At 39.3% G+C, this 144,179-nt stretch overlaps 1 long non-coding RNA gene across 1 annotated transcript; it reads left to right on the forward strand.

The window, feature by feature from the left end:
• Positions 1–730: 730 nt before the first annotated feature.
• Positions 731–79,887, forward strand: LOC125911641 (uncharacterized). Its single transcript, XR_007454394.1, has 6 exons — positions 731–983; positions 23,865–23,933; positions 30,753–30,982; positions 56,133–56,225; positions 60,244–60,452; positions 79,255–79,887. It is a non-coding gene; the product is annotated as an uncharacterized LOC125911641 (long non-coding RNA).
• Positions 79,888–144,179: the final 64,292 nt, after the last annotated feature.

Consider the following 144,179-nt stretch of genomic DNA (forward strand, 5'->3'; position numbering starts at 1 on the left):
TTTCATTGTTTTCCAGCCTTTAAGCACTGTATGTTTAAAATGCAAATGGAATAATATAAGAATAATGAGAAGTAATACTTGGAAATGTTCTGTGAAAATGTTGAAAGAGGGCCTGGTTTCCATCTGATTGAAAGGAGGTGAGGCTTGAGAGAGCAATCAGACTGGATATATTTTACCTTAAGGTCTAACTAGCAGCCCCATTGCTAGCCCTCTTTCTCTTGTGTACTGTTGAAAATTAGTTAACATTTCCTTTTTCATGACTCCCTTATTATTTATCTATTTCTCTTATTCTTCACATTAGGTACCTATCAATCAGTTAACCTCAATTCAATGAACATTTATTGAGCACTTATTAACTAGTCATTGTCGTATCTGGAATGTAGAATCAATAGTTCTCTATTAAGAAAAGCAGGGTTTGGATAAGGGACAAACATGGGGAAACATTTGTCAGCCTCCTGCTCCACCCCTTTTGATATCTGACTCTCCACTGGATGAAATCAGACGTCTTGGGTTGGAGTCCTGCATTGCCATTTCTCAAACATGCTACTTACCTTCTCTGAGCCTCAATCTCCTCACCTGTAAAAGGGAATGATAACATCTTTGGTGGCTGTGATGACTGAGACAATACAAATAAGATGCTTATAGCAATAGCGCAGATGATCTCTTTCCTTTGGTTTGTGATGCAACAAAGAAAGTGTAGGGTGACCAGACATCATAGTTTGCCTGAGACTGATGAATTTCCTGGGACATGGTTCTGTCAGTTTTAAAATGGAATGGTGCCAGACAAATCTGGATGAAGTTGTCAGCCTAGAGACAGAAGGATGTGTATTCAGTTAGTCTTAATCCCAACTTGAATAAATCAAATTACATGCTAGAAGAACAAAGTTATACTGGGGCATAGAGCAGAGCATAGCAAATTCCTTCACAAAGAAGAAGGAAAGAGCATTTCATACAGAGGGAGCTGAAGAAGCAAAGGCATGGAGGTAAGAGACTACATGGCCTGCTTGCAGAAACCTTAAGCAATCTTGTGCAGGAAGCATAAGGGTGTATGAGTTAGTGAGTTAAAGGTTAGTTAGTGAGTTAAAGGTTCAAAAGAGTACGGTATGGTCAGACTATCTGAGGCCTTGAGTGTTATGCTGAGGACCATGGAGTTGTTCAGAGGTAATGCGAAGATGGCCATCAAGGGGGATGGGACAGAGGTATGACACATACTTCTCAAGCCTCAGTTTAATTCTGCAAGAGAAAGCACTCATGTGACCTCTTCAAATAGATTAAAATGAGCATTTTGTCTATAGCTCTCATTGTATTATCAAGTAATCACAAATTTTCTGTTATACCAAGTATTTAAGGTGGCTCTCCTTATACGATGGCATGTAGAAGGTACAAAGTCATTTTTGCTTCCTTCCACATTCAAACTTAGGGTCATTTGACTCTCCTCTTCCCATTATCCTCCTCATCTAATCGGGTGGCACAATATGTTGGTTTTTGTCTTCACAGCCGAATTTTCTTCCTCTCCATGCCCTCGCTTAGGCTCTAGATATGTTTCCCTAGGTTCAACAAACCATCACATGTGGCCCATGCTCCCAGCCTCTCTCTAGATATAAATATTCATGAATATTGTGCCCAATTAATCTTGTTAAACAATATTTTTGTCATGTCACTTTCCTATTCAAGAACTTATCATGATTTCTTACTAACACTTGGATCTAGGCCACTTTTGTCAGCCTGCCTTTAATATTTCTTCATCAATGGGCCGTTTCCTTACAACTACTCAGGTTCTCAGAAACCATTTGTGCTATTCACATCCACTTGCTTTTCGCCTTTTTGTTTTGTCTCATTTGTTTTTGTTTTTAAATTTTCAGTTGTGGTAAAATACACATAACACAAAATTTGCCATCGTAAGCATTTTTAGGTGTACAATTCAGGAGTGTTAAATATATTCACATTGTTGCACAACCACAAATCTCTAGAAACTTTTCATCTCTTTTTGCCTTTAACACCAGGCCTTATTCACAAATCCAGCCCCTCCATCTGTTTCAAACCACTTGCCACGCATGGAATTGAGCTTCTTTCCTTTCTCTCTTACTGTTTAAATCCACAGCCAAACTCCAAGAAGAGAAATCCTATGTAAAGTCTATAAAAGAAGAGGTGCTCAATAAATGGATCAAGTTCAAGTACTATTGTTATACTTTGTGTTGGTCTCTAGTCATAACTTGTATGTGGAGAACAAACACATCATTAACAGGTCTCAGGCACATTGGTTATCTCAACTGGTCTTCACCACAGCCCTGTATGATAGATGCAGTAGATGCTCTTATGTGCAGTTTTCAGATGAGGAACCCGAGCATGATTAAGGTACTTGTCCAAGGTGATGCAATTAGTAAGTGACAGAGTTGGTAGTAGAATCTAAGTATTCTGACTCCTAAAACAGAACTATTTCCACATTGTTTAGCTGCATTTCTTTGAAGCATATCTTGTCTCTCCAACAAGAGTGAAAGCTCCTTGAGAGAGGGAACTACAAGAATTATCTTCAGCAGTCCTAGCATATGGCTGAGTCTTGGGCACAAAGGTTCTGTTTCCTAGGTACTTAGGAGCTTATTGATAATTCACCGCACTGTTGTCTATGGTTTCTAAAATATTTTATATGTTTTATGTATAATCCATGTATATCCTTACATAACTCAGCAGAAGAGACATTCAGTTCTCACTGAATTCTTTTGGGTACATGGGAAAACTGTATCTTCCTTGCCTCCCCCTCACATTGGGAGAGGTCATACGACAAATTCTGGCCAACAGGTTGTCAGTGGTGATGCCACAAATCTCTCCAGTCTCTTTTCTCCTGCCTTCCATCATGGAGGGAGACTTGTGTAGAGATGGTAGAGTCCAGGATCTAACTAAGCATCAGAGATGTTACCTGGAGACTTGGAGAACATCTCCCCTGGAGAGTGGCCCAGGTCTGCCACAGACCTTGTGACATAACCAACTTGTATCAGGTTAAAACACAAAGATTTTAGTTTAGTTTTTTCTTTTAACCTCAGCACAATCAAATGGCAAGCACATTAGCATCTCAAACTCTCATCGTTGCCCTGGAAAAATCATAAGGAATTGTTCTTAATTTGTGGTTAGGAAAAAATGAGCGTACAGAAAGGTTAAAGGAATGACCTTGAGCCACTCCTCAGATCAGTCTCTTAATCCAAGTTGGTGATCTTTCCCCACATATGTTAGGACTACTATAGGAAATGTAAATCAGGTGCAGAAAAATGCAGACTGACACTCCAACCCTCTCTGCTTGTGCATAACATCCTGCAGCCACAGTTCTCCACCCTACTTCACAGCCATCTTCCCTTTTCTTCCCTGAGGAGCCAGTTCCCTCCTTAACTGACAGCTGAAGCCTTTACCAGGGCAGACTATGTTGAAAAGGGCATTATTTATCACTGTGCTGCCAGAGTAACACCAGCCTGCACAAAGGTGTGGTTGAAGGACTGGAATGTGTACGAAAGATAGTTCTGTTGGTCTTGCATGGACTTCTCAGTCCTCATCTCCCAACCTTGCCCTGTGTGAGGAAAAGATGGGGATCAAGCTTGCTGCCTTTATAAAGAGGAGCATATCTCTAAGAAAGAAGGAGAGAGAGAGAGAGACAGAGATTGCACAATCCCATAGTTTCAGTTCAGTGATGGTCATTACAGCTTTTCCATTGCTTCCATTTGAACCCTTTCCTAGTCAAACTCATTCTTATTAATAACTCCAAATAAAATCCAATTGCCAGAGTTTAGGGTCTTCTTTTCATCTTCCCAACTTTGGTTGAAATTTAGACTTTTGTCTTAGTTCCCATTAGACCTTATTTCCCTAAAGTTTTACACATACACCTGCACACATGCACACGCACATGCACATGCACACATCTCTTACATAATATATAAAACTTTATGCACACAAAGTTTATATTATTTTTTCAAATTTTCTTTTTTTTTTTTTTGAGTTGAGTCCGGTTTTTGGAGGAGCTAGAGGGTGATGACTGAGACATTAAGCCTTGGATACAGACTAATTTTTCTATGTAAATTTGCATGGCCTACCGGGAAGTTATGAATGTTTCTTTGCAGCATTATAAAGTTGAACAGATTATTCAATTCATATTTTAGCCTCACAATTTACAACTATTAGGAAAAAGCTGAGAGGGAGGCTGAAAAGATGTTCCTTGGGGGAATTTTCATTGCTGAAATAAAAGATACCAATAGACTCACAAAAAGTTCCATAAAACAAATGGGAAAAAATGTTACACTGAAGATACAGATAATTTGGGAAGCTGCAGCCATCTGGTTATGGTCAAAATAGCTGCTTCTGATGTCCTTAGATGGTACAAATTACTGGCAGACCTCAAAAACCAAAACAGGAATCCATTTTGAGATCAGATTCCTTTTGCCTTCAAGACATGTTTATAAAGAAGTCAAGATTAGAGGAAACAGAGGAAGAACTGAAGTGTGGAGAGAACATATCACCAAATGGTTACTTAATTTGGCCAGTGATTAACATGGACTGCATTTGGATGAGAAGGCAGATGGATATCCAGCCCCAAGTTTTGGCTTTTTCATTTTACTAGAGCCATCAGTGCCCCCAGCCTCCCATCCCGGAGCTATTTGGTGATCTCTTAAGAGCTGTGTTACCAGTGGCAATCAAGAGACTTCTTCAAGGAGGGTAGCGGACATTAACCATAGAAGACATCAATTGGTGACTAGTGGACAGTTGCTTTTAAGCACATAGGACTCACTCTTTGGAGGCTCCACCAAAAATGTAGGGGGAGTACTTTGCAGGGTTTGGGCAAGGAGGCTGAGAACTTCGTTTGTAAGAAATACTAATGTGATTTGAGCATTTAAAGTAGATGTACTCTTGGGGTGCCTGGATGGCTCAGTTCGTTGAGAATCTGACTCTTGATTTCGGCCCAGGCTGTGATCCCAGGGTCGTGATATTGAGCCTTGCATCTGGCTCTGTGCTGAGCACGGAACCTGCTTAAGATTCTTTCTCTCTCTCTCTCTCCCTGTTCCTGAGTCCCTTCTTGTGACTGCTCTCTCTTTCTAAATAAAAAATTAAGAAAAATTAAAGTAAACATATTATAAAAAATAAAAAGTAAATGTACTCTAAAAAAATAAAAAGTAAGGGAATTTAGAATTCACACTTCAACAAAACCTTACTCTTCTGGTCTCAGTATTGAACTGCTTCAAGCAGCCTATGAGGGGCTTGTTCACTGACTCTTTCTCCCTTCAGTCACTGCACAGCTAACTGTGGGACGCCGTCAGCTGCTCCTTCCAACCCCATGATCCCTGGTTGTTGAGCATGGCACTTGCTTCCCCTTGTTTTTAAGCTAAGATAATCTTTCCTTCCCCTTATATCTTCTCTTCTATCTTCCTCCTAATCTCCCTCCCTAATTTCTAGGACTGGCCTCTGTTCAGGTCCCTGTTCCGATTTTCTGTTCCAGGAATCTGTGAGGTCAGAAACTAAGAAATCAAGTAGCTTCCTCAAAAGACTTGTTTTTCAGTAATGGGGAGGGAGGAATGAGGAAGAGGGGGGATATTCTAGTACGTAAAAAAAGTAATTTGCATACTTTAACAGATAATTTAAGCATGCTATTTATGCAGATTTTAAAAATTATTTGAAAAAAAAAATTTAAACCATTTAAAATATACTTCAGAGTAATTGCATGGAATGTTGAAGAAACAGCATCTACCTTACATTGGTTATATGCACATTGTTTTCGACTTGGTCCTTGCATTGTTCAAAACACTGAATATCTTTTTATGTCTTCAGTTGAGATGGGTATTGATGCACAATTTGTGTAAATAAAAAAATCTTATTCAAACAATTACTATATAGCATCACAGAAATTCACTTGTGAGGGTCCTGGGGGCCACTTCAAAGACATAGGTGTTCATTTTCCAGATAGCTGAAAGGGAGGCATCATTAGAAACTCTTGTCCTGTGAATTAAGGAGGGTACTTTGCATGTGTCAAGGTTCCCTGAAAGAAAACCAACAGTTGTTTCAAAATGAGTCTTAAATGAAAACTCTCAAGGGCGGATGTTCTGATTTGTAGACGTTGATTCACAGTCAAGCTAATCTATGTAGATGGGCTTCTAGGTAAATAAGGGAACTTATCTATAGGTGGTTAATGCTTCTGCTGAGTAATACCCAGGAGGTCAGTCAAAACTGAAATGATTTTAACACATTTGGAGCTTATTTTTGCCTGAAAAATGTGTCTGTATTAGGTAGGCTAGGCTGACGGCCATAAGAACAGACCCCAAAATATGTAATGACTAAGACATGGAAGTATATTTCTTATTCATATGATGATACTGGGTAAGTGAGCAGGTCAGAAGGGTGCCCCTCTTTCATGAAGTCATGTAGGGGCTTGGGCCAATGGAGTCTGCGCCATCTTTGACATGTGGCTTCCAAGTGCACAGCTGGTAGGGAAAAGGACATAGAGGAGCATGCATGGAAGTTTCTCGGGGGCCAGGCCGGGAGATGGGCACGCATCACCTCTGCCCACATTTCACTGACTACATGGCCATATCTAACTGCAGAGGAGGGTGAGAAATACAGTCTATTGGAGCACCCAGGAAGAAATAGAGAACATGGGTGTTAGTAAGGAGCTGGTCGTCTCTGCCAGTGTCTGTGTATCACTCAGTGGCTATTGGGACCTGTTGGAATAGATGTATTTCATTTAAGAGATGGATTTTGTTGAAAAGATTTAAAAGGGAGCTCTCTTTCCAAAGCATTCAGATAACTGTGACTTCATCCAAGGGAAATGTTTATTTAACATACAAAGTTACAGAACTTCATACTCCATGCAGCCCCAGCTCTGTGTGTTGTGTCCCCAGATCAAACAGGAACAGCATTCTGCCTTCATTCCCCAAGGCAGTCTTTTAATATCCTAAGGCTCATACTCAGTTTTTTAACAGAGTGCTTAACAAAGCTTTACTTAATTCAATACATTATCACTGAAAATGTTTGTTTGAGTATGTATTTGTGTGTGTATGTGTGTGCGTGTGTGTACTTTCTGTCATTGAGACGAGGGTCTCTACCCAGGGAATGACATAACTGTGAACCTAACTCACGTGTACTGCAGCTACGCCCTCTAAGATCCACTCATTATCAAGATGAACATAATACCCTCCTTTGGACTTTTCTGGCATTTGAAAATGAATAAACACACCCTGGTTGGATAGGCAATGGGAGTAAGAGACCTTAAAATAACTTAATGACCTTGTTCATTACTGGCCTTAAATTGTATTTGATCTAAGGGCGGGCCCTTGCTGCTGTCTGACTCGCAGAGCCAGTTAAATTCCAAATAGAATGACTTTGCTCGCCTAAAATCAGAGGTGAAGTCTTTGCCTAGGCTGATTAGGTGGGTAAAAGGGCAAAGCAAACAAAACTGCTTTGGAGCCAACTTGATTGTGCAGGCTTATGAAGAACAGTGAATACTGTGATAACTGAAACATGCAGATAATCCCTAAATCTCACTCTACCCATTGGTTTTAATGACTTCCTCCTTGGGTTTGGTACCAGGTGCATCAAATCAATCACTTGGTGTTTCCTCTTTTCCCTGCCCTCGGCCCCGGTGGGCTTGTTCCTCTAACAGAGGGTCTAACAAATGGGTGCTGTGAAGACAATGGTAAGGCTGGGTAATCCATAAACTGTGTAAGAGGCCCCGGGCAACTGAGGATTGACAGCAAATGATCTTTTCTTATCACTGGGCTCATGGCACAAGCCAGGATAGAGAAATGGGGTGTGGGCTCTGAACCCAGACAGACCTTGGTGCAAATCTCACCGTCACCGCATGTCAGCAATGTGATTTCAAGCAATGATTTAATTTCTCCGAGTCCTAGCTCCCCCATCTGCAAAAGGAGACTGAAGTCGTCTCTTTCTCAAAGAGCTGTGGTAAGGAGTAAACGAGATCTTGTGTATTTATTACATTCCTAGTCTGGTGCCTGGCATGCAGCAAGCACTTAATCAGTGTTAGTTACAATTACTATCCAGGAAAAATTTGGACACCCCTTTCTTCCCTTCACGTGTCACACCCGTCTCTATTCCTGATAAGAAGCAAAGGGGCACATATTGTTGAAATTCCTCAACCTGGTGCTGTTTTAGTGGTTAATGCACTAGCCCTCAATGCCCTTTCTGACCTTAGGGATGAAATAGCTTGGTGGTTCAGAGCAGCTCTTCTTCTCAGCTCTATTTTGTTCTTGATATAGCTGTTCTATTCACACACCTTGCAATCTGTGAAGTTAAAATTAACCTATTTGCCAACCTGCGTCTCAGTGAGAAACTGAAAAATTACACCTTCTCTACGCACTAGACAGTGTTTTCTAGTGCATCTTTGATGAAGAATATGTTAAAGGAAGAGATGGCTTAAAGGGAAAAGACTGAGTTCTATCTGCGCTTAGTTTATTCCCTTGGAAGAGTACTCTGCAAATGTCAAAAGCTGGATTGAGAGAACAGGATGTGACATGGAAGTCGCTCAGTTGTGTCTCCACACACGTTTTTGAAATGGGGAATCAAAGTGTGCCAGTGTAACTGTCAGATTTGGGCATATGGAACAATCTAAGGAATCTGACTCTTTCCAGTAACAAGTTTAGCAACTTCCTTTTAAGAGAGAGAAAGAAAAACACTCACTGCACTCACAATCAATGGTTATCTTTAGTCAACAGTTCCAAGAAGTCAGTCCACTTTTCCATTTCGTGTCTGAGCTGACATTTCCCTGACTCCAGGAAGGAGGAGCACAGCTGACCTGGAGGTGCTGCTCTTTGATCTTAGGTGCCCTGGATTAACCTGCTAGTCTTCTGCCTCCCTATTACTTCAGAGCCATGGCAGCTGGCAAAGGATGGATCTGTTTGCCTTGACCTCGTCCCGGAGGGCGGCTGGGTGTTATCATCTGTCTCCGAGATAGCCTGGACCACCGCACCAGGCTGCACAGATGTACACTCTTTTATTTCCTCTCTCCTTCGGTGAGCCATTGTGAGATATTCCTCGGTCCTTTCACAGCATATTTCCCCTTCCTCCCCCCACCTCTCCCTAATGATTCTTAGAGACTCTGAAGTTTCAGGTTTTAGAGACTAAAATCAGTGGAGATGGGGCACAAACTTTGAGAGAGTGGTCTTCAAGGCCTAGGCCTAAGAATTCCTAAGCCGTCCAAAAAGCTACTTGAGATTAGATCCTTAGAGATGTTGGTAAGAGGAGAGTAAGAGTGAGAAATACGTGCTTCTCGCCTGGCACAGTGAACCCAAAATCATGGTGAGCAGGTGTCTGTATAGTGGGGACTGAGGTATTAGTCATAACTCTCTGCCCTGAAATGTTCTATTCATTTCTGTAATTTTACTACTGGAGACTTATTCTTTGGATTTGGAGATATTTTAGTTTCCAAAAGGTCTTTGTCTATACCCTTTTGGGAAATAAAATTTTAAAGTGCTTTCACATAAATTAATCCTTAAAACAACCATTTGAGTTATGTACTATTATCATTCCCATTTTACAGATGAGAAACCTGAGGCACAGAGTCACTAGCCACTTTCCCAAGATCCCACAGTTAGGCAGCAGTGGAGCAAGAATTTGAACCCAGGCAGTGTACCTCCAAAGCCCCGGCTCTTAGCCCCATCCCCTATGTTCTACACTAACAGCTTTAATTCCTATTTTGCTAACCCTAGCATCTAACTACTATTGCAGAAACTCCAGTCTCCAGCAAAGTACCCACTGATCCCACCCTCAATTATTTCTGGGAATTCCCAGAGATTGGTAAGTGTGGACAAGTAGATATTGGTATAATGTATAGTATCTATCAAATCCCTTTCTCCTGTTTGGGTGTCCTTTAGATATTATCTTGCTTCTGCCTCTATATTACAACAGTTTAACCTAAGGAGGCTATGTTCTTTATAGCCCCCAGTGAGCTAAAACCATGTGGTGTTCCGTATAGAAGGAACTTTTTGCCAGTGTGAGACACTGGGGCTTTGAGCAGCACTGTGTTGTGCCCAGCTGTAGAGGACATCTGGCATGTGGGAGTGTCTGCCCGGATCCCTTTACTACAAAATGCCCCCCTTCCTTCCATCCTCATAGTTAATATAGGAATAAACACCCGAGTATCCCTTCACGTCTCTGTTCCCAGGCCCTACCTGAGAGATCCACCACGGAAAGTGGACCAATCCCAGCAGCCCTCCCTCTGGACCCAGATGATGGTCCAAAGCTGATTCAGACAGGGCTAATGAGTCTTTTCCTTGGGTGGACTGGTGTCCAGAGAGAGCTTGAGGGCAGCCTCTTTCTAGGGGTTAAATCTGTAAGATGTAAAACTTAGCAAACCTCAAAGGTCATGTATCCTCTCATCTGAAGGAAATCATTCTGCAGGGGGAGAGGATATAGTAGATAGGCAGAGAGGTAAGAGTGAAGAACAGAGGAAAATCCAGTGTGCACCTGATTCCCCAATTCTGGTAATTTCAGAGATTCAGCAGTATCTCTGCTCTTCCCATGTCTGACTGTTCTTTCTTGGATACCATGAACCAGTGAAGTCCCATATTTACTCGAGTTGATTTGAACTGTGTTTTTGTCACTTGCAACTAAAACAAATCTGAAAGTCTAGCAGGTGACAGTTTCTGGCTTGTGTCTTGATATTTCCTTGTAATTCTCCCTTGGGCTTTGACTGGGGGAGTGGGTCAATTGAGAATTTTTCACTAAAACACTTTCCTAAATTCCATTCTACTCTCCCCACCATATTATAATTAGTTCCCAAGACCTAAGGCTGATGATTTTAAAGCTTTCACTTATATATGCAAATACAACTGGGAAAAGAAACACCTTAAACCAATATCAGCTAAAAGCCATTATCTGTAGAGACTAGCTGACAGTCAGCTAAGAATAAGACTTCTGGGAAATGAGAACTAGTTGGAGAGAAGCAGAAATTTGATGTGTAAGTCAGGGGAATGGAAGATAGAATTTGTCAAGGACAAGTCTTATTTTCTGGATGTCCTCCTTACTTTAGCAGGATAAATCCAGACATTTGTATGTTTGTTGTACTTCTTTTCCTACTGAGAATGTGATTAAGACAAAATATGTATTCTGTGCTGTATTTTAGTAGAGCCCAGGGGATTGTTGTTTATTTTATTGTACATACTTTAAGTTTGGGCCTTTTAAAACTTAAGATTTAGACATTCCAAATGGGATGCAAATTGGTAATATGTTCTTTTTGAACCAAAGCCTCTGGAACTTTAAAAAAAAATCAGATTACAATACTGCAAATCTACCTTCCTCATCACGATTTAACATTCACTGAACTGGGGAAATGGCTGGGGTTAGGAATCCTGTAAATAAGTACCTTTGATTTTCTCCTGGGTTGTTAATCAGCCTGTGTAAAGCCAAATCTTTGTTGCCTTCTCTTCAAGAGAAATGGAAAAATAGAAGAGAACTTAGCTATCCCGAGTTTTGCTTGCTTGATGCTTCCTCAAAGGCTCCCCTAGCTTCTTGTGTTGTTTCAGGAACGTTTATTACTAGGAAATTTATACACCTGTGCTTTCTGATCCGCTCATTTTATCCAACTGTGGAATTTTAGATCTCAAAGGGACTTCAGGGACTGAATGATCCAAATCTTTTGATCATAGACTTTAGAAGATTAAGCTAGTTTGATCAGGCTATTTAGAGGTCTTTAACTCCTAGGACAGTGCTATTTCCAGGTAAAACATAGGATTTTTCCAAATTAGATCTGGTGATCATATATCAAAGCAAAATTTATGTTCAGTCTCCATTTGTTTCCTTTTGCTTACCTTTCAAGGAAGAGCTGACAGAACTCATTTTTGCTAATTTTTGATTCCCTTCTAGGTTCAAGGAGCTTGACCTAGGCTAGCAGGACCTTGGGAGGTGGGGGCATTGGGTAGGTGGGATTGCCTCTCTAGTCACCTGAAGTAGAGTCAAGGGAGCTCCAAAAGCCTATCCAGATAAGGATCTGAAGTTCAGTCCAAATTGAAATTTCCATTTCTAGGAACTGAGTGGAGATGGAGATCAATGGCTGAAGAATGCAGGATGGAAAATCAGTGAGAAGCAGGAAGTTGGGAAGGGAGTTCTGCAAGGCAGAGGTAGATGAAGTGCCTGAAGCCTTAGAACTGGGGAACTTCCTTCCCACCTCCCCGTGCCTGCACCCTTCTTTGAGGATGTGGGGGAACTGATCTGTACCCACAAGATCTTCAGTGATTACATAAAACAGAAACTTTATCAGAAAACCTTTGTTAGAAAACAACCTTTATCAGAAAACCTTTATCAGAAAAACTGTGATTCTGGATGGTATTTTTGGCTGAATATTTGTCAGTCTTGTTTATTTCCTAGTTGAAAAGCCCAGTGCAGGATGACATGGTTGCTTGAGAAACCTTCTTAAGTCCATGGGCCTGTTATGAGCCTAAGAGATATTGCTGATATGCAATCAAAGAACTAGAAAGTGTGAGAAACAATATTTTATGTATTTTAAGGAATATATATTTTTGTGGCAAATTCTTGATGTACTTCCATGCAAATAATTTATGATTAAAACTCTCCCACCTTTCACTTTGACAGATTGGTGTTGAAATTAGAACAATGAGTCCCTTGAGAAAAACACTGGAAAAGAATTGTAGAAATATGGATTTTCATGCTGGCGTTAAGACTCACTTCTCTGTTTCCTGCCTGAATAGGGAAGGGTGTGGAATGAGGAAATCTGTAGGGAGAACTCTAGTTAGAGAAGTTGTTTATTTTTCTTGTTTTCATCTTCCATTTCTGACGACTCCTCCTTCTCCTCCTCCTCCTCCTTCATTTGACCTGGATTCAGATTTAAAAATTTCAGAAGTCATGAATCATATGTGTATTTCTTGGAATGATGTAATACACAAATAAATGAAAGTATTTTAAACTTTCATGACACAGGATGAAAGTGCACAATGAGGCATAATGTGTTGTTTGTGTATAACTGGTTAGAATGCAGGTATGGTCAGAATCTGAGTAAAGCAAGCAGGCTGATCCTGTGTGCTCGCTACATTCCTCTTTGCTACTGGTACAGCGCGAAGCGTGTGCCTGCCCTGCCAGTGCCTGTCATTTCATTACTGACATTTTCAGTTCTCCTTTCCAAGCATACTTTTGAAGTTCTGTGCTTTGCCCGTACTTTACTGAACTGTGGTCACAAAGGGGTAGGAGATTTGGAGGGAGTTTAGGAAAAGGGAGTGAAGGGAGGTACCCCAAAGAATGGTTTGCTGCCAGGACCACCCTGGAGGTCAGGTAGGTGGGTGATACAGAACCAGTGCCGATGATCCTGGTTCGGCCACATCTTTTCACTTCATAGATTTGTGCAGACAAAATCTGGTTAAAATGATTATCATGGGAATCACTAAGAGAAACATTCACCTCTTTACCCCATTATCTCCCTGAGGCTCCAACTCCTTTCTTCACAGCAGAGAAGCACTCCTCCCAATTCTGTGTGCCCCCTCCATACAACATGGGGAATCTCTGAGACTGCCTCCCTCATGCACTTCCAAATGGTGCAGAGTGAGCAGAAGCTCTAGGAAAACCTTGTGCTGTAGGTACTTTTCTGGCTGCCTTTGACATACTACTCCCCAAACCAGTATTTCTCCCCTCCCTCCCTTTTTTTTCTGGATGGGTGGGGATTAGGGGATTCTGTAACAGTATCTTCACTCTAGGATTCGGTTGTTCTGGAGTCTTGTTTTCTGTATTCTGGGATATTTAGCCTGATGTGAATAGGTGTTATATAAAGAGTCTTCAGAGGATGAACATTCATGGTGGATTCTGTGGCTCATTGATGACATCAACAAACCAAGCTCTTTCAATCTCCTGTCCAGTCATTCTCAATGTGTTGGTATTTGGCTCTTGTGCTGGTTATCTCAGGGCCATAAGAAGGCTACCACAACTCCTGACAACATAGCCATGTTCACAGACAGAAAGGAGGAGTGGGGGCTGGGGTAGGTGGAAGAAGAAGTGGCTTAAGGTAATTCCCTTTTTGTCTCTGTTTCAGGCTCTCTCTGTGTGTAGATAGATTGATAGATATATAGATACCTATAGATATATAGATATATTAAATATATCCACAAGATGTTCACTCATATCTTGTTGACCAGAAACATGTCCTATACCACCTATAGTATAAGTATGAGAAAGCCAGTATTAGGCAAAAATGAATGGGATCACTAACAATGGCTTAGCTAATCATGATTCAAATGGTGGAAATTGAGCACATCACTGTTCTGCACAAAATGGTGGTTCTGTTGGTATGGAAGAAGGGGTGGATGGCTGTTGTGGGGCCCAACAACAGTTCTACCATACTAACATAACCATGGTTATGTTTTATCCTCTTCTGCACTGTCACGGGAGTGTGAATCATTCATTCTGAGGGGCTCCCTTCCCAGTCCTAGAGAATGAATCATGATCATGAGTGATTTAAGCCAATCATGGTGGCCCAATTCCCCTTGCCAGTGGTTGGATTAAGCATGGAAATGTGACACAATTTTGACCAATGAGATGTAACAGGAATTGGACAGGGGGCTTCTGGGAAATATTTGCCTCTCTGACTAAAAGTGACACATGAGGGAAAATAGTATTTGATTTTTCCGGAGGATGTTGGCATATATGGTGTGATGATGGCTGGTACTACTGTAGTCAGGAAGGGAACCACACAACCTTTGCTGAGAAAGGCAAAAGGGAGAGACAAAATTCATGGGGCCTGATGACAATTCTGATCCCCTGAACTAACTATCCCTGCAGGCACTTAATGAAGAACTTATATGAGTAATAATTCTTATTATTTAAGCCACACTGAATCATTTTTTTTTTTCTGTTACTTTCCATCCAAAGAATCTCAAGGCAAGGTATTAATTAGGTGAGTTTCCCAAAATCTATAACTCAAAATATTACTCTGTAACCCAAAGTAATCCATGATCAAATAAATGTGGGAAATTTGAAAACTATACATGTTTGTGGAAGTTAATGATCATATTAGCATATCAAAGGCTCTGAGCAAAATTATCTTAAAGAGAATCTTTGCCTCTACTCATAATTCTATAGCTCCCGGGCACCTGGGTGGCTCAGTTGGTTAAGCATCTGACTTTGGCTCAAGTCATGATCTCACAGTTCATGGGTTTGAATCCGGTCGGATTCTGTGCTGACAGCTCAGAGCCTGGAGCCTGCTTCAGATTCTGTGTCCCCCCCTCTCTCTGCCCCTCCCCCACTTATGCTCTGTCTCTCTTTCTCTCTCTAAAATAAATAAACATTAAAAAAATTAATCCTATAGCTCCCATTTAAGAAAAGAATTAAATAAACAGTATATAGGTAAGAGAAATCTCTCTATTCAAGAGATTTTGAATAGAAAATATATTTGATATACTAACCCCTCTCTCCTAGTAAGAAATCCATAAAAACCCCTGCTCTTCTCTACCCCTTGGACTTGAATCTATCCTTGACACTGGGAAATCACTAGCAGGACTCTCGTTCTTTGCAACAATCTTGAGGTGGTCCATTGTTTCCACTAAAAGACCAGCTCTCAGTTATAGCCACACAGGCCAGCTTCCCTGACTCTTACAATCATCATAAAGGGCCTTCCTGTTAGTCAACAAACATTGATTATTTATTATCAGCAATAAACCCCAAACTCTGTGAAATCTGAAGAAATACAGGTATAAGATGTGGTCTATGTATTAGTTTCCTAGAGCTGCTATAACAAATAATCAAAACCTGGGTGGCTTAAAACAACAGAAATTTATTCTCTCATAGTTCTGGAGGTTGTTGACAGGGCCATGCTCTCTCCAAAGGCTGTAGGAAAGAATCCATTCTTGCCTTTTCTAGCTTCTGATGGTTTCTGGCAATCCTTGGCTTAGTTTGCTTGTGGCAACGAAACTCTGCCTCTACTTTTTCATGTAGTCTCCCCTCTGTGCATATGTGTTTCTCTCCTTATGAAGACACCAGTCATTGGAATAGGACTCACCTGAGTCCACTATGATCTCATCTTAACTGATGATATCTGGAAAACCCTATTTCTAACTAAAGTCCTACTCTGAGGTTCTGGATGGACACTATCAAACCCCACAGTCTGTAGTTGAGGAGCATTCACTGTGGTTAGGTTTGCCCCACATTTCTGTTATTGGCAGTAAGTGTCCTTACTGTGAGATCCAAGTGGCTCAGAGAGAAGAAAGTGTTCAAGTTGTTTGGATGGGGTCAGGGAAAATGTGTGGATGAAGTGGAACTTGAATGGAACTTTGAAACAGGGCTGGAATTTCGTCTAATGGAGGTGACAGAGTAGAATGTTTTGCATCTTGGAGATGGGAAAAATTCATGACCAAGGACTGTGAATTAACAGCTCTATTCTGAATAAATGAATTACTCAACCCCTTACTCACTTGGACTGTGATTCCTGAGGACATATGTAGTCAGGGCAGGGCAAAGTTACCATTCCCAAGGCCCAACCTCTTCTTTATAGCTGGGAGGTGCTGTTGTAGGGAAAGAAGATGTGTGTGTATGTGAGGGGTGGGGCACAGAGGAATTTCCTTTATGTACCGAAAATGGTCTGTCTCCTTGCAAGAAAGAAGTTGGGGATAGTAGCAAGAAAGGATTATATACTTTAAGTAATCATAAAAACTTAAGACAGAAGATAGATATTACCCACTTAAAATAGACATGTGAAGACCACAGTTGTAGGTCAGATTTAGATGTGGATTTTTTTGGCTTAAATCCAGAGGAAAATTTAAAATCTTGATTATTATTATCTACAGTTTTTTCTTTTGCCAGCACTGTTTTTTTTAAGTCATCATCAAGATTTGTACACCTGTCTAAATTTATTTCCAAATATCCTAATAACTATTTACTTATAGCCTTCTAAATTTTTGCAGTATTGTTTGGATGCTCCAACTATTAACCTTAGTCATTTTAAAGTAATTGTAGCATGGCTCCACATGCAAAACATTACTAGAAAAGACTTTGCTCTGCTTCACATAGAACCAGCTGAGTATTTTACTTCCCTTTCCTTTATATAGCTTCTTTTCCCTATATATAGATCAAACAGTTTTTAAAGTATCTCTAATTCCTGGTCTTCAAAGTCTGCTAGAGCAGCCCTGAAAATTGTCTCCAGAAATAAATTTCTCTGCAGCCTACTAATTTAATTCAGCCGTCCCCAAATTTACGAATGGTGTTTGCTCCAAAATGACCTCCTTTTCCTTTGCTACAACCACAACTTTGGTTCAGTGGACTTTTGACCATTATTGCCATCCACAGTGCTCCTGTATCACCACTGAGAGTTTTACCTGATACCCTTAGGTCATCTGGAAATATGTCTCCTGCCTGTCACTGGCTTCTTTGATAAATCCCATCGTATTTTGATGTCAAACTTTAGGTTTCAGTGGCAAAATTGTCCTTTTCCCCCTAGCTTCTGCAGGATGGGATCAAGACGCACTATCCATGTTGAAACTGATGAGGCTGAAACAAAATAGAAAAATATTTAATGATATGAGCAAAACCAGAAAAAATCTATCTGACAATTAAAGAGAAATGATTAAAAGGGGTGTATCCAGGGGCAAGGCACAGACTCTGACAGAATGGTGGCCGGGTGGAAACATCTAAAGTGATTATTCTTATGGATACTGATTGCCTTTTCCAGGCTGTTTGCTATCACTCAGGTTCTCTTTGGGTCAGTTGGCCTCTTATTTCTGTGATGGGCTGCTGCTGGAAGGTGTGATGTCACACTTCCTAATGTACCGAATGACTTTCCTTTGTGAAGAAAGCTGCTACTTTTACCTCGAGGATCATTTTACAGAGAAACTATTCAAGGGGTCTCTCCAGTTTATAAATTTGAAACTGACCCTGAAGTGCTTTAGAGAAAAGTTTTGGAACACTTCTGGCAGATCAACTTTTTAGTCGTAGAGGTTGAGGAGAAATTAAAGACTTGACAGATATCAGAACTAGGAAATGCTTTTTAGTTAAAATCGGGATAGAAATTTCTGGGAGTTTGGGGGCCTCGAAAGAAGTAAAAGGTATTTGAAGTGTGTTGGCTACAATGTTGAATCAGGCTTCAGTGTTCTTATGTGAAACAAGATTGAGAGAATTGTGTATAAGTTCTGTGAGGTCAGGGACTAGGTCTGCCATATTATTACATTTTTAGTACTTTGCTCAGTGACTGGTACATAGTAAGCTCTCAATAAACATCTGGTGACTGAATGGATAAATGAATAAAAAAATGAATGCCTCTGAGATCTGTGGGTAGTTGGATCTTACTGGTAGATGAAAAAGACTTGAAATTCCATTAGAAATTAATTACTTTGGTTTAAATATTGCTTTTTTACCTCCCACACCTTCTTTGAAACACAAATACCCCTGAGCAAAGTGACATGCTAGTCCTCTGATGTTTTACTGTGAATGGGTTTATCAGATCATGATGCCATGTGACATTAATGAAAGGGAGGAGAAACTAAATGGAGGTAAATTGTTGCAGAAAGGGAGGCCAGAACACAGGAGACCAATTTGATGCAAGTAGTTTCCCTATGGCTGCTTTTGTAAGGAGAACCCTGCTCCAGCTGTTATAGTCATTCCCGGGAGCACCTGCAGCTTTTGGAAAGTAGCACAAATTAGGGGAAAGAGAAGAAAGGTAGTTGGAGAGTGGACTTTTTTATTCTGACCTAGTTTTCTATTAATAAAATGTATTTATTACTTACGCAACATTTTTCCCAGCAGGCAAATTATAACTAACAACATACAATTTTAAGCTAACATTCTTTTTGCTAAAGGCCTCAGTCATAACAGGTGCTATTAAGGGTAATAAGTACTTGACGAGGGAGAAAGAACAATTCTTTTATTGGAACATTTGTGGAAGGTCCAGTCAATGTAGTTAAGAATTATGTCAAGTACCTTATTTTTCTGCTCTCAGGGAAGACCACGATCTGTGAATGATTTTACGGTGCTTGGGTAATAATGAATTCTGGTAGATACAACTGAAACAGTCCTGTGGATGATTATGCCCTCGAAGGTAATGACACTGGGTTTAAGGAAAATGGATATTTACATGTAGGAATTGAAACAAACACTGAACGTTCAATCTGTGGCACTGTATGCTATTAAGTTACTGAAAAGAGAGAGAAACCCTGTACATTCTCAGCTCAGAAAAGAGCGCAAGGAAGAGGAGAGCTGGGAGATAGTACCAGATGGTCACCCTTCCTACGAGCAGTAGTGGTGCTTTGAAAGTCCTCTGGAAGAGCATCAACTCCAGTAAGCGCATTCCTTGGGCCACTGTTTTTTGCTTTCTTCCTGAGCCTGGGTGTCTGGGGTGCATGGAGTTGGAAGAGGGGCAGGGATGGGCTGCTGCTCAGATCTGCCACGTCTAGCATTTGCAGCCTAAAGAATATAGGACCATTGTAAGAGTCATTTATCGTAGGGGCACTTGATTGGTTTTAAAAATAGACACTATTTTATTTAGCTGTGAAAGCTCCCTTCTGGGCCCAAGGGCCGTACAGTCTTATTAGCAACCAATTTAAGTTCACATTGATACCAGGTTAGTATCACTCATTTCTTTAGCACATTGAGTGCCTACTATGTGCCTTATTCCACAGCTGGGTATGCTGTTGTGAAAAAAACCAACAGAGTTTCAGGATTCTCAGAGCTTATGTTTTAGTGGGGGTGATATACCATAAACAGTACATAAAGATAGAGAGGTTGCTTTTAAAAAAATAGTCTCTACCTTGGAGGATGTAATTAGACAGACTAATATATCAGCATATACTTAACAGATAATCTAGAAAGACAGTATCAGTAACTTAGAGGAGCTTTGTGGATCTCTAGTCAATGTCATTTACCCTGTTATGTGGTATGTTACAGTTGCATCTTTACACTTCAAGCCTACTTGGAAACTTTTTCTTGCTATTGCCCTACCCCTTTCTGATGATGTAATTACTTACCTTACTGGAGAAATTAACATTCTGATGAAATAGGTCACTGTCACATGGTGACTGTTGATTTGCATGCTGTTCTCCTACAGAAAGTAAGAGAACTGAACCAGTCCTCATTGTGACTTTCCATTCCCACTTTTCAGCTCTCAGATAACATCTTGAAAAGTGGCCTCTGGCCCGTCTTACCCCTCTTCCCCCAGTTGTTTTTTTGTCTCCTTGGTTTATCCCATAGTGTTTATAAACAAGAAGAGGAGGTAAGAAAAATATGTGAATAACCATGAAAACAAGGCAGAAGGTGTAAAATGCTACAAATAATTATAGTGTTAAGTAGATTTAGTAAAAAAGAAGTCACTTATCTTTTTTTATTTCATATTTTAAAAATATTGAATCCTTGGAAAAGATGAGGTCTTATACATCTATATCTATATCTATATCTATATCTATATCTATATCTATCTATATGTATCTTTGAATCATTGGACAAGAAAATAAAGGTCCTGAAATGTTAACAAGATTTATGAACACAGGAACAAGGTCTTATAGAGGCGATTGAAATATGTGACAAGCATTAGCATTTCAGAGTAGTGATGAGCTATTTGTATAGATTGATGTGGCTAAAAATTAGACAAGGCATATTAAAAGCTGAGATCATTCAGGCTTAGGAGCAGCTGAATATGAGCAATTATGAAGCAGTTAAGCCATTAAATAAAACTGAATATCTTGTGAACTGCCAGAGCAAAAAGGCACCTCCGTGTGACCGAGAGCTTTATCACCAACACTCTCGTCTCAAAAACATAAACATTAGGAAATGTTGGTGCCAAGGGCGATGGAGAGGTTCTTTGAAGGCAAATCATGTCACATGTTGCTCAGGACAGCAGTCTCATGCAGAGAAAACCATCTCTAACTGGGCATACCGATTGTGTGAGCAGAATGTGGGGATAAAGGGATTAAGGCCACCGTTTTGGTTTGGGGGCTGATACAGGGTCTGAATGATTCAGACCCTGTGATGAATGGTTCACCTGGTTTTCGTCATGCTCCTATAATTGTACATTCAGACTGGCTGCCTTCATCAGCTGATCCTTCTTGTGTGAAGGATTGTAAACATGGGTAATGCTGTCTATGTGAAGATGATTATTCTATTCCCGTTCTGCTCTGGTGTTAGGTGCTTTAACATGAGAGGGTTTCAAGAACACACTATGTGAGGGGAAATAATCCTTAAAACATCTGTTCTTTCTCCAGTCCCTGTGACTTGGCTATACCATTTGATAGTAAATAAGATTATTCTGTGAAGAATAAGCTGAGGCAGTTTCAGAATGGATCTGCCCCCATGCAGTAATGCTGTGTCTATATGCACAAGTCATTTGAATGGCTTAATTGGTTGTCAATAAAACATCTAATATTTATTAGGAATCTGCCATGTGTTAGGCATGGTGTAGGCACGTTTACATATTTATACAGGAGAAACAGGGCGTCGGAGTAGAAAGAGCACAATTAGAGCTTAAGTCTTGGCATAGCCTTTAACTAGCTGGGGCAACTAAACAAGTCATTTAAAACGCTCAAGGGCGCCTGGGTGGCTCCGTCAGTTAAGCATCTGACTTTGGCTCAGGTCATGATCTCCCAGTTCGTGGGTTTGAGACCCATGTCGGGCTCTGTGCTGACAACCCAGAGCCTGGAGCCTGTGTCAGATTCTGTGTCTCCCTCTCTGTCTGACCCTCTCCTGCTCACACTCTGTCTCTTTCTTTCTCAAAAATAAATAAAAACATTTAAAAAACTAAAACACTCAACAAATGTAGAAAAGGAAAGCAAAGTCTCTAGATCTGTATTTATTTTGCTGTTTAAAAGTATGTGTGTGTGTGTGTGTGTGTGTGTGTGTGTGTGTATGTGTGTGAGCATGTGCATCTGCGTCTGGAAGAGATTATCTTTCATATTCCCTCCAGCCCTAAAGTTCTATGGGCTGTGCATGTATACAGCTTTATTTATATTTTTGACCCTTCTGCTTTTTCTTGGAAAATATACTTTCCATTTGCTGTATTTTCTTTCTTCTACATCCAAGTCAGTCATCAAATTCCACTTTGACTCTTCTTTGAATTCTCTCTCAAATATCTTGCTTTCAACCATTCTGTATCAGGAAGCCCAGTGGTTAGAAAAGCAGTCTCTAGAGTAGAGTAGATGTAGGGTGCAATTCCTCCTTTACGGTTGGTAGCTGTGTGATCCTATGATCCTGTGATCTTTGCTATTTATTGAAAGTGTTTGAAATTCAGCTTCCTTATCTGTAAACAGGAATGGTGATTTCTAACTCTCAGGATTGCTGTGAATATTAAATGAAAGAGTGCATACAAAGTACTTAGCAAAGTGGTACAGAAAACTCAATGTTAGCTAGTCCTTATACTGCTACACTATTAGAAGTAGCAGTTGTGGAACTGATTTCCTACCATCGCCACCATTGTTTTCATCCTACCATCCTTTTTCATTAGACTGGTTTGCTACAACAGCCCTGTAGCTGATGTGCTAACACCATTCATAGAACATGTACTATGAGAAACAACTCTACAACAGGGTAGACTCTCTCTGTGTTTCATTTTGGAGAGTTTCTGTCATTTTAGATCCAGGTTTATTCATTTTATTCCTGTGGCGTCTAATTTTTTTTATTTGTTTATTTCACTCAGTGTATTTTTCATCTGATTGCATTTTTCATCTATAGAAATTTTAATTTTTTTGGAGCAAGTCTCCTTGACTTGCTCATGGTTTCCTCTACCTTAGTGGTGCTCAACCAGAGGTAATTTTGCCCTCGAGGACACAGATGAAAATGTCTGAAGATATTTTGCTTGTCACAGGGGAGCATGGGGAACGTTACTGGAATCTAGTGGGTAGAGGTCAGGCTGCTGCTAAACATCCTATAGTACACAGGACAGCTCCCTCAATGAAGAATTATCTGGCTCCAAATGGCAGGAGCACCAAAGCTGAGAGACACTGCTCTACCTTGGATAAATGGAATATAGTTGTGGTATTTGTTTTAATATTTTTGCCCACTTGTTCCATCATTTGTGTCATTTCTGAATCTGTTTCTAGTCATTGTTTTTCTCCTCATTATGCTTCTTTGCATGCTTGGTGATTTTTCATTGGATGCCAGTTACTGTGAATTTTATCTTGTTGGGTGCTGAATATATTTTGCATTCTTTTAAATATGCTTGAACTTTGTTCTGGACACATTTAAGTCACTTGGAAACAGTTTGATCTGGTAGGCCTGTTTTAAAAATTTGCTAAGTGGAGTAACCTTCCGTCTAGGAATAATTTTTTCTCACTACTGAGTCGATAGCCTTCTGAGTCCTCCACCTGATGCTCTGTGTGTTATGTTTTCTACTGTGGTGGGGGCAGGGGAGAAATGGAACTATTTTCAGATGTGTGTGAACTCTGTGGATTGCTTCTTTTCAGCCGTCTTTACCTGTCCTCAGTAATTTCCTCACACATACATGTCCTGGTCAGCTGTCAGGTGAGTACTCAGAGAAACCCTCTGTATATCTTTCGAACACGAGATTCCCCTCTCTGGTACGGCGTGCTGTGAATTCTACCTACTTGGCCTCCCTTCTTAGTCAGCTCTATCTTCTCAACTCAGGGAGAAAGCCAGGCTCTGTTTGGGTTTCCTGTCTCCATTATAGCCTAGATACTCTCTCAAGGCAGTAAAAGGGAGCAGTCGAGGTAAAACTCACCTGGTTTGTACTCTTTCACTCTGGCATCACTGACCTGTGCTTCCTATTGTCCAATGTCTGGAAACTAGTGCTTCATATGTTTGGTCTGTTTTGTAAAGTTACTTAAGGTGAGAGGGTAAATCTGGTCCCTGATACTCCATCAGGGTCAGAAGTAGAAGCTTGCAGTAGACTTTTAATAAAGGTACACAGACAGTGCTCTATATTATATTTAAAATAGAATCTCATTTTGTTTCCACAGCTGTGCTTCTAGAAACATATTCTATCTTCAGAATCAAACTGGCGTCAGTGCTGAGATCTAAGCCACAAGGTATGCGTTTAGCAGAATAACCTCTGAACTCTTCCATGTTGCTTCTCTTCTGCTCTCTCTCTCTCTGTATCTCTCTCCACGTGGTGTTCTTCTCTTGAGAATGTACTTCAGGGCTTCAGCTGTTCCATTTTAAACCTTTTACCCTCCTGTAACCTATTACTTGCTCAATTAATTTGGAACTTTTTTGGTTGCTCTTGGCCTTTTCTGCAGTCAGGTCCTAAAGTTTATGTACGGCTCAATAATTCATATGTCTGTTTGTTGGTTACAATGCAATTTAATGGTGTATTTATATTGCTGTATTTATTAGCTTTGAAATTCCTAACAGAGGTATCCATTTTCTGCCCTCAGGGCATGCTCACATTTTAATTACCACTCATGTATTAAAGAATATTTCTTTACATGTTTTCTAGTCACTTTTTTTTTTCTTAAAGACTTTCATTAAGATATGTTTATTGAAGAGGATGGGGGCTGGAAATATAATGAGAACTGGGGAATGAAAGCAAAATAAAATACAACTGAGTCCCAAGTTTCAGTGCTTGCCAGCTGTGCCATTACTATTTCTCTTGGTGGCAGGATATCTTCAGATTTTTCCAAAGCTAGGGAAATGTTAGCTCTTCATGGCTTGTGGTCACTAGCCTGGAAGTTACTAATCCTGATGCTGTTATACTGTAGCTTGAGTGAGCTTGATCTGGTTAGGGTCTTGTTATGCTACTCCACGTAGTATGATGCTTGACAATAAAGCCCAGGATTTAGGTTGAGTGGCTCATAAGATTAGAGATGGGAAATGTGGAGTCTTTCATCTTTTGGTTCTTAATTCAGAGCCAATCAAGAAGTCATTGGATTTAATGACCTCCAGTTAGAGGATTCTGTGAAATAAGCTGTTGCTGTCAATCCTATTTTTAATGGACAAGAATCCCCATAATTCAGTGCCACATGGTACCCTTTGTTCTATAGGGTTGATAAATGGGCTGTGAATTGATGGTTTCTGGAAACAATTTCTCCCTCCCTCCTCAGAGCTTAGGCAATTTGATAGGATAAACTATAGAAGTGTAACCAAACTTTATTACTGATCTAAATATGTTATTTGGAGTTGTTCCAGGATTTGGGGCTCATGTGGAGAATGGGGCCGCAGTAGGAAGCGAATACTATGCAAATCAAAGGAAGTTAGGATCCACCATTGACCTAATAGCTTAGGGAGCACTATGGAAAAGTGTCAGCAGTTTCCAAGCCAGGGAACCAACTCTTTATTCCAGGGTATAGAAGCTGTTTGAGCTGCCAGCTTGAGGCCAGGAGGTCAAGGCCAAAACACTGAATACGTACTTGAATAGCAGCCTGAAGATATTAGCAATAGAGAGGTTAAAACTGAGGCTCCCCCTCTTGACAGAAAGTCTCTTACATTTTTCCTTCCAGTGGGTGTAGATGAGCCAATTTAAGAGAATAGCATGTAGATTGAACAGTATGATGAAAAATGACAACAGGTTATGACAAATGGCAAGAGGTCCCAACATACTTGGATTTAAATCACTTGAATTCAACTCTATCCACTTGGTGGAAAAAAGAGAAGAAAAAAATAATTTAAATGGAGTGGATGATTCTGCTTGCCTTTTCATCCAATAAATGAGCAAGAGATAGATGTGAACCCAAGTTGTTTCCTGAGTTGGTCTCAGTCCTTATGTGCTTCTTACACTGAGTACTTCTATGCACAATGATTCAAATGTTTAAGGAGACTTAATTTTAACAACAACATGTCACTAAAAGCAAGCTAAGAACTTCACCTGGTGCTCGGTCAGAGAAGGAACTGGGAGAAGGGGTTATAAACCTTCCTAATAGATTTTTTCCCAATGGTAATTTTGATTCTGTGAGTTTTGCTTCTAGTGCTAATCCTAGAACCTGATTTCCACAAAAGATGCAACTACAATAGAATGGCATAATATCTGGCACATGGTTGGCACTCGACAAATATTGGTAAATTGAATGAATGTATGAATATTAGATATACTTATATGAGCAGAATGACAGGCAATCCTTTTCTAGAATATTTAATAGATCTGCTAGAAATGTCTCTGTGAATTGCCCTAGCTACCATACATATATGGGTCTCATCTGTATGTCTTTTAATCGATCAATAGATCAATTTATCTAAAATATAGGTAGCTACCACAACTCTTTAGTACTTTGAGTACTAAAGAATGATCTTGGTAAAATTTTAGTAAAATTTGAGTAGTAATACTGAGTGGTAAGTGTTATATTTTGTGACTTGCTCATCTTTGAGTTTAAAAAGAAATCTCTGTCATTAAAACAAAATAAATCAAAGAACGTTGTTGAAAACATATTGTAGAAATAGTCCATGTAGGCAGAAATTCACCTTGAGGTGAGTACTGGAACAAGGACCAACAATTGAATTGTAAGCCTTCCATTGGCCTTCCTAGCTGACTGACCATGGGTAAGCTGTAATCTTTCCATTCTCACTTTCCTTTTCTGTAAAATGAATGGGTTGGATCAGAACAAACTCTGAACTCTTTAGACTTTAAACATTCCATAATGAGTTTGAAAAAAAAATCTTTGAAAATACTTTAGCAGACGAAAAGATTAAGGGATTTTTATTAGACTGCTTTCCTTTTTCAGAGATCTCTAGCATTGTGATTTGGTATTTACAGAAGGGGCCAATCTTCAGAGCAAAGATTTCTACCTTAATACCTAATTTGCACCTCTTTAGAAACATTCAGAAATACTACTTGGAAGTCTCTTCTTAATTCTATAGTGGTTCTTAAATTTTATGATGCATAAATATTAGCTAGGAGGTTTGCTAAAAATGTGCATTCTGGGGTGAAGCCTAGAAATCTGAATATTTATGAACATCCTAATTCTGAGGTTATGGTCCCTGAGCTCATTTTAAGAAACACTGATTTAAGGTATAAATACAATTGTCTTTGGATAGGAAGGAGCTCAAGAAATAATCAAGTCTAATCTATCCTCAAAGATAGTTTATTCTCAAGGTCCACCATAGAAAGGTATTATACAAAGTTCTACTTTTATTTATTTATTTATTTATTTATTTATATTTTAGAGACAGAGTGTGGATGAGGGACGGGCAGAGAGGGAGATACAGATTCTGAAGCAGGCTCCATCTCTGAGCTGTCAGCACAGAAACCGAAATGGGGCTCAAACCCATGAGCTGTGAGATCAAGACCTGAGCCAAAGTCGGCTGCTAAACCACCTGAGCCACCCAGGCTCCCATACAAAGTCCTACTTTTAATTTATTCATATCTTTAAGAATTCCTTCTTTGTGTTGAACCTAAAACAATCCTGTTTCACTTTTATGGTTGCTTTTCTTTGTTGGCCCCAATACTTCTAGTAAAAATTCTTATGGGATCATGAAATCTTGGAATTGAAAGTGACACCAAGGGATGGTTTTATTTAAGTACTCTGATTTTTGGCTGGACTAGAGTAAAATAAATTTAAAAAAAAATCGTGAAATGATTAGAAGGCTAATATAAAAAGATTTGCTCAGTAAAAGACCCTAAGGGCATTTTGGAACACACAAAAAACTAGACAAAAATGAGGAAGCAATTAGAGACATTTCAAGACCCAGAGCATTCCCAGTTAACTATCCTTAGGGAGTCATCTTTAAACGTAAGCGACTGCCTGGCAGGTTGGTAGGTAAAAGGTGAGTAAGTAAAATCTGCCCTTAGGGATTTGTGGAAATGTAGATGGGCCACAGTTTGAGTAGAAGAAGGCAAGTGAAGAGAATAAGTCTTATGACTCTTACCCACTGATACTTGGTACCATTACGCCTCCAGTTAGCTAGTGCCTGGACTTTATAGATGGTGCCTAATGACCTAAGAATTGTTTTCAAAGTCAAGCAAGGCTCACAGCTCTGCCTTAGGGTATGGTGGAGGGTGGGAGGTGATGGTAGAGAAGATGAGTTTGTCAATACCTTTTGTCATAAGCATGTGTGGGCTTGAGCCTAAAAGTTGTGTTGTTTATTTTGGCTTCCTTGCCACCTTCCTGTAGTGAGAATGCTCTCCAGAGGTTTCATCATCTCTCAGAGGTTACTGAATGTCTGTTCTTTGTAGTATCAGAGGGGATGATTACAGGCAGCGACATTCTGGCTTTCACTCCTTTGCCCTTCTGACCCCAACAAATGTGTCCCATGGACAAGTCCATTTTTACTCTCTAGTCTGAACTTCATCTTTGATTTTGATTTGAACAACATCACATAATAGAAGAAAATGGAGTTGGAATTGAGAGCCATGCTTAAGGAAAATAACAGAAATTGATCAGATAAGGCTGGCCTAGGACGTCCAAAGTAAACTTCAGTTTTGCCAGAGTTTCAGGTTGGTGTTGTCAGAAAGCATTTACCACCTCCCTTGTTCCTTTTTTCCCCCACTAGTAAAGCAAAAATCACATTATTAATATTTTTTAATTGAAGCACAATTAAGAGAACTCTAAAAAGACACATTTTGCTGGTTTTTAAAATACTACATGTGAAGTCATTCAGTTTATTCTTTGTTCTATAGCTCTGAATTTATTCAGAATTTATTCTCTTGATAACTTGTTCAAATAATTTTAAAGTTTGGGTTGAATTCAAACAAATAACTTGAATAAATAATTTCCAACTGGATGGTTTCCCCCAATCCCTTTTTTTGAATGAAATAAAAATTGTCTCAATTGTAATAATAATGGTATAAAAAATAAATGGTATTTAATTCAAATTTATTTGATAATCAATACTAAGGAAAAGATCCTCTCCAAAGAAAAAATCAATAACCTCAAACTCAAGACATACTTTTCCAGAAATTTCTGAAGCCCGACTAGTTCATATGTTCCTTATCTCTGCTCCTACAGCTTCCCATGGATACCTTTGTCATAAATTTTACTAAAGTACTATAAGACAGTAGTACAGCAGGAAGGGCCAGTGTATAAGCTAAAACCTAAAGCCTGAAGTATAATCCAAACTCCAGCATTTACTATCTCTGTGATTTTAAAAAAGTTAATTAACTCCTTTAAACTCGGTTTCTTCATCTGTCAAATGAGGATATCACTAGTATTTACCTCATACTCCACACATGAGGATTAAATGAGAAAATCCATGTAAAGTGCTCAGAGCACTGCTTGGCATATATCAGATGCTCATTAAAAGTTAGCTAGCTATGATAATTGTCTGGTCCCTCCTCTATACTGTGAGCTCTCACAGAACACAATTTATATGTCAACATTCATGTTTATTCCTGAAGTTTGTGGCATATATTCTCTACTCCATAGATGCTGAATGGCAAGATGCTTTACTCTTGGTGACACTGTGGAATCCAGTTTGCAAATGGAATTAAACAAACACAAACCCTCAAAGCTAATATTGTGGAGTATCCACACAAGGAAGCCGCAGATACATTATCTCCAACATTACATTGTGTGCAGTAGGGACAACAATGGAGCTTTAACAACAAATCTGCAATGGTTCTCTACCTTCTCCAGTTTGTGCTAAATATACACAAAATTTTAATACTTAGGAGAAGATTTGCAATTCGCCAAGTCAACAGAAGACTGCAAAAAGATTATGGAATTTTGGTGCTAAGAGGGCTCTAATCCTCTCATTTCATTGATGTGACTTTGTGCCTACTGGTCCCTGTGGTTGATGCTAAGACACATAAGTAGTCATTAGAATGTCTGGAACCAATACCACGGACACCCGGTTTCTTGGAAAGGCTTTTGTGAGCAAACTTGCATAACTGAGGATAGTATGAGAATTTACTGGGTAATCTTAATGAACAACAACAAAAAAAGGGAGATGGGGTTATAAAAAAGCCTGCTAAAAAATCTTTGACTGAATACCCCAAGCAGCAAACTCTATCGCCAGCAAGGTGCTGGATTGCTGTGGTGTAGCAGAACAGTTTTGACTTTGAGGTAGAAGGATAGTGCTGCTTAGTGGTTTGGAGCCTTGGCCGTGGAGTCAGAAAAACCTGGGTTCTAACCCCAGCTCTGTCCTTTACTAGTTCTGGATCCCTGGAAACTTAAATTTTCTCTTTGTTATCTCAAGTGTATTTATTTATTTTTTAAAAGTTTATTTATTTATGAGAAATAGAGACAGCATGAGTGGGACAGGGGCAGAGAGAGAGACACACACACAGAATCCGAAGGAGGCTCCAGGCTCTGAGCTGTCAGCAGAGAGTTGGACATGGGGCTCAAGCCCACAAACCGTGAGATCATGACCTGAGCTGAAGTCGGAAGCTTAACCGACTGAGCCACCCAGGTGCCCCTGTTTTCTCAACTTTAAAATGCATACAATAGTACCTACTTCCTAGAATTATTTTGAGGATTCTCTGAGAAAATTTATATATTTAGTATATAATATTCAATAAGTGATATATGTAGCCTTTGAAACTTCATTAGATTCTCTGAGCCTCAGTTTTCATATCTGTACATTGGCATAATAACCTGTAATTTGCAAGACAATTGTAAGAATTAAACTTTCAACAAATGTTCTGTTGAAAATACCTACAATCTGGGTGTATTGGCTTCTTTCCTACTTTCTTCTGTCTCTTTGGGCTGTGTTTCCTCCTTCTTCTCTTCTCCTACCCAAGGATCAGGACCTTACATTATCTGCTGGTGGTCCAATGCTCCTTATTGATCTGACAGTTCAAACCTAACTTTCTTGTTAGTGCCCTGTGCTTCTGTTTTTATTCTTCTGGTCAAATACTCACAATTCTTTTAGTGTTCATCTTACATGAGTATCAGTAAGGAAAGCAATCTGATTAAAGCAATTCACAGTCTACGTGTAGATAACTGGTAAATTAACTCAGAGACATTTGTGTTTTACAGCTCATGCTAGGAGAAATATTCTTACCTTGAAAAAACACATACAATTTATTAAATCAAAGAAATCAGCAACAGCTGTGTGGAAGATAAAGAAGAAATAATTTGTGGAAGAAATATTTTGGGACAGTACACTTTCCTCCTCTGGCAACTTTCCCTTAATACATACAAAAGAAAGAAATGGGTCAGCATCCCCACTCCGGAATGGTTGCGTAAGCAAGAGGAGTCTTTTAAAGGTGAGAGTGGATGTAGGTATTTAGATTTGGGTCTCTCGTGGGCCTAAGTGTCTCCTGTTCATGTGCCTTCTCTAGAGATATAGTCTGTGAGATCTCATTTTTTTGAGACAGCCCCAAGTACCGAAAACATAGACTTTTTTTTTTTTTCCTTGAGAGCACAATGGAAGCCTCTATTTTTATCTTGGCTGGAAATGAAAGGGAATGCTTCCAAATGTTTCAAATCTTCAGATGTCTTTAGTTTGGATGGAATAATATGAAAGATGAAGGCTGGCGGGGATGTGATTGAAGTCTATAAAGTCACGAAGGGTCTGAGCAGGGTGAATACAGATTTGCTCACCAAATCTCTGAAAGCTAAAGCCAAGGGCAATGCCTTAAAGCTTAAAGAGTGAACTCTTTGCACTTAATTGCACCTTAACAAACATTCCTTTAGTTACAAAGAAAATAGAGTAGAATTCGAAGAGGCTGATGGGGAGTTTACCTCGAGAGGCGCTAACTGGACATGTGAGTAAACTCTGGGAGAGTTTAGGTTTATGTTCTGCATCGAATCTGCAGCTGAAAGGCTTGGATTAGAGAATACTTCAAGAGTCTCTGACATCCTGTGGCTTTGTATGTGATTAGTGAAAAAATTATGGGGTGCTTCTGGGTGCGTCCCTACCTTTCAGAGGCTGACATGGTATAAGAATATAAGTTCCTTAGTGTCAAAATTGGAGACTCCCTACTGGATCCAGAGTGTCTCACCTTTGCAGGTCCTCACTTCTCATGAGGTGAGTTTATCCAGGGGGAAAGTAATTTCTGAATTCTTAAACTAATTGTTGAATTCTTAATTGCCCACATTGTTATATGAAAAAGCAGAAGAGAATGTCCAAACCCTTGAGATTTATCAGATGCTCCTAATGAAATCATATTAGTATTAGCAACAAAACAGACACATTTAGTTAAGTTCCAATATATTTGTTTCTTGACCTGCCATGATTCTATGAGTTTTAAAAAACACAGTGCTCAACTCAAAATGGATTGTTCTCTTGTTATAGCAAATGTATATTGATTTGATTAAAAATGCATTAATTTCTTTACATTTCAATAACAGTGGATTTTTTTTTTCAGAAAGAAAGGGCTGGAAAATGTGTAGTCATGTAACCTGATAATCTCAGATAAGTGGTATTTAATATCACTCAACAGGAAATTTTTTCCCTTATACTTTTAAAGCAAAAATCTCCAATATTAAGTAATGTATGTAGTGCATATGAAACATTTAGAAGAAAAGAAACCTCTCTAATTTAACTCAAGGTCATATGAACATTGTCAGAGCAAAGAGGGAGCTGTGAAATTATCCAGGGAACTTGAAACAGTCTAGACAGTCAATCCAGATCATTTAAAAAGATATGTTAAAGATGCTCATAAGAATAAGAGAGTTCTGCTAATATGAAGACACAGTTTGGGGACAAATCAAGTTTTGTTCTGTTTAAGAACTGGAGGTCTTACTTGCAATTCATTTTATTAGAAACATATATGCTTAAAATAGTTCCAAAGATAGGAAATTATTTAATAAATTAATATGTTTTATTCGTTTATCATGCACACACATACAGCCATAGAAATAGCTTTAGAAATAACCTCAGGGTACTCTCATTAAATCTCCCATTGACTGTATTTAGGCAAGTCCTTTATTCTTTTTAAATTTTTTTCATTTGTAAAATGAAGACATGATAGCTGAAAAGGCAGAGAATAGATCATCTCCATGTATGGCTTAACATAAAATTGAATAAACTATGTCTATGTACCTTTACATCATACAGACATAACCACAATGTAAGTCTGCAACAGTTAGCTAATTATATAACTGGGGGAATAAATAGCAAATTAATAAATTATGCTTTTGTTTACTCTTCTGCAAAGGATAATTGCTCAGTAGCTCAAGCTTCCAATTAGTGGGAACTCATTCAATGATTGTGGAATTGAATTGATTGTGACCCATATCACATAAAAATGGGCTTGAATTCTAGCAGATATGCTTGAATTTCACAAATCTTGCATTCCACACTAGGGAAATCAGCCTCCAAAAGTATTTTCACTATTTTCATGGCTTGGATAAAGGTGGTAGGTTTCACTACCAAATAGCTATCTTTGAGAACAGAAATATAAACAAAATCACAGCTTGTATGTGAACTGATTCTCCTTTCCAATGCAGACTGAAGGCCAAATGTGTAAATATACGTTAGCAGTGCGAAGGCTCTCTTTCAGACAAACTGACATGCTAATTCTGCCAGGAGAATGTCACACACTTGCCTTTCTCTCCATTCTCAACATTGTCAACATTTTCATTGCTATCACCGCCCTGAAATTACTCCTGGATGACTTCTTTGCCCCCACCTGAACTGTTCAGTACAGTAGTCACTAGCCACTGTGGCTGTCGAGCCCTTGAAATGTAGCTAATTCAAATGGAGCTGTGCTTGACATGTAAAATACACAGCGGGGTTCAAAGACATAGTATAAAAAAAATAATGTAAAATAATGTATTAGTTTTTTTTTATGTTAATTACACATAGAAATGATAGTATATTGGATACACTGGATTAAGTAAAATATTTTAGCAAAATAAATTTCACCTCTACTTTTTAAAGTGTGGCTTTCAGAAGATGTAAAGTTACCTAAGTGGGCCCACATTAGTGGTTCATGTTTTATTTTTGTTGGATAGTGCTATTCTTAAGTATATGCTGAAAATGAATCGTTGCCACACACTCTTTCTCAGAAACTTTCAGTGGTATTTGAATCCATCCACATAACCTACATGTCCCTTTTAGCTTTCAAGGCCATCTCTAGTCTACACCTTTCCTATTTAACTCTTTTAGGAGGAAATTTCCTCTTCCCTCCTTGATCGTGTTGTTTGCTGTCCTTTTTCTCTCCTTCCCGGCTTGTGCCAAGACTCTGAACAGTTTCATTCATCTCACATTTACTGCTTTTACTGCTGGGCTCTGGGGCTACAGTCCCTCCCTCTTGGAAAATACAGTCTAGAGGAAGAAAGAAACAAGTAAACAGTAAATGGTAATATAGCTTATTTGTGCCACAGGGGGCGAGAACAGGGGGGAGGAGGGGACACAGATGGGTCCCAACTCAGGTTCAAGAGTTTAAAAAAGACTTAGCAGAGGAATTGAAGTGTGAGTTGAAGCCTGAAGAATGAGTAGAGTTGACTGGGCAAATGTCAGGTGAGATGGGGGAAGAAATGGCCTTCCAGGCAGATAGAAATTAGACCAAGGCCAGGATGTGAGAGAACACCAAGTCTCTTAGTGAGATGAAGAAAGCGATATAGGTGGGAAAGGAGACAGTAAATTGAAGCCATAGGTCAGAGCTAGCCATGGGTAAACCATGCCAGGGAGCTTGGTCATGTATACACTTTTGTATTTCTCTCTTACCTGTCTGCTATGGATTGATTCCATTCATGGACCCACATCTCAGCCTTTTCTGTATCCTTGCCCCTTGTCTCGTGACATTGGAGTACTTCTCACTAAATAGGCAAAGTCTATTTTCCACCCTTCAATCTGGATTTGGACACGTGACTTGCCTTGGCTAATAAGATATTAGCAGATCCTATTTAAAAAGTGCTTGTGCATTTTGCCTGTGCTTTTGCACTCTACTGTTGCCATGAAAAGGACATGCCCAAGATAGCCTGCTGGTCCCAGAAGGGGAATGAAACACTAGTCACCCTTGTCAAACTAGCTAAGGCCATACTTGACCAGCCTATAGACAACCAACCCCTAGACATGTGAGAAAAGCCACCCAATATCAGCAAATTTACCTAACAACTCCAGATATGTAAATACTAAGTGCTTACTTTGCATGATTATTTGTTATTCAGCATTTTTTGTGGGAATGTATATCTGATACACTAGCCAACTAGTTTGTGTGCTCCTTGAGGGCAGGACCATGTCCTTTCTATCTTTTTTCCAGTGCTCAAAAAACAAGTAGCAGTTGATAGATTTAAACTTTTTTTGGGTTGATCAAAGATTTCAATGCCACAGTTTTAACGAAAAATGGGAGATTTCTCAAGGTAATGTTAATGACCTTGCTAAAGCTTTCCATCGAGGAGAAAGATAGCACCTAATTCTCCTTCTTTACTCTATTAAAGACCCCACTGGCAGCCCCTGAGGGAGGAAAGATGAGGAAGCTAAGTGTGATTGCTTAGTGGGTTTTCTGTACCAAGGAGAACCCCCCCCCCTCCTTGATCCCAGGGTGCCAGTAGGATTTAGGATACTTTATAGGGGGGCCCACACAGTTTTTAAAAGCAGCTGACATAGGAGAAATGTCCAGTACAACTTCTGGAGTGTAAATCTTATTTGACAGTTTTTCTAGAATGCCCGTCCTTCCCAGTAAAGCTTGGCTCTGACAGATGCTAAGTAGACTGCCAGAGAAAATTGCTGAGCTTCATGGACTTTGGTCAGGTGGGTCAGAGTTGATGGCATTGTGTCATAGTCATTTTCCAACACCACAGGAGAGAGGAGGCTTCTCAAAAGATCCAGCTCCGCTCTATTTTGTGTAGCTGTACTTCAGAATGCCACTAGACATCTAAGAACTGATGTTAGTCTCTGCTTCAGATCTCCTAGAAAACTTTCCTAGATCATCAAGAGTTACTGAACATCTAAAGTCCTTTCTTAAGTCAATATATATATATATATATATATATATATATATATATCTCACACTAAGACAGGCACACATAAGCAGATGTGAGGAATATTGGTCCACTTTGTGGAATCAGTGCAGTGCTGCGGTCTGAAGAATGAAACCACATACCCATGCCTATGTGAGGAAATCCCTGCCCTAATGATGACAGTCTTTCTTGTGAATCAGAGATAAAAAGTGGCTTTGGAGTCACATTTCCTGGGTTTGAATCCAGCTCTGTTACTTATCTGCCACATGATCTTGAGCAGGAAAACTTAAGTCTCTAAGTTGTCTCTTGGTAAATGTCCTCTCTTGGAAGATGGAAATGAGAATAGTTCCAACCTCATTGAGTTAAGGCAAGGACAAAATGAGATAAAGCAGGAAAAGGTGTTGAATTCAGTGTGTGGCATTAGTTCTCAGTAAATGGTCCATTATTATTAGTGATTTTGCACTCTGTTGACTTTGAGAGCCAGGTAGCAAGCAATAGTGGTCCAGCTTGTCCTATAAGAGAACGACTGGCATAACTGTGTCATTCAACAACAGTCGAATCTTTGGGGGAAGCTGAGGTTACCTTAACGGTGGATTGCTTGTTCCATTATGAGGCTTGTGCTGGCTGCAGATCATGCTGTTGTGCCACCATTACTGTCCTCCCTATTGTGGGTGGCAACCAAACTGTTCTGAGAATGTTTTATGCTCACCTACTCCTACTCTCCCAAGTTTGGGCCACAGACTACTAGAAAAGAATTTTGCTCAACGGTGGAAGCTGCTTACCATATTCACTGCTCTTGGATAATTCTTCACTCCCATTGGCTATAGTCTGGCATGATGGTAACTTTGGATGATATAGAGGCTTGGTATTCCAACAGGCCAGTGGCCACAGATGGCTAGTATCAAAGTTTTAATAAGTGCAAGGTATGCCACTGTGAGGGGTGTGTGTGTGTGTGTGTGTGTGTGCGCGCGCGCATGTAGGGTGCAAAGGGTATCTGGCTTTTACTTCTCCTTTAGTTGTTTAGTCTTTCAACACATGTTTACAAAATGTCTACTGTATGCTAGGCACTATGCTTTAAGTTAAGTAGATATGCCTCACTGATGAATTGTTTACAGATTAATTTCTTGATCTTTTCCTGCAAACTGTATTTTCCAGATTCCCACATCAAGTGGCTTCTTGCTAGATTCAGCCAATAGAAGGTACTAGAAAAAGATAGTTGAGCAGGAATAAGAGGAGAAGCAATGGTGTTTCTCATTGTGGCTCCCATCTTCCACATTGGGAAGTGGCTACATGTTTTCTGTGTCCTGCCTCCCACAAGGCATATTCTGTCATGAGTCCTGCTCCCACTAAACAGCCCAGATCTTGGGATCAAGTACAAATCCTTCCTTTCATTTTCCTTCTAGCCCTATTAGGGGCTTCCTGCTCTTGCTTCACCCTGGAATGTTTCACTCTCAGTTTTTCCACAACTTTGCAACTAGTTTCCTAAATTAAATGCCTTCTGTTAAACTATCTGATGTGGTCTCTGTTTTCCTGACTAGATTTTGAGTGATATGTTCTCAACACTTTACATTTTGGGGGGTGACAGATATTATTCAAATAGCCCTCCAAATGTCTAATGACATTCTGTGATCTGCTATGAAGTACAGGTACAAGGAGGGCAGGTAAACTGGGTGGGAAGCTGTGTTGATATGGTTTAGGGTCTTGCTACTCCAAGTGAGGATTGCAATCCCCTGAGGGCTTGTTAGAGATGAAGATTCTCAGACCCTAGCCCAGTTACAACTGGTTAAGAATCAGTATTGTAACAAGGTTCCCATTCAGAGGAGTGATCCAGTGATGGCCTCTAGTTTCAATCTGATTACCATAATGCAGTCCTCCCAGCTGTAGTCTGTTGGGATTGTACAGAATCACTGGTGGCCCTGAATCTCAGCTCCATTCAAACAAGGGAACTTTATAATGCCTGCCTCTTGACTCTGCCTGAGCAAACACTGTGGGCTGGACTCTAGGGCCAATGCAAGACAGAGGGTAGAGAGTAGGGTAATTCAGGTATAAAAACCAAAACACTGCCTCTCTGCTGGCTGTTTTGGGATAGCTGGAACTGAGCCCCAGAGGACTGGGTCTTTGAAATGTATTGAAGAATGTTGTGGGAAAGTAAATATCTTCCCCAAAATGACCATATCTTACATCAGCCAATGTAGGACATTTGATTGCTATAACATTTCCATATCAGTAAACTTCAGATGAGACTCACATGCATTGTTTTCTTAAACCATAGTGGAAGAAGCTTTCAGAAGAGCAGAAATTATACAAATGTTATAGGCAAGTTTTTACCAATAATCTCTTCAAGTTTTTAATAGTTCTGCCCACTCTCCAGACCTAGTCATTGATTTTGGATGTGCTATTTCCTTTGCCATGACCATTACCCAGAAGTGAGAATAATGTAAGAGGAATAGAATCTGAAAGTAGGAGACCATTTCAGGTCCCACTCGTGCTGTTCTGTGGACAGTGCTAACTTGGACCAGTGCCTTAATATTTCTGATACTTAGTTATTTCACATGCCAAATAAAACTGAAACCTACTTACCTATCAGTTTGTGGTATGGTTCAGATGGTATAAGAATGCTCTATAAAGTGAAAGGAAGTAACTGGTGTTTGAAAACTACACTTAAAGCAAAGCAAACTGGCAAAACTGTGGGGAGAAAGTGAAAGGTGTCAACAATATGATTAAAATGAGATGCTTTACAGCCTCTGTGCTTGGGTCAAAGGACTAAAGACTGCACAGTGTCCCTTGTAAATACTTGTGTGTGTGTGTGTGTGTGTGTGTGCGTGTGCGTGTGTGTGTGAATGCTAGTCTGTACATCTTTCAACCACCCCTTGCCTCTTGTTTTGAATTTGTGGCTGCTAATACTCAGTTCTTTCTTACTTGTGGCCATGCATGTTGAAATTCATTCTATGCATATTTATTGAACACTGACTCTATTCCAGGCACCATTCTAGGTTTTTGAGATACTCTGTGAGCAGAGTGGACCCCAAGCTCCTGTTTTCATGGAGTTTACACTTTAGAAAGCTCAGGTGACCCTTCTGGTTACACTCAAGTCTGTCAAATATCCATCAACTCTGCCTAAGGATGTGAAACCTAGCTGATCCTAGGTGGGGTAAATATGAAGATCCCTATTTCAGCTGCTTACTGGTTGTAATGCTGTTTGTACAGCTCTGATCTTATAGTAAGTAAAAGTGTTCCATATTTACCCCACTTCTGGGTATCTTCATTCTACCCTCCCCTTCTCCCATGACTATGTCAAGTCTACTTCTGATCTCCTGGAATGAGACATTCTGCTTGCATGGGATTTCTTTATTCATTCACTTATTCATTAGTTCACTCATTTCTTCAACTGGCGTATACTGAGAACATTATGCTAGTCACTATGCTAGGAAATGAGGCTATAGATATGAACAAAATAGAGAATGATCCTGTCTTCATGGATCATCCTTTCCAGCAGGGGAGCCAGTAGATACAATTAATTACTCAATTATAATTATGAAAAGGACTACAGAGGGTAAGTTTGCCATATTAATAGAGTGTCTAATAGGGGTACTTAGACTAGTCTGACTTGTTCACTTTCTTGAGGAAGACATTTGAATTGAGTTATTGATAATAAGGGAGTGAAGGGAGGATTAGTGAGTAGTGGGGGTGAATAAGAACCTTTTATATGGAGGAGCACCATGTATAAAGGCTCCAAGACAGGAAAGAAAATGGCATATTTGAGGAACTGGAAAAAATTGGTATTGCTGAATCACAGAGAGTGAGTGGAATCAGGAAATGGGATGAACTGGAGATATATTTAATCTTGTAGGTCATGTAAAGGTTTTGATTTTTATTCTAAGAGTAATGGTGAACAGTTGACGTGTTTTATGCTGAGGTATGGTATGATTTCATTGTGTTTCCAAGTAAACATTTTGGCTGCAGTGTTGACAATGGTTTGGGTTGGAGGTATGGCCAGAATGGGTGTGGAGGGACCAACAGGGAATCTATTACAGCTGTCCAGAACAAGAAATGGAGTTAAGTTGTATTAAACTAGTGGCCTGGGTCATGGAAAGAGGTGGGTGGATTTAACAGGTATCACGGAGTAAAATATGTGCAGGATGTGGTGACTGAGTGGATATTGGTGCTAAGGAAAAGGGAAGATCCAGGTTGACACCCAGGATTCTGGCTTGAGCATCTGGGTAAAGGTGGTATCATTCACTGAGATGAGACATACTGGAGAAGACCTAGGTTTTGGAGACAAAATGGCTTTGATGTTGGACTTGTTGGATTTGGGTGGTCTTTAAAATTTTCAGAAGGAGATGTTGAATAGGTAACTGGATGTACAGGTTGGTAGGTCGAAGTAAAGTTTGGGCTGCAAATTGCTGCTGCTAACTACCTCCATCATTGTTGACTAAACACTTCGGTTATTGAAACAATACTTCAGCTCTTAACTGATGGCAAAAGCATCCTATCAGTTCTCCCCATGAAATGGGTGTTCCAAATAACATTATTTTCAATGCCTCTTGATAGACTATTAGACTTTTACAATGCCTCCCTGTTAACCCTTGGGCTTTTAGATGTAGGATGCCAGATTGCTCTGTACTGCCAATAACCAGATACCCAGTTTTGATCATAATGAAATGTACTTACTACAGATATTGCTAGCTGCTTCCCAATGTCCATTCACCCTTATTCCTCAGTAACAGAGTCTGGGCCACCTTTCCTAGCCTCTTTTGGAGCAATATGTGACCCTGTGAGTGAAGTGCTTGCCAGTGCGATGTGAAGAATAGTAGTACCGCCCCTCCCCCGTTCATGCTCTGTCTCTCTCTGTCCCAAAAATAAATAAAAAACGTTGAAAAAAAAATTAAAAAAAAAAAAAAGAATAGTAGTACCATGTGGTCAGGGAGGGAGGGATGGGGAGAAGCTCATCTCCTCCTGCCAGTTTCTTGGAAGCCAGATGTAATGGCTGTAAAAAAAAAATACCAATTTGGATTATGAAGTTCATATGTGGCAGAACAAAAAGATAGAGGGAGCCTGGGTCCTTGATGACTTTTTGCAGCCCCAAATATTAACCTTCAGTTGACTAAAGTATGTCTTCTCTTCCCCTCAAAGAGGTGCATTTACTCTAAATTTGGCAATTATCTGGATACTGTACTGTAATACAACCTATCGCAACAAAATTTGGTGTAAAGAGAATAGGTTTGAATCTCATTCAAAGAAGTTTATTATTGGAGTGCTAGTGGAATCTTATTATAATATTTTTATCTCTTGCCCAAGTCCTGATCAAGAGGATTGTAAAGGCAGGGATCCGGAAGATCAGAAACTGAGATTGGATAGTAAATAGGAACTCCAACTGAAGGAAAAGAAAGAAATGAATTAGTGATTAAAAAAATACACAGATTGTAACAGTGAGTTTTTGCTGCTTAACAAACTACCCCGTATTTAGCTGCATAAAACAATAACCATTTATTTAGTTTATGCTTTCACAAATTGGAAATTTGGGCTGGGCTCAGCTGGGCTGCTCTGATGATCTGGGCCAGGCTTGGCTGCTCTTGGCTGGAGCCCATCCAGGCATCTGTGATCAGTGCCAGGTCAGCTGGGGCTTACTGGCTTTTGGCTGGGGTGCTTTGGTTCTCTTCTATGCAGTCTCTTATTCTCCAGAACTTGTTCACCTGGTAATGGTGGTAGGGGTCTCAAAAGAGTGAGTGAAAGTACGTGAGGCTTCTTGAGGCCCAGGCTTAGAACTAGCACAAAATTGCATCTGTACCCGTTTTTGGCCAAAACAAGTGACAAGGCCAGCCTAGACCTAAGGGGTGAAAAAATTGTTTTGTTTCTTGATAAAAATAACAAGAGAATTTGTAGCTGCTTTTGCAGTCTACTGCATGGATACCTAAAGGTCTAATTTAAAGGAGAAATGATGTAAGATATCCAAATTCCTTTTGTAGGAAATGTAACCCAGGAATTAGGAATGTGTCTATGGAATTAGACAGAACTGGATTCAAATCCTAACTGTGTTGTTGACTGGCTGAGTTGCTTACTTATAATGACTATCTTATGGTTTTGTGAGGATTATATGTATGTAAAACTCTTAGGCACAGTGCCTGGGATGTGCTAAGCAATAATAAAAGGCAGCTGTTGTAGTTGTTATTATTACAGGATACTGCTGTGGCATAGGGCCTGGGTTGGAGACAGGATTTACCAGGTGGAGGGTTGGGCAAGAGAAAGTTGGCTCAGGTTAGCAGAGAGAAAAGAGAGTTATCACAGGATTATGCAGTGGACCACAGCATCTGACCACAGGATCAGATAGACTAGGGACTCATCAAGGCAATAGGCATGCATATTGGCACAGGCCTTCTACCAACAACAGTGATAGTTAACATTTGTTGAACACTTACAGTGTGCCAAGCACTTTTGTTGAGTGCTTTGTAAGTATTAACTCATTTAATCCTCATAACACACTTATCTAGGTATTTTTTTATTCCCATCTTAAACTTGGGGAAACTGAGGCATAAAGATATTCTAGCACATTGGCCAAGGCCACACAGCCCATGAGTGGTGAGCTGGGATACCAGCCAGGTTTGTCTCACTCCTGACTCCAAGCTTCTAGTACCTCACTACACTGTGGGATGATCTCAGGCAGGAGTCAATGGCAGGCAAGTGAGGTTCCAAAGTTCCCAGAGAGGTAAGGAAGATTCAAACAACCACTTGTGGCACACGGAGAACCATAGCTGAGGAACTACTAGGGGCAGGGGGAAGATTGTCTTAATAATTGAAACCTCTATAGCTTGGCACTTCCATTTGCGCTGTCTCTAGCATTAAAATCTCTAGTACTCAGAATGAGGAAGGTGAAAATTGCTTTCCCTTCACAACTCAGCTACTCGAAAAAATAGTCTCCACTTGTTGACTTCGCTTCCTCCTCTCCTCCTGCATTAGCCCCCTGCAGCCTGACTTCCAGCCCCTACCTTGGTCAAGGTCACTAGTGAACTGGATGGTCACATTCAGCGGACTCTCTTCAGTCCTCATGGCCCAGTGTTGAAGAGTGATGGTTATTCATTTATTGAAATGCTTTCCTCCCTGCCTGATAATTTTGGCCTAGGGGAGCAGACCCACCTTTTCAAACATGGCCTCAGGCAGCCTACTCACTCTCCAGGCCAAGTGGCCTCCTTTCTTCAACTGTCTTCTGTATTTACAGCAGCATATTCCTATCCCTATGGCCAATTTCAGGCATGTCCACTCTTTCAAAAATTTTTTTCTATTCCTTTGAATGATGAGAACATAAATACTTCCACAGTCTCTGACTTGTAGCCTAGAATAAGTGCAATTGAAGTAGGGGAAGTTACTATCATTTATCGAGCCTATGTTGTAGTACTTCTTTATAATTACAGAATGTAATTAATTTTCACACAAGTCTGTGAGCCAAGTAGTACCATTTTTATTTTGCATATAAAGAAACTGAGGCTCAGAGAGAAACTCAACATACAGCTGATAGAGGAGTCTGGATTCAAAGACACCCTGATTGGTTTGACGCCCAAGCCTGTGTTTTCCTAGTGTTGCATGCCGCCTCTCATAATTCACGAATTGTATACCATGGGATCAATAGCACTGTCTGCAATAACACAAGAGTCTAATTTGCATTTATTTGTTTGTTTATTATTTATTTACTCTCATTGCCTTTGGGACACAGCAGACCCTGCCTGACTAATTAAGGAGAGTTTAAGCATAGACCTGCTTCCTCAGTTGCCCAGGGTGTGAACGGACGGCCAAAGGTCTGAACTCTATTTGGATGCCTGGATGCCTCCTTTTCTGTAATTTGTAGCCAGGCTCTGTCCTTAATTAGAATGTCCCTGGGATTTTATGAGGAGGGAAAAATACACTGGTGAGATTACAGATCAATAGCTCTTCCATAAGACACAGATATAGAGCAGGTAAGAGATTAGAAATTGCAATCCAGGCATGAAGGCACCTTGGAAAAACACATATTTTATCCCACCCCCCTTTGGGATCATTGAGTGTCACTGAAGCCAATAAGTTAAAACTTAATATGTGAAGCTTAATGGGCAAAGCTGCATATTAACGGGGGAAAACGAGAAGCATTTCTTGACCTGGTAATTTGGAAGGAGAGTAGGTGAAGTGTGTAAATTAGAGAAAATTCAAAGGTGAGTCATTTTGGAAATGTATAGTAGGCATATATCACACTAACTGCAGCTCAGAATTGTGGATCTTACTTCTGAAATCCATTAGAGCAGGGCTTCCTAGCATTTTTAACATTTTAATACTTGCATCGTTGTTTGCTTGATTTTGTCATATGTGGTCTATGTTTATTTAAAACTTCAAATGAATTAAAATGATTCTTTCTCTGAAGTTTTAATGATGTTCCCCTGAGGTAATTAGAAGCACTCTGTGGTGGGATGTGTCCCAGGGCTGGGAGTGATGGCATTATGGAAATAAAACCCACGTGCTACCTCTTTCCATTTTTAATTTAGAAGGAACAGCTGGACGTAGTGTTTAAGTGCTGAGGATAAAAAGAAAGGAAACTCAGTGATTGAAACGACTGGTCTGAAAAGAGAAGCAGGAAGGGTGGTGACCTTCGAGGGCCTTGCCCAAGTCCACATAGGAATTACTGTTGTAATCGCAGGAAAGAAAAAGTCTATGGCATCTCATTCTGTCACGAATCTCATAGCTCTGCCAGTCTTAGGATGCTATCTCTAGGAGTTTGTTCATTCCACTGCTGTTTGTTATGTTCCAGGCTCTGTGGTACACAGTGGGCATTCAGCTGGGAGTCAGATATGGTCCCTGTCTTCAAGAAACTGACATTCTGCTGGGGTAGATTAACAACAAACAAATAAATAGAGTTTTATGTCAGCTGGTGATAAGTGCTATTGAGAAAGAGGAGGAGAAACAGGATAAGGGAGACGTTTGAGGGACGAGGTTCTGTTTTATCCAGAGTGATTAGGGAAGGGGTCCCTGAGATGGTACTATTTGAATAAAGGACTGGTCTGTACCAAAATTCAATGGAGTGAAAAATAACAAGAGCAGTGTGCTTGTGGACCTACGTCATCGGATGGAAAAGAGAGACAGTTCATTAGAATTCATGTGAACTCCAACAATGCCTTTGGCTGCAGTGTGACAGATATTCAGACAAGACCCTTGAGTTCTCATTAGGGTCTCATTGCCAGAAAGCTACCATATCCTGGCCTTGAAATGCTGCAGAGTTCAATATCCTTGCTAATAATTTAAATCTGGGATGGTAAGAACCACTGAACAATCCCAGTTTGGACACTGATTTAGTTTATCATTGCACCTGGTCCCCAGTGATGACAGGAACAGGCAAGGCAATTATCCAACTCCAGGGAAAAACAAATCAAGATGCTTGGACCACGCAATACACCATAGTCATTCTTTTTGACAGGTTGTCGTGGCGTGTTAAACAAAATTTCTCATCTACACATCTGAGGGTGAGAAGTGCCGTGGCATAGAAGCTTCAGCGAGAATAGAACTGGCTATCTGGGGGAAGTTTTACCTTCAAGACAAAAATCACTTGTTTACTTAAGTAAGCCATTATCCATCTGCTTTCTTATGTCTGAATCTTCTCTCTTATAGTTCAGGTTTTGCCTTGGTTGTTTTGTTTTGTTTTTGTTTTTGTTTTTTTGTTTTTTTGGTCTGTTAGAAAAAGAACCCATTCAGACAAACTTAAGAGGAATTTGAGGGATTTATTAGGGACATACAAGGCAATAGCATGGAACCCAAAGAAGGAAGTCAGTCAGTCAGGGCTCACAAGATGCTGGAATCCCAATTAGAAAATCATAAAGAATGGAAGTTACTTTTCCTAGGTCTCTGGGATCTCATAGTCTCTTGTCTTTGCCTCTCTCTGCTTCTTCTGTGGCTCTCTCTGAAGAGTGGCTTTCTAGGTTTGTCTGAGCACATGGCTGCTCTAGCTTCTGTCGGTATATTACTTCCTTGTTCATTCTTAAAAAGAGACTCACTAGAACTAGTCCTATCCAATGAATAATTGCATGTAAAAAGCAAGTTATAAATAAATATACATGGTGTAATCCTATTCTATAAACAGTTTTAGTACGGGTATGTATGCTTAGAAGAAAGGAAAGAAATGCACTAAAGTGTTTTTAATGGTTATCTCTATGTGATAGGATTATGTGTGATTTAAGTTTTTTTTTCTTTGAGTATGTCTGTACTTTTCCATCATTACCAGATAGTATTTTTGTAATTGTGAAAATTGTTGAATAAAAAGATGAGGTTGAAATACATGTAGTAAATCCAAGTGGTCTAGGACTAAATGGTGGGTCGGACATCCACCAGATCTAGGGTGCAGGGAGGGGAGGGCTTGCCGAAGCTGGTAGCCAACTGTACTGGAGAAGGTAGCAGGAAAGACTTCACACACAAAGAGGAGCTGGCTCTTTACTTCTCCATTTATTTAATGGTTTTAAAGAAAATATTCTCAGATAGTTGTCAGTACCATCATAGGAAGAGCATTTGACAATAAAAAGCATGTCATGTTCCCTAGGTCTCTGGATTTTCTTTTTCCTCTTGCTTTACTTGTACAGCTGTATGTTGTCTAAGATTCAGTCGATCCTATAGCATCCCATGTTGTAGGACTGACCATCTGGTAACATCCAGGTGATAAAGCTGAGATCCTGAGCTCCATCTGTTCTCTGAGTTGCCTCTTTCTTGGAAGACATCAGAGTGATCTTGTTGGTTTCTCTCCCTCTACAAGATACCACCTGAACGAGCTGGTTCTTAGAGCCTTTCTCTGGCTCCCACCATACATGGAATCAAGTCCATACAGCTTAGCATAGCAAAGAAAGCCCTCAGTGCCCTGGCTCCTGCCTACTTGCCATCCTGTCCCACCCTCTCACTTCACCTACAACACGAAATTGCTTGTAGTTCGTTTAACACACCATAACATTTCACACTGACTTGCATTTGTATATGCTATGCCTTCCTTCTGGAATGTTCCTCTCCTCCCTTGTCTGCTTGGAAACCTTCTCTTCCTTCCTTCTGCTCAGATGTTACATTTTTGGATGGATTTCTTTGAAATCACAAATAGAAGCTATTCTCTATGTACCTTTGTCCCTTTAGGCACCCCTGATATTGCTTCTACACAGCCACATAGTAATGTCTTTGTTTACATGCCTATCTCTCCTCCTAGAGGGCAAGAACTACTTCTTTGTTTCTGAATCCCCAGTCTTATTAATTAATAGGTGCTCAATAAATGTGTCTTAAAAAAATTTTTTTTTAGTGTTTATCTATTTTTGAGACAGAGAGAGACAGAGTGTGAGCAGAGGAGGAGCAGAGAGAGAGGGAGACATAGAATCTGAAGCAGGCTCCAGGCTCTGTCAGCACAGAGCCTGACACCAGGCTTGAACCCACAAACCATGAGATCATGACCTGAGCCAAAGTTGGATGCTTAATGGACTGAGCCACCCAGGTGCCCCTCAATACATGTGTCTTAAACAAATACATAATTCCAATCTGGGACTCCTGCATATATTGTGTATTAGAAGGTACAGAGGACTACAGGGAAAGGGAAGGGGTGGATAGGCTGTAAGAGAAGCTTTACAGACCTTATTTCCTTTAATCCCCAGAATAGACATGTGAGATTTTTATTATTCATCCCATTTTACAGATTAGGAAACCATAGCTCAGAGAGATTAAAAAACTTGCCCCAAGCCCTGCTTCTAGGAAGTGGCAGAACTGGGACTTAAACCTATGCTCTTTTAACTGCAGAATCTGTGTGATTCTGAACATTTGCCTGCTACTAATGAGCCATGTGATCTAAAACAGTTCGTTTCATGTTCATTATGGTCAGGTTTTCACATTCGCCAAGCAAACTAAACTCTAAGGAATTAGTTCTCAAACCCTGGTTGCGCATTAGAAGCCCCTGAAAAGCCTTTATAAAATACTGAAGTGTAGCTTTCATACTGAGAGATTCTGATATCATTGGTGTGGGGGTGGTGCCAGGACATCAGTGTTTTTTCAAAGCTCCCCAGGTGATTCTAATGTGCAGTCAGAATTAAGAAGCATTGCCTTAGCTCAGTACTTCTTAAACTTTAATATGCATATAACTCATTTGAAGATCTTGTTAAATGAAGATTCTGATTCAGTAGTTTGGAGGTGGGGCTCTAGATTCTGCAATTCTAACAGATTTACCAACTGCACTTAGGGTAGGGAGCCCACATCCTATCTGACCAAATCTAAATTCCCCAAACAGAGATACTTGTTGTTATCACCAGCTCTACCTAGCGAAATGCAGCTTCTACTGGCCATTCAACTCAGCTTCTATGGACCTACAATCTTTGACCCTGAGTGGCCCTGACCACCATCATCTTTACAGCTAGGTCTGGTAACTGGCTGTGTTTCATCTCTTAATAGGTTTTCAGAGATTAGGAAGCAAGATAGGAAAAGACCTAACTTAGGGCATAGTTCAAAAAGAACCTTGGCTAGCAATCGGGGCAGCAGAGAGAGTCAACCAAAACACCAGGGAATCCAGAGTAAGGCACAATGGAGGGTATGGCAAGGCTGGTTGAGGTCTAGAAGCTAGTAGAGTAATGGGTGTGTTAAGAGGTCAAAGGAAGGTGAAGGCAAGGGATAAGAGAACTGTTAAAGTTTAACTAAGGGCTTAGAAAGAGACAAGATGGCATCCCATGAGGCCAAGCTGTCAACAATCATTAATCAATCAATACTCAGCTCTTCACTACCTACTACCTACCACTCCTGAGCTGGGTGTGTGTTCTGTGGGAGGGTGTGTGTGGGATAAATGATTTGTGTAAATGTTTGTGAGTCAGAGAAGAAACCTGGCTTGCAAAGGCCCTGCTTCCAATAGAGAGTGGACCCCGAGTTCCCAATCAATCCATGAAATCACTTCACAGTGAAGACCCACAGGTAATTTATTATTGAGAAGTGCTACACCTCGGTGGGGCAATCTCCTTGAACTTGATATTCACATCCCTGCACGAATGTGGATGCAGTTCAGAATGTTTGGTGTTCATATTACCAATGAGAGGGAAATTTGTCCCTTTATAGGGAAAAAGCAAGAAGCAAATTTAAAGTGAATCAGACGTTAGGGAGAATTTCCTTCCCTCAAAGTTTGAAGAACCACTGATGGAAGGAACTATAGATCCTTACTCTCTGAAAATTTCAGAGTTCTCTTTCGGGTTCAAATCCTGCTTGGCCTGAAGGCAGGGCAGGGCTCAGATGGCCTTTCAGGATGATCTTCCAGCTCCAAGTTTAGTTCTGGGTTTGTGGCTTGGAAACCCAACACCTTAACTGCTTAGATATCCTAGACACTGAATGTTTTTCACAGATTTTGTAGCAGGAACACCCTACTTCTTTGTTTAGTCACTTGAAAAGGAGGATTAAAGAAAAAAAAAATCAGAGGCTTGCCACAAATAGATGGAGTGGAGCTTCTTTTGTGAAACAGTGCCTCAAATTGTGCCCATATTCCTTATGGAAACTGAAGACAGAGACAAGTCTGCTTTGTTCAAATTCAGCAGCTTTGGGACCCCTTGGCAGAATGCCATACATAGCACCCCTTGCTTCGGCGATGTTTGTGCAAAATTTTTCTTGGTGAGGCCTTGCTTTCTTCCGAGGAGCAAACAGGGTAGAAATTCCTGATCTAGCTTCGTATCACCGGTAATCTGACCTGCAAGCTTGTACTTGAATACTGAAACCTTGGGGTTCACTGCTCAAATAGAATACTTGGGAAAAGAAGAAACGGAGTAAAGAGACTCTTCTTAACCTTTGCAAATGTCACGTACTATTTATATAACATTTACCACTCTTATTTTCTACAGCCCAGGATTTTGTGAGGAGAAAGGAACAGGCATCTTAAGTTAAACTGCATTCCTCCAGGTTTTAAATTGCTGCTTCTCCTCTCTGAGGGCCAAGCTAATTGTATGGACATAATTCTTCAGGGTCTGATTGCCTCATAAACAACTTGAATTCTACTTTTCGGATAATTCCTGAAACTGGCTTTCTCATAGCTTCAGGAGGAAAAAAAAATTTTTTTTTCTCCTAAATTAAGTAAATTACCGGTCCTAAAAGACAAGTTGCTATCTGTTGGATGGAAGTTTTGGAATTCTTTCAGTCTGTGTCATAATAAATGCAACAAGTTTTTATTTCAAATCCAATCTTCTTAAATAAAAATTGTCCTTTTATGAAGACTGGACTCAGATTAAGTTTCCATTGTCTTGCTTGTGTAACCAGTAGAAGCCTGAACTTGACTGAATGAGTTGCTATGGCAAGGCTCGTGAGAGGTTTACAAATTCTAGAAAGGAAGAAGCCAGAGTCTCAGTTAGACAACCTCACTAACTGTAGGTAGATAAGAAAAGCAAACAGAGGTTAATGCCACCCAGGGATAAAGAGAACATGAACCTCTGGGAAATATGATAGACAAGTGTGTAAATGCTTGAGGACTCCTCAAAGGCATTTGTTTCCACTACAATGCAGGTGTCATATATTTGATCCTTTAATGAAACTAGACATTTTTAGACCAAGAGCTTCTAAATAGCTGAAGTGTTGGAGTGTTTTAGAACTAATATACCGTACCTTGTCTTCAAATGGCTGCCATGACTAAAAGCAGAGGTCGGTAAGTGGTAGAGTTCTGGCCGTGTCTGACCCAAAAGTTGTGTTTGGTTTGCCCCCTCCCCCGACCCCCCCCAGTGTGTGGAAATGAATTTGTTGCAACATCTTCAAATGAGGATGTTTCAAATAAAAATACAGATTTCTGGATTCTCTTGAAAAATGGGCAGGTTCTATAAGAATTGGCCATACCCCCATTTGGTCTTGATTGGCTGGCAGTGGGTAAAGGTTGCCCCTTACTGGGGCACATACCTTCCAGTTTGGCACAGGTGGACTGAGACCCACTTTGCTCATGTATGTTGCCTCCTTGACCCCAGTAGGTGTTTGGTTTTTTCAACCAAAACCAAAGCCTGGATGCTTCACTCTGGCACAGGGATGGCAGCCTATGGCAGCAAGTCCTGTAGGTGCCACCTGAGACAGGTTGTGTCAGTTTCTTTCATTCCCAGGTGAAGACAATTATTTTCTTTTTCTTCTTGAGGAGGCATTATAGCATCGATGAAGGAGCCCTGGATTGAGGGGTGGGGACTTGGGTCTAGTGATAATTTCTTTCATCTAACTGAGTGAATTCAGGAAAGCCACAATCTTTTAGTCTCAGTTTCTTCATTTGTGAAATGAAAGTTTCCTTGATTCTTTTATTCATTCAACTAACAATGTAAGGCACCACTGTTCTGCTCCACAGGTTTGAAGATGGTCCAGAGTACTCAATTATAAAAAGAAACAAACTGATGTACAGATATGCTCTGTGTCTGGGTCTAACACCTCTATGAAAAGGCTGAAAGTTTTAAAAATATTTTTCTGGTGTTTATTTATTTTCAGAGAAAGAAAGAGAGAGAGCACGAGCATGGGAGGGGCAGAGAGAGAGGGAGAGAGAGAGTCCCAAGCAGGCTCTGCACCGTCAGCACAGAGGCCCACATGGGGCTCGATCTCACGAACCCTGAGATGGTGACCTGAGCTGAATCAAGAGTCAGATTCTTAACCGACTGAGCCACCCAGGTGCCCCTGAAAAGGCTGAATTTGAATGCCTGTGGATGTTCTCCCACAGTCCCTGATGCTCCTGGGCAAGCAGACTCTCCATTACCTGTCGGGCCTGGCAGTCATTTGAGCCAACCAATGACCCCAGACTCCAGGCCCTTTTCCTGCTAGGATGTCCTGTGTTTTTTCCCTCTCATCCAACACTTGCCTCTTCTGCTACCTGGCCTCTCTCTTTTGTTCTCTTCCTGTCTCCATCTGCCCCAGCCTAAGGCTTGCCAGGGGCTTAGCTTTTAAAGTCTGCCATAGAATTTCTGGAGAGAGAATTCTTTTGGCTTTGTCCCTTTGTTGTTTTTCATCCTCACCTTGACAATAAGGACATGATTCTCAGTTTTACTCTGTAGTTTGGTTTACTGTTAACCGCAGCACCCCCCCCCCCCTTCTTTGCAGCAGCTGTTCTTATTCTTCTAACCAGTTTTTAAAAGGCTTGAATTTGGAAATACGGTCGCTGTGCGCCTCTTCAGAGATTCATCCATAACTGTCAGAGCCTTTTCATTCCCTGTCTTTTGTATAGGTTTCTTTTATGAGCAGAGTAATTTGCATTTGTCTTTAATTCTTAATTTGTCTTTGCATTTACTGTGGATGTAACATGCAGCTGAATTTGCATTTTCTTTTCACTTCCCTTCTCATGGACTGGGGCTGTCTGAGGTGTAAACCATGGAGACATTCAGGAGATGTTTGCTAAGTGGCAAACTTGGCTGCGCTGGTTTTATCTTATTCTCCCCTCCCCATACTCTGAGTTGTCTTATTATATTTAGATGCTCTAAAGTGTAACCAAACATAGCCTCTGTTTTCCAATCCATTGGTTACTTAATCCCATTAGCCATTAAGCTGCATTTGTACTCATCAGAAGAAACTTTATGTATTAGATTCTTGAGTACAGAAAGCTGGGGATTTAATTCTGTCCCTTCCACCAACCATTTGGATACATATCATGTAGCTTTCTGGTCCTCAGTTTCTTTGTGGAAGAGGACTGATACTATGTTTCTGGCTATTTCAGAGTTCTCCAAAGGTACACGTGGTTGGATGGGCGTGGAACCTTTTGAGGAGTGTCATACTCTAGACAGATATAAAGTATAGTGCCCTGAGGACTCCAGGGAGCACTGCCCTTCAGCACTCCACTCAGTTTCTGCCTGGTTGATGATATAACTTTGGCTCCATAGAGTTTCACCAACAATGGCCACTGTGTTTCAAATCATATCAAAGTTTCCTATTAGCAAAGGTAAAAGGACCAGGTTAAAATCCACCTACAGCCTCACCCTAGGGGCTTCTCTTCAGTGCTGTGACATAACATTTAAACAGAAGGTTAATGCCTTGCACTAAACCTGTAGTCCTGATGTGCCTACAAAAAGCATTAGTTCTAATTACTCTTCATAGAAAAGCAGAGAGTAGAATGTTGAATATTCCAACATTCAATTAAAAGGTTGTTCTTGAGAAATAGGTTTTTTTTTTAATATATAAAAACTGTGTTGTAGAATGTTGAGAAAATTGTTAGTTGCTTCTATAGCCCATTCTGTAACAATGTGTAATTTTTTGCCTCTCTCAGAGAGAGGAAAATTTTAAGTCAGTGTGAACTAATTGTAGGGTTTATAAAAGTAGTTTTCAACAAAGTCCAGTGATCCCTTCTCACCACTTCCTTCATCAGCCTAATTACCAGAAGGCTCTTGAGGCATTGGAGGGGTGTGTAGATTTCTTATAAAATGTACCAGGTCCCAGAGAAAGGGCCACCCCCTTAAACCATGAACCTCTTCCCTCCCTGCCACCCACTCCTGCCCCAGAATTAGATCTTTCTCTGTTGGAAATGTTTGAGACCTATGGACTTAATAGATTTATCTGAATCAGAGGGTCAGTTTGATAGGTTAGAGAGTGGGTCCGTTTATTTTCTGGCTAAGGATCCATTCCCTCTCAATTCTTCTTGCTACCCCTTTACTACTCCAGGAACCCTTGTTTTGGGTTGAGGAAGAGGAAAGATTTCAGTTACTTTGCAGAGATCTCTGCTCCAGCTGGTTCAAATGTGGGTAATAAGGATTTTGGTGGGAATCTAAGCCTACTGCCCTTGAGATATACCCCCAAACCCAGAGGCCAGATTGCAGAAAAGAAAGAGAAAAAGAACTCAGGTTGAGAGGTCAGAAAGGTGCAGGGGACATCCCTAGGAAAAAAAACAAAACAAAACAAAACACACACACTAATTTGAGATAAACTGAGGAAATCGTTGCTTTTCTTGAAATTTTAGAATGAAAGGTTGGGTTCAGAGGGTTACGTTTTATTTTACAACCTATCAGCAATATTTCATTGTAGCAGGAATGTTCTTCACTACAATCTTTGTCGTTGCATAAGACACTATTGTTTTCTTGAAGTTTACCAGAACTTGTTGACAGTATTAATTCTTAACTATGAATCAGAGCTAAGGAAATGGATTTATTGTCCTATTTACCCTTGCCCAAGTGATGAAACACAAACTTCATTTCAACTGATTTCTTTGGAAGCGGCTTCCCAATTTCTGTGGTTGGGAGGACCGGCCATTTCTTCTTTAAAACTTGATGGGCTTCAATGGGGCGACTATAAATTCTCTTCTGACCTAATACCTCGCCTAGGGGAGGGTTATTTTCTCTCCAGATTGCTGACTGACTTCCTTCCTGTAGTGCTGGAAAGCCTTGTTCAAAGATCTCAAAGACTGGCTGCATCTCTTTCCTAATGAAGCACCCTTAGCTTGAAGCTGGGGGAGAAGGTCCATCTGGCTTCTGCCATATGTGTGTATGCTGTCAAACCAGTAAACACAGCAGAGTTTGCTGACAGTGAGGAGTTTCAGTTAGTCAGTCATAAATTAGAGATGAGATATGCTGTGTTCCTGCTGCTGCGAGCTTTCACACTCCAGAAAGGAATCTTTACTTACCTATCCCGAAGAAGAAGAAAACGTGGATCAAGGATGGCATCTGATGGGGTGCCACAGCAAGTCCAACGCACATATACTATTCAGAGACAGTGAGAATATGCACGGGATTAGGAAGCCAAAATCATTTCCTGAGCACTTGACTTCTATCTGTTTGCTTACACAGTGGTACGTTGGCTCTTTTGTTTTAACACATATATATCTAATTATGGGATTTTCCCCCCACTTGGGGTAGGTACTGGGGAGCAATTCCTTGAAGAGTCTTCAAAAACACTCCTGTGCTGGGTGAACATATGTATAGTTTCCCCCCCAATGTGCCTTGTTCTTGTCTGATAATCAGATAGGGAGACAATAATTAAATTTTAATGCGGCTGTCTTTTTAAAGAGAAAAGTGCTTTCTGACTCCTAATGGCAAAATTTCATTATTATGATTTTAATGCTTTTAGACCAAAGGAGAGTTTACATTGAAGCTGCAAAGAAGCACAGCAAAACTATTCCTTGAAGACATATTTGTTTCATTTATGGGCTTGTGTTGAGGTGTGTTTTAATGCATTACATTTAAAGCAGACCATGATATATTAGACTATTTCAACATTTAAACCGGAATAGCTTCAGATAACATTGCTATCTGTATCTGAAGGTATTACCACAGGAGGGTCATAATTTCTAAAACAGATTATCACACTTTTTATTCTGAGCACCCTTCTTACCGAAGAGGTCCTGTGACCCCCACACGTCTTCAAACCTTCTCACTCTAAAAAAAGAGTAAGATGTTAAGATACTTACAATAACATGAGAAGTGGAAAACTCATGGCAATCTATTTTATTTGATTAGTTCAGAAATGGTCAGCCCCTGATCTCAGCCATGTTTTGTTTCTTTGAGGCTGGGATTTAGGGCAGGGGCAGAAAGGTGATGACAGATGGGGTAATCAGAATAAGGAAGTTTCTAATTCATAATAAAAGGCTGTTTGGGAAAGAGGAGGGGAGGGGGCCAAGATTATGGTAGGCAAGAAAAGGGGACCATTGGTTTTATTCTAGTCCCAGAAATAAACATTATAGGCCCTTTGAAATTCCCTGTCTGATACCTACTATGAGTAGGATTCATATAATTTTAGAAAAATTTCATATCTTGCATATGTAATTGGTTGTGGCCATTATTTAATAATACCCCAAATTGATACATTGCTACAGTGGGTTGAATGGTGCCCCTCCAAAATTCTTGACCACTTGGAATCTCTAAATATTACCTTACTTGGAAATTGGGTTTTTGTGAATGTGATTAGTTGAGAACCAAGATGAAATCATTATGGATTAGGGTGGGTCTAATCTTGTACTTTCAGTATTATACCACTGGTCACATTTAGTTGTATGTATGTACGTATGTATTTAATTTTTAAGTAGGCTCCGTGCACAACATGGGGCTTGAACTCATAACCCTGAGATCCAGAGTCATGTGCTCTACTGACTAAGCCAGCTGGGTACCCCTGTAATTCTTTAATTCATTGCCTTCCCCATTAGAATGTAAGCTGCATGAGGTCAGGCATAGCATCTAGTTTTGCTCCATATTTTATCCCCAGTACCTAACTTTGTGCCTGGTATATTAGGAGTTAATAAATGTAAATAGTAGTTACTATTGTAACTGTAGTACTATTGTACTATTAACTGTAGTTAACAAATGTAAAATTGAATGCATAAACACATGTAAATACATATGGATAAACTGGAAAGGTTCTTATTTGTTTTAGGCAGTCCATTTGGGGGGACTGTCCTCAGTGTGGCCTGGAATTCTCAGCCTCTTTCCAGAGTGAATACCCTTAAATAATTGTGCTCTCTCCAGATCAGAGACTTGCCCTGGGGTGCAGTCTTTGGGACCCATTCTTCCCAGCTGCCATTTTTTCCAGTCACCATGTCTTTAGGTTACCTCTTTCCCAGCCCTAACCTTGACCTACATCCCATTCTCTCTCCAGTGGCTATAAGATGGAAGTTTACATCAGAATGGCTATGGGAGCATTCTAAAATACGCTTGTTCAGACCTCTACTACTTTCCAAATTCTGACTTGGTAAGTTTGGGGTGGGTCTTCGGCATTTAGGTTTTATAGAAGTCCCATAGATTATTCTGGCACACAACCTGGTCTTTCATGGCGTCTAAATGTGTGGTGTGACTACTAGGAAACCAAAGAGTGTGAAAGTCACGTGGCAGAGGGCCAGAAGGAGAAAGATGTTGTCTGTAACTTCTGTCCACCAACTAAGGCCTGTGCCCTTAGTTGTACCTATGGCACATTTATGCATTCCTCAATGTTCTTCCAGGACTCATGACTCTTCTTTTATTGCCTAATCCAGAGGAGTGACCTTATGGTGACTCTGTCAGAGGATTGTCAAGGCCACGCAGACCACGGGAAGAGATATTTGAGGTTGGTGGAACACTGTAGGGCTGTCTAAATTGTAAACACAGCTAACCTCTTTTGGGGTTCATATGACGGGAAAGTTTTTCTCCCAGCTGCATAACTGAGGCTGGCTTCTGTCAGTCTGCAAGAAAGGGGACCTGGCACTTTGCTGTGGTGTCACTAAGTGTTCCACTTTATGTAACACAGCCTTTAGAACATTGCTCTTAAATATATGTTAGGATTGGGCTATTTAAAGCTCAAGACTTATGCTGCTCAGACATGAAGCACAACACTCTAACATAGCTTTAAGTTATGCAAATTGTTTCTTCTCAGTTGCTGCAAGAAGCTTTGTTTTGTGATATTGGCCTAGGGCCAAACAGGTAGCGTGATATGAGTAGGCAGCCTTCCTACTACCTCTTAAATTGAAGGCTTCAGCCATTGCTATTCTCAAACATCCAAACAAGGTAGAAGCAAGTCTGAGGAAAGATGTGATGAGAGGTGGCACGGACCGGTTACGTACAGCCAGCAGCTGACCAGGAGGTAGAACACCTGGGACTGAGGTTGGCTGCAGCACCGGAAGGGTGTCCACTCACTTCTCTGTCTCCTAGTCTCCACTTGGTCCTAGCTGGCCAGGGCCATCTTTCTAAAACCTAAAGTTTTTCTTCTTAAAAGTTTTATTTTAACATTGGCATACATGAATAAATAACAAGCATCAATAGACATCACATATCGATAGCCTCATGTCAGCCAAATCTCTTTTTCCCTCAGAGATTTTGTCTAACTCGGATCCTAGTCAGCCCCAAGGCATTGAAAGTCCAGAGTTCTCTCATGATTTCTATCATTTCCAGGCTCATCCCCTCATGTCTGTTTCATTACCTCCATCTCTCTGGGTACAAACTCAGCCCAGTTTACAAAAGCAATCCACTTACTCAGCATTTTGTAAGCTTTGGTGGAATGTATTCATATATATGGAGAGGAGTCACTTCCTGCTAGGCATGGCCTCCTGCTACCCTCCTGGCTCCATTCCCTTCCTCTCTCCTCTGCTCCCACCTCCTCTTTCTACACTCCCTGTCTTCCACACCCAACCCCAAGTCATCCCTGTTATGTAGAGCAGTCTGGTCTCTGGGGCCAGTGGAGGGAGGTGGGGTTCAGCCTCTATCCCTGAACCTGCAAGCCCAACCTTGAACGACTTACTGCTTTTGTGATTCACCCTTCTTAGGGAGCAGTCTTGGTTATGGATGATTTTTTTCTTCCTTGGTATATATTTGTTTGATATCTTACCATGAGGTAAGGTTTATCATGCATATGTATACAGTGGAAACTGTAGAAATTTTAGAATGTACAGGTGGGTTCTCCTTCAGGCAAGCTGTGTGATGTTATTAGCCCTAAGCTATATAAAACCAGCAAGACGTTAAAGCTTGAAACTGCACTATTTTGGTGCAAGAGAGAAAGTGATGTTGAGGAAGAATGAGAGAAGAATTGGCGTCTTTAGGTATAGATGTGCAACTTCCAAAGCGAAAGGTGGAAAAATATATAAACCACCCTATGAATATTAATAAGAATACTTTGCAAGGCACTCTGAGTTCTCAGAAGAAAGACGCTACATAAGCACAAGCTTTACCTCATTAATCCTAACAGCATCCCTGTGAGAGGAGAGCCAAGGCAGATTATTCCATTTTAAAGACAAGGAAATGGAGAAAGGAGGAGACATAACTTGTCCCCAGCATCATCATTACCTCTGTTGCTGAGATCCTGCAAATCTTTCCTCTATAAAGTGTCCTCGCACAGACCAGCCTCACTGCTGCATCCATTAAATCCTTTACTGCTGGACTCTGTTCACAATTTCACCTGTGAGGAAAGAGACTGGGCCCTCAATATTTTGCATCTCTCCCTCCTATTACATCCAGCAGAACATCAGGGTCGTAATAAGTACTTAATAAATGCTTGTGGACTGATGAACAGTCATTGCACTATGGAAGTGACAGTGGTTTCACTAGCTATATTTTCTTTTTTTTTTTTTTTAATGTTTATTTTTGAGAGAGACAGAAACAGAGAATGAATGGAGGAGGGGCAGAGAGAGGAAGACACAGAATCCAAAGCAGTCTCCAGGCTCAGAGCTGTTAGCACAGAGCCCAACGTGGGGTTCAAACTCATGAACCACGAGATCATGACCTGAGCTGAAGTCAGATGTTTAACTGACTGAGCCGCCCAGGCTCCCCTAAAACTAAAGCATTCTAGAAGTTCCCTTTGTCTATCACCATCTTCTCAGATTTAATCAGTGATACATCATAGGATTAAGCACAGTTTTAGTAATATATTTTGGAAAAGTAACTACATGTGCATAGTATAAAATTTTAAAGGTTTTATGAGAGGATATTCTGTGAAAAATAACTATCTCTTTACCCTTTCCTAGGGCTTCTTGGTCCCCCTTCCAGAAGCAATTGTCATTACCAGTCTTGTGTCTTTCCAGGGATGTTCTGTGCATATACAAGAATGTATATGCATGTAATTTTTTTTTAACCCAAATGATAGCATATTGTAGACATTGCTCTGTACTGTGCTCTTTTTGCTTAGTAACATATCTTGGAGATTGTTTCATGCCAGTATTTATAGCTGCCCCATTTGCAGTATTTATGTGGACATACCATCATTTCACTACTTTCCTACTAATGAATAATTGGTTATTTTCCATCTTTTGCTTTTATAAACAATGTTAAAATAAGTGTTTTTCTACATATGTCATACTGCATATGTGCAAATTCCTAGAAGTAGAATTGCTGTTTGAAGAATTTGTGCATTTAAAATCTTGAAGGATATCGCTAATTGCTCCCCATAGAAAAAAGTACCAATATATGCTTCCAATCACAGTGGAAGAGAGCACAGTACATTTTAGAAAAGCCATATATAAGAGACGAAAATGTGGGGAAAGTACAAAAATTAAATTGTAGCATAGTAACATGTCCCAATGAAGATGTTGATGGCTAACATTCATATATAGAGCTTACTGTGTACCAGGCCCTGTTATGAGCTCAGATTCATTAACTCAAAACGGGTCTGTAATTATTAGGTGATTTTATTTGAAGGACTTTAAATTGGTACATTGCCTAATAGTTACAGTAGCTGATATAAAAAAACATTTTGAATATCTCCTAAGTATCAGATATAGAGATAAACATAGTAATTCTCTATTATTTAATCCTATGAGGTAGGTATTATCATCCTCATTTTTTTTTTTTTTTTTTTTTTGATGAGGAAACAAATTCAGGTTAAGTAATTTGCACAAGATATGCATTGGAATTAAAGAAGGCCTCTCTAACTTTCTGCTACACCACAATGGCTTGTGTGATTTGGAAGACTAACGATACTCAATTAAGAATTGAAATGGCATTTTCCTAAGGAAGAAGGTTATAAGTCCAATGGTATTGGACACGGATGTCGAAATATATGTATTTTGAACTTGTCTGGAGAAATAGAAACCACCTGGTAATCAAAGGATATTTTCTGATGTAAAAATATCAGCGATATCACTGCTCTCTCTCACTTAATGAAGGTCTTAGAGATAGATCTGTCATTATTACACATGATGAGCCCATGTAAGAAGGAACAGATTTTAACCTCAGCATCATTTTAGAAATTGACAATTTAAGGAAAAGGAACATAAAGGAGTAGAACACAAGTTTCATTTTCATGTTAGGATATGCAGCTGAGCTGGGACACTATCAGTGACCAAAATTTGAGTCCTGTGGTTACTGCTGTGATGAAATCCTGTGGAAAAGGGAGTTTCACTTCCAGACACAGATTGACCACCAACAGAACCAAGAAGACCCATGCAATCTTCTGCTGGTTTTTCTCTACCAAAGACAACTGGCTGTGAACCTTTTGCCAGAAGCCAGGGATGGCAAGGTATACCTTCTGTGAGTTTGTGTTCAAAAGATGATAGTGCTGGGGCATTGGGAGTATCTTTTTAATAGGGGTATTTTGCATACTGAACCTCAGTGAGCAGTTCTAACACTATTAATTAGTTTAGTTCAATAATTACATACTGTGTTCTTGGCAATAGGAGAATATCTCCATGATGCATCAGCCGGAGGGTACATGAAATGTAAACTCCTGTCTTTATGTACTATATGCAGAGGAATATTTAGTCTAATGGTGTAGCTAAAAACACATACACATGAGAAGCCACAAGACATTCCTCCAACAAATGTTGCTCAGAATCTACTATGTGAAAGGCACTAAGCCAGTTCCTCAGAATACTAGGTTCACAGGAAAAGAGATATGGGTCCTTGCCCTCCTTATTTACAGTGTAGATGGGGAGACAGATGATTGAACAGTTACACCAAGTGAGAATTACAGAAATAACTGCTACAAGTGTTCAGAGAGGTTATGTTATTGTAGGTTGATGGAAGAAAGCTTTAAGTAGAGGGTAGATATGGAAGTCAAAAATGCACATTACCAAATATTTTTATTACCTTTTTTCTGGATAGAAGAAATTTCCTCGTTAGAAGGTGGGTATGGAATCATAAGTGCTGCTAACCAAATATTTCCATCTTTCTTTTTTCTGGGCACATGGAGAATTATACTTTCCCACCCTCTTTGAAGTTAGGCCTGGCTGTTGTAACTTGCTTTGGCCAAAAAAAGCAAGATTGATATGTGTCACTTCTTTTTTAAAAAATTTTTGTACTTTTCATTTTAATTCTGGTACAGGTAACATACAGTGTCACATTAGTTTCAAGTGTACAATATAGTAATTTGACAATTCTATATATTACCCAGTGCTCATCATGATACACGTACTCTTAATCCCCTTCACCTGTTTCACCCACCACACACCCCCCCCACTTCCCCTCTAGTAACTATCAGTTTGTTCTCTCTATTTAAGAGTCTCTTTTTTGTCTCTTTTTGCTTTGTTCATTTGTTTCTTAAATTCCTCATGAGTGGAATCATATGGTATTTGTCTTTCTCTGATTGACTTATTTCATTTAGCATTATATCCTCTAGATCCATCTATGCTGTTACAAATGGCAAGATTGCATTCTTTTTTTCATGGCTGAGTAATATTCCATTATTGTGTGTACGTGTGTGTGTGTGTGTGTGTGTGTGTGTGTGTGTATACCACTTCTTTATAGATACTTGGGCTGCTTCCATAGTTTGGCTATTCTAAATAATGCTGCAATAAACATGGAGGTGCACATATTTTTTGAATTAGTGTTTTCATATTCTTTGGGCAAATACTTAGTAGTGAAATCACTGGATCATATGATAATTCTATTTTTAATTTTTTTGAGGAAACTCTATACTTTTTTTCATTGTGGCTATGATATGTGTCACTTCTTGCTTTAAACTTTAAAAGCCTCATACTATTAACCACACCTTGTGGCATTGGTGTGCTGATCCTCATAGACACATGTGTTGAGAGAAAGCCTCTGTCAGTCACGGTCCCCAAAGGATCTAGTCTTGGTAAGGTGTACAATGCTGTGGTTTTAGCCCACTGAGATTCTGGAATTATGTGTTTCTGTAGCCCATTCTGACTATTCCGTTCATTTACAATTTTTAGTGAAGATTTATTGAGGAATTCTAAGCATTATGCTCAGGTGCTAAGAATAAATCATAGGAAAATACATATAAAGTTTTTTTTTCTTTTGTTTTTTCTTAATTTCTTAATGTTTATTTATTTTTGAGAGAGAGAGAGAGACAGAGTGCAAATGGGAGAGGGCAGAGAAAGAGGGAGACACAGAATCTGAAGCAGGCTCCAAGCTCTGAGCTGTCAGCACAGAGCCTGACATGGGGCTCGAACTCATAGACTGTGAGATCATGACCTGAGCCGAAGTCGGATGCTTAACTGAATGAGCCACTCAGGCGCCCCAAAGTTTTTTCTTCTTTTAGGGCTTATATTCTAGTTGCACGGAGGCTAGGAGATGAAACTGAAGGCTAATAACAAACAACTGAACAAGTAAAAACATAATTAGATTTTGATTATGATAACTCTTACTGTTGGTGAGATAGAGAATCCCTATTTAATAGGGAATGTTTTAGACAGGGTAGTCAAAAAATACTTGTCTGAAAAGGTGATATTAGTAGCTAAAATCTGAAGGATGAGGAAGAATCAACATGAGAAAACCCAGTGGAGAGTGTTCCTGAAGGAGAAAACAGCAAAAACATCTGAGGTCAAGAAAGAAGATGGCTTATGTGGACAATAGAAGACCAGTATGGTTTAAACAAGGTGTTTATAGGGAGGTGAATGTGGTACCAATTGAGATCAGAGAGTCAAGAGCCAGTGTGGTAGACTGCAGTGAGAAGTTTTTAATTTTAGTTGAGGTAAAAATGGAAGTTCGTTGCAATATTTTATGCAAGAGAGTGATGCCATTTATATGTTAAAAAGACCACTCTTCTCTGGGAGAAGGCTGAGCATGGATGTAGGAAGGCCACTTAGAAGACTCTTAAGACATTTCAGAAAAGTGACTTTGGGGACTTGGTTTAGGGTGGCAGCAGTGGAGATGGGGAGAATTGGGCATATTCGAGATATATTTTGCTAGTATAACACACAGTATTTGCAGATGAATTGAATGTGGGTAGATAGTAAGAATGGTGGCTAAAATTTTGGTTTGAGTTAATTAATAGTATCGTTTCCCAAGAGAGGGAGAATTAGAGTAGAAACAAGAAGGAGATGGGAGAGGTGAACTAAGAGTTCTGTTTAGATAAGTGTAATGTGCATATTAGATATCCAAGTTAGGATACTAAGACAGAGCCTGGGGCTTAAAGCGAATGTTAAGCCTGGAGGGAAAATAAGGAGTCCCCAGCAAACAGATAGCATCTAAAGCCATGTGTGTAGATGAAATAGATTAGGGAATGTTTGTGGATAGTAAGAGAAGAAGAGCCTAGGCCTGAGACCCCATGCGCTCCCAAATTTAGAGGCTGAATAGAAGAGTCATGGCAGAAGACTGGGAATGAGTTACTCATGGGGTAAGAAAAAAAGTGGCAGTGTGGAGTGCTGGAAGCCAAGAGAAGAAAAATTAAGAAGGGAGGACATATTGACTGCTACAAAGGGGTTGGTGAGATGAGAAGACTGATCTTTTCATTGATTTTGGCACAGAGCTGGTTCTTAGTAAATTGAACAGAGCAAATTCAGCAGAGCTGGATGCTAGATTGTATGGGGTTGAAGAAGGAATGAAGACAAAGTGAAAAAGTAGAGAAGTTGTAAAAGCCAGCAAGGAAATGGTCTGATTGATAGATGGTGGGTAGATGAGGTGCATGTGGGTCAATGGAGATTTTTTTCTTTTATTTATTTTTACAGATAAGAGGTTCTAAAGCATGTTGTATGGTAATGGAGATGATTCAGGGAAGAGAAGGTAAAAGAGAGGGGGGAAGGAAGGAGGAAGAAGAGGAAGGAGGAGAAGGTGAAGACTCCAAGTACAAAGTGCTTGAGAGCATATAGAGGTATGAACACCAGCAGAAAAGAAGGCATTGACTTTGACCTCAGTGGGTGATTAGAATTTGTGTGGGCAGAGAGAAGTGGAAACATCATTAGCACAGGTGTATTTGTGGTATTTAAGATGGCATTTTGGAGAAAAACAAATTAGTAGGATTGATTGATTAAAGCCATGGCTTTATTAGGGAAATAGTACAACTAAAATTGGAAATACCTAATACAACTGGAGACTCAGAAAGGAAGCTTACTCAGTGCAGGAGTCTGTGCTATCACTGCCTTGACAGGCATCTATCTGGCCTATGCTCAAGGTGAGGGTGGATTGCAAAGGCACTTACATCTGAACTAGCTTTGGGAATTCATTATTTAGGCCATGAGAATCCAGAGTGCATTTTAGAGCAGGGGGGCTTGATGAAAACAATATTTTAAGCAGGTTATCAAGGAAGGAGCATTTAGGAGGACTGAAACAGGAAGGCTGTGGAGGTGGAGAGGCCAGGTGGGAGGTCTGTGGGACAGAGGCCAACAGCCTGGTGGTACTGGGATTGCAGAGGAAGGGAAGCAATGTGGTGGATAACATTAAAGGCTGTAAGGGGAAGCATTTAAGATGGTTGATATCTGGGAGGAAGTGTGAGGAAGGGGTGAGGGCATACATTTTTAAGCTTGGAGATGTTGTGAACAGAACAGGGTAAGTTAGAGATATGGAACTGAGTCTGGGGGGTAGTTCTCTTATGAGTGATTTTTGAGTCAGTGAGATTAGATTAATTTGTAGACAGAAAGTATGGACAGAGGAAAGCAGGGCATAGAGGAGAAAGAAGAATGAGGGAAGAAGACAAAAATGAACAGTGGAATAGAGAATAGAGCTTCAAGAAGAAAGCGTTCCTTGGGATCAAATGCAACAAAGAGGCGATTCAGCTGGTGTTGATTGCTAATGCTGTACCTGCTTAGTTTCTGAAGTGTTCTCACACAAGTGTTTCATTTCATTTACAAGTTTTAGGTCTTCTTAGTAATTCTCAGAGGTAGGGAGAGGGTCAATATTCTCACTGTCAGAAAATATACTTGCTGAACATTCCATGGCAACTTCCACAGAGCTATGGGTCTCAAAATGAGGTCCCTAGTGCAGTGGCAGCAACCTCACCTGGGAACTTGAAAATGCAGATTGTTGGACCTCATTCCACACCTACTGAATCAGACACAGTGGGGTTGGGGCCCAGCAATCAGTGCTCTAACAGGCTTTCCAGGAAATTCTGTGGCACGCTAAATTTGGGAACCACCATCTTCCATATAACAAGCACATGGCAGAAGGAAGACAGATGCCAGAAGGTTAAGAAGTGAATGGGAAGTAAGAAAGGAAGGCAGCTGCACTGGTTACTTTCCCCAGCTAGGTCTGACCTCATTTCCTCCACTGGTGGTTGGAGGGTGCTCATTCAGGACCTCTGGGTTCTGCTTTTTCAGTACTATCTTGACTTCCAGTTGACCATAAATTGCTTTGGTAATGCGTTTATTCAGTACAATAGTATTTGTGGGAGTAGGGATTTTTTTAATTAAAAATCAGATTTTGTTAGTGTAAGGAAGAACCATATATATATGTTCTCAACAGTGCTTAACAATGGTGATCCACATTCCATGATTTCTTAGCAGGGACTCATTAACATCTCTGTGCATCTGTAAACTACAATGTCCAGGCATGGTTGTGCTATGGCTATTTAGGAGAAACATGACAACAGACTGATAGAGCAGTCTGAAGTAAGAAGTGCCTAAACAAGCATGCGATCTGCTCTTGGGGATATTTGATAGTCTTGAGGATCTTTGGGGAAAGTTGAAAAGTAGGACCTACGAGAGTTGGTTAATAAAAGATGACTGTTCATTTGGTACAGGTTAGTGAATTAGCATGGTGTTACTTCAAGGAGAGGAATTACAAAAACTTTTCCCTTTAACAATTTGTGTTCTCTAAAGAAGAGGATAAGTATGTTGAATGTAAATGTTTTCTGTCTCTGTCCCTGTTTATCAGTAACGCTTTCCCTTGCCCCAGTGTCAACATAGAGTTCACTTTTTGACTTAGATAACTGGCTACTGATCCATTGAACCCCATGTCCTCCTTGACCTTTCCTCCTTGGCATCAATGCACTTTCTAACTTTCTTGGCTCCTGGCTCTAGCTGGGAAGCTCCTTACCTCTTTAGGGTCTAACATGTCTGTGTTCTCTCTCCTTAAGGACATGATTCTTCATCACTTAGGCTTAATGTCTTTGGGTGTTGTGTATGGCTCAAGGAAGGAAGTAAACAGATTCTGAAAGTGCCATGTCTGTGTACCAGTTGTTTTTCCTTCTTCTATTTTGGTCAGGCATGTCTTCCATAGTCCAAGGGGTCAGTCAGGGTAGGAAACACCACATTTCCTAGTCCTCAAATAACTCCTGCCTGAGAGAATTCTTGATTGACTTTATAGAAAAAAAAAAAAAACGCAAAAAATGCTTTTGGCAATCTGCAGTAGGACAGATGGAAATGTGCCTGGCAGCGTTTGATGTTCTAGGATGAAGTTTCCATCATCTTTTGTCTAGTCACAGAAGGTACTTTGGAGTAAGGAAAGTAAAACTGAGTTTGATGTGGGCTCATTTGGCTAGATATATGCTAGTCGGACATGTAAGTTTTTGGCATGGGTGTCTAGTGTTTTCTGCAGTGAATGGGGAACTGAGTGAGCATTTGATGAAGAAAACATAAGACCTCAACAATTGCAGCAATGGAAAGAAAACATTAAAATAGAAAATTAAAATCCACACATGTGTCTGTAAGTATCTGTAAGTGTAGACAAAAACATGTTTATGGGCCAGACTAGAGCAAACTTAAGGAAAGATCTAGGTTAGATCAACTAAACAATTGAATACAATTGGCAAGTTTACTGAGCTTAGGGGCTGAGCAAAGATGTTCTGCAGTTTGTATTTTTGATGTGTGTTGTTAATTAATTAAATGCATGCAGCCTTCCTGTGAAGTGAGTCAGTGTTCCTCATTTCACGTGTGAGGAAACAAGGGCAGGAAGGATAAATGACTTGCCATTTTGCCAACCAGTAGCATCACCCTAGCCATATTGCTAGAATTTCCAGTGGGGTTTCAAAGAAAGACCTTAATTTCAAATTAGTCTGGGTTCATGTAAGGCCACTGAAATGAAATTTTCATGTCTGTGAAGTCACTCACTTGGTCCTGCCTCAGAGGTAGATAATGGTCAGTAAGAGTCTACTTGGAAGGTGTGGAGATTTTAAGTGCTTCTCATTGTGACTTAAATTAGCACTTGTCTTGCTTTCTTAGTATAAACTTGCCATCCCTGAGTGCCACTTATGTGCTATACAGAACAAAGAGCAAGCTTGCTGGAAAATTAATTAATTCAATAATTGGTGGCAAAGGACCTTGAAAGTTTGCCAGCCCAGCAGCCCAGTGTGATTTGTAGCAACAGAACAGAAAAATACCTGAGGAATGAGTTTCATGTTTATTTTTTGGGCACAGTAATGATCAGCAATGAGGGAAAGGGGTCAGTGAAAGTAAATGTTATGGATTCAGTTATTCTCTTACATGATGGGAGTTCTCTGTGTGGAGTAACCCCCTACACAAGATGGAGCACTTGGTGTGTTGGTAGAGGAGCAAACTAAACAGATTGTTACAGGGCAACTAACTGTGCTTTGGAGGACTGAATCAATCCACACGATTAGTGAAGTCAGTGTGCCTCCTTAAGCAAACTGTGCAGAGAGGGCACAGAAACCACAGAGTCTGAAAATGGAAACAGGGTTTAGGAAACAGCCAGGATTTTGAAGGATAAGATGTTACCTATGGGCAGTAGTCGTGGGGTGGCTGGGAAGGAGGAGAATGAAAGTCCAGTATTAGGTTAGAGAGAGGTCCTCCTGGAAGATAGGAACGTTTAGGCTAGCGGGCGGTGGAAGATTCCGGTTGTGTGCTTCATTCCACAATCTGTAAATAGATTATTACTCTTGCATTTTGCCAGTGGGAAAGGGAACTAATTAATTAGAGGAACAGGGGATCTTACAGTATTGGGACACTTTGAATTTCAACGGAGAAGTTGTTGAAGTGTTTCAGAATGAGTCAGAAGGAGCTAAATGTTTAGGGGTGCATGGGTTGTGAGTGTATGATTCATAAGGGGAATTTTGTGTGCTAAAAATATCATTGAGTAAGTGGGCTTTCCATTTTTTTCTTTTAAACAGCAAAACTCTAATATGATGTGATTATATTCAGGAAGCTATGTTTTAAAAATCTGAAACTTAAATAATTTTGTAGATAAATTTTAGTATGGTAATTTCTTATAATGACCTTTCTTAAATGAATCTTGATAAAAATATCAGCAGGTGTTGAATGGCTGCATGAAAAAGATCATGTCAAGTTCTTAAGGGGCCTCAGAAAGAATATTTATAAATATAAATATTTATAAATATAAATTATTTATATAAATATAAATATATATTTCTAATCTAAAGCCCTACTTTCAAGGTATATCAAAATACCCAAAGATTGTTGTACTCTTTCTTTCTCTAAAGTCTTTCTGGGGGCCTGTTTTTATAGGAATAATCCAAATTGGAAAAAGTCAATGTGCAAAGATATTGATTAACATATTTACAATAGTGACATAGGAAAAACATTGGAAATTACAACAATACCCATTTGATAAAGCATGCTATTTATGTTCAAATAACATTAATAAAATGATGGCAATGCAGGCTGTATGAGGAATATGGAAAAAAGTATATAAACTTATGTTACATGGAAAGATTAAAATAATAATAACTAACATTTACTTAGCATCTATTAGGTATTATCTCTGTTTTAAGTCTTTTAAATGTTTTAACTCACTTGATTATCACAACAATCTTAAATGGTGGGTATTATTATCACCCTCATTTTGCAAATGAAAGAACTAAGGAAGGTTATGTAATTTTCCAAGGTTACACAGCTAGAAAGAAGTAGAGCCAATTGGCCCCAGAGACAGGCATAAAACTGTATCTACCGTATGATTAAAACTATTTATAAAGCATATATGAAGAGAGAATATGTTCATTTTCAAGAGTGAAAACACTTCTTATATATAACCATATTTCTACAGGGCGGTTAGCTTCTGTGGTTGTCTACTTAAGTAGCCATGTAAATGAACATGATCTTATTAAGGCTCAAAGTACTGAATGGGATGTGTGGCTCCTTTTGGGAACACATTGGAGTTCTTTTTCTGGCACTGTGTGGGTAACCTGCAGTAATAGTGTTAGCTATAGCTCACCATTTCTTTTACTCTCTGTGAATCTGGTTACACACAATTGGAGGCCAGAAGAGGTGGCTGATGTTGGTGTAGATAGAGCTAAATACAACTCTGCCAGGTGGTACTACCCTTGGAGCACATTGTGGATGCTAATTTCAGACTCATATGAGGCTATCTTATAATATTATTACGTGACATTTGATTGCTATTTACAGTTCACCCATCATTTTCATCATCTCATTTGATCTTCGCAAAAAGATTTCCTTTATTTTGCAGATGAAGAAAGTGAGATTCAAAGATAACTCAAATTGCAAAGCCTGAATCCAAACCCTACTATTCTACTCTTTTGCACAAAGATGTGATCATACTATATATACCTCACAGTCCTGTATATATGTATGTATCTGTCATCTATCTAACTTCTCTGTAACTTGCTCTTCTCACTTAATACTATATCATATACCTCTCTCCAAGCTAAGATGTAAATCTGACTTGTTCTTTGAGTAGCTGCATAATAACCTGTCCCATATGGATGCATCGTGGTCTGTTCAACCATTCCATTCTTGTGGACGTGAAGGTGGTTGCAAGTTTTGGCCATCACGAACACAACTGCAAAAAACATCCTAGTATGTATGTCCTCATGTGCTGGTACTTTAATTTTTACAGGGTTGATTCCCAGAAGTAAATTTGCTGAGTCAAAGGATATGTGCTTTTAAATTTTTAATATATCGTGTCAGATTCCTCTCCAAAAGGCTGGGTCAAACACTTTTCCACTATGATGTCTGGAAGTGCCTGCTTGTCTGCACCCTCATCAGTGCTGGGAGTTGTCACTCTAGTCTCTTACAGAAGAAACCCTGACTATAAGTCTAGGCCTCTGTCTTTTCAATTAAGATGTCTCAGATACAGAGACTTTGGGCAGATTTTTAAGAAATAATTATCTTTAGGAGATTATTCACAATCTAATAGGCTTGGGTGCTGCTTTTGGCCTCAGCCATTGCTTTGTTATATGCATAACATATCAATAAATAATAACCATTACGGTCGAACATTAGAGTTGACAGTGTAGTAACTTATGAACAAATCTCCTCATTAGCAGCACTATTATTTCGTTGTTTGCAGCAATCTAGTAGTCACAGCCAAGTTGAAACAAGAGCCATTATGTATGTAAGACATTTTTAGCTCATTTACTCTGAACTCACTTTGCATACAAGAGCACTTGGCCTGCACCATATGGTGTAATGTCAGAACGAAGTGCTATTGGAAGTAAGGAGGAATAGGACCTCTGTGATGTGAGGGTGCATTGTCATGTACTTGGACTCTTGTGGCTTGAGAACTGAGTTAACAATTGTTTCTGAATAGATTCAGATTTTAATTCCATCTGATTGACCCACATAGTTTCTTGGTGTTGAAATGGAGGGGCTATGGTCCTAATATATTTACTTATGTAGGTCTGTGTTTGTTGATTACTCCCAAGCTAGTATTGTGACATTGTATCACTAGACTTAATTTCCCTTTTTATTTTTATTTTTTTTTTATTTTTTATTTTTTTTTTTTAACGGTTTTTTATTTATTTTTGGGACAGAGAGAGACAGAGCATGAACGGGGGAGGGGCAGAGAGAGAGGGAGACACAGAATCGGAAACAGGCTCCAGGCTCCGAGCCATCAGCCCTGAGCCTGACGCGGGGCTCGAACTCACGGACTGCGAGATCGTGACCTGGCTGAAGTCGGACGCTTAACCGACTGCGCCACCCAGGCGCCCCTTAATTTCCCTTTTTAAAAATTCTTGTCGTTATCTCACAAGCTGAGGTTGGGGAGTTCATTAATTTGAGTGCCGGATTGGGTAGCCTTTAGCTGGCTGGCAACCATTTCCTTTTTTTCTAGTAATGGCAGGCACTTTGATTTTACTCTGGGGAACCTCCCTCCCCAGAACCTCCCTCCTTCACTCCAAGGATGAGGCTTATATCTAATATATCCTCCCTTGGTGTATGGTTTGTTCAGGGAGGAGCATGTAATCTAGTCCTGGACCATTGTCTGGACAATGACACTCAATTCTGAGACACTAGTTAGGATTAGAGGGAAAAGACAATCCCTCTCTTCAGTGATTGCTAGCTCTGAGCTGAGGTCAGTCTGAACTACAAATCTCTGAGAGGATGGAGTCTACCTGAGAACGAAGCCAACTCAGAGGTCTGCCAAGAGGTAGAAAGAAGTTGAGTCCTGAGGATACATTTGAGCTTCTGATTCAGGGTTCTCTGGACTGTACCATTTTGTTAGCCAATAGTTTCCCTCCCTTTTCTTATTTTTAACTTTACCCTTTTTGAGTTAAACAATGCTTTTTCTTGTATCCAGTTGCATCCTAACTGATTTAGGTTTTTAAATTGTTTTGATTTTTCTACTGCATTATTTGTATGATTTTTCAGTGGCTTCACTGTTTCACTGCATAACCAAAGAAATGTATATGTGTGTATATATATATATGTGTGTGTGTGTGTGTGTGTGTGTGTACACATATTTTTTTTTTTTTTTTTTTTTTTTGAGAGCAAGCGAGCATGTGCAGGGGAAGAGGGAAAGGGAGAGAGAGAATCTCAAGCAGGCTCCATGCTGGGCGCAGACACAGGGCTTGATTTCACTAGTGTGAGATCTGAGCCGAAATGAAGAATCGGATGCTTAACTGACTAAGCCACCCAGGCGCCCCAGCAAAGATATTTTAAAGTGACTTCTAATGCAAAGTATTAATTAGATTTAAAAAGGAAACATAGATGCTGAGAGATGAGCTTTTCTTTAGCAGTTCAACAAATATAAAAAGTTAGTCTCTCTTATTTTTCTAGTGAGTTTGTTTAGTATGTTTTTAGGTCAGATGTTGGCATCTGAGTTCCCTTCCTCCTTGGTCAAAGTTACCAATTTTATGGGATTTTTTAATGTTTTTAGTTCTTCAGATAATAGCATACAGAAGCTTATTACCCCAGCATGTTAAATATTGCCCCAGGGGCTGAGAATACAGCAAAAGCTACTGTTAGTGCTAACTGAAGCTGGGTTCCTTCTTTGGGGAACCATTTATGTGAATCACAAGTGATTTCTTAGCTTGTATTTTACTGGTTCTTGTTCCAGGCACCTAAGGCAGCTTTAGAAATTAATATTCTCTCCTCTGAGCTGAGATAGATCATATGTTAATTGTCTTAGAAGAGTCAATAACAGTGTCTAATTGTTTTAGAAATAACATGTAAAGGTGGGTAGGGAAACACAGCATATTTTCCCCCAAAACAGAGCTAGGGGAGGGCAAGTCATTCTCTGTTTAAAGCCCAATCTGAAAAATATTTTTCTCAACAAAAGGATCTGCAAAACAAAACAAAGGTTTCTCCAACAGTCTCAGAGTGGCCAAACATAGGGGCAAGACTGGGAGTCCCCTGAAGTAGGGACATGCAGAGAGCATAGTAGGATGGAGGCACACTGAAAGAGGCATCTTTTCTGAGTTGGAACTCTAAAAAAAGGAAATACTGGAGGAAGAGAACATTCTTAGAGATACCATTGCTGTAAACGCCACACTTAAATTATGTCCCATACAAGGTAAAAAGAAAGACTAAAAATTATCTAGAATTAACCATAATGGAACTTGCATGAGGAAATGACACTCCAGAGCATAGGACACGGGCATGACAAGGACAGTGTGGAGCACACAGAATATGATGGACAGTGTAAGGTGAGACCTAGACGGGAACTTTAGAGCAGACACATTTCTCTCATCCCTTCCTGGCTGAGTTTTCACCAATTACTTTTTTTTATTAAAAATTTTTTTTAAACGTTTATTTTTTGAGAGACAGAACATGAGTGAGGGAGGGGCAGAGAGAGAGGGAGACACAGAATCTGAAGCAGGCTCTAGACTCTGAGCAGTCAGCACAGAGCCCGATGTGGGGCTCAAACCTACAAACCTTGAGATCATGACCTTAGCTGAAGTTGGACGCTCAACCGACTGAGCCACCCAAGTGCCCCGGAGTCTTCACCAATTGTTACTGAGTGGAGTTGATGAAGAAAAAGTATTTGTAGAGTGAGTACTAGTGGCCATATACTATTGGTAGTCCAAGGTCAGATGAATTTTATATTTGCTTTGTATAATTTTTGCTTATGTTAAATGTATATAGAGTACTGCTCATGGTTCTTATTCCATAGAAAGAAATCTATCATTGTAGGTAATCATCTGTAGTTTCCATGAAGTCTTCAGCCTGGTACACCTCTCCTGAGTGATGCCCAGTGTGCGTGAAAAAGAGGAGTGCATCCTTGGTGAAATCATGCTCTTGTTGGGGTGAATTCCATATTTCGCTATCTGGGCCATCTTTCCATGTAGTGTATTCAAGGAGGTTTGAGGCTTCCAGTCATACTTTTTCTCTCCAAAGCCACAGACCTGGGCATATACCATGCCAAACCTGTGGATATTCTTTTTAATAGCTTAACCTATTGGTGCAAAGAAGTCTCCGCAGTGGTATCTCTGCATCTCACCTATTCATCTGGTTCTGTTCTTTTTTCTTTTCCTTCGATATTTTTTTGTGTGTGTGTGGTAAAAGACACAGAACATAAAATTTACCATGTTAGCCAATTTTAAGTGTTCAGTTCAAAGATATTTAATATTTTTATAGCGTTGTGCAATCATCACCACTATCTGTAAGTAGCTCTTTTTATCTTGTAAAACTGAAACTGCATACCCATTAAACAATAACTCCCCATTTCTCCCTGCCTCCAGCTCCTGGCAACTACCATTCTTTCTGTTTCTATGAGTTTTTTGTTTGGCTCTTCTCTTGATAACATTTTAGCTGGTCAGGGAAACTAGGAGGTGAGGGAAGGTGGTCAAAATAAGGAACTGTAGGAGATACAACGAGGAAGGATGGGACCTGTACTTTGTTAAGCATCCAACAGAGTTAATTATAGGATCTTGCACAAGTTCCTTGACCACACTGTCCTTAATTTCCTCATTTGTAAACAGGGATAATAACAATACTTTACCACATAAGATTTTTATGATGAAGAAAGTATTTTCCATGTAAAATATACAGAGCAGTACCTAGCATATACTAAGTAAGCACTAAATAAATTTTAGTGATAGTGATGATGATGATGCTCTCTCATTAGGGTAATTAACATTGGTCGAATTAGCCAAGTCAAACAGAATATGAAGTTATAGCTGACACAACCCTACCACGTTCTGTGGAAATAGAAATTCAGTTGTGAAGATGGTTTGGTTGTTCAAATGGCCTATATGCTATTTCATGTTTATGCCAGCTCATTCACATTGTGTAGACTTGCAACATTATTTTTTGTTGAAAGCAACTTATGATAATGTGAAGGATACAAATAAATCAACATTTCTCTTGTGGGAGGAAACCCATGTGTCTATCATTTAGGTCAACGATCATGTTAGTGACTACACCATTACGTGAAAAGTATTGGCTATTACCAGAGAAAGTATCCAAGGAGCTATGATAAAACTGCTGTTAGAGAAATTGGCATTTTCTTTGCATATGGCATCACTGCTTACAACTTGGGCTTTGAATAGCTCAAGAGATGATATGGCTTGAGATTGAAAGGCCAAACTGAGCCTGTACTTACTTATGCTCCACTTGTGCTTTGCAGACAGTGGCTGCAGCATTTTTTAATTCCACTCCTACCTTGATGCTGTTGCTTGTTTCCATGACACTAGTTCTGGGAATGGCACCAGGCACATTCAGCATCTGCAAGTGATGGATTAGATAGTAATTGATGTGTGTTATGAAACTCACATCTGGGCCTTCCACCAACTGAGAGTCAGTTTGATTTGATCTGGCAAAAGGAGTTTCAAAGCATTTGGTTTTTAAATTATAGTGATTTATAGAAAAGTGCCCCTTAAGATGACTATCAGCTGGTAGCAGGTTGAGTTCCCAGAAAAAGTGTGCATTCTTTGTCCTGATTTCTCCAAATGGCAAACCCACTAGGGCACTCCTCTTCAACATGGCCTCCTGGGGCTATCTCTTCCTTTTGTTGAATCTGCTGCCTACAGATAGGATTGCTGATGTTAAGATTGTAGCACACTGTGCTGTGTTTATTTTGTTTCCTGGATAATACTTGGATTACCAAAACTGTGGGAAAAAAGTACTCTGATGATAAAGATGGACTTTAAAAAATCTTCATAAATTTATGTGAACAGTTTTTATTTCAATTCAAAGTAGTGTTTGCCCTACAAAAAGTATCATGCCTTAAATTCTGTTTTCCTACATTTCTCTCATTCTGTCATGTTATCTCCCGAATATACAACCTATAAGAATTGAGTATCTTTCTTCTCTCTCAACCCCCCCTTCCCTAGCAAAACCTGCAGAAATCTACTATCAGCCATTTATTCATGTTTTTGAATTTCACCTTAGGATGATTAAGTTTCTGTCCATATTTAACCTTTTCTGGGTATTTGTACTTTAGGCTTTTTATTTGTGGTTTGGAAATGAAAGGTTCTTCTCCTCTGTTAAAGGAATTTCAAGCATCACTGAGCAGCAAGAGAATCTTTCTGGAACTGGGTAATACAGGTTTTTGATATTCTAGATCTTATAAGACAGGTGCTGGAGGTAAACATGATTTAATCACACTGGAGGCATCTGAAAGAGAATTATCAGGAATCACCTTCTACTCAGCTATGGCTGCTGGAAGCTTGTGCTGGATGAGGAATGGTCATTAGGTATAGGTCTTCTTTTTTTCAACGTTTTTTTTTTTTTTTTTTTTTTTATTTTTTTTTATTTATTTTTGGGAAGGTATAGGTCTTCTATATAGACTCCCAGAGAAGTGCTTCTCAAACTTTAATGTGCATATGAATCACCTGGTACCTTTTTCAAATATTGAATTTAGTAGATTTGGCATGAGATCTGAGATTCTACATATCTGGATTCATCTCATGTGATGCTAATGTGGTTGGTCCCTAGACCACACCATTAGAGTAGCAAGGGTGTGGAGGGTTCTACTTTTGCAAATCTTCTTCATTGTCTCTTCTTGACCTTATTCTCCTTTTCCTGAGATTAAGTTTGTATAGGAATACATTATGGCATCTTTAATATTATTGTTACTAGTAATTGTAACATTCCATAAGATAATTCCTTTAAAATAACCAAATAGCAAATGGCAAATTATTCATTCAAAAATATTCATTAGGCACTCACCTAATACCTAGTGTGCTAGGTATTTTTCTAAATACTGAGCATATAGGAGTGAACAAGACAAAACCCTATCCTCATGGAGCTTTCATAAACAACTATCAACTAATAAATATACAAAACCATGCCAGATGGAGGTAGTGCTATACAGAAAAATAAGTCAGAATGATTGGATAGAGAGTGAGGGGGTAAGAGTGGGGAAGATGTAGGTCTATGGTAGGGTTATTTCCCTTCTCTTCAAACTAGAATAAGGGTTAAACTATTAAATTAATTATTTAAAAAGCTTGTATTTAATTCAAACACTGGAAACCCAAAGAAAGATTTACTGAATGAAAACAGTAAGTTGTATTTCCTCACTGCCAAAAATTTTGAGTTGCAAATGCAATGTACATCAAATTACATGATTCTCCCTAGGAGTAAACCATTCACCACCTGATATGTGGACTCTATCAGGCTACTAAGGCACCACTTTATATTTCCCATCGGCACTTCTAAGTACTCTAGAACATTAATGACTTCTGAAAAACAAATTAACAAATCTTTTTTAAAAAGGCTTAATATCAAGAACCTACATAGAATAGAACCACATGAATGTAGTCAACTGATCTTTGACAAAGGAAGAGTGGAACAAATATAGTCTTCTTCTTCTTCTTCTTCTTCTTCTTCTACTTCTAGAATTTCTTTCTTTCTTATTTTTTTTAAAATAATTTATTGTCAAGTTGGCTAACATACAGTGTATACAGTGTAGTCTTGGCTTTGGGAGTAGATTCCATGATTCATCACTTACATACAACACCCAGTGCTCATCCCAATAAGTGCCCTCCTCAGTGCCCACCACCCATCAGTTTGTTCTCTGTATTTAAGAGTGAGCAAAGATAGCCTTCTAACAAATAGTAATGGAACAACTAGACATCCACATGACATCCACATGCAAAAAAATAAATTGACACACAGACCTTACACTACTTCACAAAAATTAACTCAACATGGTTCATAGATCTAAATATAAGATGAAAAATTGCAAAAATCCTAGAAGTAACATAGGAGACAACCTAGATGAGACTGAGTATGGTGATGACTTTATATATAATACCAAAGGTATGATCCATGAAATATATAATTGAAAGCTGTATTTCATTAAAATGGAAACATTATGTTCCGTAAAAGGCAATATGAAGAGGATGGGAAGACAATCCACAGAATGGGAGAAAATAGTACAAAAGATACATCTGATAAAGGACTGTTATCCAAAATATATAAACTCAAAAATAAGAAACCAAAAACCTGATTAGAAATTGGGCCAAAGAGGGGTGCCTGGGTGGCTCAGCTGGTTAGGCATCTGACTTCGGTCAGGTCATGATCTCATAGTTCGTGAGTTCGAGCCCATGTCAAGTTCTGTGCTGACAGCTCAGAGCCTGGAACTTCCTTCGGATTCTGTGTCTCCCTTTCTCTCTGCACCTTTCCCGCTCATGCTCTGTCTCTCTCTTGCTCTCTCAAAAATAAATAAAAATTTGAAATAAATTGGGCCAAAGATCTAAAAGACACTTCACCAAAGGAGATATACAGGTGGTAAATAAAAATATCAAAAGATGCTTCACATCATATGCAAATTAAAACAGTGTGATACCACTATGTACTTATCAAAATGGTCAAAACCAGATCACTGACAATACCAAATGCTGGTGAGGATATAGAACAAAAGGAACTCTCATTCATTACTGATGGGATTGCAAAATGGTACAGTTACTTTGGAGGGCAGTGTGGGGGTTTCTTACAAAATGAAACATATTCTTGCCATTGAATCCAACCATCATGCTCCTTGGTATTTACCCAAAGGAGTTGAAAACATGTCTTCACAAAAACGTGTACATCAATGTCTATAGTAGTTGTATCCATAATTTCCCAACTTGGAAGCAACCAAGATGTCCTTCAGTAGGTGAATGGATAAACAGCTATTTCACATCCAGACAATGGAATATTATTCAGTGCTAAAAAGAAATGGAACTATTAAACCATGAAAAGACACAGGAATCTTACATACATATTACTAAGTGAAAAAAACAATCTGAAAAGGCTACATACTATATGATTCCAACCGTGTGACATTCTGGAAAAGACAAAACTGTAGAGACAGTAAGATCAGTGGTTGACTGGTGTGGGGAAAGGGAGAGAGGGATGAATAGGCAGAGGATTTTTAGGGGGATGAAAGTACTCTGAATGATACTCTAATGATGGGTACTTGTTGTTATACATTTGTCCAAACCCATAGAATGTACAACACGAAGAGTGAACCTTAAGATGAACTCTGGACTCTGAGTGAGTGTGATGTGTGTGTGTGTGTGTGTGTGTGTGTGTGTGTGTGTGTAGGTCCCTCAGTGTAACAAATGCACCACTCTGGTGGGGGGTATTGGTAAGGGGGGAGGCTATGTAAGTGTGGGGACAGGGGTTACACAGGAAATCTCTGTACCTCTTCTCAGTTTTGCTGGGAACCCAGAACAGCTCTAGAAAAAAAAAAAAAGACCCTATTTCATCCCTTTCCTCACTTCACTGATCAGAGGCTCTGATATTCTGATATGCTGCCTTCAGTATTTCTAACAAGCCCAACCTCCTGGCTTTACAGATGAGGATCCTGAGGTGGAAAGGGTGGGAGCTTAATGGCCCGAACTCCAATGGAGATCTGTAGGAGCTGGGACCCGGAATGTCTCTCTAAATTGGCAGCTTCCTTGTCTCCTCCTGCACTGTTGCCTCAGGCAAGGCGTGCTTCAATGGATGGAATTGCATAGAGTTTTAAACACAATGCTTAAAACCTTTCAGGGAAAAGATCAAACAAGTATGCTAATTCAGCCCCCTCCTCCTTTTTTTCTCTCCAAAACTCTGGTCAAATAGTGTGGATTCCTAGCCTGTCTGTACAGGGTCTACGCCAGAGCATCTGTACTTGGTTGGAGCAGAGTTCAGGAAATATCAACAACAACAATAAATCGGCATCTTTGAAGTCAATATCTTTTTTGAAAACTAGAATTGATGATGGCGTGATATGGCCAGTATGTCTGGTCAAAACACAAGTGTTCCCTCAGAGAAAAGCAGCTGGAACTATAAAACGCACTTTTGAAAAAAGAAAAAAAAACAAAGAATGAAGTAACTTCTGAGCAAGTTTTCCACGGCAAGAATACTTAATTTGTGGCATCACTCTAAAAATTAGCAAATTAAGAACGCTTGTTTACATTTAAAAACCAGAACTGATGATACTGACATTAAATAAGCACTTTGGGCGCAGGTTGTTGAATGGGTGGGTTGCTGGAGCGCTGGCAATCCCAGTGTGAGCTTTCCGCCCTTGGGCTGTCCAATTACACTGGCAAACAAGATAGGTAAGAAGCAAGCAAAAGCCATCTGGGCAATATGTCTTCTTAATTTAAGGTTGGTTTTTGTTTGTTTTGTAATTCTAACCTCTAGTTTTACCTTTATTTGATCCTTCAGCTAGGGAACGTGAATTGGTTTGGGTTTGTCCTTGTTTGAAATCTATGTACATACAACAAAGAAAATTAATGTAGAAAGAGTATTTCCTGTTACTGAAGGTTTCTTTTCTCTCTCTCCCTTTCTCTCTCTTTCTCTCTTTCTTTCTTTCTTCCTTTCTTTCCTTCTTTCAATAGCAAATCTCTCTTGTAATTATTCACTGATCATTTCAGAAGCATCGTGTGAATTATACCAATGGTAATTCCTTTAGAAAGATAAAATTTTTAGGTTTTTGCCAATTGAAGTATTCAGTGTAAAAACAGATTTCTCCAAATGTAGCAAATTGTTGGTTCATTTACTAACCATGTTTGTTTCATGTATTTGCATTTGCCAGACAAACACTGAGAATATATATTTTAATTTTATTGCAAAACTACCATTTCAAGGCATACCGTGAAATTATAATTTATGTTCCTGAGATTTTTGTAGTTTTAGAATGATCATTTCAATTTAGCCCTGGGTACCTTATACCATTATGCTAGGAACACTTCCAGTTTAAACATATATAATTTATTTTTAACAGATTTTGCTTGGAGTACACAAATGAAATGTAACAGTCATTACAGAGATTGTCTTGGTTCATTTACTAAACATGAATCCATGTTCTCTATTTCCCTTGTTCTGTGCATGACTCCCTGGCTGGGCTTCTATTCCCTGCTTTGATGCAAATTGCAGGTTGAAGGGGACTCTGAGCATGAAGTCCCTTTTAGGTGACATTCTTGGCAAATGGGATGTGTGTGTCACTCAGATATTCTGTATTTTTAGATAGTTCTTTCTGAAAAATCCAATTTATAAATGGATCCTTCCTCCATTCCTAGCCACCTTACACATAGAATCCCTCTTTACTTCAAAACCCCCAAACGACCGCCTTGATCTTGAGACTTTCTTTTTGGAAGATGATGACTCCATTTTTTTGAAGTTATTTTACCTTTATTTTAGAAAAACGCATTCAAACTCAACTTCTAATGAGAGTCCTCCTTTTCTCTCAAGCAGCACAGATCAAGCAAAGGTGGAGATTCTGTGTGCCATGGCTCCATGGGTTTTTCAGCAGGAATTATGCACAGCATTGACTATATACAAATTTAAATAATGTAAAAACATTTTGTGATAGCCTTTGTATTGAACCTATGCCCAGCAGGTTTTGGCCTCCCAATATTTACACTGAGTTTGAATTACCTTTGCACACCAAATCTTTGTGGCTTTCTATGTATTGTCAAGCTTAGTGCAGCTGGTGTATAAAATATTTCCTTTTTTTAGAGAATGTTAGAAGAACGTTTGAGGAAGGTCTCCCAGTGTAAAGCTGTTTGTTGTGTGGACAGATTTTATGCTATTTGAAACTGGAATTAGGTAAAGCAGTTATCGGGAGTGTAACTGAGTTTTTGGATTCAGCAAAAGGCGGGGCTCACAAATTAGGTTTTCATCAGAAGGGAATAAAAGTCTCCAGGGGATTAAGGTAGCAGAGTAAGCTTTGCAGATTTGTATGCACCATGTACTGAGCTTTCAGAAGATGCCATAAGGAGTTGTAGAACTTCCCTGACAGAAGCTGAAAAATAAAGATGAATTCTGTGAGCGTTATGGGTTGTTAGGTGATTTTGCTTCAGGCTATCAAATAAAAATGGCACGTGTCATTAGCCTTATGGAGAGGCAGCTTTAAATATCTTTTTTTCAAAATTATATTCTCTTGTGATTTACTCTTCGGTCCTTTTATTTGTCTCATATTTCTGAAAGAGGTCTGTGACGGGGTGGGGTGGGGGGGGGGAGCCAAGGGATCATCTCTCTTATAATCTGACATGTTGAATTTTGTATAATCCACACATTTTTTTTTCTTTGATATTGGATACTGTCCAAGAGCCGAATTAATTCTGCTGTTTAAAAAAACAAATCAAAACAAAAGTCTCCTTAAGAGAGCAAAACCCTTAAAATATGGCTGTGTGTCTTTGCAAAGCAGAAGCCTGTGTCATATTTGAATAACTACAAATATTTAGCACAAGATGAGATGCTCTGGCCTCTTCATGGATGACATTTTGATGGTGCTTTCAGTTTTCGTTCATGCACATAGCCTCTGTTATCTTGGATATTCCATCTACAGAGAGAAAGATGAAGGGTATCTTCACAGGGAGGCACATGTGTAATAAGAAGGTGGAAGTGACTTCAGTGCATAAAGGTCTGCCAAGCACTGGCCCGCAGGCTCTCATTACATAGAGGTTGGAGGAGAGCAATAAAAAGATCAAATTCAGCAGAGATAAACGGCACGCATCATCTTAACTGATCGATAACCAGCTTCTGAGAGTAACCAATGTCAGCTGATCTGAGTCGGTCTTTCCTAGACCCACCAAGGAGTGAAGATCACATCCCTTTTGAGCTGGGGGAACTTTAAAGCCAGAAATACCTAAAGGGATAGAGGCGTGTTGTGATGATTTCTCTATAACATTTTGAAGGTTTGTTTTACTGATGGAAATAGAATAATTTCACCAATGCAAGCAGTGTGAATTAAAAAAAAAAGATAAATTATGCCATTATTGTCACATTTTTCACAGCCGCCCTAGTAAACACTGACGTCTTAAGAGAAGTTTATATAGAGAGGAACATTATTTTTGATACAATACTAACTTGTGGGTTACTAAAGAGAGTACTGGAGAACAGTTTGAGCATGTTCTGACTAGAACAAAGTCTTAGAGGTGGCTTCCAGTCAAGCATAGCTACATATTTCATTTAGACATTTCTAGAATGAAAACAAGAAAGAAGTTTTAAAAGGCCTTAAACCCTATCTCCCCACCCGTTCCTTCAAGTATAAATTTAGATAAGTGTAATGTACAGAAAATAAGCATCCAAATAGACTCATTTGATTATATGGCTTTTCTGTCTAGGAATTATGGATACAGGATGCTTTATTTGATCTTGGGTTATAATATTACTGAAAGTTTTTGCTAAGGTTAATAAAAAGGAAATTCAATAGATACATTAAAATGTCTGAAACAGGCTCGTGAGTTAGGACACTGAGCTCACTGCACTTAAAGCTTGGAAGTCAGAATTCTGACGCCACTCAGCAGTGAGTGTGTGTGTGTGTGTGTGTGTGTGTGTGTGTTTGTGTGTGTGAAATGGGAAGTTGCTCCAGGAAATCTCTTTTGCTCAATATTTTAGAGCATGTTGCTTCAGAGAAGCACCTTTTAATTGGCATTTAAACTCTTCTATTATTACAAGTTGGTGTGAGAATGACGATTTTCATTTCTGGAGACTGTTTACTACCATTCTCATCAATATTTAAACATTGGGAAGCAAGGAAGGCCTATTAGGTTATTTCAAGGATTGTTTCAAAATCTGTGATAATTTGAATCAAAATTTCCTCTGAGAAAACTTGGAAAACCTGTCTGGCTAGAAAGCTTTTCTTCTTCCCCATCCCTTCCTAAAGTTCTTCTGAATTGTGAGCCCAGGGCAAGTTTAATTATAATTAGTTAATGTTAGTTAATTAGGTAATGTTCATGTAGTGCTTTGAAGATGAAAAGTGTTTTAGAAATGCTAAGTGCTATCATTATTAATATCAGCAAAGGGGAAAAAGTCAGCATGATGAACACTTTTGGAAGCTGCAGAATTTGAACATGAAATGCTTGGTGCCACCATCTCATCTGTTCCTGGCGGAACGTGAAGCAGCCTTTTGTCTTAATTGTTTGGGTGTCCAGAGCTCCTATCCTTCCTCTTTCCCTGTCCAAATATGTATACTTGAAAACATACTCACACGTAAGTCTGTTGACGCACATAACTCAGCTTTCAATGTGAAGTTCGGTTCATGTGTACTTCTGAACTCCAAGATGTTCCATAGGTTCCAACTCCTAAATATTTTCTTTAATCTCTCTTATTCCATATTTCAAAAGAAAACAGTAGGGAATTCACAAGAACAAAAAGGACCACCGTTCTTTGGATTATGTAATTCACTGAAGGAAATGAACCTGCCAAGTAAAAAGTAGCATCTCCAAGTTTCAGACATAGGGAACTCTCTTGGTTGTAACTGAGATGCAAACTCTGGAGGCACGTGGCTCCTAAGTTTTAGAAATGCGAGGCTGTCCCATGCATCTTGCAGAACCGAAAGCATTTGTGGGTCATGTCAAATCTGGATGGGGCTTCACACGACTTGCTATTAGCCACGCTGATAGCTGCTATATGGTCAATATAAGTTCTGATGTATTGGTGGAGGAAAGCAGGCCCCGGCCTGAGCTAAGCCCAGGTAAGGATGGAGGTGGCTATTTGGACAGTAGCGCTAATTGGAGACAGTGCCTTTCTCCGATCTGTCCTCCAAACAGAAATCACATTTCTTGTAGATTTAATTTTGATGAGGAGTATAATAAATAATACAGTAAGGCTTGGGATCTTGGAATGAAATAAGTCAGTATATGGCGATCAAGACTCACAAGGGCTGGAAGAAGTTTCAGGGCCAACGTTGCCACCTCACGGTGGGCTTCTACAAACAAGTGTAGATGTCTGAGTGATCCAAGTTCACAGAAAGTCATATGGGAAACTCTCGCTGCATGATTCCTCACTTCTTTCTTTAGTACATTGATTCCTTGCTTGCTTTCCTTAATATAAATTGTTTAGGTGGCAGTAATATCGGGAAAATGGCATAGATGCATCTTGGACTTGAGTTAAATTATTCCCAAGCGTCCAAATTGGTTTCTTACTGTTTGGTGGAGTAATTTGTGCATCTCACTAAAGGGCTAATGAACACTTCACTTTGGCACTTGGAAATAGACACATTCAGATCATGTTAATCAAACATAATTAACTTTCAAGGAAGGAGGCTGGAAGAGTGGGCCAAAACAAATATGCTGAAATAGAACAGAGATGAATGCAAAGTCTTGCAGTTAAAAAAAAAAAAATCAACTGCACATACATAGAACAACTATGTGGTTTATTAAAACAAAGCAAGACAAAACAGTATCCACCCAGCGTTAAAGGCTTTGGTTGACTAAAAGCTCCACATGCATGCAGTGATGTGACCGGAATGCAAAAGTGCCAGGATGCTTCAGCTTCACACAGCAAGTGTCCAGCACTGAGGCTGAAGGAGGAGCGCTTTGGCCTGGTGAGACCACATCCTCAAAACCAAGTTTTCCTGGTCTTTGAGTTCTTGGAATACTTGAGTATGTTGAGAAGAATAGTTGAACTGGGAGAGATTTAGCCTAGAAAAGTAAGGTATCTAGAAATAGCATGCCATTTTATTTATTTATTTTAATTTTTGATTTTTAATTTTTTTAGAGAGAGATTGAGAACATGAGCAGGGGAAAGGGGCAAAGGGGGAGCGAGAGCATCTCAAGCAGTTTCCACGCTCAGCATGGAGTCTGACTCAGGACTTGATCTCACGGCCCTGGGATCATGACCTGAGCTGAAATCAAGGGCCAGGCACTCAACCAATTGAACCACCCAGGTGCCCTGAGAGGATGGCATTTTAAATTAAAAAAAAAGTGGCGGGGGGGGGGGGGGGGGGGGGGGGTGGTGCCCGGGTGCTCAGTCGGTTAAGCATCTGACTTCTTTTGGTTCAGGTTGTGATCTCATGGTTCATGAGTTCAACCCCACATCGGGTAAGCTCCAGCCCTAATTTGGACTCCACCCTAATGGTACAGGGCCTGCCTGGGATTCTCTCTTCTCCCTCTCTCTCTCTGTCCCTTGCTCACTAGCGCCCCCGCTCTCAAAAATATATAAAAATGTTAATAAACTGTTTAAAAAAATTTTTTTTTCTAATATTAAAAAACCTAACATCTGGAGGTGAGATTAGACCCAGAATGACTATGGCCAAGGAAGAAACGACCAGTTAAGCTGTTTCTGGACTTTAAATCCTTCCACACATCAACCCAAACCTTCTCCCTCATGCTATTCCTCCTTGCTCCTTTATCAGAATCCATCCTCCCTGGCTTGCCTCACTGTTCCCTAAATGCACCTTCCTGGTTCCCTAGAGGGCTTTCCCTCCCATTTATGTTGTCCCTACTGCTTTTGTGTCCTATTGAATCCTTCAGTCTTGCCCAGTCTGTCTCAACCTTGGCTACATATTAGAATTACCTAGAGAGCTCTTAAAAATGCTATGCCTGGGCTCTACTTCCAGAGGTTCTAATGTAATTGGTTTGGGGTGGGGCCCAGGCATCAGTATTATTTTAAAGCTCTCCAGGTGATTTTAATGGAAACCTGGTGTTAAGGACCACCAGTTGAGTCCCAGCTGGACTTTGGCGATGCATTGCTCTATTTCACTTATTCCTCTGAACTCCTGCTGAGAAACTCACTAATAATTAATATTATGTCTGATTTAATTCATTCAACAAGAAAGAACTACCTGCTTTCTATTGTTAATCATCTTTCAGGGTGCATACATCTCACTTCGTCAGTTGAACCCTCAGCTCTTTGGACGTATCTTATATTCCATACTCCTTTCTGTCCAGTACAATACACAGCACGATACGTTACACATGGGAGTGTGCATGAATGAGTTTTTATTACAGAAAATCAATAAATATCTCTTGCTTAATTAGCAAATAAAATATGATGTTTGATAGTTGATACTAAAGTTACAAAAATCATTATATCCAGAAATGTCTGTAAGAAAAGAGTGGGCCGCGAAAGTTTAGTTAAACTATTGGGTGAGAACACAACAAGATAGGAACTAAAGAGTATTTTGGCTGCATTCATTTTTGCAGTAGATGTAACAGAGAGTAACTGTGACAGCTCACCAAACTTATCACCTGAAAGGCACAGAATAACTGGGAATGGCTCACCCTAGGTGGCTTAGCATGACTTTACTCATGAGTAGTTGGGTCAAGAGACTGTGATAGGGTACAAGGTTAATTATTTCTGGCTAATGGGGCTATCTCTGCTTTCTTTACTATCTGAGGGAGAGTGGATTTTTGAATTGTTGTGCTGAATTTTGATGTATTCCTACAGGTGGATTTGTGCAAGTCAGAACAGAAACTAACGCCAAGAGACTGATGGAGTAACTAAGCTGTTAATAAATTCCAGTGCCACTCTAATAATAATACTTTGTGTTTATATAGCGTCTTTCTTGGAGGAGCTCAAAGTACTTTATGGGCTCTGAAAGTTAATCAAGTTGGGAATTTTTCAATCACTGTGGGAGTGAGATCCAGAGCTCCAAACCCCCAAGCTGTAAAGCTTGCTTTCCTTATTTTATACATGTGGACCCTGTTAGTTGGGGGACCTAGTCTCAGGCTCTTTGGCCTTAGAGACATTGTAACATGAAGTGAAGTGAAATACATTTCTAGCCAGCTAGTATAAGATAAGCATCCAAACAATGTTTAAAATATTTTAACAAATAAAAACATAGAAAGATATCATATGCAGCTGGCATTACTTTGTCATCATGACAATTGTCAAAATACAATAATCCCTGTGTTTGTGTTTCTACTTATTATAGAAATAATCGTGAAGAGGAAGAGTAAATTTTACTTTAATTTTATTTATTGAAATTTTCTTGTTTCTCTTTATTCTAATATGTATCATCTCTGAGTACTGACAAGGACTGGGGAAGTAGAGTGAGAGACATAAGTTCTTTCCTGGGCTAAGCTATGGCATGAAATAATTTTGTTTCAGAATTTTTTTGTTTCAGAATTTTGGCTAATAATAAGATTCATGCAAATGATCCATGTCTTCAAGGCTACTTACATGAACTTAATCTTCAAATCTGACCTGTGGGCTGTTGCAGCCCTTGCTTTGGAACCCTTTCCTTAGCGCTTGGACTTGGAAGTTTTATTGTGGAGCTGGATTTTGTTTCGGCAACCACTTTTTTTTTTTCCTGGGGTCCTCGGGACTTGAAACGAGTTACATGTAGCAAGGTTTTATGTATCTTCTAAAGAGCCAGATGGGATTGACTTTGAGCATCTGCCATATTGTAGTGGAGTAGGTCTTCCAAAATTAGAATATCAGCTCTTCATCCAAAGAGACTTTTAATTCCGAGCTCAGTGCAATGAAAATCACTGGGCTCTGTAAGCATTTGTTGATTGATTTTCTTAATACAGGATTTTCCAGAGTGAGATGAGCAGCGTGGTGATGGTCAGAATGATTTTAGATGGGGCTGGAGCCCTACATTTCATAAAATGGAATCACATAGAAAGTTATTCTTTTCCAATTCTCCTTCCATTTTTTGGATTATACTCAGGCCTAGCTGAGTACTGGTATGTCTTTAACACTACTACCTTTGAAACAAAAAGAGTGAACCTCAGCCTTTGCACTAGCATATAGAGAGATTTTAGTATAACATCGTTTAATATAACATTGTTTGGTCTTTGGTATAAGTGATACTGGTTTTCCACTTTTGGTAATGATACAAGGTATCTTTTAAATAAGTTTAGGTAGAAAAAATGAAGATATTTAAAGAAAATATTAAATAAACAACAGCACAGGTGGTATGTATATGTTACAAAAATTAGTTTCTGAAACTGACTAAATTCCCTTACCATTTGGGTTTATTGCTAGCTCTAACACTTGCTTTCATTTTCTCTTATTTTTTTTTTTTATCAGAGTTGCTTACTACTTTTTAAATGTGAGTTTCACTTCTTACTACCCCTAAATTATGTCTATATAAATGGCAAAAACTATCATTTTCCACTATTATGTTACTAATTGGCTAGGTAAAAAGGTATCCTCTTCTGAGTAAAGGTTCTAGGACAGAATTAAGCATCCACTGTGTGTAATGAATAAGCTTGTCACTTATGCATTTAGAATAATACTATCTGTGTACCATTTTAGGGAGGCTTGGGAAAACAGTCATTTTGTATTCTGTGATTCAGATGAGGAATCATGGTTGAGAAAGGTTTTGAAGTTGTCAGGTCAAACTTATTAGCTTAATTATCTCTGCTTTGAGAACCCTCAGTCACGTAAAGAAAGGGAAGAAATATCAGGGAGAGGTAAGAAAGAAAAGGGCAGAGGTGGAGAGAAGTGGGTACATTGAAAGAGCAGGGAGGGATAAAAAGTGAAGAGGAATCCCATGAGATCAGAGGAGGGAAATTGGAAACAATGTAAAAACACATTGTGAATTAATATGTTTGTTTATGGAATATTCGGTGTTAACAAAACTATTTTTCAGTATGTTGAAATACAGATAATTTATGTCCTGATAATGTTTGCTCAAGGGAAGGCACATTTGGGCTCACATAATGTTACCTTCAGTTAGCTCTGTGACCTCGGACAAGTCATGGAACTGTTCCTGTGCAATGCAATTCTAGTATCTACCTTACAGGATTGCTGGGTGCCTTAAATGATAGCTGATTGGGAAGGGCAAGTAAGAACTCAACTGCAACACAACTAACAAGTACATTGTAGAACTGGGATCACCAACCCCAAACACAAAAGAGGAAAAATATTTTCTTTGTTTTTTTACGAGACCAACAAATAGTCTGAAAGAATGTGAGTCTCTTTGCTCTTTTCCTTAGCAGCCCTCAGTATTTCATGGTGATGATGCTCTCTCCCTGTCTGCAATATCACTGTGAGCTTATGACACCAGGCTCTGGAATCTGCTTCTGGCCACCATCCAGAGATTGACTTTCGGCTTAAGCTGAATTGGGGTGGGATCATTAAGACAGTTGCTCTGATGTCTGTAGGGTGTCAGTGAATGTAAAAGTGAAGCAAGATGAGTTCTTCCCTGGCCAAACTATGGCATAAGGGAGTTTTATTTCAGATAACCTTTTTGCCTTATTTTCTCCTTCCACAGGACAACTCCTTTTCAGGTACATAAGATCCTGGTCTTATATCTCCTCCCTGTTATCACCCAACCTTCATCCTCACATCAAAACTGCTCTCAAGAAAGCAGCTATTTAGACTTTGTGTTAAATCGAGTTAAGAGTTTTACCTTTCCCAGGTGTGTTTGCAATTTGAGGTTTTTATTGCAAGTTGTGGAACCCTGCTCCTGTTAAAGGGATTACAGACAATTCCAGAATTCTCTGGAAAAGGGCCCTTGGGAGCAGGGTCTTATAGGCATAATCCTGGAAGTGAGCCATGTCCTCATGCCTCATGGGCTAGCTCTCTGGGCCTGTCCCTACAGTCCTCAAGGCCAGTGTTTCCCAGAGCATTCCTCATTTAAATATTCTACTCTGTGTATCAAACCATTTTCTTGATTTGCCGGGTTTGGTTTGGGAAACGTAATTATGTCTGGTGTATAGCAGACACTTAATTCTCGTTTTAATGGAGTTGTTCATTGGCAATACATATAGGCAGCAGACCCAAGTGTCTTTATCTGTTGGTGCTAAGTTGGCTCTCTATCCTTCCTGGGGTATCAGTGACTCCTGACCCTGTTTAAGTCTCCATGACTAGAGCATTGTACCTTGCTAAGCATATTCATAGCAGGCTCAACCCCCTGTAGCAATATTATCTATCTATCTATCTAAAATCTATTCAACTATCCATTATAAAGAAAATGGAGAGAACAGAGGGCTTTCACACATTTTCTTTACACAGGTCAAGATTTTGGATAGCTCTTCCTACCATGTCCCTTCAAGAGGCTGGGCTTAATAACATTTAGGACAAAATGAGAAACCCCACCTCTTTCCACAATGCTGCATGGTAGAAAGGTCTCTTGAGATTTGCTCTTGCAGGCTGCTAGCATTTCATTTTGATGTTATTGCTGCTGTTCTGGGTTTTAAATGAAAATTTTTATTGAAATGAAAATTTTTATTGTGTTTGTGGACTGGCTTTTAGCAAAGGCTGCAGTTTAAGAAAGTCTAATAAATGAATGAGAGATGTGTATAAAGAGAATTAAAACTGAAACCTGGTCAACTCACACTTGCAGAGCATTTCATAAAACACGAGAGAATCTGATGTTGTTTTGGAAAGTGACGTGCCTGACAAACTGGAGAACTAGATTGGGCCTCTCTTTCAGAACTATTACAAACCACAAAAGTCTGTACTTTCTGTGTTGGTTTGGTGAGTATTTGATGCTCTCCTCCTGTCAAGTGGATCAGTATTGTTGTCGTAATGGGGTCTGCATGTTTCAGAGCACTGCCCGATGATACAAAGAACAAAGAAAATGAAGAAAGTGATGTTCTACCTAGAAAACCTAGCCTCGTGTAACTGTCTCCTTCCTCTTGCAAATAAGTGATGAAATCTTATCTGCGAGAGTTCTCTGTTTATAAATGTATGACTAGGCCTAAATATCTAAGCCTGTGTGTAAAATATTTCCAATGAGCAATAGAGCTCGTTTTGTGAACTGTACCCCTTCCTCCCACCTCTGGTTGTGATGCCTTAGGGCCTTTCCATAAAAGATGGTCTTATGCAATCCAGCTTGGTGGTTTTCACATGCTTTAAAAATGCATTCTCTTTTGGTGTGATGGGGCCAGGAGCACCATAGGATTGTGTGGGCCTATCCCTCCCTTCCAAATGTCCAAAGACAAAATGGAAAATAATTATGAAATGTGCTGGTGCTGGTCATTTCCTTGTTGGCTCTCAGACCTATTCCTTGCCCTTCTCAGGCTCTGCTCTGCATAGTCAGCCTCCGCCAAAGAGAGGTAGTGAGCGCAGGAAATTGGACAGTGGGAGGAAGGGAGAGACTTGGGTATTCTGCATTCTTTCTTTCTCAGGTAGCAACTCCGGCAGTGTTTCCAGCTCCCAAACAGCCCCACTCTTTGTGGCCCCGGCTGCCCCCTGGCAGGCTTGTCTACACCCAGCTGTCTCCAGGCTGCCTCAGACTCTGGGATCTGGTAGTACCACCTCCTGCCTCCTTCCTCCCATTTGTAGTAAAAAAAAAAACCAAACCATTATTTTCTGATTATACATATTGCATGATTATTGTAAAAAAAAAAAGAAAACAAAGCTATAAAAAGAAATATGTTGAATTACCTGAAATCCCACTATCCAGCAATAACCATAATCAACATATCAGTGTGTTTCCTTCCTGTATTTTTCTGCTATAAATACGTATAAACTGGGAATGTTTTTGGAAACATCTACTAGATGCTATTAGTGGCTTCTCAGGGCTATAATTTGTAGAGGAGCTTCTGAGATAAAAGCTTTGCTATCAGAACATCAGTCCAGTTCTCAGGATGATGGGCACAAATACCAAAATACTGCAAGTTGTGGATATGGCCCCCTGACCATGTACCAAAATACACATGTGCACACACATGTGTGTGAACATACCAGCACCCGCAAACCCAGTTGTCCTGAAGGCACCTCTGGGGTAAACGTCTTTGGAAGAAGCCCCACCTGCATATTGCCCACTGCCGGTGGATACTGACTGGCTTCAAAGATTTCTTTCCAAAGGGAAGCAGGCTTGCGCAGCAGGTCCAGGAAGCCCACAAACAAATGTGTTCCTTGAGTGGAGTAGCAGCCATAGCAAACCCTGTATGCGTGAGGTGCTTCTCTGACCATGAGCTGGAAGGTGTTCTGGCATTATCCACCTCATTGTCTTTTCATCCCTGTGAGGAAATGGGGAGGCTGTTTTTATTCCTTCTTTGTAGATGAGGAACCTGGGACTAGCAAGGTAACCACAGGTCCAACATCTCCTGGTGCTTTCTAACTCTGAGAAGTTTATGACTTCTCAACTGCAGCCCTGGGCCCTAATCCCAGTGATTCTGATTCCATAGGGGCTGCTCTGGGGCCAAATAATCTGCATTTTCCCCAAGCCCCTCAAGGCATTGATGTGTAGCTGGGCTTGGGAGCTGTTGCAGTGGGAACCTTGTTCTATCCACACTCTTGTTTAAACTCATGTAGCGCGTGCTAAGAGCTAGTATTTGTGAAATTTTTGTGTTCTTTACAATGTCAGTCCTTTAATCTTAAGGTGGCTAAATTGGGGGTATTTGGTCCTTTCTTGGTTGTGATTGGTCTTCTTCCTGCTTCTGGTTTTCTGTATACGTGGTCTTCTATACTGTCGCCTCGCCTCATGTTTTGGAACAAGAATGTGGGCTCATACCTATGATGACAGGACGAGTTCTAGGCAACACTGGGACAGGGTCAAAGCTCCTCCCTGGATCCCTCCCTTCTACTTTCAGGCCCTGCTGGCTCTCCTGTCGTAAAATTTCCCACTGTGCCCCACACTGGCTAGTCCTCTCTGAGAGTATGAATTGACTCCAACTGATAAAAGGATACAAAATATCTGACTTTCCCTTTTCTTTAAAATTCTTTAGTCCCAGGCCTGATTTCCTCAGTGGCTGAGTGGTTAGCCATTCTGAATTAATCTGTTGGTGGAGGAAGAGTGGACGTAGGAGACATCTATTGCTGCAAATAAACTAACCCAATACTGAGTGGCTCAAAACCACAAACACATATTATCTCACAGTTTCTTTGGGTCAAGAATTTGGGAAGAGTTTAGTTGGATGGTTCTGGCTTGGCTCTTTTATGACATTGCAGTCAATTATCATCTAAAGGACCGGTGTCCAGGATGGCTAGCTCATGTGGCTTTGACTGGAGCCTCAGCTCCTCTCCTTTTCCACAGGACTGCCTGAGTGCCCTCATGGCATGGCAGCTGGCTTCCCTCAGAGTGGGTGATAGAGAAGAGGGTAATACAGTCAATGATACTGTAATAGTGATGTGATGGGACAGGTGGTAGCTACACTTGTGGGAACATAGCATAATGTATAAACGTGTCAAGTCACTGAGTTGTATACCTGACACTGTTACATTATAGTCAACTATACTCAAATAATAATAATAATAATAATAAAACAACAACAAAGAAGAGGGTAAGGAAGAAGCCACACCTCCTTTTATGGCCTAATCTCAGAAGCCATAAAGTATCACTGCCACTTCTACCACATTCTTTAACTAGACACGTCACTAAATACAGTCTGCACTTAAGCAAAGGGGGATTGGGTTGCACCTTTTGAAAGGAGGAAGATCAAAGAATTGACGGAGTATTTTAAAACTATCACAGTGGAGGAACGCCTGGGTGGCTCAGTGGGTTGAGAGACTGCCTTTGGCTCAGGTCATGATCTCATGGTTCATGGGTTCAAGCCCTGCATCAGGCTCTGTGCTGATGGCTCAGAGCCTGGAGCCTGCTTTGGATTCTGTGTCTCCCTCTCTTTCTGCCCCTCCCCCACTCTGTCTCTCTGTCTCAGAAATTAAAAAAACATTAAACATTAACATTAAACATTAAAAAAAAAAATAAAACTATCACAGTGGGTAACCCTGTAATGTGCTAACGCTTCCAGATAACATATTTGCATATTAAAAAAGCTTCAAGCTGTTCAATGCTTAATAAATGCTAGAACTCCCTTCTTTGACCTACTGACTTTACAGGGGGAACAATGGGTGCATTTCAGTCTTTGGTTGATTTTTTAATACCCTCCCCTGTTTGTGATGTGTACACACACACACACACACACACAGGCAATCACTTGCTAGTTCTGGATCTGGTCCACATCTGGTGAGTCATCTGACCTCTGTTGCAAGCAAAACTTACTCTCCCACAGGGCCTTCCCCACCCCCATTCCCAGTCAGGCTCTGGTCTCTCTGGTTTCTGACTTTTATTTTGAATACCTTATCCCCGTAACCCTATGCTTTGTCCTCAGTTTGGCCTTGAAGAAAAGCAGAGCAAGAATTGGAATGACATTTGTAAGAAGGAGGAAAATCTTTTCCTTCCGCCTATGTATTCAGGAGTTGTGATATCCCTATATCCTAGCAACAGTCTTAGAGGTGAGGCAATGCTTTGTGAGAATCAAAGCAAGTCTGACTGTAGAAGCGTGAGTATTGAAAAGGCCTTTGAAAGATGAAAAAACTGCCAATTATATGTCTTTGAATTGGATTCCATCCAAGCCCTCCCTGAAGGAATCCCATTTACCTGGAGTCTGAGCAGGGACAGGAAGGGAGGAAGGAAGCCTGGAACTAGGCATGGAGTGCCCTAGTGCATGAAGCAATTCCTCTTTACAAAGAATGATACCTGTTTCCCAAGTTAGGTTAGTGAAATGTGATGGACGGATAAACCGAAAATTATGGCTTTGTCATGCCTCATTCAGGACACCACGAGTTAAAGACTTGTAAATCACCTGCAAATATGCCATTAATCAATGGTAAAGAGGAGTAAGAATGCTTCCCTGTGTAGGTCAAATATGCAAAGGAAATTGCTCTGGGAGACTCATCTTCCAAACCTCCTCTCTGTATCTAGCCTGAGGAAGACATGCTTTTGTAAGCCTTTTGGAACGAAGACCTCATTATTATAAAAGATATAGAAACAGTGTTGCTGATCGTAAAGTGGCATGTTTTTATGTCTTCCTAGGGACATGGACAGAATCTGACTTGGTTTGTTATTTCATTTGGGTGTGTTTATGAGGGATGTTAATTAGGAGGAGCAGGTGGCAGGCACTGTGTAGATTTGATATATAAAGCATCCTTTTCTGAGTGGTTACTGAGTGCCAGGCATCATGGCAAGGCTTGTTACTTGCATTATTTTATTTAACCATTATAACAACCCAGAGAGATTGCTTATTATTAGCTCTATTTTTTTTTCTAGATTAAAAATTTGTTTCAGGAGGGTTAGGTAACTTGCCCATGGTCACACAGCTAGTAAGCAGCCAAACCAAACTTAAACTCAGATCTGGGGGCTTCCAGCGCTGTGTGAACTCTACTTTGCCGTATAGATATAAATGTTACTTGAAGTGAGGGTTACCAAAATCTCCCACTTCCCATGTGGCACAGTTTTAGGCTTTTCTGGAAAGCAGTGAAATGACTTCTTGACTTTTCTCAGCACCTTAATCTGTAAAATGGGCTAATGGCTAGATTGATGTGGGGATCAAATGAGATATGTTAAAGTATCTCTGAAGCTGGAAGGTACAACTTAAATACAAGGCATTATGCTCCCACTTCGTTTAACCTGCTTCAAGAGTGGTCAGATTAGCTAAAGGGCATGTAGTAGCTTCTGGATGTGTCCAAAGCCGTTTATTAAAAATGAATATTTGCAGAGTTTAGGCGATAATGGGATTTCTACCTAGCGCTCTTGTGTCATTTCTTGAGAATTGGAGCATAATGAGTATCGGGGCTGACTGAAATTGTCACAGCAAAAATGGTAACATTGTTTGCATGAGTTCTATGCACTCACACTTCTGAAGTTGAGCTATGTGAGTAGTAAATCACCACCTTTATAGAAGATAAGCAGTTGCCCATTTTCAAATACTAAAATCTAAAAGAGGCAAAGGAAAACATGTTAAAACTATTACTTAGTGCAAAATGCAGGAATGACCCTGAGTTTCAAGTACAAAAGAAAAACAACCTGAGCTCTTCTCCATAGAAATTCAGGTGGGAAAGAGCCATATACAATGAAGTAATTGAATAAATAACATGAGATATTTATAAGATGAAATTTCTCTTCCTAGAGAGACGGTCCTGAATGCAAAATGTAACATATTTATCTTCTTGCTATTCACCATTGTCTCTTTTAAATAAGGTTGTCTAGTTCATTAATAATGAAGAAGACAGCAGAACACCATCATTCTTGAGACGATTGTACAAATTTATAATAATTCATCATTTCTAGGTGCTTACTTTCACACATTAGTTTTCTGGGCATCCAGAGCTGCAAAATGGAGGCTATCAAAATTGTTCTTAATGGATTCAGAAACCCTGCAGTGCACAGAGATGAGCTTCCTGTGATGCAATACGTTGAAGAAGGGGTGGGTGAGAAAACTTGAGTTTAGGTTTATTTTGGTGTCCAACGTGCAAAATCCCCAGTCCACTGTCTCCTACCGCATCATTTTGCAAAGGAGATACCTGAAGCCTGAATGGACACACTGGTGGGCTAAGGAGCTGTGGCTAGAACCCTGGCACTCTGTTTGTTACAGCTCACTTTTGTTCAGCCCTAGTGTGCCTCATACTGAGCCACTGCAAGCACAGCGTGGTGACACAGAGAGGCTGCTCTCCCGCCCTCTGCTTTGCTTTCTGGTCGGAGCTGGGGTATGCAGGGAATAGTGGGTGTGCGGAAGTCAGGACACAATGGGAGTCAGCCGTGTGAACGATTTCAAAACCCCTTAAGCATTTTTCCAGCCCACAACATTTGCATTGGCTCCACTCCCTGCCCACCTAATCATCTTATTCCCCACCAGACAACACGTACAAATGCCGGCAGCCATGGCCTCGATTTTCCCAAAGCCACCAGTTCCTGTAAAGCCAAGGGAGAGCAGGGAGAAAGGCTGAGTACTCTCAGCTTACTTTCTTCTTGGAATTGGCCCAAGTTTCTTCTCTTTTCTCCAGATTGCTTGCAGTCTCTCTAGTCACCTGAGTTTATTTTCGAGGCTGGTGCGGATGGTGGAACACAGATACGCGGAGCTGTGTGCCCACGTGTAACTGCAGGGGCCAAGATGGTGATGTAAGATAGCTGGATGTTCCCAGAACCAGACAGATGGTTGTAAACAAAGTGCAGAGTGAGGCTGAGAGTGGCTCCCAGCAGGGAAAAGAAAGGTGCAGGTAAAGCACAGGACCAGCTGAATCTCTAATCTCATCTCTAATGCTCCTATTTTAATTCAATGCCATATCGTTTGCCCCTAGATAGGACTGGCTGCTTTGGGCTCGGAGCAACAAACATGTTCCAGACATTGTGCTAGGTGCTGGAAAAAACACTCAAGGATAAGACACGTTCCTTTATCCTCCAAAGGTCATCACCTTCCTCAGCATCACCTGGAGACTTGGTAAAAATCCGGACACCTGAGCTTCACTCTGAACCTCGGAACCTGCTGAATCAGAATCTCTGGGGGTTAGGCTCAGGGATCCGCTAGTAAAGCAAGCCTCCCAGGTTAATCTCCGTAAAATTTGAGAGAAGGCAAGTGAGAGAGTCCTGAATCAGAGGTGGAGGAACACTCGTGTGTCCTAGCTGGGAAAAAACCCTGATGGGCTCTTGATATCCAGAGGGATAGAATCTTTTAACTTGGGAGTTTGCCGGGGCTTGTGGGTGATCGGCTGGGATTCTGTAGGTGTGAGGGACGAATAATAAGAACCACTTAGAAAATTTTCATTAACCTAAGTACGAAAATCAAGTTAAAGTCAGATCAAGAAATATTTACTGATACCTACTATGGTCACGGCGATTTGGGGGGATGAAGACGTCCAAGGTAAGTTCCTGCCTTCCATTTAGCAGTGGACATAAGACTTACTGATGTAAGCCAAAGGATGAAAAAGAAGTAAAACTTTAGGGAGGTGAGAGTATGGAGACCGTCATCTTGTAACGGGTAGGGGTGTTTAAATGTGCCCCTGAGAATACTGAGGAATGATGTCAGCATCATCAAAGGTCGCTTCTTTTTGTCCCCTTTTTAACAACTAATTAGACATCCATCCACAAACAAAAGTGTTTCTGTGAGAGTTGTAGAATCCAGCACCGTTTACACAGGAGGACTCCTTGGAGGAATCCTGCCCACCAGTGCCTCTGGTGATAGGCAGACACATCTTGGTCTGGGCTGTGGGACCAGCAGGAGCCAGCAAACCGGCCCCAACCCCTCTCTGCTGCAGCTGGGGAAAACCTGGAGCATGGCCATGGAGAGAGACTTTGTAGCAATCCAGCCTTCTGGAGGGGAGAATACAGCACTCGGCTGGAGAATCCCGGGAGAGAAGGTGAAGTGGGTTGAGGTGGATGAGGATACTCACCGATGGGGACATGGCTTTTTTTGGAAGGTTCATGGAATAAAAGGAGTGCTCCTAGAATTTCTATTAGTTAAAGATGAATGCTTTGACGTATGGGTATTAATCTCCTTTATCGTCAATGGGTTAGATGTTATTGCTCTTCCCACTTCCCAGATGAGAAAATTGAGGCACAGGGACGTTAAGTCAGTTGCCCAACATTGTACAGCAAAGAAGCAGTAGATCCAGGATCTGACTCAACAGTCTGTTTCTGGAGCTTTGGCATTGTGTATGCAGTCTGTCTCCCCATTCAGGGAGCTGGCTGAAAGATGTGCACTGTCCACATGGCTGTGCTTTCTCTCCCTTCTAGGCTTCTGCAGAAAAAGCTCATGAGGGTATCCCCCGGAAGGGGAAGGGAGAGCTGTAACCCTTAGCAAAGTGTACCCTGTGAAGGAAAGGATGAGAGAAGCTAAGAAAGCTAGAATAAGTTGAGACTTTGACAGAGTCAACGAAGACAGCACAACACACTTCAGGTCATTTCTTCTCTTTCCAGGGGTGAAAGGCAACCTGTGACCTTTCTTGGCACTCAGGTGTGCCTTTGTATTGGTGCCAGTTAGCTCTCCTTCAGCTGCTCGTTTTTCTGCCGGCGTCAGCAGTTCAGGGCAGGAACAGAGAAGCATGGTCAATTTTACTGAGGATCGAGGGTTGGCAATGGAGGTTATGTAGCCGGAAAAGGTAAACTGTTTGAGGAAACCTAGGGCTCTAGCAAGAACACAGCTGTAATGCCTGATCTTGACGTTGGATATGGAGAAAAGTGAAGCTGGTCGAGTAAGATGGTTGGGAGACCCTCATGGATGGTTGTCAGATGGAGGACAAACAGCATCAGAAAGGCAGACTTGAAAGCTGGGAGGTACTGGCCACAGCAAGGCTTGTGAATGACCGAAGTGGTCCAAGGGAATGCTCGGAGCTTATCGGTGAGGAATTGAAAGATGAAGGTGTTGAAGGAATCATTACGTGAATGCTGAGGTCACAGAGTATGTTGGCAGTGTTGGAGCAACCTGGTGTAGAGGACTTTTGGAAGTGTCCTTGAGTGGGTGGAAGGCAGTATGATCTGAGTGAGATGTTCTAAATTACACCAGATCTCGTACGAAACAAGCTGTGATCTGTGGGCTACTATTAAATGATGGTAATAAGAGGCAGGAGACACCACTGATTAGGGAAGCGTTTATAGAAGAGGTGATCCTTGCACTGAGTCTGAAACCAGGAGAGATTCTTGATGGGCTGGCGGAAGAAGAGGGCTATAGAGTGATGGGAGCAGAACTGAGGAGGCAAAGCATGAGACAAGTTATAGGGGGGCTGCTTAGAACTTACTTCACTATAGAATAGTTGCGTTTTATAATTATCAGTTGTGCAAATGTGTATATTGCTTATTAATATAAGTTGCATTGGGACTTGCTTTAATAGTATAGCCTCTTGGCCCCGGTAACCTTTGAAAGGCAGTACAAACAAACACTGTAGCTGCAGAAAGAGGCCAGTTTTTTAGAAAATTTCCCCCTGAAGTTCTAAGACTGGCAAATATATTACTACATGGCAATAGGGAAATGTTTGCAGATCTTTGTCTCTCCCTTATTGCCAGTATATTCATTTTTATTCTTTCGAGAGAGAGAGAGAGAGACTTTTTTTTTTAAATTTAGTGATCCAGAAAATTAAATTTTCTGTTCTGATCAATAACTTTGAACAAACACCTCTACCCCAGAACCTACTGAGGGCATTCTGGCATAAATTGGGTTTGGGCATCTGTAGGTATATTAGAGATGTCTTCTCAGAATATGTCTTGAAATCTTTATGCTAATATTTTGGAGGTTTGGTGAAAATTGAGCTGTATTTAAATGTTTTTTAATGTTTATTTTCGAGAGAGAGATCGAGCATGAGCAGGGGAGGGTCAGGGAGAGAGGGAGACATAGAATCCGAAGGAGGCTCCAGTCTCTGATCTGTCTGCACAGAGCCCGACATGGGGCTCGAACCCATGAACCACAAGATCATGAAGATCTGAAGTCAGACCCTTAACAGACAGCCACCCAGGCGCCCAGAGCTGTATTTAAATGGAGACAGAGAGTGCGTTTGTGAGAGCATGCACGTCTGGACATGACACTCCCGCCCTTTGTCCTAGAGCTGGCACTGGTCCTGCTCAAAGCTACTGTTGCTTGAGATGCTGATGGGTGAAATAATTATACCAGATATTATACCAGTTACTGCATCCAGAAAAACTGGGCCCTGGTGTTCTGTGATGTGTGGGTTAGAAAGTTGACTTAGAGAACTTGCTTTAAAAGAGTCTTTTGAAACGGAATGAAAAGACTTTAATATTTTGAAGAGAAAGGAAAAGGTGACTTTTGTATGCTTCTTAATGCATATGTGCAGCTTTGAATGGATTTATTATAGAACTCAAGAACAGAAGATTAAGAAATTAAGGATCATGATGCTTAAAATAGACACCACATTTTTTTTTCTCACTTTAAGCAAAGCAATCTGCTAGGCAGGTGAGATTTCTGAAATGATAACAATAAAATATCCAGAAGCCTCGGAGGCTATTCCTCTACCAGTAATATTTCCAAATGGACTTCTGATGAATATTTTAACTGTTATTGTAGTTAGAGATAAGCAGAACTAGAGAAAACTAGCTCCTGCTGCCCATCAGGCTGGCCAAAGTACACTAAGTATAAAGAACTGCGATGCATTTAAAGATGTTCTTAATCTCCTACAGAATCAAATCGGTGCCCAATTCTCTTTCTTTATCAGATTACAGATGTGTCTTTTGTTGTTAACATTGGTGATGGCTAGGAAGGAAAAAAAAATAATCACCCTGGGTATTTTTTACAAGCTGTATAATTGTGTTTCTCCTCTCATCAGATAACTTTCTTCTTCCATTTGCTATTACTGCCATTAAACCATGAACAGAGACAGGGGGTTCAGCCTCGCTAGGGTCCCAGTGAGACCAGTATGCACAGTTGAAAAAGTGTAATCATGACTATAAGTATACTGCGTCTGAAATTGATCCTTAATAAATGCAGATACTCCGTTTCTCAGGAGGAGGTAGCCTGTTACCTCCTGGAAGTCCTGTGGTACTCTGTTTCCATGTCTCTGCCTAGGATTGTATTTACATCCATTTCTTGTCTTCCATATCATCTACTCCTTAAAGGCAACAGCTTTCTGTCTTCTTCAACATCTTCAGCTGAACCTTTCTATTAGCAACAGCTAATAAATGCTACTTTAATGAATGGAAGATACAAATATAAGGAGAAAGTCATGTTTGTTTGTTTTTAAAAACTACATGTTTTTATTTGAGGGATATGAAAACCCCACTGTCTCTAAATGTATTGTCTCTGACTTGAAGTTTCTTCATTTCATTGTTACTTTCTTGGGTTAATTAAAAAAAAGAAACCCAAAAGTTTCTGTGAAATCAAAAGTCTTACCTGGGAATAGCGCCTTGCAGGCATGGGACACAGGTAGGTGTGTTTTGAATGGGAAAGGCTGGTGGGAAGGAGGTAAAGTTGGAGCACAGCTGGTGGAGACAGTCCTACGTGAGGGGATCTGGGGGGAAGAGGCTGCTGAGAGATGGTAAGATATTATCAAAAGAGGTATATTTTGCATGTTTCTTAAGATTCCCAGCGTAAGAGATGGGCAACTAGAAAATCTTGCCTGTTAGGAGTTGCAATGCAGTCTGGGCCTGCCCACAGAATTGCCATCTCCCAACACAGACCCCTAGCGTATGCACCCATGTCTGTGTACCCCTCAGTGACTGCTCTCAGCAGAACTGCAGGTGGCTGTCGTCAGGCGGGGTGAGCTATAACCTGTGAGGACATCCATCCTTTCCAGATCAGCAAGACTTGATTCTGCACATAGGAGGAATTTCTAAAGAGCATTCACTTCCTTTAAAATCCTCCAAAAGACTTTAGCAGGATGTAAATCCAGATAGTGATCCTGAGGGAGCATAACAATGCTAGAACTTTCCAAGAGGAAGGAAACTCTGGCAACAGTCACAGGCAATGTGTCCCAAGACACTTCCCACTGCATCCTTCATGACCCCCTCCCAGTACTTCTCCCTTGCCTTTCTTCAGAGCCCTTTATACACAGTTAGCAAGGGACTCCGATATAAAGGGTTGTCGGTTATTGCTTCTGGTTTTGCCCTTCGGAATCCCTACCTAACTGGGAAGGTCTGGGGTCACACAAAGTCGATGTTGTTAGATAGCATGTTCAAGGACAGACATGTCAATCAAAGATACAGTAGCCTTTGGCCAATAAATAATATTTTTATGAGTTCTGATACAAGGTAGGGTTTTCTCTGAGTATAGAAACCAAAAACTGGTCCAAAAATAGCACCATCCCTTGTGATAGTGGAAATGGGAGGAACAGTCAAGAAGGTGGACCAGAGAGGGTGGGAGGCCCCGGGTACTGAGCCTGTATTTCAGGGCCTGCAAACATTTCCATTACTGAGACCTCCCTCAGGTGACTATAACTAAATGTAAATTAAACATTTACCCTCTGAATTGAGAGTTATCACCTGGAAACTTATCTTGATGGTATTTTGCAGCTTTTTTGAAGAAGGAGAAGGATGTACTCCCCTCCCCAGCCATGTTAAAATTAGAAAAGAAACATAGAATGCCTACTTCATTTGGCTATTTTTGAGAGACCTCTGAAATAAGATAATGTAATGTGGGTTTGGAAGCAAAACTTTTTCTATTTCCACAGCTCCCTTTTATTTTTAAATACTGTCTTAATTTACATCTTCTTCTTTGCCTTCCAGAATGTGTGTGTGCTTGTGTGTATAAAATATATTATTCTTTATATCAATCCTCTCTCCACCTCCTCGCAGACCAAACATTTGTTCCTATCTGCAAGGCAGTGTGCTTTGGGCTCAGAAAAACAAAGAATAATAAAATATTCCCTGTCCTTAATAGCAAATTTCTTTTCTGTTGGAGAAACACTTAATTTGTTTCTTTTTCTTTTTTTTTTAAATTAAGGTAGAATTGATAGATAACCTTATGTAAGTTTCAGCTGTACTTGTAATTTGCACCTGTATGTGCTATAAAGTAACCACTAAAAGTCTAGTTACAATTCATCATCATACAATTGACCCTCTTCACCTGTTTGGTGCCTCCCCTCCGACTCCCTTCACCTCCAATAACCATCAGTTTGTTCTCTGTAGCTATGAGTTTATTTTTGTGTTGTTTTGTTTGTTCATTTGTTGTATTTTTTTAATCCACATATGAGTAAAAGCAAATGATATTGGTCTTCCTCCAGCTAACTTATTTTACTTAGCATAATACCCACAAGTTCTATCCATGTTGATGCAAATAGCAAGATTTCATTCTTCTTTATGGCTGAGAAGTATTCCATTGCATACATGAAGCACATCTTCTTTATCCACTCATCTATAGATGGACACTTAGGTGGTTTTCATATCTTGGCTATTGTAAATAATGCTGCAATAAACATACAGGTATATACCTCTTTTTGAATTAGTGTTTTTATATTCTTTAGATAAGTACCCAGGAGTGGAATAGCTGGATGATAAGGTAGTTCTATTCTTAATATTTGCGGAAACTCAATACTGTATTCCGTAGTGGTTGCTCCAATTTATATTCCCTCCAACAGTATGTTCTTTTTGCTACACGTCCTCTTCAACACTTATTTCTTGCTTTTTGACAGCAGCCATTCTAACAGGTGTGAGGTCATATCTCATTTTAGTTTTGATTTGCATTTCCATAATAAATGTTTTTTTTTAGTATTTATTTATTTATTTATTTATTTATTTATTTAGGGGGGACAGAGAGAGAGAGGGATGGGTGAAGGGAAAGAGTGGAAGAATCCCAAGCAGGCTCCATGCTCAGCACAGAGCCCAACGTCGGGCTCAGTTTCATGACCCTGAGATCATGACCTGAGCTGAAATCAAGAGTGGATACTCAACCAACTGAGCCACCCAGGTGCCTCTGCATTTACCTAATAATTAGTGATGTTGAACATCTTTTCATGTGCCTGTTGGCTATCTGCATAAGACATTGGAAAAATGTCTATACAGATTCTCTGCCGATTTATAGCTTATAATTTTCTGTCCATATATAATATATATAGTTGTTTATTTTCTTATTGTTGACTTCTATGAGTTTTTATATATTTTGGATACTAACCTCTTATTGGATATGTGATTGGCAGATATCTTCTCTTATTCAGTAGGTTATCTTTTCATTTTGATGGTTTTCTTTGCTCTGTGAAGCTTTTTAGTTTCATGTGGCCCATTTGTTTGTTCTTGCTTTTCCCTTGTCTTTGGAAATAGATCCACAAACTCATTGCTAAGACCGATGTCAAGGAGCTAACTACCTAAATTTTCTTCTAGGAATTTTATATTTTCAGGTCTTACATTCAAGTCTTTTATCTATTTTGAGTTAATTTCTGTGTATGGTGTAAGAGAGTGGTCTAGTTTTATTCTTCTGCTTGTAGCTGTCCAGTTTTCCCAGCACCATTTTGAAGAGTCTGTCCTTTCTCTGTTGTATGTGCTTGGCTCATTTGTTGCAAATTAGTTGTTACTTTGTGTATAGGTTTATTTCTGGGCTCTCATTTCTGTTCTATTGATCTATGTATCTGTTTTTTATGTCAATACCACATTGTTTTGATTACTATAGTAATCTTTGCTGCGGTGCAGTTTGAAACCAGGTAGTGTAACTACCTCCAGCTTTGTTTTTCTTTCTCAAGATTGACTTGGTTATTCGGAAATGATGCTCAACATCACTCATCATCAGGAAATACAGATAAAAGCCACACTGAGATACCACCTCACTCCAGTCAGAGTAGCTAAAAGGAACAAATCAGGAGACTACAGATGGTGGTGGAGAGGTGGAGAAACGGGAACCCTCTTGCACTGTTGGTGGGAATGCAAACTTGGTGCAGCCGATCTGGAAAACAATGTGAAGGTTCCTCAAAAGATTAAAAATAGAACTATCCTATGACCCAGCAATAGCACTGCTAGGAATTTACCCAAGGGATACAGGAGTGCTGTTGTATAGGGGCACATGTACCCCAATGTTTATAGCAGCACTTTCAACAATAGCCAAATTATGGAAAGAACCTAAATGTCTAGCAACTAATGAATGGATAAAGAAGTTGTGGTTTATATATACAATACACTACTACTTGGCAATGCTAAAGAATAAAATCTGGCCATTTGCAGCAACGTGGATAGAACTGGAAGGTATTATGCTAAGTGAAATAAGTCAGTCAGAGAAAGCCAGATACTATATGTTTTCACTCATAGGTGGATCTGGAGAAACTTAACAGAAGACCATGGGGGAGGGGAAGGGAAAAGTTACAGAGAGGGAGGGAAGCAAACCATAAGAGACTTTTTTTTTTTTAATTTTTTTTTTTTAACGTTTATTTATTTTTGAGACAGAGAGAGACAGAGCATGAATGGGGGAGGGTCAGAGAGAGGGAGACACAGAATCAGAAACAGCACAGAGCCCGACGCAGGGCTTGAACTCACGGACCGCGAGATCATGACCTGAGCCGAAGTCGGCTGCTTAACCGAATGAGCCACCCAGGCGCCCCATAAGACTCTTAAATACAGAGAACAAACTGGGGGTTGATGCGGGGTAGGGGAGGAGGGAAAGTGGGTGATGGGCATTGAGGAGGGCACTTGTTGGGATGAGCACTGGGTGTTGTATGGAAACCAATTTGACAATAAAGTATATTGAAAAAATTAAGTTTTAAGTAGAAAAAAATAAATCAAAGACATGGTTCTAATAAAAAATAAAAAAAAATAAAAAAAACAGAATCTTTTGTGGTTTTTATAATAAATTTTAGAATTATTTGTTGTAGTTCTGTGAAAAATGCCACTGGTATTTTAACAGGGATTGCATTTAATCTGTAGACTTCTTTGGGTAATATCTACATTTTGACAATATTAATCCTTCTAGTCCATGGGTGTGGAATATCTCTCCATTTATTTGTGACATCTTCAATTTTTTTCATCAGTGTCTCATAGTGTTCAGTTTATAGGTCTTTCACCTTTTTGGTTAAATTTATTCCTAGGTATTTTATTCTTTTTAATGCAATTTTCTTAATTTTTCTGAAAGTTTGTTGTTAGTGTATAGAAATGCCACAGATTTCTGTATATTTATCTTGTATCCTGCAACTTTAGGTTTGTTGTTCTTGTTGTTCTTGTTGGTGTTTTTGATAGAGATATTAGGGTTTTATACATATAATATGGCATCTGCAAATATATGACTGTTTTGCTTCTTCCTTTTCAATTTGGAATAATTTTATTTTTCTTATTGCCATGGCTAGGATTTCCAATAATATGTTGAATAAAAGAGGCAAGAGTGGACATTCTTGCTTTGTTCTTGATATTAGAGGAAAAACTTTCAGCTTTTTAGCATTAAGTATGATATTAGCTGTGGGTTTGTCATAAATGGCCTTTATTATGTTGAGGAACATTCTCTCTATACCCACTTTATTGAGAGTTTTTAATTATAAATGGATGTTGAATTTTGTCAAATGCTTTTTCTGAATCTATTGAGTTGATCATATGATTTTTATTTTTTATTTTGTTAATGTGTTGTATTATGTTGATTGATTTGTGGATGGTGAACCATCCTGATGTGGATGGTGAACCATTTCATACCTGAAATGAATCCCACTTTCCCACTTGCTTATGCTATATGATCCTTTTAATGTATTGTTGAATTCAGTTAGCTAATATTTTGTTGAGGATATTTGCATCTATATTCATTAAGGATATTGGCATGTAATTTTCTTTATTTTTTTGTGGTAACCTTGTCTGATTTTGGTATCAGGGTAATACTAGCCTTGTAAAATAAGATGGGAACATTCCCTTCTCTTCAATTTTTTGGAAGTTTGAAGATAGGTATTAAATCTGAATGTTTGGTAGAATTCACCAGTTACATGGTCTGGTCCTGGACTTTTGTTTTTTGGGAGATTTTTGACTATTGATTCAATATCTTTACTAGAAATTGGTCTATTCAGATTTTCCATTTCTTCATGATTCAGTCTTGGATGGTTGTGTATTTCCAGGAATTTATCCATTTCTTCTAGGTTGTCTAATTTGTTGGTTCATAGTAGTTTCTTATGATGCATTATATTTCTCTGGTATCAGTTGTAACTTTACCTCTTTTCTTTCATATTTTGTTTACTTGATCCTTCTCTTCTTTTTTCTTGGTAAGTCTAGCTAAAGCTTTGTCAATTAGGTTTATCTTTTTAGAGAAACGGTTCTTAGTTTCATTGATCTTTTCTATTACCTTTTCAGTCCCTATCTTATTTATTTCTATTCTGATCTTTATTGTTTCCTTCCATCTACTAACTTCAAGTTTCATTTGTTCTTCTATTTCTAGCTTCTTCAAGTGTAAAGTTTGATTGTTTATTTGAGATTTCTTGTTTCTTGAGGTAGGCCTGTATTGCTATGAACTCCCCTTTTAGAACTGCTTTTGCTGCAGTTTGATGTGATGTTTTTTGTTTTCATTTGCTCTAGATATTTTTTAAATTTATTCTTTGATTTCTTCAATGACTTATTGGTTGTTCAGTAGCATGTTGTTTAATTTTCACATTTTTGTGGCTTTTCCAGTTTTCTTCATATAATTAATTTCTAGTTTCATACCACTGTGGTCAGGAAAGATGCTTGGTATACTTTCAGAGTTCTTGAGACTTGTTTTGTGGCATGATGTGATCTATCCTGGAGAATATTCTGCACGTATTTGCAAGAATGTGTGTTCTGTTGCTTTTGGATGGAATGTTTTGTGTATATCTGTTAAATTCATCTGATCTATAGTGTCATTTAAGGCCAATGTTTTCTTATTATTTTTCTGTATATCCACTGATGTAAATGGGCTGTTAAAGTCCCCTACTATTATTGTATTACCATCAGTTTTTAGTTCAGTTAATATTTGCTTTATATATTTTGGTGTTTCTATGTTGGGTGCATAGATATTTATAAATTTTATATCTTCTTTCTGATTGGCCCCTTTATCATTAGGTAATACCCTTCTTTGTCTTTTATTAGTCTGTTTTAAAGTCAATTTTTTTGGACATGAGTATAGATATACCAGCTTTCTTTCTTTTTTTTTTTTTTTTTAACATTTGCTTGGAATATTTTTCTCCATCCCTTCCCTTTCAACTGTATGTGTCATTATTTCTGAGGTGAGTCTTGAAGGCAGTATATGAATGTGTCTTTTTTTTTTTTTAATCTATTAAGCCACTCTGTGTCTTGGAAAATTTAGTCCATTTACCTATAAAGTAATTATTGATAGGTATGTACTTATTGCCTACTTGTTATTTGTTTTCTGGCTGTTTTTCTAGTTCTTCCCTGTTCCTTTCTTCTCTTTCTCCCTTTCCTTGTAACTTAATGGCTTTCTCTACTGTCGTGTTTAGATTTTCTGTTTCTTTTGTGTATTTCCTATGAGTATGACTATGCTTTGTGGTTACTGTGAGGTTCATGTATAATATTTTAAGTATATAACAGTAAGTTTTAAGTTGATAGAAACTTAAATTTAAATACACTCCAAAATTTGACATTTTTACTCCCTCCTAAACCACATTTTATATTTTTGATGTCAAATTTCACATCTTATTTTCTGCATTCCTTACCTAATTATTGAAGTTTTAGTTAATTTTGCTATAATTATTTTTTTAACCTTTATATTACATTTGCTTCATAAGTGATTGATCCACTACCTTTTTTATATATTTACCTTTTCCAGTCAGATTTTTACCTTCATGTGTTTACTTGTTATTAATTAATTAATTTCTCTTCAGTCTGAAGAAATCAGTTTATAATTCCTTATAAGGCTGGTTTAATGGTGCTGAACTATAGTTTTTGTGATTTTTGAGAAACTATCCCCTTTTAAATTCTGAATGATAACCTTGCCATGTAGAAAATTTGTGGTTGGAAGCATTTTCCTTTAAGGATGTTAATCTTAAAAATAAAAAGGCAGTTATTTTTCCAACAAAAGTGGATTTAATAGGAAATAGCAAAGAATTGTAATCTGGGACAAGGAAGCTACTGTAAAAGCATTGGCAAGTCCAGAGAACAAAAGAGAGTTTTTTTTTTTGTTTGTTTTTTGTTTTTTTTTTTAGAAAACAAAGAAGGAAGTAAAGAGGGCTATTATAAACTGGGAGTTTGAAGTATAATGGCTTTTTAAATAAAGTTTTTATTTTAATTCAGTCAGTTAACACACACATACGGTATTATATCAGCTTCAAGTGTACACTATAGTGATTCAACAATTTCATACATCATCTGGTGCTCATCATGACAACTGCACTCCTTAATCCTCATCACCTATTTAACACAACCCCCTATTATTCCCTCCTCTCTGGTAACCATCAGTTTATTCTCTTAATTAAGAGTTTGTTTCTTGGTTTGTCTATTTGGCTGCGTTGTGACAGTCTGTCATTGTGTAAGCTGTTCCTTCTTCCTACTGGGATAGTGAAGTAGTAGCTAAAGCAGTATGGACTTGAAAGATGTATCTCTAACTGTTGTGCTTGCAATTCGGATGTTGTTGCACAGGGCTCAGGTGTGTTATCCCTCCCTACCTGGGCCAGGTGTTCGAGGGGTGTTGCCTATGTGAGCTTTGTGTGCCTGCTTGCTGCCATGGGGCCACAGCTGTGGTGCTGGCATGGGTGAGGCTGTCATTTGGCCCAGTCACTGTGCACTGTTATGGCATGGGGTGGATCCTTGGCAAGGTGGATCTTCTCATAATAGCAAGCTAGAAGAAGAGTTCCAAAATGGTGCCCACCAGCACTGGCACCAGCAAGTTAGAATGAGATCGTAAAAATGGCCCCCGTTAGTGTCTCTGTCCCTGGAAGGCATCTCAACAAGTTCCTGCCTCTCTGGCAGACACATCAAGATTAGTGTGTGTCCTTCACATATGGTCTAGGCATTTTTCAATCTGCTGCTTTTGTGCTGGGGCCTGGGGTGAGTGAATCTGTGTGTGAGCCCCTTAAGAGGGGATTCTTGTTCCCTACAGTTCTACGGTTTTCCTGGACATCCTCATTGGGTTTCAAAGGCAGATGTTTTGGTGTCTTGTCTCCTATGTAGGATCTAGGTGTTGGGATGCTTGATGTGGAGCATAGACCCTTCACATCTCAGGAAAAACCCCATATTTTTCAGATTCTTCCCAGCTGTGGATCACAGAGCCTGGTGTGTCTGTGTGTGTGTGTGTGTTTTCGTGGGACAGTGTCTCTGCTTCTCCTACCTGTTGTGATGCTGAGCTTTTATCCTTTCTTGTGGAGGCTGTGTTCATAGATTTTCAGGTCTTTTTCAGAGGAAATTGTTCCATATGTAGTTGTGAATTTGTTGTGTCTGTGGGAGGAGGTGAGTTCAGGATCTTCCTACGCCACCATCTTGAACAACCCCTCTGACTGTTTTATTTTTCTATGTTAAATTTTAACCTCATTGAAAGTAAAAGCTGGCGCTATAATCATAAATGTACTTAACAAAAACAAAACACAACACAGTCTCATAAAAAACTTATGTCTTCAAAAATGGTGACTTTCTTTGATATCATTATTTTTTTTTCTTCAACATTCCTTCTGTTAAGCCTGACTAAACTCCAGAAGACATCCTACACTAAGGTGTGATAGGCAATATAATGGTATCTCAAAGATGTCCACATTATAATCCTTGGAACCTGTAAATATGCTACCTTACTTGACAAAGGGGAATTAAGGTTGTTAATCAGCTAACCTTATAATAAGGACATTATTCTGTTTTATTGAGTGGTCCCTCGTGATCACAAACGTCTTTAGGAGCAAAAGAGGGAGGCAAAAGAGAAGGTCAGAGAGATGTGACATGAGGACATAACCCTCCATTTCTGGCTTTGAAGATGAAGGAAGGGGCCACAAACCAAGGAATATGAGTGGTCTTCAGAAGCTAGAAAAGGCAAGGAAATGGATTCTCCCTTACAGCTTCCAGAGAGGAATATAGCTCTGTCAACATGTTGATTTTAGTGCAGTGAGACCCATTTTGGACCTATGACTTCCAGAAGAGTAAGGTCATAGTTTTTTATTGTTTTCAGTCACTAACCTTGTGGTAATACATTGCAGCAATAGAAAACTAATACACAAGGCAAACATGAAATGGTTCACCCCAATCACCTTTCTGGCTGATTGAATCCCTCAAATTGCCTGAATTTCCTGAAGGCATATTCATTAACCCTCATTCATATCCTCTCCATTTCAAACTGTATGCCATGGACTTTTTAAAAATTTTCCTGTATCTCCTATTTTCTTCTCTAAAATTACCCAAGTTTCATTGTTTAGGGTTTCTTTCTACAGATGAGAACATCTCTAATAATAACTATCAAAGTTGATATTTTAGAAATGGGAAAATTATGTTCTATATGGTCCATATCAGTCAGGATCCAATATGAAGATATACACCATGTAGTTGTTTGACAAGGAAAGTTACATATAAAGAGTTATTAGCTATAGCAAGAGGATTGGAGTTTTGAGGAATTAGAAAACTAAAGAATGCTAGAGAATATAGAAAAAACACATATAAGGAGCATGAACTACCTGGAGCTTAGCTAGAGCATCAGAGGAAAAGTGCCCCCAGGGCTGAGATCCAGATCTTGCTAGAGGGCATGGCTGTGACTCATTGGATATTTGTTGTGGTACCTTGCTGGTATAACTTGCTGAAAATCTGTCCTTTGGAATGTTACAGAAGCCTAACTTCTGGAATGCCAAGGAAAGCCTCACTGGAAGGTGTCTTGCTGGAGACTTTCTGCTGTGAAACCACCCAAGGAGGGTGCTGGGGTAAGCTGTCGGCCACTGACTGATGCTGGCCTTTCTGCACATAGGATCTGGATGCTGGAGAAGCTGTTTATGCTGCAGGGTCTGGGTGTTGGAGAAGCCATGCATGCTGGATCTGAAATCAGGAAGGAAGCTCCCTTCCTCACACAGGGTCTCTCCAGCACTTTCTGCTGACAGAGCTTAACATCATGCCTGCTGACAGAGGAAAATATTCACAGGGCTCATCTTCATTTACAGAGCAGTCAGTGAGGGGTAAATTTGGAATTGAGAGGCAATAACTTGATAACTGGCAAATGGTCCCAAAGGGCATACAGCATAGGACAATGGTTCTCAAAGTGTGATCTGTGAATCTCTGGGTTCCCTGAGATCCTTTCAGGGCACGTGTGAGGTCAAAACTATTTTTTTTTGATAACATTAAATTATTTTTTTGCCTATTAACTGTGTGGGCACTTGTGGTACAAAAACAATGGTAGTAAAACTGCTGGCACTTTAGCCAAAAATAAAGCAGTGTACCAAACTGTACTAATAGTCATTGTATTCGTTACTACCATTCATGGGATATATAAATAACTTCTTTTAAAAATCTCCTTGATGAAACAGTAGAAATGATTAACTTTGTGTATCCAAGGTTTGAAATTCCATATATATTTTTTTTAAATATTCTGCGTGATGGAATGGGAAGAATGCATAAAGTAATTCTTCTGTGTATACAGTTACAACAATTGCTCTGAGGAAAAAGTGATTGTACAGTTGTTTTAGTTGCAAACTGTATTGGCTACTTTTTATCATAGGATGATATTTTAATTTGAAAGAATGATAACCTATGGTGATGCAGACTTGGGTATTTGGTATACATTTTCTTAAAAATGAACAAAATGAACCTATCAATCCACAGAAACCTGAGCATGTGTTGCCAATGATAAAATTCAAGCTTTCAAGTGGAAATTTGAATTTTGGAAAAGTTAAATCTCCCATCATGAGCTTGACAGCTTCCTAATCCTTAAAGATTCCTCTGACAAGATTAGTAGCAATATCACTAATATGACTTTTTGATATTCTATAATGAAATGTGTCAACATTTAGAAGATCTGATAACCTAGTGAATTAGTATTTTCTAGATAACCAATGCATGCTGTCACAAAATCATTCATGGATCAAAGATCCATTTAAAGCGTTAAGATAGATCAATGGATTTTAATGTAGCAGAAGACAAAATGGTCATTGATACTGTTTCAGATTCCATATTGCAGCTAACCTGTAAGACACTATCATGAATTGAGTTTTGGGTACTAGGCTAAGTGAAATTAGTCAGTCAGAGAAAGACAAAAATCATATGACTTCACTCATATGAGGACTTTAAGAGACAAAACAGATGAACATAAGGGAAGGGAAACAAAAATAATATAAAATCAGGGAGGGGGACAAAACAGAAGAGACTCATAAATATGGAAAACAAACTGAGGGTTACTAGACGGGTTGTGGGAGAGGGGGTGGGCTAAATAGGTAAGGGCCACCAAGGAATCTACTCCTGAAATCATTGTTGCACTATATGCTAACTAATTTGGTTGTAAATTTTAAAAAATAAAAAATAAAATTAAAAAAAAATTTCCAGTTACCTGAAAAAGATATCAAAAATCTCGTCCCTTTTCCAACTACTTCCCAGATTTCCTTCTTACGCTCCAATCAACATATCACAACAGATTGTATGGAAGCAGGTATGAGAATCCAGCTGTCTTCTATTAAGTCAGAGACATTAAAGTTATTTGCCAAGATACAAAATAATGTCACTCTGCTCACTAAATTTTTTGTTTTAAGGCAATGTGGTTATTTTTAATAAAATATTTTATATATGTTAATGTATAATTGGTTTATTATTTTTATACTTATTACTAAATATTTAAGTAATTCTCTGTAAAAATTTCAAATATAGCAAGTATTAATATTAGAACTTACAAGCACAAAAGCTCTCTGGGCACCCCCAAATTTTGAAAGATTATAAAGGGGTTCCAAGGACAGAAGCTTGAGAATTACTGACATAGGAAAATAAATGGGTATAAATTGTATATTTTAGTTCAAGATAGGAAGTACTATCTGAAATTGGAGCTGTCACAATCCCACTAGTAATTAAAACAAAAGTAAGTTAAAGTACCAGATAGAAATGATTTCCTACCCCTCACATTGGCAAAATTAAAACAATCTGATAGTGTCAAGTTGGTGAGAGTGTGCGAGTGTAAGAACTCTCATTTATTGCTGGTGGAAGTTTGAGTGATATAATCACTGGGGATAGATAATTGACAATCTCTTGTTTGATTGAAAATGCATTTTATAATCAGGCAATTCTACTTTTTATTCTATGTTTTTGAGAATCTTTCACTCTTGTACTCAAGGATGGCATGGGCACAGAGGCCTACTGTTGGCCTTTTTTTGTAATAGCAAACAAACTAATTCAAAGCAGCACCATTATATACCCGGATCCCATATAATTGTTAAAGTGAATGTGCTAACTCTCCAAATGTATTTAGAGGTCTTTAAAACATAATGCTGAGTGAAAACAGCAAATTACAGGGAGATATATATGGTACAGTATCATTTATGTACATTATAAAAGCCACACTCACAAAATATCTATGTGTTAAGTTGAATGATGTGAAATTGCATTCTTTAGGTCAAAAAATAGTTGAGGATTAGCAAATCCATATTATTCAAGTGAAGTTTAAAAAACTATCAGAAGTTTAAGAAACTTAGGAATTTATCACACTACGTTCTTCTGGGGAAGGCGATGTAGGCTGGCCAATGGTGAGGGACTTCAACTTTATCTGTAATTACTTTCTTTTATAATAATGAAAAACAGATAAAATATCAAAATGAAAATTATAACTGGTAGGAATTTGCGTGTTTATTTTGCTATGATATCTCAAGAAATTATTGCTTTTAACTGGAAATGTCTCAAAGAGGATGAAATGAGTCAAGAGGCAGCCTGCTTCTTTTACTGTAGTGTTCAGGATATTGTAGGGGACATTCAAACATCCAGTTCTGGGGCTTCTGGGAAACCCACTGCCTTTACTCAAAGACATAAATGTGGTTAGAGCAGCTTCTAGTTCCGTGGCAGCTTGTTGTGGTAGGAAAGAGGCATGAGAACCGTGAATTTCTTCAGAACTCCTATCAATCCCAATACCTAATTAGGTTCATAAAAGGCTGACTTCTGGTGCTTAGTGAAGGAAGATTTTTAGCTAGCAGAATATTCACTTCAGCAGACCTGAAAATACTGACTTCATCCGGTCCCTCTAAACAGTCCATTTGGATATTTTTCACCAGGACTGTGAAAGTTAGACTGATGTATTAGACACAGATAAAACAAACTTAATATGTATAAATTGTAGTTAATAGGCAGCATGTAACCTAATGTATTACAAGCATCTTCTTTGGATGGTACTTTGTTTTTTCTTTGTTTCTGAACTGCCTTAAAAGTAGGATTTTTAGTGGGAGCCTCACAAAATTGAAAACAAATGACACAATAAATTAGTATTTAAGTCTTTTATGCGGTTATTCTTGCAGAGCTCTGGTTGGAGAGGAGAAGGGAAGATCTGACCAGGACCTTAAGAATATCCCAGCCTAATTGGATACCCAGAGCCCATACAAATGACGTTCCTATCAAACAAGCTATAGGAAGTGATAACACTGAGTTTTGGCAGCCATGGCTAGAGAGAGCACTGTAGCTGTTGTGGAAAGATTGTGATAAGAGCTGGCTTGGCATGTGTTTGGAAACAGCTTCCCAGGGGAGATTGAAAAGGGAGATAGATGGGCCAGTTTACCTGTGTGAGATCCAGTTTACTTACTCTGGGACTTGTGATTTTCTGCTGAGTTTGGAGTTTAATTCTGGAAGAGTGGATTAAGCCCAGCAACACCGTTGTGATTCACAGCAGAGTCTTGACTCTTGCAAATGAGTTGGGAAATACGAGGAGTGTGAAATATAGCAGGCGATAGCTAAATAGTTCAGTGGTGGTTATTGTTATTAGAATGTGTGAGGCAGTCTTCTATTTATAGCACACTGTTCTGAGCGTTTGTCCAGCTCTACCTCTACCCGAAGAACTCAATGTGACATCAGGCTGGAGAGCTGCTCATCTAGGTGAAATTACTAAGGGGATTCCAGTGGAGCTTCAGATTATTCACATTTCAACGACATTTCCTCACGAAAGATATAGGACTGCTTATATATAGTCAGCTGTCAGATAGCGACACGGAAATGTGCTCTGAGATGGGCCCTGGATGCTGTGGGGTTTATTTCTCTAGCTTAGGGCCACACCAAGGTAGAATCTTTAGCAACTCTGCCCTTTTTCACACGTCCTAAGTCATAGTGGTCCAAATGAATCACCTTTTGTAATATATTTGGACCTCTTCTTATTCTTAATGAATCTCTGTCTTCTAGGCTTAGCATCCTGACAGTTTATTCAGTCATTCATTTGTTTAATATGTGTTGAGTAGTCTGCTAAGTGCAGTTAAAAATAAATAAGAAGTTTTTCATCTAATGAAGGAGGTAAGGAACATCCTCAAATATCCTTAAAACAAAATGGAATGAGAAGTGCCATGTCAACCAAGAGCAAGAAGGGTTCCAAGAATGGCAGTGTTCAGATGGCGGTGGGTGGGAGAGGTTGATAATAGAGGGAGAGCTCCCTCTCAGGAGGGAGCTGAGAGCCTTACAGGAGAAGCAGAACAAAGGTGTCAGCTTCATGACCAGGTTTATGGCTTGGTAGTCCTTCTAACTGATGGTTTAAAAATATCTGTTCAACATTTGTTTAGTGGAAAATAAGACCCACAGAAGCCTCTTCTCTACTGCCTCAAGTGATTTAGTTCTGGTCCCTAGCTTGTATACCCTATTTAGGAGGGGAAAAGCTCTGTGGTTACCTGGATCCACTCCCTCTGGAAGGCAGTATAGCCACCTGCCATCTGTGGTTATTCACACTTACCCCTGCCAATCCTCCCCAAGCCCAAGTGGCTTTATTAAATTATTCCTTCTTAACACCTACAGTGCTGTTTCTGAATGGAGTCCTAGTAAACACAGTTTGCTCCATTTCGCTACATTCTTGAGCACTACTGGAATAGTTGCCATCTGGCCCTCTCCCTAATCTAGCTCTGAAGAGAAGCAACAGCCTGAGCAAAAGTTCAGACTGGAGAGCTTGGGGGTGACATTCCAGAATATGAAATATCATCTGTAAAGAAGTAGTGAAAGAAACTGCTGCAAAGGAGGGGCATCAGCTTGTAGAGGCCTTTGAAGACTAGTCTAGTCTAAGTGAATGGGCCTCTGTTCACTAAGTCATAGGAAGGCACTAAAGGATTATGAGCCAGGATTATGGTTTGCAAAAACAGATTTGTAGTTTGGGAATTCTTTTTGGGTTGATAAAAGGAAATAGTGGACCTAAAGATGTATAAGAGTTGTACATTCTCATTCTTTATAAATGTCTACATTTCAAAAATTTCTATAGTCACTAATAGTCATACTCAATGGTTAATATTTTGCTGTTTCTGTCCAGTTGTATTTCTTTGTGCGTGTTTATATGGTTGGGATTACAATGTGTATACAACTTATTTTCAGTTTTTGTACCTACCATAATAACACTAATGCCCCACATTATTAAAACTCTTCACGAATAGTTTTTAATTGGTTGTGCCATATTTTGTAGAAATCCTTTTTTTCTCAACCATTTCCTTAATGTTGAACATTTGAGTTATCATCTATTTACTATTAAGTCATGTTATAATTATTTAATTAAGATTCATTTGGCAGCAACATGATTTGGAGAAGAAGGTTATGTTACACAATAACACATAACTGAAATGGGAGACAATGACAGGAAGAAGTTTCATTGATTCCACGTCTAATTTGGGTAGGAGTGAAGGAAGGAATGGAGGAAATCTTATGGGATTATTGTGAGCTTTTCAAGCTTTGGTTTTTAAAAGGCCTGCACCAAGTTTTCTTCCTCTTTTATACCCAGTGAGCCCTCATTACATGGTTTGTTTAATAAATGGATGATGAATGAGTAATTGAACACTAGGCGTTAGCAATGCTGCTGTTGCCAAGTCACATGCATACATTCTAAATAACATTTTTACTATGGCTTCCCCGAAGAAAATGGTATCCATCTTTGGCAACTATTATCTAAACCATCCCAATGCACCAATTCCCTGTGATGTGTCTGATGTATTTATTTACTTCTTTTCGGAAGCACAACACCCATGAAAACAAAGAGTGGTCAGCAAAGAAATTAATACATTTGCTTCTGTTTTTTTTTCCAATATTTTTAATTTACTTCTGGTCAACAGGCAAGCATGTATAAAAATTTCTATAATGTGCCAGTGCTATGCTCAGTGCTTTGGCAAGTAAAGTGTGTATTCTGCCTTATGCATGACTTATAATTTAGTCATGTGGCAGAAACTAACATGCAGAGATAAAAAAGAGAGAATGATTTAGAGATCGTGTTTAGTGAAGAACGCATTTATTATCTACTGAAGCTTAGAGACAGGAATAACAGAATGGGATAAGAATATTAGTAAACACAAAGAAGGCAAGGTGAATTTCATGAACCAAGTTGAAATTCTGTCAGTATTGTGGTTTTGTCTAATTCCTTGAAATGGAGGCAGGCAACGGATGGTCCCCACTTCCTGTGTAGGGGATCCTTCTTTACTTCCCTAGGATAAATGGAGACCCCTAAACTCATTTAATCAGTGCTTCACCACCACATTCTCAACTGCGATGTTGGCCTGAATCTACAACCCCAGAGACAGACAGACTTGCACCTAAGACCTGCTATAATCCACGTGAATAATCAATATTTGCTGGTGCAATGATCTCACTCTGGGAAATAATGCTTCTGAGCTAATTGAGCTAATGAGAATATATTAGCTATTGGTCTAGTGAAAGTGATGACAGAGTAATCTAATTCCTACTGGCTCCTGGATAACCTTCAATTTAAAGGTAATGACATTAAGAAATGTTAAACTGAGTATGCTCAAGTGTACATGATATGTACTCATTAGGCAGTGCAAATGGCCATCAGTAAGTCATAATGATTCTTTAGAGCAGGGGCTCTTCACCTGGGGTCCATGAATAGAATTCAGAAAGTCTGTGGACTTGGATTAAAAAGAGAGTACAACCTTATTTTCCCTAAATTCTAATGAAGTTTAGCATTTTCCTTCATCAGGAATATGGGCAGCAAGTTACAGTGGTATTCAAGGTACCTGTGACTTAGTCGTGAATAGAAACTACACCTATTTTTGTATCACATTGCGTTTGTTTCCTATATCCTATAAGATATTGTTTACATTCAACAGTACTTTGAAAATATGATAATTAGACCTGCAAATGGATCTTGCTATTTCATACATTAATAAAGACTATGTTGTTATATCAATAATTTTTTTTTTAACATTTTGATATTAGTATTTAACTATAACTGGTTTTCTTTGTATTCTTTTTGGGTTTTTTTTTGGTGTGTGTGTGGGGTTTTTTTCTTTTGTTTTAAAAAACTGTCGTTGTGAGAAGGCATCATAGACTTTACCTGACTGCGAAAGGGTTTATGCACAAAATGATTAGGGACCCTTACTTAGAAAGAGGAACCTTTTGTTCCTGGTGAAAACTTTGCTACTTGCAACACAAATTCTTTCTGTTTTTCTGACACGGGGGATCCTACCAGTCCCTTCCTATGGGGGAGAACTTGGAGTGGCTCCGCTGTCAGTTTACACAGTGAGATCTTACACCATATGTAACTCTAGAGGCTGGAGAGATGACACTCTGCCAAAATGGTTGGGAAACATGGAGAAACAGAGAGCTGGTGGCTGGACCATCTTACAAGGAGAAGTGACTTCTATAAAATTTTACATGTTGCAGACTGTTGCCTTTCCTCCTCGGCTCTTCTCCTTCTCAACTCACGTCATATCAACAAAAGTTTTAGACAAATAAACTAGCAAAATACAAGGCTGCGTGAGCCAGCCTTTCTTCCAGCCGTCCAGTTTGGTTGGGGGGATGGCTGTGGAGAAGAAAAGGGAGAAGAGATGGCCAGGGTCAAGTTGTCATTTCATCTCCCCATATAAGACCCCATTGTCGGTGTGACATTGCTTAAGTAACACATCCTTTCTAGTCTGTGATTTCATCATATTAAAATGAGGCCAGTTCTGATTCTGACTGGGTCCTGAGTATTGGGAAAGCTGGAGTAGTTGTTTAAGGGCTCAAGATTTTGCTCCTGTGGCTCTGACTCCCTGACAGCCCAGACATACGCCAAGAGGAATGGAGAGAATCACTGGACCTCAGCTTCTCAGGAGCCTCTTGAAAGCTGATCTAGAATGCTTCAGGGTCTTCCATGTGAGGAGAAAGCACAGGGAGGCTCTTTGGCAATAGCTTCCTTGGGTCTTCCAAGGTGAAAAGTTGAGCAATGTCACCAGTGAGGCAGTGCAGATCCATTTCACAAAGATCTTTGGAAAGCAGACTCCTCCCCGACTGTGCTCTCAGATGGCTGGTCTGTGTCTGTCAGAGCGTAGGAGGTTATTTGGGCCCAAAAGTAAGCCCAATTCAAATGGTCATTATTTTTCCTGTTGCTTACTTTACTTTCCATAGCCTGTCTCCTTTTAAAGTTATTTTTATTTTTTGCATCACTTCTGCTGATTTAAAAAATCACTCATTCTCATGCACTCCACTCCAAGAACGAAAATAAGCCTTTCAGATAAGGTTTTTGTGGCCTAAATTGGGGAAGTAGACCGGGTACAAGGAAACATGTATGATGTTTATTTGGGTCCAGGTTTATTTGGGCTTAATTGTGAAAATGTGTGGTTTCTCAAGCTGCATATTCATTTATTACAATATTAAAATGATTATGGTAAAATACTTCACAGAGGCTCCTTGACTCAGTAAACAGACATCGTGGTGGTCTGAGCAAATAGCTTCTGTTATTGAAGACCATGAGGGAAAGGAAGGGGAAAAAATAGTTACAAACAGAGAGGGAGGGAGACAAACCATAAGAGACTCTTAAATACAGAGAACAAACAGGGTGGATGGGGGTTGGAGGAGAGGGGAAAATTTGGGATGGGCATCGAGGAGAGCACTTGTTGGGATGAACACTGGGTATTATATGTAATGATCCACGGGAATCTACCCCCAAAACCAAGAGTACACTTTCACACTGTATGTTAGCCAATTTGACAATAAATTATATTTAAAAAAAAAAAGAAGAAAAGGGAAAAAATAGCTTTTGTTATTTTCTGAATCTGAAGCCTACTCTTCTAACAACTACATCTTTGCTACTGAATTCTAAGAGAAGAAACTGCTTGTGAGCTCTTGCACTGGTTCTAAGGCAGCAAAAGATTACTGTATTAGAAGGTCCCTAGCTCTACAGGATTTTACCCAGGAACATTTTGTTTGTTCTTAAAACACAAAGGTCTTAATTTAGCAGAATTTTTGATTGATGGTAATTTTTGTATAATCGATCTTTAGGAGAAAAAAGGAAATGCCAATGAAATACCTACTGGTGCTTTGCTCAAGAAACCATCTTTCATTTCATGACTTGAGATTAGTGAAAAATCCGTTTAATCTCCTGTACCTGCTATCTTATGACTATACTTTATGTCTATGATTAACATTCACAAATGACCAAAGGCAAAGCAAAACCTCAAATCGTTAAAGATCCAGAAAGCTTTAAGAATAGCAAAATTTGAAACTCAATTTTTCTTGCTTAACAACCCTCATTACCAAATCTTATATTGAATATGCTGATTGATTTAAGTTTTATTACCCTTTAGAAAAAGAGCCAAATCTTGTTAAGCTAGGTGCTTGAATGGAATGGTATTTGACCTCCCATTTAGCAAGAAAGACAGTATATTTAAGGTGTATTTTGAAGGCTATAATATAAATTTAGATTTAGTCACCAGTGTGGCTAAGGAATTAATATCCACTTCATTCTTAATTTATTTGGTTTGAGTATTCTGCAGAAGACGAGAAAATTATGCTTAGTTAGGAAAGACCCAATGAGGCTAAAGGAGGAACATTTAACACAGTGTTTAAACTTCAGAATGAGAAAATTTCTGGAAACAAAAGAAGAAAATGAAATAAACATTTTATGATTTTTAGGTTCTGACCTCTAGTCTTTGGGGGAAGCAATGGTGGGTTGAACACTCTTTTGATTATTGATTCATGTAATTCCCATGATCATTGACAGTATTTCTGGAATATAACATTTTAATCACTAGATCTAGACTGGACCAAGAGTGGTATGAAATTTGTTTATTATTTCATTTTATTGGAGAGTCTACAAGAATGTTATTCAGAGCTCTTGGTTTCTCCCACCCACTCCCCCCCCCCCCCCCGCCCATCCATGTAGCATCTCTTTCAGCCTCATTATTTTATGTCTGTAACAAGATGGGTCATAAAATCAAATGCAAAATGTTACAGTTTGCACCCCTGGACAGAGGAACCAGCATACAGCTCAGCGAAATGAGGCAGTAAACCTAATACTTTTGTGCAAACTGTGCAAAACTATGTACTTTTGTACATTCACTTAAAGCTTTAAGTCTGGTGGTTTAATAGAATCTTTAAGTTCATGAACAATAGGAAGAGAGGCAAGAGATGCAGAAATTAAATGAATAGTTGCAATTCCATATAATAGAATGTGTAACTTTAATCAGCTTTAATCTTACATTTTGACCCCTTGTTTCTAAGCCAGTCATTCAGAGAACGAGCTGGGGTTTTATTCCACAGTATCTTGGCCATACCCCTTGCTCTGTGTGTTGTCCTTCTGTGACTTAATGTTGTGTAGTCATTTTTGCCCTCTTTGGACATCAACAACTTCCTACCCTCCTAATTCAGATGGGGACAGCCAAATGCAGCTTTATAAAAAATGATCATTTCCCATCCATCAACAAATGCTAATCAGTGGGCCAGATATACATGCTGAGAACATAGCAGTGAACAAAGTGAACAAATTTCTGTCCTCAGAGAACTTATGATCTACTTGAGAAAAAGACGCTAGTCAAATGAAAAATTATATAATTTCAATTTGTTGTAAGAACTTCAGTGGAAAATTAAAGTACAGTCTTTGAAGATAATTATAATTGATGTTAGTTTGGGAAGTTAGTTTGTCTTTCTGAGAATGACATGAAGATGATTTGAAGTACAAGTAGCAATTAGCTGAGAAGTGAGTTGGAGAGAAGATTGTTCCAGCCAGATGGAAGCACAAGGATGAAGGTCCTGGAGGGGGGAAGAACTGGGAGCGTGTGAGGAAGGAAAAGGTGACTAGTGTGGCTGGAGTGTGGTGTGCATGGCATGGATGTGGGAGTAAGGGTGATGGGCTAAGGCCAGAGCTACTGGGGACTGGGAGTGGCCAGATCATGCAAGGTGTGTGGTCTTTTTTAAGGACTTTGGATTTATCCTAACAGGGATAATAAGCCATTGCAAGAATTTAAGCAAGGGAATTATACAATCGAATTTAAGTAGACAATACCACTTTGGCTATTGTGTGGAAAATCAGTTGGAGGAGGAGGCAAGAATGGGAAATGGAATATTACTGCTTTAGCCCAAGACAAGATCATAGTAGCTTGGACTCCAGCGATAGCATGAAGATGGACTGGAGTTAGTGGATTCAGGTAAAGCAGATAGGACTTGGAAATGCCTTGCAGGAGGGGATGAGAAAGAAAGAAGTGACAAGTGTGACTTCCAGATTTTTGGTTACTGCAATTAAGTGTGTGGAAAAGATGCCATTTGCTGAAATAGGGAAGGCTGGAGTTGAAACAAATTGGAGGCAGAAATCAAAATGTAATTTTAATATGTTATGTTTGAAATATATTTGAGACTTTACAGTGGTGATGTTAAAGAATTCATTAGATTAAAGGGTCTTTGTTTAGAGATGCAAATTGAAAATTAATTGGTACATAGATGGCACTTAAAGCCATGTGAATGTATATTTATTTTACTGATAAATAGCATATACTAAGAAAGGAAGAAGCTCCAGGATGGAGAGCTGAAGAACTCTAAAATCTAAAGGTCACACAGAGGAGGTCTTGTTGTTTAATAAGCCTAAGAAGGTACAAGTGAGAGAAATAAGAAAACATTTAAGATAATATGGTGTCCTAGAAGGGATCAAAGAGACCATTTCAACAAGAAGAGGGAGGTCATTTTGGTTGAATGTGGTTGGCAGTTTAGTAAGATGAGAACCTAATAATTTAGAGGTCGTTGGTAGATTTAGTAAGAATAACTTTGGAAGTAGAGGCAGCATTTAGATTATAGTAAATGGGCAGTAGGGAAGTGGATATAGAATGTATAGAAAATGTTTTAGGGAAAGACAGGCTATGAAAAGAAGCAGAGAGGGGTGTGGTCTCTGGTGAGGGTTATAGGTCAAGGGGGGACTTTTTAGAAGATGGGAGATACTAGAGCATCTTTGAGTACTGATAGGAATCAGAAGGAAAGAGGAGGTGTTTGAGGATGAGAGGGATTAATGATGGAGCAGCCCCTCTGAGAAGGTGGGAAGGGTGGTAGGTTAAGAGTGAGTTCTGCTAAAATGTCAGAGTTAGCAGAGTTGGGATTTTGCTAGTCAGGGGTTATTGAAGGGGCGGGGGATTTGCAGGCATTTGCCAAGGAGTAATTTTAATGATAGATCAATGATTTTGATGTGGGTAAGGAAGGAAGTAAGGACACCAGGGTCTTAATGAATAGAGAAATGGAGAAGTCTATGGATTTGAAGACTTGAAGGCAATGAGTGCTTTGGACAAGAGTTTCTACATGGATGCTGGCTTCACCCATACATACTAGGGTCTTTCTTTTTCAACTGCCCTACATCCTGGTTTGCATTATGTATTGCCAAATATCTTTAGAACTCCTCCACAAAAAATTCCCATGCTTACAAACTAAAGTAGAAAAGTAAAACAAATAAGCATGTCTTAAATTTCACTTAGTCTTGCCTCCTGTCTTAACATACTTCTTTTTGGCCTGAGGAGCATTGATCATGTGTTTGTTGGAGAAGAATGTTTATTGGAATGTCAGGATCTGTTCACTTAATTCTGCTTCTAGTTAGATGCCTGAATTTATGCGGTTCCCCCACCAGCAAGCTCTGTGCAAAAAAAATCACAATTGTTTGCTTTTTCTATATAGACCTTCTAGACACGAATGTATTTCCTGACTACGACCAAAGTATGCCTAATTATTAAAGATTTTTTTCTTGTTGGTTTCTTTCCAAATTAGATTTTTGCCCTTCATACTTAGACTTAGTTATTCGTTGAGTACCTATCAACTGACTGGCAATGTGCTAGCTTCTAGGAATAAGAAAATTTGAAAACTAATTTGCTCTGGGGCAGGCATGCAAATCCCAATTTATTGTAAATGCTTTCATTAGGCACTTATGGAGGACTAGGGGAATACTGAGGAAGGGAGCAATTAATTCTACCTTGGTAAAGGAGTTAGAAAAGGAAGGTATTTTTGAGAATGGCTATTAAGAGTAAGTAGAAGTAGGTAGCAAAGGTGCAAATGTGAATGATAATGTTTGCAACCTGGAGAGGAGTCTGTTGTGGTTTGTCACTAAGCTGTACGGATCTAGTCCCAGGATTTCAGTTTGAAAGTTTTGCTTGACCAAATTCTGACAAAATTTATGGTCAAGCTAACAATTTGCATATTATTCTATAGGATAGAACTTTTTAAAGGTTTTAAAATAGAGGCCTGATTTGATCACTTCTGTTTCTCTTGCCCTACTTCTGTTTTCCTTCTAGTCTTAATATATTTCTGTTAAGCAACTACTTTTTACCTCAGTCAAAATTACATCTCGGAACTGACACCACTAAACTCCAGATGCCCGAACTTGAGCTGCTGATTTTGACAACTCTGATGTCCCCACTGGTCCTTTTGCCTCTGCTGCCTGAGAAAGTGGCACCCAGCCTTGGAATGATTCTCTGCCAGCCCTGCTTCTTTGAATCAAAGTCTTGAGTAGATGAGTCTGATTGGCTAGGTTTGACCATGTGACTACATTAGTTGCAAGGTAGCCTGGGATGATGAATGTCCTACATTGCCAGTTTCCATACAGAAGCTGTCTCTGCCCTGCATCAGGATTCCTAAAGGGAAAGATTCTCCAGACATAAGTAGAGTTACAAATAATGATCAGCTAAAAAAAAAAAAAGAGAGAGAGAGAAAGAGAGAGAGAGAGAAAGAAATCTGTTCATAAACCATCTTTTATGGATGAGGAAAATAACTTGTCCAAGGCCACAGTGGTATAAAGCAGTGAAGGAAGGACCTGAACAGGAAGTCTGACTCCAGAACTCATATTCTGAGCCACTACATCCTATAATTAAACTGTAGAGTGATAAAGACTTTGATAAGGTGTGCACAGGGATGATAGTGATATACTGGAGAGAGTAAGGAGGTTTTTGGCTGTGAAACAGAGTGAAAGTAAAGGGTCCACCTGTACAAGAGTTGGGCATATTGGTTTTGTTAGCACCATAATGTCACTAGGGGTGGGGCAGGTTGTTACAGCCATAGTCAGGAACAGAACAGGGGAGGTGCTTGATTAGTTCAGAGCCTGTAGTTTGGCCAACTTAACCAAGCAGCATGGCTAATATCCCTGAGACTGACTTTTCAAATCTCTGATCTCTGTTGATCTATTTCTCTTAGACATTTGCGTTTTCTAGCCTCACTTATGGGCCCCTAACCCCCTGCCTCTTCCCCCAACTTCCCCACCCCATTTCTGACTTTTCTTTGATGTTCTTCCTGGTCACAGAGAATTTAAAGTCGAGGGAATATTTAGAGGGCCTTTTCTGAGAGGAAAAACATCAGTGTTAGTCAGATATACACACACCAGATGCAAAAACAGGAATAATAAAAACGTGTAATTTTAGCTAAAACCAAATCTGATCATAAGATACATCTAAGAAGTTAAATTTCAAATTTTTTGGATCCTTCAACGAAAGTAAATAAATCGAACGATTTTTTATAAACACTAGTCAAAATGTTGCAATAAGTCACTTCTAAGCTACATAAACATTTAGGCCCAATTACATAATTTCTATTTTTTTTAATCTTGAAAAACAAAACAACCAAAAGGAGACCCTTGTGATTAGTCTATTTCATTCATTTTCCAAGTGTTGGATGCTCAGTGACTCTAAGTTTGTAGAATGTGGTATTGCTTTCCCTGGGAATGAGCATTTCCAAAGCATCTTTCTTCTCTTGTTTTTACCTCATGGCATTATCCAGCTATCAATATCAAGATTTATTAGAATGTTCTTTATCCACCTAGAAGTCCTTAGACTCTTAGTAGGGCTTCCAGTTAAATTTTGTAAATTCCAGGCTATTGGTGAATGCTCTACAATAATAAATACTTTGTATTCTTTTCATACGTTAGTTATCCTTGTGGAAATCAGAAGTCTCCTGGCATTTGAGGGGAATATATACCTACCATCAAATACTCATGAGATCCATGGTCTTTTCCATCATGCCACTTATTAGGGTTGCTCACAAATCTGAATACAGCTTTTTCCTTTTCTTTCAGCCACTGCCAATATTTACCTTTCATTTCTTCTGTTTCCCACAATTATCCACATCTAAACATTATCAGAACTGTCCCCAGGCGTCTAAACTTTAAATGAGATTGTAACTTTTCCATTCAGGTCTTGTTTCATTAAACAAATATGTGGGTGCTACATGATTTTGCAGCAGATACTGTTTATGTGGGAGTTGGATTTGTACTGTTTACAGTTAAAGAGAAAAAAATTCAACACTTTATTGGACATGTACTAGCATGTGGGTGAGGTTGAAGAAAATAATTGAGTGTTGAAGTCAAACACATGCCTGGGAAAATATTCCTTTCTGATGGGGCAGGCAGGAAAGGCCAACAGCTGGCACACATGGAGAAATTTAGGGATTAGACCTTCTTTTTTAGAATGTCCCTTCAGAATGCCCAGTCTCCTAACTGGACCTGATTGCTCCAACAGAATTCAAGGCAAACTTCTGTCTATTTCAGAAGCAAGACATATCACCAAAGAACAAACACCATGTATCTTTATCCCATTGTACACGATCTCTCTCCCATACTCCTAAGAGCCATTCATCCACCTGTCTGTCTGTCTATCTATCTATCATCCATTCTCATCATACATGGTAGTTATGTTCTATCTAGTTGCTGTGAACATTGAATTAGTGAATGCTGAACCACTGCTCCTAGGATAAATGCAGGGTTGGATTCCATGTTCGCCAACTCATTATTACATACCTTGTTTCAATGTGTGTTTCTGTTTAAAGACATCTTATTTAATATGTATTGTTGATTCATTGACATTGAACTCACAGCCAGCAGTGCTATAACTCATACCTGAATGAAGCTTGTCTAACACAAGTATTTTCTTCGTAAAGTACATCACAGCCTTCTTGCACTTAGACATCATAGACAGCACTTAACCACTATGCTTGTGGGCTATTTAAAACAGTGACACCATCAACTGAAAAGCATAAAAATCTAAAAACTATGCCACAAAGTGGAATGCAAAAAGATCTGTCTATAGTATGAAAACTAAAGCAAGAAGGTAGAACAGTGCCTTATTCAGCTGACATGTATGTCAGGTGACTCCATTTTTTTGCTGCTTCCAGCATGTCCATGAATATTGATCTTGACGTGACAAATTTTAATGAAAAGGAAAATTTGGAAGTACAGAATTTGCAAATAATTAGGATTGATTGTATCCATCTGTTCATTGATCTATTATCCATCCATTCATCCCTTTATTTATTTTCAGGGCATAAGGCATACTGAGAATTTCTAGTCATTTTATTTTGGTAATGTATATTGCAAATGTGACTTCATTATCCTGGTTTTAAGACTGTTTAAAATATGCAGTCCTGAGATCAAGGACTTGCAGCTCTTATTCACTGCTATATTCCCAACCATAAAACAGAGCATGGAACACAGTAGATTCTCAATGAATATTGAGAGAGTCAATGAGGGTTTGGCAAATGGCACTTGTTGCATAGAATAGCATATTTTTCTTTCTTTCATATTGACCTCAGGTAGAAACATCTCAGAAATCCAAAAATGTCCCCATCACTTAGGTTATTTATTTATTTATTTATTTTTTGCACACAGTCTTCAAAGAGGAGGATTAAAGTAGAATAATCAAATAAATAGGATCTATGGAATCAATGGACCTCACTTTAGCCATCAATTTAGGAAGATGAAAATCTGTCTCCAAACTTTCTCCCCATCTCCTACTTCTACTCCAAATTAAGAAAAATCCGTAACTTTCCCAAGTATTTATGTCAGTATTTAAAAAGCTCTGTCACCTAATAAAATCTTATTATTTTTTCTTTTTATCTTTCTATACGTTAAATTTTCCCTCTTTGTCTTTCTCTCTTTGTGTTTCTCTGTTTCTCTTCCTTTCTTCCTTTCCTTCTCAAACCTCCTCCTTCCCCTCCTCCTCCTTCTCTTTCTTCTACTCCTCCTCTTCTTCTCCTCCTTCTTCTTCTTCTCCTCCTCCTTTTCCTTCACCTTCTTCTCTCCCTCTGTCCCTCTTATCCTACCTCCTTCTCTCCCTCTCTCCCTCTCCCTCTCTCATGCCAGGGTAGACAATAGCCCTATACATCAAGACTTTTAGGCTATCAGGCTATCATCTTCACTTTCCCAGGTAAAACATTACTTCTGGGAGAGTACAACTGGGACTCTATGTGTTGATCGAGTTGTTTAATGCAACATATGCCCAGAATTGTGTAAAGAGAAAATAAGTGTCTGAAAAATAAAGATGAAGGAGATTATATTTTTAGCATGGAGGTCAAATTATGGCATATGAAAGTAATCTTACAGAGTATGGGAGTATAGGACTTTGTGCAATTCAACAGAAGAGTTAGATTTATAAGTACAGTAGTCCCCCACCCCTTATTCACAATTTGTTACCTGTGGTCAACTGTGGTCCAGCAGCAGATGATCCTCCTGTTGTATTGTCAGGTCAGTAGTCGTGTAAGACTATGTCGCAATGTCTATCATTCACCATACTTCATCTCATCACATAGGCATTTTATCATGTTACATTATCTCAAGGAGGAAGGTAACTGACTATGGCCCAGTAAGATATTTCAAAAAAGAAAGAGAGACCATATCATATAACTTTTATTATAATATATTGTTGTACTTGTTCTATTTTATTATTATTTATTGTTGCTAATCTCTTACAGTGCTTACTTTATAAATTAAAGTTCCTCATAGGTATGTATGTACAGGAAAAAACATAGTCTATACAATACTTGGTACTATCCACAGTTTCAGTCATTCTCTGAGGGGTTTGGAACATATCCCCTGTGGATAAGAGCAGACTACTGTAGCAGTGATCTTAAAGCTCCTCAGATATGGAAGGAGGTAATTATGGGGCTAGAATGAATTGCCAGGGAAGCTGCTGGGACTTAATTGTATATACAATGTTGTTGTAAATAGATTTCTTTTCTTACCCTAGAGTTGAGTCTCTCATAACCCTGGAGGCAGTATACTGCCGGGTATAGGGTGCTAATTGAACATCATTATAAACCTGTTCTCTGAAGATTGGATGCATGTGTTTGGAAAGTGTATGTGGTAGAATAGTAGAGTTGTGGGGGCAAGGTTACTGGGAACGATATTATAACAGGTGCCATTTAAACTTGATAAATTCAGGTATCATGATAAATGTTATATTTTTCTTTTTTTAATTTAATCGTCAAAACTCTTTGGGGCGCCTGGGTGGCTCAGGTCATGATCTCGCGGTCCGTGAGTTCGAGCCCTGCATCGGGCTCTGTGCTGATAGCTCAGAGCCTGGAGCCTGTTTCAGATTCTATGTCTCTCTCTCTCTCTGCCCCTCCTCTGTTCATGCTCTGTCTCCCTCTGTCTCAAAAATAAATAAGCGTTAAAAAAAAAAAAAAAACTCTTTGAGGTGATATTGTCTCTATTTTACATATGAGGAAAATTCATCTCAGAGAAGATAAATAAGCTGTCCAAGATCATAAAACTGGTATAAGGAGCAAAATAAGACTCTAGTACAAAGCTACATGGCTCCAAAATCCCAGGTATGTCTTTCTGTCTAAAATGAAAAACAGACCAATACAAAGGAATAACTTGCTATATTTTTATGACTATAAAAAGCAGTATATAAAAAGGTTCATTGTAGGAAACTTAGTTCAAAGTAAATAAAATAAAAATCACCCAAAGCACTATATTTTAAAACAAATGAGCAATGGGGGAAAAAAGAGAGAGAGGCAAACCAAGAAAGAGGCTCTTAATTATAGAGAACAAACTGATTGTTAGCAGAAGGGAAGCTGGGGGGCGGTGGGGGGGGGGGAGATGGGCAAAATAGGTGATGGGGATTAAGAGTGCACTTGTGATGAGCACTGGGTGTTGTATGGAAGTGTTGAATCACTATATTGTACACCTGAAACTAATATTACACTGTATGTTAACTAACTGGAATTGAAATAAAAACTTTTTAACAAGTATTGTGTTTTGATGAAGTTTTGTTCAACTTCCTTTTAGTCTTTTTCTGTGTTATATAAATATATTTTTCATCTATATGTTTTATATTTATGTATACAAATATATGTGTATATGAAATGTATATGAACAAAAGCATAGGGACACATTCTTTGTGTTCATACACAAATGTAATTGGTATTAGGTACCATATAATAATTTTATGATGTATGTTAACAAAGAATATAGTATTTACAATTCTTCAAAATCAATGTGCTTAATGATTATTTAATGCTTCGTGGAATATATATACTGTAATTTACCTATTTTTGGATATTTAGGAAATTCCAACTTTCTTTAGTGTTACAAGTAATAGTGTGGTGAGCCTTGTAACTTTATGTATTTTTTAAAAATGGTTATTTATTTATTTTGAGAGGAAGGGAGAGAGAGAGAGAGCGAGCATGAGTTGGGGAGGGGCAGAGAGAGAGGGATAGAGAGATTCCCAAGCAGGCTCCACATTGTCAGCACAGAGCCCGATGCAGGGCTCCATCCCACGAATGATGAAATCATGACCTGAGCCAAAAACAAGTCTGATGCTTAACCAACTGAGTCACCCAGGCGCCTTGAGTCTTGTAGTTTTAAAAGTATCTGATTATCAGATTATTTCCTCATGAGGGATACTTAAAAGTAGAATTGCTGGGTATAAACACAACTTTTAAAGCTCTGTGTAACAGTCAAGTTGCATTGCCCAATTGATGCACTTAATTTTCAATATAGGGAAGTACCAATATCAATCTCTGCGTATAATATTATTATTAGAAATTCCTTGCAATTTTTAGTTAAAATGGCATATTGATAGTTTAAACTTTTTTTTTTCATGTTTTTCAGTTCATGCCATCTTTCACAGCATCATGTACATCATTTTGATTCTTTTAGTTGGCTTCTATAATGTGACTAAATTTTTACTGCATTCGTAATATCTCTACCTTTTGGCTCGTTATCATGTGACCTTGAAATTACCAAGCCATCAGTTATGCTGGTTTTTGTGACAAGGGGACATTGGATGCCATGTGGTTTGTGGGAGCAGCTCTGGATGAACTGCCTGAGCCTTTGCCTGTCCCAGTCCCATCTAGCTAACCCTGGCAGGCTCAGACCTCGGGAGTCATGGAACCGCTGGGCACCAAATGAATGTGGTATCTATAGTCATATCCCTATTATAGGTAGGGTTTAGAAATAATGTAGGCTATCCAAGTGTCTGGAAGCTGTTGCAGTCTTGGTCTGGCAATGGCTTATACTGAGGCCTTCCCATCAATGTGTGACCAGGCAATCCCAATTGATCTTCTGAGTGGAGCCTTGGCCTTCGTTCTCTCTGCCATATTTCCTCTGTGTGGAAGGCAAATGCACTCAGTGTTCTGAGGGTTTACTCTGGACCCCTGGCCAGTAGGCCAGGAGCCTCTTCTTCACTTGGCTTCCACCTGTCTAATTCCTAGTGGAGAACCCTGCTCCCTTACAAGAACTACCACGTTGCAGAAGTCTTGAAGTCCTATATCTCCTGCCTGGAATCCATTCCTGCTTGAGATGGATTTGAATTTGGTTCCTATCCTTTGGACTCTGACCACTTCCCTTCCCCCACTACAGGATCCCATACATTTTCCTTCTCTTTCCCCATCTCCTTTCCTGCATCTCTCTCCTCTTTTCTGTGTCTACACCTGAGCTGTCTGCATGGTATGGAGCTATACTGCCACTGCTGGAAGATGTGGGGTTCCCGCTATCACTTCTAAAACTGTGATCTGGCCAAGATATTTAGATTTTCTGCATCATAACTTGTTATGTTGTAAAGTGGAGATTCATTATTTAAACCAACATTTATTCATTATGTAAAGCAACATTTGCTGAGTGCATATGTGTGGGGTAAGTGACCTTTGGCCTTCAACTTCTAGAATTACACTTCTTGAAGTCAGTAAATTTTTTCTACATAATGATGGTACATCTTCCACTTTACTTATTTTATCTTACTTATAATTTGCCCCATATGTTCAAGAAGACTCCAACATTCCTTTAGAATTATATCCTATTTTACTAATAGCAGTGAAATTTCAATTCAGTGGAGAATATCTATAATTCATTATCACAATGTAACATCCTACTCTTCCGCACAATATCAGGCTGAGAGGACCTAAATGCTTCCAGAAATGTGGCTGGCTTATTAAGCTGACTTTTAAAAAATCAAATATAACTCTTAGAATATAAGCATTCTTTTGGCTAGAATTCCTAAACGTCTCCTGTAAGTATATAACATTATAAAACGAGTTAAATTCTTCTTGATTCAAGCAATGAAGAAAATAATCTCTGGCCTATATGTTGTGTAAGCTCAAGTGTGTGTGTGTACACGTGTGTGTTTTAATAGGGTTCTAACTGTATTTAAGATTATTCCACATTGTTGGCAGAGTATTTGTGCTGCATTATTTCTAGGGAAAAAGTACTGTATCCAGTGTGCTGAAATGGGGAATCATGGGCAGTAAAACCATGCTGAATAGAGTCTAGAATTCAACTTGGATCTTTTAAAATATTTTTTTGCTTAAAAAAAAAGAAGATGGATCAAATATAGGCATGTTTTTTCCTAATATATGTGTATGTGTCTCTATGTAAACATGTGTAAATAACAGTGTGTGTATATGCTATATTTTTTTCTGGAGCAGCCTATCTCTGCAAAGACTAGAGGCTCAAATCTTCTATTTTTTTTTGAAATGATTGAGCAAAAACAAGGCTGATTTATAAACCTGCCAATATCATGGCATCCCAGAATGTGATGTTTTTCTAATTTGGAGATTGATGACCCTTCGAAGTGATACACCATGCTTGGTTCAATTTTTGTTACAGAAAATAAAATAACCTAGTTGTTCTTTTTTTTAACTGATACTGCTTTTCAATCTTTTTATGGGATTCCTATATTGATTTGCATTTTAAAATATTTTTCCCATCTGAGTCTCCTGTCATTCTGAATGATTCCAAAGGTCTTATTGATTAAGATGGAAACCTCTGTGAAGTTTGAAGAAATTATTTTTTATTTACAAATTTCAGACAAAGCTTTATTTACCATAATGAACAGTCAAGTCTTAATAGTGCATTTGTGCATTAATCTTTAATGCTTTTGTAGGCAACTTAGAGCTAAAAAAAAGACTTTGGCCAGAGTATATGGTCCCAAGCCTTGAGCCTCCTCCTTGAGGCTCCAGACACCCAGCCCCAATCTGCCTTCCTCTCTATTCCTTGCCCTGCTCTCTCTTCCTGGGTTTAGCATGCAGTGATATTAGAGGAGGAGAGGCAGGGATAGGGTGACTGGGGCAGGTAGGGAAAGACAGTTATTTGGCCGATAATCATTTCTTGGATGCCTGTATATGCCAGGTAGTCTTCCGAATCCTGGAGATGCAGCAGTGAATCAAAGAGGCACTCCCTGCTCACCAACAGCTGAGTTCTGTTTTTCTTAACCAGAAAAGTGGGGACAAGATGTGGGAGATCAGTAGCATTAAAACTTCGTTGCTCCTATTCTTATTTTAATTTTGAATGGAAGATGGTACTTAGCATTTATTTCATGTCTCTACTGTGTCTTAGGCAGTGTGCTAGAGGCTTTCCCTATGTGTAGTAACAACACATTCACCATAAAAATTATAACCCAAGTAAAAAATCAGTCCCTCTATTTGAGGGACTCTATTCTCTCCAGTAATAGTGATTGCAATGTGTTCATGCTACCTTAAGTCTCTCCTGTCTTCTTGTTCATTCTGGAAAAAGCCAAGCTCATACCTTGGCCTTGTATCTTCCAAAAAAATTCATGGCGTCTACTGCTTTGCGCATACAACACGTCTTATAAAAATACGAATGAGCAAATGTGTGTTAAATATTTAGTGTCAACATGAAAGTTAGTGAGGTTTGGTTTCTTAATGTCCAGAATATAAAACTCAAGGCTTTAGCAAAAGTTCCATGTATATATTAAGTTGCTTTCCTTATTTTATTTTTTCAGCATATAATTGAATGCCATATATGCATGGGGTATGGTAGTAGAGACTCTTGATCACAAATTTAGTCTGAGTGGATTATTTCAAACAGCTTAAATATGCAAACATAATTTTCCTTCTTTTAAGTTTATTTATTCATTTTGAGAGAGAGAGAGAAAACATGAGGGGGCGGGCAGAGAGAGACAGAAAGAGAGAGTCTCCTAAGCAGGCTCTGCACTGTCACCACAGAGCTCAGTGCAGGGCTCAAACTCACAAACCATGGGATCATGACCTGAGCTGAAGTCAGATGCCACCCAGGTGCCCTAGAAAATAATTTTCTACTAATCATATATATGGTAGTTTTATGGTACTTTTACAAAGAGTAGCATGATGGCTTTTATTAACAATCTCTAGCCATGAAATAATATTTACATACCTTACCAATAGACAGATCATCACATTTGTTGTGGATCTTTCAAATTAAGAAACTTTGGGGTTGGGGGTGCCTGGGTTGCTCAGTCAGTTGAGTATCTGACTCTTGATTTCAACTCAGGTCATAATCCCAGGGTCATGGGATCGAGCTCCTTGTCAGGCTCCATGCTGAGTGTGGAGCCTGCTTCAGATTCTTTCTCTCTCTCTCTCTCCCCTCTTCCTCTTTCTGTTTCCCTCTGCCCCTCCTCTGCTCTTACTCTCTCTCTCTCAAAAACAAAACAAAACAAAACAAAACAAAACAAAACAAAACCACTTTGGAGCCAAAAGAAGAAATATAATTTATTAAAATAAAATTGGAATTAGAATATATTCTCTTTCTAAATTTCTAGAAATTATGTTTGGTAATTGACAACTGTCTTAGTCCATTCAGGCTGCAGTAACAAAATACTGCAGACTGAGTAGCTTATAAACAACAAGCATTTTATTTCCCAAGTTCTTTTTTTTTTTTTATTTTTTTTATTTTTTTATTTTTGGGACAGAGAGAGACAGAGCATGAACGGGGGAGGGGCAGAGAGAGAGGGAGACACAGAATCGGAAACAGGCTCCAGGCTCCGAGCCATCAGCCCAGAGCCTGACGCGGGGCTCGAACTCACGGACCGCGAGATCGTGACCTGGCTGAAGTCGGACGCTTAACCGACTGCGCCACCCAGGCGCCCCTATTTCCCGAGTTCTGAAGGCTGAGAAGTCCAATATCAAGGCACCAGTGTGGTTTTCTTCTGGTGAGGACCCTCTTCTTGGTTCATAGCTGGTAACTCTCTTGGCATCCTTAAGTGGTGGGAGGGGCAAAGGATCTCTGTGGCATCTCTTTTACAAGGTCACTAATCCTATTCTTGAGGGCTTTACCCTCAGGTGCTAGTGACCTAGGGGCCTCCCAAAGACCTTACCTCTTAATACCATCACCTTCAGTATTAAGATTTCAACATAAGAATTTGGGGGCACACACACACTCAGAGCATGCCAACAACTGTATTGTTTAACAAATAGACAATCATTTTTTTGGAGCACATAAAGTGGGGCCCTACATGGAATCTGGGAATGGGCTAAGGTTACTTCCTACCATCTCCTCTGACCAGATAATTGTCTACCCTCCCAGCCATGAGCCTGATGTAGGAGTAATAGGAAAGTAATCTAAGGATAATGACAGCATAAGGGTCTCTCTTGACTTCTGCTGAAATAACTTCACCATTATAATCTTACAACAGAATCATCAGATGATAAAACAGATGTTGGGCAATAATGTCATTTTTGTAACATTTTAAATTGGATGCTAACGTGAGGTTCACTTTGATGGGGAATTCATGTCATGTTGCAAATCTTTTGAAAAAAAAAACATTATAACTCAATTCCTACAGATGCTCATTAAAAGTATTTTGAAATTATGACATTATATGATTGTGAGTTTCTCAGGCTCCCTGCAGACTTGTGTTGAAATTGTGATATCTTTATTACTTTGTGTTTATTGTACATGAACATTTTCTAGCAGAGCTTGAACTTCCTGCTCACATTGAGATGTTTACAAATAAACAGGGAGATTTGCTGGCAGTGTGAAACTACACCAAAAGGACGGGTACCATTATTTTAAACATGAACCTTCTAGAAAATAATGACCAAAACACGAAAAGTTAATTCTACCCAAGGTAAGCCTTTGGAGGCCTACAAACCATCTTGATATATTTACACGTAGATAGTAAACTCTCAATAAAGCTTGCTGAGTGATTGACAGCGTGTGGAACACTTTGCACCTAATAGTGTTCAATAAGTGATCTTCTCCCCCAAATAATTCTACAACAGAAAAGCATATGAAACAGTCCTTTACCTAAAAGCATTTATAATCCAGGTGAAAAGTTCAAACAAGAAGTAATTTTAAAAAAAGAAGTAATTTAAGAATATAAGTTAACAGGCCATTGGAAGGAAAATAATACAGGACAGATGGATTTCAACCTAGGAGAATGGGCATAGAGGGTATATTCATTTGGTCTTGGGTAAGTGGCCATAACTGAACAAAATGAAATGGTTAAGATTAAAAATAAAGCTAATGAAAAAGCAACCTTATTTTTTGGCTTATTTTGTGTCAAGTCCTGTGGCGCTACTTCATAAGCATTTTATTAAATCTTTACAATAATCCCAATAAGCGCAGTTATCCTCAGATGATGATACTGAGGATTGGAGAAGTAATTGTTGCATATCAAACAGCTAGGGGGTTGGGGCGCCTGGGTGGCGCAGTCGGTTAAGCGTCCGACTTCAGCCAGGTCACGATCTCGCGGTCCGTGAGTTCGAGCCCCGCGTCAGGCTCTGGGCTGATAGCTCGGAGCCTGGAGCCTGTTTCCGATTCTGTGTCTCCCTCTCTCTCTGCCCCTCCCCCGTTCATGCTCTGTCTCTCTCTGTCCCAAAAATAAATAAAAAACGTTGAAAAAAAAATTAAAAAAAAAATAAAAAATAAACAAAACAAAACAAAACAGCTAGGGGGTGGCAGAGGTGCAATTTGATTTGACATCTGTTTTAGGTCAGTATGCTGTGCTATTTTCCTAGGGTCTGGTAAGATGTTTGTCTACCAAAACTCAAAATTTTTACATTTGGGGTGGTGGAGGAGCTACAAACAAAATCATGGAGAGTTAGGGATTCTTGAACACCCATTGATTCTTGAATCAATGAACACCCTCTGAATTAGAATAATAAGATAGGTTTGTAAGCTCCTGGAGGCCCAGAGCTATAATTATTTCTTGAGGAGGTAATTTTTTTTGTAGTATCTCAGGCAGGTTTTTGAGAATTCGGATAATGATGTAGTCATAGACTAAGTGGTTATGAAAGCTGTAAAGAAGGAGTAGAGGCAATAATAGAGATATTTCCTGCTTTTTTAAAATTTAGGTTTTAGTTAGTTAACATACCATGCAATATTGGTTTCCAGAGTAGAATTAAGTGATTCATCACTTACATAGAATACCCAGTGCTCATCACAACCAGTGCCCTCCTTAGTACCATTCATCTAGCCCATCTCCCATCTACCTCCTTCGGTCAATCTATAGTTTGTTCTCTAGCATTAAGAGTCTCTTGTGGTTAATTTCCCTCTCTTATCTTCTCCTCCCTTCCCATATGTTCATCTGTTTTGTTTCTAAATTCCACATATGAGTGAAATCATACAGTATTTGTCTTTCTCTGATTGACTTATTTTGCTTAGTATAATATATTCTAGTTCCATCCCCATCATTGAAAATGGCAAGATTTCTTTTTTGGATAGCTTATTAATATTCTATTGTATGTATACACCACATCTTCTTTATCCATTTATCAATTGATAGACATTTGGGCTCTCTTCATAGTTTGGCAGTTGTTGATAATGCTACTATAAACATTGGGGTGCATGTACTCCTTCAAATATATATATTTGTGCCCATTGGGTAAACATCTAATAGTACAATTGTTGGATTATAGGGTAGTTCTATTTTAGTTTCTTGAGGAACTTCCATACTGTTCTCTAGAGTGGCTGCACCAGTTTGCATTCTCACCAACAGTGCAAGAGGGCTCCTCTTTCTCCACATCCTCACCAATACCTGTTGTTTCTTGTGTTGTTAATTTTAGCCATTCTGACAGAACTAGAACAAACAGTCCTAAAATTTGTATAGAACCACAATAAACCCCGAATAGCCAAAGCAATCCTGAAAAAGAAAAGCAAAACTGGAGGCATCATGATTCCTGATTTCAAGCCATATCACAAGGCTGTAGTCATCAAAATAGTATGGCACTGGCACAAAAACAAACACATAGATCAATGGAAGAGAATAGAAAATCCAGAAATGGACCCACAACTATATGGTCAAGTCATCTTTGACAAAGCAGAAAGAATATCCAATGGAAAAAAGACAGTCTCTTCAACAAATGGCTTTGGGAAAACTGGACAGTGACATGTGGAAGAATGAAACTGGACCACTTTCTTACACCATATACAAAAATAAGTTCAAAATGGATGAAATACCTAAGTGTGAGACAAGAAACCATCAAAATCCTAGAGGAGAACACAAGCAGCAACCTATGTTTTACCTCGGCCAGAGCAACTTCTTGCTAGACACGTCGCTAAAAGCAAGGGAAAAAAAAGCTAACATGAACGGTTATCATCAAGATAAAAAGCTTCTGCACAGCGAAGAAAACAATCAAAACTAAAAGGCAGCCTATGGAATGGGAGAAGATATTTGCAAATGATGTATCTGATAAAGTGTTAGCATCCAAAATCTATAAAGAACTTACCAAACTCAATACTTAAATAATAAATAACCCAGTTAAGAAATGAGCAACAAACATGAATAGACACTTTTCCAAAGAAGACATCCAGATGGCTAACAGACACATGGAAAGATGCTCAATATCACTCATAACCAGGGAAATACAAATCAAAATCATTATGAGATACCACCTCACACCTGTCAAAATGCCTTTCGATTACTTTCAATGACTTCAGCGAGTAAGGTTTTTTAAAAAAACATGTTTGGAGGAATATTGAGTCTCAATCATGCTAGGTACTAAAGGAATTCAGTATATCCTTAAATTTTTTTGTATAAAACATGAGGTTGAGAGTCAGGGGAAAGTAAAAAGGGAATTTTAAATGCATTTAGGACAATTCTGGAAAGGTAAGTACTACTTTGACCATGTGTATATCTTTGCTGTGATTGGATGAGTCAATAACATTCTCAAAAAAAAATTAGTGATTGTCCAAGTGTAGTTTTGGAACTATTAAAAGAAGGGGTGTGGAGGAAGGCTTAAAGTGTACTTATTTTTGGCAGAAAATGCTTCCAAGTGGTTGGTGTTGATGATTGCAATGGAGTTCCCATCTTCAAAATTCCAATAATAGGTTTTCTAAGTGAGGACAAAGGCTAGGATTCCATTTTCCTAACGACACATGAACTCTGGTGGTTGCTGAGGAAAGTGGTCATTATTCTCTGCATGATTGCGGTTGCTATAAATCAAAGTTCATTTCAAGCTAGTATTCTGTCTCAGTTGGGCTCTACCAATTTGACATACTAACTTGGAAGGTTTTAGAGAAGAAAACAAAACAAAACGAAACAAAAAAAACAAGGAAGAAGGTGGAAAAATGCTGGAAGCATTTCAACTTTTATTGAATGATATACACATGCAAATTTGTATTTAAAAAAAATCACAAACTTGAGGACCTGTCATAATAAGATTGCAGTCCTATTCCTTTTGATGCTTTAAGTATATTTCCACTTAAAATAATAATAACCTGTTCCCAATAGCCTCTTTCGTATATTAACCTCTATCAATGTTACCTTTGAATAGTTCTACAACCTCTCCCGGTGCACATGTCTCTGTTTAACTAACACTCTTTATTTTATTACATTCAAAATGTACTTGTGAAAATGGAAGTGCTTTGTATTGCTGTTATAGCTCCAACAATGTGATTATTTAGCACTTTGCAGAGACTGATTTCCTCGTTAGTATTTATACAGCCCCATGTACCTGCTATGAGCAGTACAAAGGTGCAAACAGCATTGGAAAGTTGGAATTTTTTAGCATGTTTTGGAACAAGAATGACAAGGACTCACAGTAAGAGGAGAACAAAAAGGAACATTTCTCAAAAGTGACATTTTTAGGCTTCTGTTCACAAACCTTCTGAACATATGTGGAACATAATCAAAATAATCGCACACTGCATGTGAAAACCAAATTCTGAAGTCAAGGCCTACCTATTCTGAAAATTCAAAGTCACACCTGATGTTTTAGCAGATGACAAAAGCTTTGTTCACAATAGCCAAATGCTTATAGAACACCAAGCAGAAGTATGTTTAGATGAGGAAATATTTCCTAGTTACCATGGGTCCATCCTTAAAAACTTCCAGCTCCAAAGTTGTGAGTTTATTTGAAGTTTAAATTCTTTCTGAAAGAAAAATATTACTTCTGAATTGAGTTGCTTCTATAGAAATTTCTGGAAAGCAGAATCAAAGATAACCAAGAATGACTACCACCTGATAAAAACTTCATCAAAACCTAATGAAACTGTGTAGGTTCACATTTCCAATTTTTTCTGTATTTAGAGACCAAGGACTGAAAAGTCCTCTATGGTATGCATTTTGCACCCCATTGCCGTATATGTTTTCCAGCCTTGAGAACATCAAGTGAGGCACTGTAATCTGCTAACCGTTGACCCAGTGGTAATGTGACACAGCAGAGGATTTTGGCAGTTCAGAAATAGGCCTTCACAAGCAGAGCTACAACCTTTAGTGTTATGATTCTGAGCTTCTCTTGCTGTTTGATCTCTGACTGAAATACAAATAGGGAATGGTTAACAAACTATAATGCATCAACACAATGGAATATTATGCAGTCTTCACCAATCATAACTAGGAAGAAAATATAGAAACTTACCACTCTTTACAAAATAATTGAAAACCGTATTGCAAATTGGCATGGACACCATGGTGATAGATTTGTAAAGAATACATAGGAACTGGAAGGTAATAGGCAAAGTTAAGAATAGAGGTAAATTTGGTTTATTTGAGGATTAATTGTTTCTTTTTTTTCGAAAAAAGTTATTTATAAAAGTTTTATCATTTCTTCAATATGTAATTTTTACACAACTAACTGATGCTTGGTATAATTTGAGTAACCATGTAGAATGTGTTTCTAAAATGTGTGCGCTTGGGAACAGCATGGTGGCTAAAAGATTTGAATTGGGTCAAACTCATAAAGTTAACTTGGTTTAAAGTGATTACATTTTATGTACATGGCTATAATAAGCCATTTTAACTGAATGAAGTAATACCCTGCTTCCTGAACTGTCATGATTATCTTTCTTTTCTGAAGGAAAAAAGACAGTTTCTTCCACAAATGGTGCTGGGGATACTGGACAGCGATATGCAGAAGAGTGAAACTGGACCACTTTCTTATACCATACACAAAAATAAATTCAAAATGGATGAAAGACCTAAATGTGAGACAGGAAACCATCAAAATCCTAGGAGAAAACAGGTAACAACCTCAGCCATAGCAACTTCTTATTGGACATGTCTCAGGAGGCAAGGAACAAAAAGCAAAAAATGAACTATTGGGACCTCATCAAGATAAAAAGCTTCTGCACAGCAAAGGAAACAATTGACAAAACTAAAGGCCGACGGATGGAATGGAAAAAGATACTTGCAAATGACCTATCAGATAAAGGGGTAGTATCCAAAATCTATAAAGAACTTCTCAAACTCAACACCTAAAAAACAATAATCCAGTTAAGAAATGGGCAAAAGACATAAATAGATACTTTTCTAAAGAAGACACCCAGATGGCTAACAGATACATGAAAAGATGATCAATATCATTCATCATCAGGAAAATAAAAATCAAAACAACAAGGAGATACCACCTTACACCTGTCAGAATGGCTAAAGTTTAACAACCTGGGAAACAACAGATGTTGGTGAGGATGTGGAGAAGGGGGAAATTTCTTGTCCTGTTGGTGGGAATGCAAACTGGTACAGCCACTCTGGATAACAGTAGGAGGTTCCACAAAAAAATAAAAATACAATTACAACACAGCAATTGCACTACTAGGTATTTATTCAAAGGATACAAAAATGCTGATTCAAAGGGGCACATGCACCCCAATGTTTATAGCAGCACTATCAACAATAGTCAAATTATGGAAAGAACCCAAATATCTATCAACTGATGAATGGATAAAGAAGATGTGGCATATATATAAAATGGAATACAGCTCGGTGATCAAAAAACTGAAATCTTGCCATTTGCAACAATGTGGATGGAACTAAAGTGTATCATGCTAAACGAAATAAGTCAGGCAGAGAAAGACAAATATCATATGATTTCACTCATGTGTAATTTAAGAAACACAACTGATGAACATAGGGGAAGGGAAGGAAAAATAACATAAAAACAGAGAAGGAGACAAACCACAAGAGACTCTTAAATCCAGAGAACAAACTGAGGCTTGCTGTCAGGGTGTTGAATGGGGGGATTGGCTAAATAGGTGATGGCCATTAAAAAGAGCACTTGTTGGGATGAACACTGGGTGTTATATGTAAGTGATGAGTCGTTGGGTTCTACTCCT

Source organism: Panthera uncia (assembly GCF_023721935.1).
Source record: "Panthera uncia isolate 11264 chromosome C1 unlocalized genomic scaffold, Puncia_PCG_1.0 HiC_scaffold_3, whole genome shotgun sequence".
Taxonomy (NCBI): Eukaryota; Metazoa; Chordata; class Mammalia; order Carnivora; family Felidae; genus Panthera; species Panthera uncia.